The sequence below is a fragment of the Coffea arabica genome, chromosome 4c, assembly GCF_036785885.1.
Source record: "Coffea arabica cultivar ET-39 chromosome 4c, Coffea Arabica ET-39 HiFi, whole genome shotgun sequence".
Classification (NCBI taxonomy): Eukaryota; Viridiplantae; Streptophyta; class Magnoliopsida; order Gentianales; family Rubiaceae; genus Coffea; species Coffea arabica.
Window position 1 is genome coordinate 10288219 of NC_092316.1, and position 104227 is coordinate 10392445.

Sequence of the window (104227 nt, forward strand, 5' to 3'; positions counted from 1 at the left end):
AAAATTAAATTTGTCAAGAAGGGGGATAGAAGGGTGCGCGGTGGACGCTGAGACTCACCAACATGAATTTAAATTGATGCGCGGAGGGACGCGATTACGCTCCAATAGACAATTAAATTGATGCGCGGAGGGACGCGATTACGCTCCAACAGAAAATTAAATTTGTCAAGAAGGGGGATAGAAGGGTGCGCGGTGGACGCTGAGACTCACCAACATGAATTTAAATTGTCAAGAAGGGGAGGTAGAAGGGTGCGCGGTGGACGCTGAGACTCACCAACAGGAAATTAAATTGGATCTTCTTGATTGATGATTTTTTTTTTTTTTTAAAAAAAAAAACAGATTGGTGGGATTGACCCGAGCCCAATTAAACACTGAAAGAAATGAAAATGCAAGTTCAATATTATCAAACTGAATGATTAAAATGCACGTTGCTCAAGTTGGTGGATTTGCAATCTCTCTTTTTTTTTCCAAATTTTAGAAGAAATGAAAGAAACACACCTTTTTGTTTTTTTTTTGTTTTTTTTTTTTGAAAAAAAATCAAAGGTGACGAATTCTAAAACTTGAAAAATACCAATGACAACTCTCCTTTCAAGAGATTTGAGAGGTACATACATATGTCACTGTCCTCTCGATTTTAAAAGACCCCTTTTTTTTTCACAAAGCCGATTTAAAATGCATTACCAAAATTGGAGCTCATTCCTCTGATATTTGCCCCAGTGTAAATCATGTTTAACGAAGGCCACATTTTTCATGCTTTCGAAAAAGCAAAAAGAGTGATCATATGATACCAATACCATGTGATTCCTTGTGCTCCTTTTGGCCCTGAGAACCATGCAAGCATGATCTTTCGATGTCAAAATTGCTCCTCAAGAGTTGTGCTGCAACTTGTTTTGAATCTTCTCAATTTTCCAGCATCAGTCAGCCATACCTCACTTTGTACCACAAATCCACTTTTCTAATGACCAGATTTGAATGAATGGCCAGTATCTCAAGTGTCAGCAACCCGCTTTTCGTTCATGATTCTCTTGTGCTCCAAAATCTCACCTTGATGACCTTAACCATTTCGGATTTTCCTTAAGGTCACCCCCATTTTCTTTTCCTTTTTCTATTTCTTCTTCTTTTTTTTCATTTTTCATTTTTTTTTCTTTTTGAAAAGACACCCATTCGGGTTTTCACTCAATGAACAAATTTTGTCAACAACCTTTATCAACTCAAGAATATGTTTTAAGAAATAATGGCATCAGTGCGACAATCCTTCCCATGCAAAATTGGTGAAGGTGTATTGACATCATTTGCCATTTGATTAAGTGATTTTTTTTAGAGATACTACTAAGGCGGAGGTCGGGACTTCATGATTTTTTATGATGGGGTCAGGTGGGGTGTGGAAGAAATGTTAAGGCTTGAGAGCAAAATCCTCAAAGAGGTTTCAAAAATCCTAAGACCGCATTCTATCAATATTTGCCCCAGTATGAGGGTATTAAAACTGAAAAAATTGCCCCAGTTTGGCTTTTGAATCTATTTTCCTTTTCATTTTCCTTCTCTTTTTTTATGACAAATAGGAGATAAAATTTGCCCTGGTGTGGGATTTGCAATCTTTAGGGGGCTATCAAAAAGAATGATTAAGTTATTCTGAAGGTTCAAAGGGAAAAATCAAGGGTGAGAGATTCAAAGAGAAAAGAAGAAGGTTCGCCTTTAATCCACCCTAGATGGTATCTCAAAAAGAAAAATCACCTAATCAGATAAAGAATTTCTTACACATGTCTGAATTGATTGGCAGAGAAAAAACCTGTCCATCCAGTTCTGTGAGAATGGGTGTTCCTCCGGATAGCACTCTTTGAACAATAAATGGCCCTTGCCAAGTTGGAGCAAACTTTTCTTTAACCTCCTCTTGAATCGGAAGAATTTACTTCAAAACCTTATCCCTCACTTCAAATAAGCGAGATTTGTCTTTCTTGTCATAACTAACGAACCATCCTTTGATGATAGCATTGTCTATGACAAACATTCAACTTCTTTTTCATCAATTAGAGACAGCAACTCATTGTGCTCCTTAATCCATTCGATTTCTTCTGCCTGAGCCTTTGTCAAAATGTGCAAGGACGGAATCTCGGTTTTGGCATGTATTACCACTTCCATTACAGCATAAGAGGGCAAGGTGTTACCCCAACTTAGAAATGTAATCTCCAATGAAATGCTCCCAGAGTTCAATTGCAAAATTTCGCAAAATCGAAGGAAAAACTCTCTTTTTCTTTTTTTTCTTTTTTTTTTCAATCCTTTTTTCTTTTCTTTTTTTTCATTTTTTCCTCTTTTTTTTTTTCATTATTCTCTTTTTTTTTTCATTCCTCCTTTCTTTTCTTTTCCCTTTTTTTTTTTTTTTTCAAGTTGGCTGCTGAAGTATGTACTCCTTTTGAGCAAATAGCCGATCCTCCACTTTGCAATGTAGCATTATTGCTCCATTTTTATTTGTGATTAATCTCCAAATTTGCAAGTTTTGAATTGCACTTTTTCCTCGATCTCAACCATAAACACCTGCATAAGGGGAATTTTTCAAAGCACTTGAATTTTTCAATTTTTTTTATTCTTTTTTTTGTGTTTTTTTTTTAAAGCAATGATGTAACAATTAAGATTCATGCAAAGTATTGACTTATCAAAATTTTAAAAATATATACTTGATCTTGGACATACCCTACAAATGTATTATAAAATTTTTTGCCTCAATTTGAACTTATTTGATGAAATCTCACAATATATTACAAAAAATTTGCCCCAGATTTGGGGGTTTTTATTTATTTATTTATTTTTTTTTAGTTGCAAAATAATCACATGCAATGTGAATAGAAACTACATTTTTCAAATGAAGAATTTAAATATCATATCCAAACTCATGTAGAAGATTCCATGATAAATCCCTCAAAAATAAGACCAAATTGAAAAAGATCTCTTCCTTATTTTGGGATTGGTGTTGAGGGAAAAGGACCACTTTTCTTATGAGCTCATCTTTTAGAACCAATCAAATGGATATTATTCAGGATTTTGAGATGACTCAGGGGAATGGTATGTCAGGATCTGTCTTTTTTTTTTTTTGTTTTTTGCCCAAATTGTATCCAACACATTCAATATCACATCTTGGTGAAAGCAAATAGCTTATCACTCTTATTTCTTGAGAAAACTCAGTCAACATATAAGCTGTATAGGCTTGTAATATATGGGTAGAAACGATAGCTAAACATATAAGAACAGGTTATGGCCTTATGATCATGAGTGATTGGAAGATTCCTTAGAGGCAAGATTTTCACTTCAAATTATCATGAAAGATAAGTCAACAATGGACTTTTTGAGCTTGTAATATGGCTTAACACCGATAGCTAAAAGAAATAAACTTTTCAAGGACAACGCACTTAAGATCGCATTCGATCGCATTCCTTAAAAAATTGCCCCAATTTTGGATTTAAAATCCGGGACCCCATTTGACTCTCTCTCTTTTTTTCTCAATCACTAGAGGGAATTCAGCATTGGATGTCTTTGCTTTTTCTTTTCTTTTCAGTTCATCATCATTTTTCACATTTTTCTTTTCTTTTTTTTTTTTTTACCAATATTGATATCCCAAAGTCAATGATAAAATTGAAAACTCCCTAATTTGGAGTGTAGATGGCCCTTCTTTCTTTTCGATATTGAATACCAAAATATCAATGGTAGAGTCAGAATCCCCCAACTTGTAATTCTTTCTTCTTCTTTTTTTTTCACTCGTTTTCTTTATTTGATGTCCCTTTCAAAAAATTTTGAGCATCTTTGCCATTTTTTCAATTCTCAAATCTCCTTCCCCAGTGTGGGGGTGCGATCATGAGTGCTTTTGGAACGAACCACCAATTTAGGCTCAAATGAGGATGCAAAGGATGGATAGTGTGTAGATAGGAGAAACGATAGCCAAAGTATCATTCTTATTTCTCATGACAACCAAAGTAAAGAATAGCCCATTGGGAAAATCCACTTCCTTTTGACATTTGAAAATTTCATCAATGTAGGGTTGTGATCACCAAGGCTCTTATTTGAAACAAAATTGTGCTTGCGATGGTTCAAAAAGGAGTCTGAATGATAAAAACTGTATGGATAGAGAAATGAAAGCCTAAAGCATCATCCCAAATTCCCAAAATAAGAAGTAATGTACATTTTTGCTTTCACTCAGATGTGGATTGAATCTGATTAGACACCCAGGACATTTTCACAGTAAAAAATTGTCTCACTTTGAAACTAGTCAACCAATGTGACTGATCTTAGAGGCTCAATAGAAGTGGACGAAAAAAAATGAAAAAGAAAAGTGTCGGGGTTGATATTCTATGACAAACTATCAAATTTGAATGACCCCTCTTTATTTTCGACTGCTCTCATTGAATAGTTTAGACCACAAATCTAGTGTATGCAAAGAATTTTGAGAATTGGACATACGCTCATGAATTTCGAACAAGAGGTCAAAAAAATTTCAATTTAGCCTTATTTCTTAGGATTCATCATGAAATCTCCCAATGAGCAAATAAAGAATGAGTATATACAAAACAATAGTTGTCTAAATAAAACTTTATTATTCAAATGTTTGAAAATTTCTCAAATATAATACATGTGAGAAAAAAAAATATCTCTAAAGAATACACTTTCAAATATATACACACTTTCTCTTTCTATCTTTTGAGACAAAATGGATTAGAAATAATGAATCAAGAGATTTTTGAGATGCTTTACACTAGCATTTTCAAATGGATTTTTCATTCTCTTTTTTTTTTCATTTCATTTTTTTTTTCACATTGTAGGATCTGCCCAAGAATCAAGTAACATTTGTAATTTTTCAAAATTTATTAGACCCAAAAATATTATCAGATATAGGAAAAATATTTATTTTTTTTTACCTTGTTAAAACAACTTTTATAAATGCAGGGGAGGGGGAAAAAATAAAAGCAAAATACCCAGAGTTAGTAAGCAAAACTGCAAAATCGGTATGCATGTCCTATGGGAGAGCCCTTTTATGCCAAGGGTTGGCCTAGCATGAAAATGCAATCCTCAGGGGTAGGCACCATACCATACCTGATGGATCCGATCGACTTATTGAAATTCGAATAGAAGACAATTTTAAAAAATTTTGTTAATTGGAGTGACAAGAGACAATTTGTTCTAACAAAATGAGGACAAAGTCCGAATGGATTGATTGCTTTGATTGACACATAAAGTGATATTAAAAATTAATTTAGTGTGAAAAGCTTATTTTTGAATGAATTGAAATGTCTCGACAAGTTTATTCGATAAACCATAGATCAAAACTTTTAAAAAAAAAGAATAAACGGGCCAAATGGATCAAATGGAATTGATAATTAGTTCAAAAATTGATTAAATTATGCTAAAAGTGAATAAAACTGAACAAGTGGATTGGATGAAATTGAAAATTTACTAAACAATTGACTGAATTATCCTAAAAAAAATAATGGATTTGATGAAATTGAAAATTTACTAAAAAATTAACGATTTAGTCACAATTGATTGGATTGTCCTAAAAATTGAATAAGCTGGTAAAATTAATTGGATGAAATTGACGATTTATTTAAAATTGACTGGATTGACCTAAAGTGAATAAATTGGTCAAGATGGATTGGATGGAATTGACAGTTTATTCACAAATCGACTGGATCACTAGCCAAATAAACAGAATGAAATTGATGATTTATTCAAAATGAAAATGAAATTAAAAAAAAATGAGCAAAATTGTATGGGTCGAATGATCTATATAAAAAAAAATCGATTCAATCATCTTAGATACAAAAATGAAATGAATGAAATTGATGATTTATCCAAATCGATGGAATTGTCTGCCCATTGGTAGTTTCAAAAAATTCAATGTGATTTATTAGTCTATGAGCCTTCAGAAATCAAAATTTGGCCTTAACATACTTATCATCTCAACGATGAGGAATTTGTGAATTTCTTCAACTTAATGTCCTTTACGCAAGGGATTTTTACCAATTCTGATAAAATGGCCAAAAGGTGATTATTAAAGGCTCATATTCTAATGCGTAAAAACTGTTCCATCATTCTCAATGCCGTCACACAAAAAGGATCGAATCCTACCTTACCTTGTGCACTACCCCTTTGGATGGTACACAAAATATAAACATGCAAATCTCATTGGATTATATATCCGAGACAAAAGGTGGTTTATTCCTATAACGGGATTCCCTAAATGGCATTCCCTTCTAAGGTGGATGCATGATGCCAATTTATTAAAGCAATTAAATATGCAATGAAATAATTGAAATATGACCTAAAAGTGCCCCATTTAAAACGCCGGTGTAAGCCTAAAATGATGTGCAACTGTTAATCTATGAATGCACTATTCAAAATCTTTTAAACGTGCAATAGCCTATTTACAAGGGTAGGTTCTAAAAGAGGATCATGCAAGACCTCTTATTTTCCTAATGTTTGTGAATGCAATGGAGACAAAAATCAAGAAAAATTAGTTCAATCAGATAAATACACATAACACATTGTAGCAAAGCAATACACAAAGATAAAACAATAAAAGGAAAAGAGGGGTTGGATCCCTCCCCTCGTGAATAGTGTCCCTAATAGGGTAAGACAAACTCTACCCTAGGTAAACTATTATGGATGCATGAGATATTGGCTCACTAATGCATCTAGACTCGATGGGTTTTAAGGTCCCCGAGCCTTCAGACTTAGAAACCAAAGGTCATCAACCCCGAGGTTCTTTGTCGGTGGCTCGAGCGATTCCCCAGACATTGCTACGCGCACGTCGTGCCACGGCCACATGTCCAAGTGAATCTATCAAAAATCCTCAATCTTCGACTAAAAGCTAAAGGTCATCAACCCAAAGCTTAAAATGGAAGATTGAGTGACCCCTCGGATCATGCTACGCACACGTCGTGTCGCGATCACACGTCCAAGTGGGTCGCCTAATCCTAACAGGGAAGAGTGGCGTGACAAGCCACTAAAAGAAAAATAAATGAGGGACAAAAGATAAAACGTATGCACGTATGCTAGTGCTTGGTTTGGAGGGGAAGGATCGAGAACCAATGCGAGGCTCTAGGGTAATATTCCCCACCCCCCAAATGCAAAGCGCGAAACAAAAGTAAATAAATAAATCATTCATCACATACACGTAAGACGAGGAACAATTACGAGTGTGAAATGCAAAACATCCTAAAAAAGAAAAATGCAACCTAAAACATCCAAATATGATGAATAAAAAGGATTAAAAAAAGAAAAGACAACTAAACCAAATGCTTGGACTCTCTAGCGTCCCCAGTGGAGTCGCCAAGTTGTCGCGCCCCATTTTTCGCGATGGAAAAGAAAGTAAATAAGAAGGTGTTTATAAAAAGATGTGATTTATTAATAATAGATAAAAAAAGGACCTAGAATGGGACTTAAAAAGAATGCGACAATTTGGGTCCAAAATTTAGTCTAAAAGGGTTTTTAAGAAAAAATAGGAGTCGCCACTTGGTATGGGGTTTTGGTGTACCAAGTCACCCAAAAAATATTTTTGACAAAAATAAAATAAAACCCTTTTCGACAACTCCAGGTCTTTGAAAACAGAGAAAATGAGTTCGGGAGTCACGGTTGAAGAAAGGGAAGGCAAAGGTTCAATTAATTCAAACCTAAGGCACCCTTTCAACCTAATCTAAGCTAGTTGCGAGGTTTAGCCAAAATTTTCCTAATCTAACCCTTGATTTTATCATATTTGGATGTTTCTTACATAGATGCAAACCTAAATTTATAAAATATCGAAAAGATCAAAATGTTCATTCAAGGGTTTAATTGAACCAATCACATTAATTGCGAAGGCCAAAATAATTCCTTGAAGGTGTCACGAGTATGCAAATGATGAAATTAAAAGAAAAGAAACGAAAATTAAATTATATACATAAGGTATAAGTGAGCAAAGAAAAATGAATGCAAGCATAACGGGTATGGGGGACAAAAATTCGTGACATGATTTTCTTATGTAGGGATTAATGGAGTATTTAAACTAAAAAGTTATAATCACCCCATTTCCCATATTTAAAGAATAATTCTCCTAATATGAACAGGCAAATGAACTAATTTAAATGAAATGCAATTCTAAATGACATGATTAACACATATAGAGGATATGGGGTAATGTAATAGGGAATATTATACAATATGAGAAAAATCCTAAAGATAAAAAAATATGCATGAAAATGTAATGAATATCACACAAAATGAATCTAGCGCAAGTCGGCCTAGAGGGTCTAGCATTGGACTAACCCATTTCTAAAAATCCTTACTAGCATTGGACTAGCAAGTAAATAGAGGAAAAAGTCACAACTAGCGTTGGACTAGTATGATGACGTCATGCATTAACAATTCATAGTGAAACAAATAAAACATAAATTAAAACAAATAAAACATAAATTAAAACAAATAAACACATAAGAGCACGTAACACATAACACGTAGACATAATATCTAGATGCCAAAATCCTAAGAAAAGCGGACAAAACACATAACACATAAGCCACATAAACACGCAACCTATCTATTACATCGGGGGCGCCTAACTACAATCTAGAAGGGAAAAATATAATAAAACAAATCTAATTATCCTATCTATTACATTTTTGAGGTATTTAAATGCCTCTTGAATCATTATAAAAATTAACTAAAACATATATAAGAAAATTTGAATGAATATTTAAATCAAGTAAATAAAGCATATAAAAATATATAAACACATAGGAACAAATAGGAGCACATAAGAGCACGTAATTGACATTGAAATAATAAAATAGGGGTACCTCCCGTTTGAAGTGGTGACTAAATGGAGTCAAATTGTCCTATTTATACTCACAATGAACAAAAGAATCATGGCACCACTTTAATTGAAAATAATAATAATGTTAAAATACTAAATTCACATTAACATGTCAAACGCAAAGAAATTTAAGAACATCTAAAAATTGCAAGTTGAATATGTTCAAAAATAACATAATTAGTTATTAAAGAAAAGAAATAATCACAATAAAAGAGAGTCAAAATTTGACAAGGACTGAATTGCAAAAATTGAAAACTTTTGGGAGACAAAAATTATATTTTTCAAAGTTTAGGGGTCAAAATTAAATGAAAGATAAAATTCAGGGACCAAAATGCAATTAATTTAAGGACCTAGGTGAAAGGAATTTAAAATGTTCTGGGCCACAATAAAACTACTCCAAAGATCAGGGGCCAAAGTGCAAATCGTAACCAGATCTGGGCAAGAACAAGGGCATCGGGCCGCTCTTTTATTTTACTTGGGCCAAACCTACCTAAGCCCAACTGAAAACCCAAGCTAAAACACACAGGCCAGCCCGTCCTTTTATCCCTCAAACCCAGCCAAAATACATGGGCTCCAACCTCTTAGCCCAACGGAAAACCCAAAAAAAAATAAACCAGAACCCAACTCCAAAACCCAACCAAAACTAACTCTTGGCCCATTAGAAAAATAAACATTAGCCCAATTCCCTTTTTCTTTCTTTTCTTTTCTTTCTTTTCTTTCTTCTTCTCCCCTTCCGTTTCCTCTTCTTCTTGTTCGGCCAGCTGAAGAAAACTTCAGCTGGTGGCCATGGCGGCTGCCGGTGGCGCCGCCGCCGCCGACCGCCACCGCCGGTGACCTCTCCGGTCACCAAAAATCCTCAAAATACACCCCCTCACTCGATTTTTCGCGTAGACTCCATTTTTGGACTTAGTTTTTACAGAAAATGACCCAAAAGTGGCCAAAATGCCAAGAAATCAGTTCAGTTTTTATTTTTTTAAAACCCTCTCATCTTCACCAAAAATCATAAAAATTATGCCAAAACCCTCCTTATGACTTCTACAATACAACTATGATCTTAGTTTGACAAGTAAACAACAACAAAAGAATGCATTAAATCAAAACAGCCCCAAAATAAAGAAAATATTTCAATGCCTTTAAAGGCTCAAAACTTCAAAATACTTAAATAACCCAACATTTTCAGATATTGGTGCTAGCTAATGGTCATCCGTTTTGACAACAACATGCACAATGTTCAGCTTTTTAATCCATTTTTTCGTTTTCGGCATTTTACCAAACAGTTAATATGCATACATAATAAACATTTCCTTTTCCTAAAACTGGCTCAGGCCATTTCCCAATTTTTAACAATACAACAACGACAATGCAAGGCAGCCAGCAGAAACGAAAGAAAACTAAGCAATGAAGCATTGATTTAATATGACAAAAAAAACTAAAAGTATACCTCAATAAATATGAAAATCTTTCGGTTGAAGTTTTGATGAAATTTCCAAGCCTTGACCGATAGCTGCCTTTTCCCTTCTTTGTGTTTGAATTTTGTGGAAGAAAATGTGTAGAGGGAGCCCCCCCCCTTTTTTTTTTTGTTCCTCTTATCTGATGAGGGAGAGAGCCGAGAGAGCAAATTGAGCCAAAAAGGTGGAGTCTTTTTTTTCTTCTTGTCCTCTGTCCGTGAGAGCCGAGAGAGGAGATTGAGGAAGTATTTTTTTTCTTTTTTTTTTGCTTCTCCTCTATTGGCCAAAGAAAAGGCCGAGAGTTTGTATTAGGAGTTGGAGTGTTGAGTTGGGCCCCAAAATGATGGTTTTTCTTCCCAATGACAAGAAAAATGCATGGGCTACCAATGATGAATTTTTTACCAAAATGGGAAGAAATGTCATGAGGATGGAGTGTAGAAATGGGTTAATAGTGGTTTTGGTGAAACAAAAATGATTAGGATGATTTTTTGATTTTCTTCTTCTCTTTTTTTTCGTTTTTGTTTTTGTTGTTTTTGTTTTCTTTTTCCCAACATAAACCTACAAAAGTGAGAAAAATAAACATTAAAATGTAAGAAAATAAATAATTCATTCAATAGAAAAAATTCAAGAAAATATTAAAAATTAACAAAAATTTGGTGTCTACACTACTTTCGTAGTGAATCAACTATACTCATAACTAATCCATACCTATTTTCATGGTTATGAAATTAGTTACAAGTTCATTTCTTCAATGAAATTACATGAAATGAATCACTAAAAACCACATAGGTGCACCTCTACTTTCGTGAGTGTACTCCCTATGTTTAGCACTTCTTGAACTAGTGTTAAATCTCAATTTCCATTGCAGAAACAACACCTTAAATAATCATAATTAATGGTACCAGATTAATCATGATTTAAAGAGTCAAAGTGCTAAATAACTTGCTCAAATCATAGCAATCAATTAACCAAATAATAAACACTAACAATCATAGAAAGTTCAACCAAACCCAAAGCTTAAACTTTAGATACACATATTAAACACAAAATCCAGAACTTGTATATTAACTAAATTTGGAATTAAGTACAAAAGATAAAGAGTTGGAAAGGAATGTAACCCATGTCACTTGAGCTCATCACCTTGCCTTCTTCATCTCCATCTTAATCCTAGCCTAGCAATATACAAGAGTGGATGAACTACACTAGCTAAACTATCCTACACTAAAGAAATGGAAGAGCTACATTTCTGCACTCTTCAAGCTTTTTCCCGTATGTCTCTTCTTTCCTCTCTTACAATGAACTCCATCTCCTCCTTTTGCAATGAATTTGGCTCTTTAATGATGAAAAGGTGGTCAAGAAATGAGGATTACATCTCCCTTTTACAGTTGGGAATGTTTCTCACATGTATAGCATCCCATGTGAGTTGGTGGAGGTGAAATTGAGTTTTTCGCGTAAAAAGCAGACTTCTCTGACCACAATCCGGCCAGGAATCCGGCCACAATTCCGGCCGGATTGCTACAGTAAATCTGGGCTGCTACAGTGATCCGGGCTGCTACAGTGCCTCGGATCCGTATGGATCCGAGCTCGGTTCCACTAACCCAGAAACAGCCGAGGGTTCGGATGAATAGTGGATCCGAGTGTGGATCACTTGCTCTGTTTTTGGCCCAATTTCAACCGATCTTTTCTTGATGTTAGAGGCTGAACCAGCTCATGTCTAAAACACGAAAGTTGTAGCCTTTTGATTTATCTTTCCAATGCATCAAGAATCACCTCATTTGGATCTGTGTAGGCTGAGATATGACTGAAATACCCTTGCCTGCTCCATGCCTTGTTGCAATTTCGACCAATAGCAATTGACTCTGTACTTCGGCCTTTTGACCTAGAAAACCTTCAAACTGGATTCAGATATCTTCACCAAAGTTGTAGATCTATCTCTTATCTTCAAATGGGTTCAAGAATCATCTCAATCCGATCATTGTAGCTCAAGTTATAGCCGAAATACGAAAATGTGTCAAAACTGTCAAAATACACAAAATCCCACTAAAAAGTGATAAAAACCTCATTTAATCACTTAAAAGCATTTTTCACCAATTATAGCCAAAATGATTCATATTCTTCCAATAATTGATAGGTTGCAATTTTATCATTTATTTTATAATTAATTTCCCCTATTACCTGACCTGATGTGAATTAATTGCTAGATTCTACTCACTTTTAGTATTTGGCATATATTTCAGGGAGTAGAACGAAAATACCATAATAAGTGCCAATTTGACACTTATCAGGAAAGAGTCCAAATAGCAGGCAATCAAGGGCATTCTTGGAACAAGGAGGTGCAAGACCTTTTTGGTAATTTTGACCGAAGACAGCAACTAGAAAAAGGAAAAAGAAAGCAAACCTCAAGGTCTTCTTTTCTCTGGTGCGGCGGACGCCGCTCAGGAGAGGAAGCACTTAGATAGGAAATATGGGAATTGCAGAGGAAGAGCACTGACTCTCTTCTTAGTCTTTTCGTCTTGTAGCTAGCTTGACTTTTTGACTATTGCTTTTCATCCTTAGTTGTTTTCTTCTCGTTTGACTAGACAATTAGGAAGAATTGGATCAATTGCTGTATCTCGCTTTTCTCATCGATTGAAGCGACTTGAACTCTCCCAATATCAGTGATAATGGCCGCAGCTCTGGCTTCAATTTTTTGCGGGTTTTGTTCATCAAATATGAACTAACTTTTCCCTTCTAGTCAAGGAGCAATGGAGGCTTTGATTCGCCTAAAAATTGTGAGATCGATTTAATTTAATCTTTTCCTTTTATTTATTGGTATTTGCTTATTCCCTGGTTACAGTGCTTATGATTGTTTAATTAATTGATTGTCTTGGATCCGGATAATTAGTTAATTTGATAATCTATTATCAATTGGGACGTTAAATCCGTAATTGTTTAACTGTCTCAAAATAGTGATAACTGGCATGATTGGGTTTGTGTCAGGGGAATACGCGGGCTAACCTAAAATAACCCTGGTAGTGCGTTATTTGATTAGAATAGGGCTCCTCTAATACGTAAGGCAATTGGGGAATTAAATTCTACGGGCGTACCTAGGATTATTTCTCAATTAGAGCAGTGATTAACGGGCGTACCTTGATCACCGACACAGTAAGGAGGGGTTGACTGCCATCGTTTGTTTGGTAGTTATAACCTATTTATTGATAAATAATTGGGATTGCCTTTGCTTCGATGATCAATTAGGTGAACCATTGCTGAAGTTATTTCTTGGCTAGATCCTTAATTATCACTCATTAGATTTTAGTAATTTGTTATTCAATTTCTAGTTGGCTATTTTATTTTTATTTTTATTATTTTACTTTTAGTTGAATTACTTAACACCTCTGAGATAAAAACACCCCCCTTGTCACTGTGAATTTAAAAAGAAACAATTACTCCCAATCCCTGTGGATTCGACCCTGCTTACCACTATCTACAGAAATTAATTTTAGTTTGAGCAGGTTTTATTATTGCACAGGCTTCGACACCTGTCAATTTTTGGCGCCGTTGCCGGGGACTGACGCTAGTTATTTGTTTCTTTTTAAGTTCATCTTGTTTTCATTTTTTTTTTATAGTTTATGGCTGCTAGCATTCCATATTTTGATGATAGACCGGACTTTGTTCCTGAATGGGGTTATGAGACTCATGTTTTTCCTAATGATCAATGGGCTGTTGCAAATTGTGGAACTTATTTTGACTCAGGTTATTCAACTGACAAATGCCCCGCATTTCAAGACAATCTAAGTGCTCCAATTGATACTTTCGGAGATTTTCCACCCCAATATCAAATGCAGTATGACCCTTATTCAAACGGGTATGATCAAGGATGGTGGGATAATTCCAGTTTTGATTATGCGACCGGGCCAATGGATTTTCAACAGCAAGAGTCTCAACAACCATCGTCCCTGTCAGGGTACCAGCAGCAATACCAACCCCGACCACCTCCGCCCCCTCAATCTGGTTCATCTACGGAGGAGATGCTGAAACAAATGATGACAACCATGGCGCAAAATCAGCAAAGGACGGAGGCAGCTATTATGCAAAATCAGCGAAAGACGGACTCCGAAATGCAGGACATAAGGAATCAGATAGGTCAATTGGCCACCAGAATGAACCGTTTGGAGTCCCAGAACCAAGGGAAGCTGCCATCTCAACCGGAGTTGAATCCGAAGAACGGGAGCGCAATGATCCTAAGGAGTGGGAAAGAGGTTCAAGGGCCTGAGCCTGTGATCCCTAAGGACAAGAATGAGGAGATGCAAGAGTGTCAAAATGAGAAATCTACAGATGCAGTTGAAAAAGAAGCCGAAAAGGAAGAAATGGAACCCCAACCGCAACCCATTCAAGTGGAAGAATCCAGTGAAGAATCATCAAATGTGGTGACACCACCTCCATTCCCTAACCCGCATTTTCTTAACTCTGACTTTATGATTTCTGTTAATGAGATTAACTTTGTTATACCGGAAGTTCTTGAGTCTCATGGCAGGAATGAGTTAAGAGTAGCTATGGTCAAATACCTTGAGCCGTTGAGTGCTCTTGATGGAGGAGTGGATGAAGAATTGAAATCACTGCTTGATTATTTGGCGCCATCAACTAGTCCATGGAAGCCCGTAACTCGTATGCTCAAGGATTACTCTATTTACGAGGGTTATCAGGACTATATAGAGGATGAAGCATTAAAACGAGCCACACGATTTTATCCTCCATGAACAAAACATGGCAACGTCTAGCCAAAGACATTAAAGAAAGGCGCTCATTGGGAGGCAACCCAATTGTTTCTTTTAGTTGTTTGTTGGTTTCGTGTCATAGTTTGAATCTGTTTTCCTTGAATTTGACTGATTTTGGGTGTTAATTTTCGTTTTTACTGATTTCTAGGTGACCTTCACTCATGACGCGCCCGCGTGGTGACGTGCGGGAAGCTCACGATCAGGAATTTCTGAAACTTCTGGGAGCTCTCTTGGCCTCATGACGCGCCCGCGTAATGATGTGCAGGAAGCTCACGATCAGAAATTTCTGAAACTTCTGGGAGCTCTCGTGCTCTCTTGACGTGCCCGCGTCACGTTCGCGGGAAAGGTAAGATTCAAAAAAAAAAAATAAAATAAAGAGAATTTTTCTTATCACCGTAGCTTTAGTTTCCAAAATTCAAAAAAAAAAAAATTTTTTTTAAAAAACATTGATTTCCGTAGAAAAAAAAACAAGAAAAAGAAAGAAAGAAAAAAAATATTTCTCACCGTAGCTCCAATGGAGCCTAAAAAAATCTTTTTTTTTTCTTTTTCCTTCTTTTCTTTTCTTTCTTTTTCTTTCTTTCTTTTTTCTTTCTCTTTTCCTCCTTTCTTCTCCCCTGTTTCTTCTTCTCTTTCGGCCGAGCACACCTCTTGGCCGCCGCCATCTCCTTCGCCCACGGAGACGCCGCTGCCCGACGCCATTGACGTGTGCCTCCTTTCCCCCCTGGCGTCCTCCACAGGTCCTCGGTCCGCCTCCAACCTCGCTGCTCCGCCCAGCTCATCCGCCTCCAGCAGCACCAGAGGCAGCGCCCACCTCGCGCTTCCACCAGCGACGACCAACTCGTGCGCCGCCGCTGCCCATCTCCCCCTTCGCTGACCAGTCCGCGCGCCACCCTCTTCCTCGACCAGACCGCGCGCCGCCGTTCCTCCTTGGCGACCAGCCCACCACCAGCCCGCGCCGCACCTGCTGGCCAACCCATCAACTCCTAAGCTCGCGAACCTCCTCAGCTCAGCTTGCCGCCAGATCTCCTCTTCCTCCCGTGCGGCAGCATCACGTACTACCACTAGCTCGTCGCTTCCCTTGCTCGCTCCATTCCCACCTGTCCAAATTGACAGGTGGAGGTATTGTAATTTCCTTTTCGATTAGTGTTTTCTGGTTCATCACTTACTAAATTTTGCACATTTTTCGTGGGTTTGGTGATGGCTGAAGGCAGGACATGATTTGGGCATTTTCTGGGGTTCATTTTGGGCTGAATTGAGTTTAATTGCTGCTTGATTGTTGGCCATTTGATTAATTTTTCCCTGTGACTCACCAGTGGTACTGGTTGATTAATTTTCCAGTTTAAGTTCTTGCGGTTGAGTTGCTGCCATTGAATTTAATTCTTTCCTGTCTGTGCACCAGTGGTACTGGTTGCAGTGTTGCTTTCCATTTCTTAATCCTCTGTACTGGCCTGCCTATTTGATTCTTGGGTTTTGGTGCCTGAACTGTTCTCGAATTCTAACCATTGGTTGTTGCCATTGCCTGTTGCTTGGCCCAATTGCTAAGTTTTGATCGTTTGAGTTGTGCAATTTCTTGTCCAATTGGAGCCATTTTGGACAGATTTTGGGTGGGCAAGTTTTGCCGCTCTCTGTTGATCTTTGGGAGGCATTTCTGACCGTATTCTACGTATTCAAATTGGTTGAATTCACTGCTTTGTTAAGGTTATTTTTGGTATCACTTGGGTTCTACTTTGCTGATTTCTGTCTTGCGTCCCTTGAAGTGCCTTTGATTGGGTATTTTCTGCATTTGTTTGTTAAATTGGAAGGCTACTGTGCCACTTCCATTGCTTATTGCTGTTGGTGGCGTCTAATTGACTTGCTGGGAGTATTTTACCTATTGATTTCAATTGCTAAATCTTTAGAGCATTTGTTGCGATTTTGGACTGCCTGCATTTGACCCAATTGGGGCCACCCGTGAGTATTGATTGAAATTGCTGTATTGTTGGGATATTTGTCTAGTCTCCGGGTGCCTGAGTTGTGCATTTTGTTGATTGGGTTGTCTACTAGGGAGGCACCGGTGGCTATTAAATTGTTATTGCTTTGAATTTGCTGTTTACATTACCTGTGGGCAATTTTTGTCTCTTGTTGATTGAAATGACATTTGGAGAAAATGGTAAGACCCGAGCCCTCTTCTTCTGCTCCTCCCCCATCGATGGCCTCTGATGTAAGTCGCACCACTTGCGGGCTCAGATTCACAACGTAGATGAGCGAATGACGAACATCACCCGCCAAGTGGCAAGGATGTCTCAGAACTCGGCTTCCCTCCACTGTTCCCTCCTATCCCTTAGCTGTTCAACAGGGAAGTTTCATTGTTCTCTTCGCTTTCATTACTTTATTACCTCCATTGAGGACAATGTAGGATTTAGGTGTGGGGGGATCAGTTATGGTGCTAGTGTCTTTCATTCATTTTTTTTTCCTTTTTAGTGATTGGCTCGTAAGTGCATGCCAAGGTTTGATGTTGGATTATTACCTCTATTTCTACTATTGCCAATTTTAATAATAAAAGGGTATCAAGTTAATGTGGTTGAATCCAAAAACATCTCTTTGGTGAATATCGATGATTGTTTTACTCTTATAATTTTTGGTTAACTTTCCTAGGCATAGGGAATGATTATTGGCATTTTCATGTGAATTGGTCCGGTTATTAACTTTAGTTCTCCATGTTTGAAAATGAGGCTAGCTGATGCAAGTTTTCTTTTGGTTCTTGTGTTATATTGAGTTTTTGTGATTTTTAGCTATGAATAAACTTGACTGTACTCCGCTATTAGTTACTACTGAGTAACCGGGGATCTGCACCTAAAAGTGTTGATTCTCGCGTCAAAAGGTAGTAATTCCTATGAGTACGTGGTCACGTGGCGATAGAATCTGAATAACCGGGCTCCTTCATATGGCCAATGTTGGAGTTCGCGTCAAAAGTCTCTAATGGCTAGCGACCAAGTCTTTTGTTACTATTGAAAAAAAAAAGAAAAAAAAAGAGAAAAGGAGAAAAAAATGTGAAAAAAAGTGAAGATTGTGTTAGTGTGTAATAAAAGTCAGCTTGCCGAATTATGGACTTAATGTTGAGATTTTGGTTAATAGTTGGACCATTTGCTGATAAATGTTATGCGTTATTCCTTTTTCTTAGATTAGTTAACATGAAATTAGAGGAGTTTGTGGTTTAGAAGCTAACCGAGGTGATGTTTCTTGGACTTGACCATTGATTCTTGATTATTATTTTTCTTGGTACCTTGGCAATTTGTTGGATAGAGCAATGACCATTATCAAATTTTGGTGTCTGTGTACTTTTCTTATGCTTGAGAACAAGCATGGTTTAGGTGTGGGGGAAATTGATAGGTTGCAATTTTATCATTTATTTTATAATTAATTTCCCCTATTACCTGACCTGATGTGAATTAATTGCTAGATTCTACTCACTTTTAGTATTTGGCATATATTTCAGGGAGTAGAACGAAAATACCATAATAAGTGCCAATTTGACACTTATCAGGAAAGAGTCCAAATAGCAGGCAATCAAGGGTATTCTTGGAACAAGGAGGTGCAAGACCTTTTTGGTAATTTTGACCGAAGACAGCAACTAGAAAAAGGAAAAAGAAAGCAAACCTCAAGGTCTTCTTTTCTCTGGTGCGGCGGACTGACAGGTGTCGAAGCCTGTGCAATAATAAAACCTGCTCAAACTAAAATTAATTTCTGTAGATAGTGGTAAGCAGGGTCGAATCCACAGGGACTGGGAGTAATTGTTTCTTTTTAAATTCACAGTGACAAGGGGGGTGTTTTTATCTCAGAGGTGTTAAGTAATTCAACTAAAAGTAAAATAATAAAAATAAAAATAAAATAGCCAACTAGAAATTGAATAACAAATTACTAAAATCTAATGAGTGATAATTAAGGATCTAGCCAAGAAATAACTTCAGCAATGGTTCACCTAATTGATCATCGAAGCAAAGGCAATCCCAATTATTTATCAATAAATAGGTTATAACTACCAAACAAACGATGGCAGTCAACCCCTCCTTACTGTGTCGGTGATCAAGGTACGCCCGTTAATCACTGCTCTAATTGAGAAATAATCCTAGGTACGCCCGTAGAATTTAATTCCCCAATTGCCTTACGTATTAGAGGAGCCCTATTCTAATCAAATAACGCACTACCAGGGTTATTTTAGGTTAGCCCGCGTATTCCCCTGACACAAACCCAATCATGCCAGTTATCACTATTTTGAGACAGTTAAACAATTACGGATTTAACGTCCCAATTGATAATAGATTATCAAATTAACTAATTATCCGGATCCAAGACAATCAATTAATTAAACAATCATAAGCACTGTAACCAGGGAATAAGCAAATACCAATAAATAAAAGGAAAAGATTAAATTAAATCGATCTCACAATTTTTAGGCGAATCAAAGCCTCCATTGCTCCTTGACTAGAAGGGAAAAGTTAGTTCATATTTGATGAACAAAACCCGCAAAAAATTGAAGCCAGAGCTGCGGCCATTATCACTGATATTGGGAGAGTTCAAGTCGCTTCAATCGATGAGAAAAGCGAGATACAGCAATTGATCCAATTCTTCCTAATTGTCTAGTCAAACGAGAAGAAAACAACTAAGGATGAAAAGCAATAGTCAAAAAGTCAAGCTAGCTACAAGACGAAAAGACTAAGAAGAGAGTCAGTGCTCTTCCTCTGCAATTCCCATATTTCCTATCTAAGTGCTTCCTCTCCTGAGCGGCGTCCGCCGCACCAGAGAAAAGAAGACCTTGAGGTTTGCTTTCTTTTTCCTTTTTCTAGTTGCTGTCTTCGGTCAAAATTACCAAAAAGGTCTTGCACCTCCTTGTTCCAAGAATGCCCTTGATTGCCTGCTATTTGGATTCTTTCCTGATAAGTGTCAAATTGGCACTTATTATGGTATTTTCGTTCTACTCCCTGAAATATATGCCAAATACTAAAAGTGAGTAGAATTTAGCAATTAATTCACATCAGGTCAGGTAATAGGGGAAATTAATTATAAAATAAATGATAAAATTACAACCTATCAATTTCCCCCACACCTAAACCATGCTTGTCCTCAAGCATAAGAAAAGTACACAGACACCAAAATTTGATAATGGTCATTGCTCTATCCAACAAATTGCCAAGGTACCAAGAAAAATAATAATCAAGAATCAATGGTCAAGTCCAAGAAACATCACCTCGGTTAGCTTCTAAACCACAAACTCCTCTAATTTCATGTTAACTAATCTAAGAAAAAGGAATAACGCATAACATTTATCAGCAAATGGTCCAACTATTAACCAAAATCTCAACATTAAGTCCATAATTCGGCAAGCTGACTTTTATTACACACTAACACAATCTTCACTTTTTTTCACATTTTTTTCTCCTTTTCTCTTTTTTTTTTCTTTTTTTTTTCAATAGTAACAAAAGACTTAGTCGCTAGCCATTAGAGCCTTTTGACGCGAACTCCAACATTGGCCATATGAAGGAGCCCGGTTATTCAGCTTCTATCGCCACGTGACCACGTACTCATAGGAATTACTACCTTTTGACGCGAGAATCAACACTTTTAGGTGCAGATCCCCGGTTACTCAGTAGTAACTAATAGCGGAGTACAGTCAAGTTTATTCATAGCTAAAAATCACAAAAACTCAATATAACACAAGAACCAAAAGAAAACTTGCATCAGCTAGCCTCATTTTCAAACATGGAGAACTAAAGTTAATAACCGGACCAATTCACATGAAAATGCCAATAATCATTCCCTATGCCTAGGAAAGTTAACCAAAAATTATAAGAGTAAAACAATCATCGATATTCACCAAAGAGATGTTTTTGGATTCAACCACATTAACTTGATACCCTTTTATTATTAAAATTGGCAATAGTAGAAATAGAGGTAATAATCCAACATCAAACCTTGGCATGCACTTACGAGCCAATCACTAAAAAGGAAAAAAAAAATGAATGAAAGACACTAGCACCATAACTGATCCCCCCACACCTAAATCCTACATTGTCCTCAATGGAGGTAATAAAGTAATGAAAGCGAAGAGAACAATGAAACTTCCCTGTTGAACAGCTAAGGGATAGGAGGGAACAGTGGAGGGAAGCCGAGTTCTGAGACATCCTTGCCACTTGGCGGGTGATGTTCGTCATTCGCTCATCTACGTTGTGAATCTGAGCCCGCAAGTGGTGCGACTTACATCAGAGGCCATCGATGGGGGAGGAGCAGAAGAAGAGGGCTCGGGTCTTACCATTTTCTCCAAATGTCATTTCAATCAACAAGAGACAAAAATTGCCCACAGGTAATGTAAACAGCAAATTCAAAGCAATAACAATTTAATAGCCACCGGTGCCTCCCTAGTAGACAACCCAATCAACAAAATGCACAACTCAGGCACCCGGAGACTAGACAAATATCCCAACAATACAGCAATTTCAATCAATACTCACGGGTGGCCCCAATTGGGTCAAATGCAGGCAGTCCAAAATCGCAACAAATGCTCTAAAGATTTAGCAATTGAAATCAATAGGTAAAATACTCCCAGCAAGTCAATTAGACGCCACCAACAGCAATAAGCAATGGAAGTGGCACAGTAGCCTTCCAATTTAACAAACAAATGCAGAAAATACCCAATCAAAGGCACTTCAAGGGACGCAAGACAGAAATCAGCAAAGTAGAACCCAAGTGATACCAAAAATAACCTTAACAAAGCAGTGAATTCAACCAATTTGAATACGTAGAATACGGTCAGAAATGCCTCCCAAAGATCAACAGAGAGCGGCAAAACTTGCCCACCCAAAATCTGTCCAAAATGGCTCCAATTGGACAAGAAATTGCACAACTCAAACGATCAAAACTTAGCAATTGGGCCAAGCAACAGGCAATGGCAACAACCAATGGTTAGAATTCGAGAACAGTTCAGGCACCAAAACCCAAGAATCAAATAGGCAGGCCAGTACAGAGGATTAAGAAATGGAAAGCAACACTGCAACCAGTACCACTGGTGCACAGACAGGAAAGAATTAAATTCAATGGCAGCAACTCAACCGCAAGAACTTAAACTGGAAAATTAATCAACCAGTACCACTGGTGAGTCATAGGGAAAAATTAATCAAATGGCCAACAATCAAGCAGCAATTAAACTCAATTCAGCCCAAAATGAACCCCAGAAAATGCCCAAATCATGTCCTGCCTTCAGCCATCACCAAACCCACGAAAAATGTGCAAAATTTAGTAAGTGATGAACCAGAAAACACTAATCGAAAAGGAAATTACAATACCTCCACCTGTCAATTTGGACAGGTGGGAATGGAGCGAGCAAGGGAAGCGACGAGCTAGTGGTAGTACGTGATGCTGCCGCACGGGAGGAAGAGGAGATCTGGCGGCGAGCTGAGCTGAGGAGGTTCGCGAGCTTAGGAGTTGATGGGTTGGCCAGCAGGTGCGGCGCGGGCTGGTGGTGGGCTGGTCGCCAAGGAGGAACGGCGGCGCGCGGTCTGGTCGAGGAAGAGGGTGGCGCGCGGACTGGTCAGCGAAGGGGGAGATGGGCAGCGGCGGCGCACGAGTTGGTCGTCGCTGGTGGAAGCGCGAGGTGGGCGCTGCCTCTGGTGCTGCTGGAGGCGGATGAGCTGGGTGGAGCAGCGAGGTTGGAGGCAGACCGAGGAGCTGTGGAGGACGCCAGGGGGGAAAGGAGGCACACGTCAATGGCGTCGGGCAGCGGCGTCTCCGTGGGCGAAGGAGATGGCGGCGGCCAAGAGGTGTGCTCGGCCGAAAGAGAAGAAGAAACAGGGGAGAAGAAAGGAGGAAAAGAGAAAGAAAAAAGAAAGAAAGAAAAAGAAAGAAAAGAAAAGAAGGAAAAAGAAAAAGAAAAAAAAAAGATTTTTTTTTTTTTTTTAGGCTCCATTGGAGCTACGGTGAGAAATATTTTTTTTCTTTCTTTTTTTTTCTTGTTTTTTTTTTCTACGGGAATCAATGTTTTTTAAAAAAATTTTTTTTTTTTTGAATTTTGGAAACTAAAGCTACGGTGATAAGAAAAATTCTCTTTATTTTTTTTTTTTTTGAATCTTACCTTTCCCGCGAACGTGACGCGGGCACGTCAAGAGAGCACGAGAGCTCCCAGAAGTTTCAGAAATTTCTGATCGTGAGCTTCCTGCACATCATTACGCGGGCGCGTCATGAGGCCAAGAGAGCTCCCAGAAGTTTCAGAAATTCCTGATCGTGAGCTTCCCGCACGTCACCACGCGGGCGCGTCATGAGTGAAGGTCACCTAGAAATCAGCAAAAACGAAAATTAACACCCAAAATCAGTCAAATTCAAGGAAAACAGATTCAAACTATGACACGAAACCAACAAACAACTAAAAGAAACAATTGGGTTGCCTCCCAATGAGCGCCTTTCTTTAATGTCTTTGGCTAGACGTTGCCATGTTTTGTTCATGGAGGATAAAATCGTGTGGCTCGTTTTAATGCTTCATCCTCTATATAGTCCTGATAACCCTCGTAAATAGAGTAATCCTTGAGCATACGAGTTACGGGCTTCCATGGACTAGTTGATGGCGCCAAATAATCAAGCAGTGATTTCAATTCTTCATCCACTCCTCCATCAAGAGCACTCAACGGCTCAAGGTATTTGACCATAGCTACTCTTAACTCATTCCTGCCATGAGACTCAAGAACTTCCGGTATAACAAAGTTAATCTCATTAACAGAAATCATAAAGTCAGAGTTAAGAAAATGCGGGTTAGGGAATGGAGGTGGTGTCACCACATTTGATGATTCTTCACTGGATTCTTCCACTTGAATGGGTTGCGGTTGGGGTTCCATTTCTTCCTTTTCGGCTTCTTTTTCAACTGCATCTGTAGATTTCTCATTTTGACACTCTTGCATCTCCTCATTCTTGTCCTTAGGGATCACAGGCTCAGGCCCTTGAACCTCTTTCCCACTCCTTAGGATCATTGCGCTCCCGTTCTTCGGATTCAACTCCGGTTGAGATGGCAGCTTCCCTTGGTTCTGGGACTCCAAACGGTTCATTCTGGTGGCCAATTGACCTATCTGATTCCTTATGTCCTGCATTTCGGAGTCCGTCTTTCGCTGATTTTGCATAATAGCTGCCTCCGTCCTTTGCTGATTTTGCGCCATGGTTGTCATCATTTGTTTCAGCATCTCCTCCGTAGATGAACCAGATTGAGGGGGCGGAGGTGGTCGGGGTTGGTATTGCTGCTGGTACCCTGACAGGGACGATGGTTGTTGAGACTCTTGCTGTTGAAAATCCATTGGCCCGGTCGCATAATCAAAACTGGAATTATCCCACCATCCTTGATCATACCCGTTTGAATAAGGGTCATACTGCATTTGATATTGGGGTGAAAAATCTCCGAAAGTATCAATTGGAGCACTTAGATTGTCTTGAAATGCGGGGCATTTGTCAGTTGAATAACCTGAGTCAAAATAAGTTCCACAATTTGCAACAGCCCATTGATCATTAGGAAAAACATGAGTCTCATAACCCCATTCAGGAACAAAGTCCGGTCTATCATCAAAATATGGAATGCTAGCAGCCATAAACTATAAAAAAAAATGAAAACAAGATGAACTTAAAAAGAAACAAATAACTAGCGCCAGTCCCCGGCAACGGCGCCAAAAATTGACAGGTGTCGAAGCCTGTGCAATAATAAAACCTGCTCAAACTAAAATTAATTTCTGTAGATAGTGGTAAGCAGGGTCGAATTCACAGGGATTGGGAGTAATTGTTTCTTTTTAAATTCACAGTGACAAGGGGGGTGTTTTTATCTCAGAGGTGTTAAGTAATTCAACTAAAAGTAAAATAATAAAAATAAAAATAAAATAGCCAACTAGAAATTGAATAACAAATTACTAAAATCTAATGAGTGATAATTAAGGATCTAGCCAAGAAATAACTTCAGCAATGGTTCACCTAATTGATCATCGAAGCAAAGGCAATCCCAATTATTTATCAATAAATAGGTTATAACTACCAAACAAACGATGGCAGTCAACCCCTTCTTACTGTGTCGGTGATCAAGGTACGCCCGTTAATCACTGCTCTAATTGAGAAATAATCCTAGGTACGCCCGTAGAATTTAATTCCCCAATTGCCTTACGTATTAGAGGAGCCCTATTCTAATCAAATAACGCACTACCAGGGTTATTTTAGGTTAGCCCGCGTATTCCCCTGACACAAACCCAATCATGCCAGTTATCACTATTTTGAGACAGTTAAACAATTACGGATTTAACGTCCCAATTGATAATAGATTATCAAATTAACTAATTATCCGGATCCAAGACAATCAATTAATTAAACAATCATAAGCACTGTAACCAGGGAATAAGCAAATACCAATAAATAAAAGGAAAAGATTAAATTAAATCGATCTCACAATTTTTAGGCGAATCAAAGCCTCCATTGCTCCTTGACTAGAAGGGAAAAGTTAGTTCATATTTGATGAACAAAACCCGCAAAAAATTGAAGCCAGAGCTGCGGCCATTATCACTGATATTGGGAGAGTTCAAGTCGCTTCAATCGATGAGAAAAGCGAGATACAGCAATTGATCCAATTCTTCCTAATTGTCTAGTCAAACGAGAAGAAAACAACTAAGGATGAAAAGCAATAGTCAAAAAGTCAAGCTAGCTACAAGACGAAAAGACTAAGAAGAGAGTCAGTGCTCTTCCTCTGCAATTCCCATATTTCCTATCTAAGTGCTTCCTCTCCTGAGCGGCGTCCGCCGCACCAGAGAAAAGAAGACCTTGAGGTTTGCTTTCTTTTTCCTTTTTCTAGTTGCTGTCTTCGGTCAAAATTACCAAAAAGGTCTTGCACCTCCTTGTTCCAAGAATGCCCTTGATTGCCTGCTATTTGGACTCTTTCCTGATAAGTGTCAAATTGGCACTTATTATGGTATTTTCGTTCTACTCCCTGAAATATATGCCAAATACTAAAAGTGAGTAGAATCTAGCAATTAATTCACATCAGGTCAGGTAATAGGGGAAATTAATTATAAAATAAATGATAAAATTGCAACCTATCACGGACGCCGCTCAGGAGAGGAAGCACTTAGATAGGAAATATGGGAATTGCAGAGGAAGAGCACTGACTCTCTTCTTAGTCTTTTCGTCTTGTAGCTAGCTTGACTTTTTGACTATTGCTTTTCATCCTTAGTTGTTTTCTTCTCGTTTGACTAGACAATTAGGAAGAATTGGATCAATTGCTGTATCTCGCTTTTCTCATCGATTGAAGCGACTTGAACTCTCCCAATATCAGTGATAATGGCCGCAGCTCTGGCTTCAATTTTTTGCGGGTTTTGTTCATCAAATATGAACTAACTTTTCCCTTCTAGTCAAGGAGCAATGGAGGCTTTGATTCGCCTAAAAATTGTGAGATCGATTTAATTTAATCTTTTCCTTTTATTTATTGGTATTTGCTTATTCCCTGGTTACAGTGCTTATGATTGTTTAATTAATTGATTGTCTTGGATCCGGATAATTAGTTAATTTGATAATCTATTATCAATTGGGACGTTAAATCCGTAATTGTTTAACTGTCTCAAAATAGTGATAACTGGCATGATTGGGTTTGTGTCAGGGGAATACGCGGGCTAACCTAAAATAACCCTGGTAGTGCGTTATTTGATTAGAATAGGGCTCCTCTAATACGTAAGGCAATTGGGGAATTAAATTCTACGGGCGTACCTAGGATTATTTCTCAATTAGAGCAGTGATTAACGGGCGTACCTTGATCACCGACACAGTAAGGAGGGGTTGACTGCCATCGTTTGTTTGGTAGTTATAACCTATTTATTGATAAATAATTGGGATTGCCTTTGTTTCGATGATCAATTAGGTGAACCATTGCTGAAGTTATTTCTTGGCTAGATCCTTAATTATCACTCATTAGATTTTAGTAATTTGTTATTCAATTTCTAGTTGGCTATTTTATTTTTATTTTTATTATTTTACTTTTAGTTGAATTACTTAACACCTCTGAGATAAAAACACCCCCCTTGTCACTGTGAATTTAAAAAGAAACAATTACTCCCAGTCCCTGTGGATTCGACCCTGCTTACCACTATCTACAGAAATTAATTTTAGTTTGAGCAGGTTTTATTATTGCACAGGCTTCGACACCTGTCAATAATATAACTAAAGTGACTAAAAATAATATAAAATATTATACAATTATTACGTAAATTAGTCACTTATCAAGCTTTGCATGGACTTTAGCTTCACAAGTTTCATAGAGCGTGCCAACGCCATATCGAAAGTAATCTTCCGGAAAATTTTTTTAAGATAATTTTTACCTCAAACTCCTGTACACATCACCAAATACAAAGTATAAGTAGAATCTATCAACTAACACATTACACATTATTTTACCAAAATCAACAGAAAATATTCACAAATACAAAACACAATTAGATCTCTATCATGCGTAAAATAAGCTATCTTTAGATTTTGTTCCAAATGTCTAGCAGCCAAATGGGTACCACGGATAAAAAGCTTCAGGATCACTTCATAATTTGATGTGTCTATACGTAAATGATAAATATTATAATTTAATTATAGGATCACTTTTTAATTTGATGTGTCTATAATGTGAAGAAACTTTGTTTAACTTAGACGGTTCAAATTGCAGAAATAGACAATCTACGTAAACTGTTGCTTATGCATGAGTCACATGACTAATGTCTTTGTGATCACCATTCCTTTTTCCAGAAGCCAACAGTTAATTAAGCATAAATTAGAGAGGTTGGAATAACTTTCTACAACCACAAGAAACTACCATATTAATTATGTTAAACAAGCTAACTTAAGGAGTGCGGTTTATTTTTGGGATACTTTCAGAAACCTCCCCTGAGGTTTCTAACAATTTCACTGAGCTTCCCTGATGTTTGAAAAATTACAGATACCTTCCTTGTCATTTAAAGTGACAATTTTACCCTTACATCCTTATACTATATAAGAATGAGTTGTGGTCAAAGGTTGTGTTTGAATTTCAACATCAAGGCCAGGGAGAGTTTGGGAATATGAAAATATTTGGAGTATCATTAGAGCATTGGGTACAAGTCATGATAGTTTTAAATTTGTTGTAATCACTGCGATAACCTTTTAGATATTTAAGGTTGAGAGAAGTTTAGAAATATGAGAATGTTTGGACTATGATTGGAGCATTGGGTACAAGTCATTCTAACTCTTATTTTGTTGTAATTACTTAAATGTTGTTTTCATCATTAAATATAAGAGTAATGCTTTTTTTGCCGTTTAGTGATTGAATTAATATCTCGTTATTTTTGAGTAACAGTTTTCGACTGTTATGCAGATCTGTTCTAATGGTTACTTCTCTACCTTCTTCCGTTAGATTTTCTTCATCATATATATATATATATATTTGTAAATATTGGTATCCGCTACATAAAAAATTCTACAATAGATTAAATGCAAAGCGGTTTGTTATAAAGCCTATAAATTTTAGCAACCGCAAAAGCATATAATCTATAGCTGAAACTTATGAAACTAGGCACAAAGGAGCTATACTCCTCTACTATAGAATGCTACCCTACATGATGGAATGGAACTTACGGTATGTGTTTTAGGATTCTTTTCCTACTAACTTTACTTTTCCTGCCTGTTGAATAAGTTGTACATGAAGTTCTAGACTGATCTTTATTGATATATGAGTTCCTGAGAAAACCTTTTAGAAAATTAGGTGAAATCCTTGTTGGTTACCATCTTAATAGATATTTTTATACTACATAAAAATGAGTTGTGGTCAAAGATTGTGTTTGAATTTCAACCACAAAGCTAGAGAGAGTTTGGAAATATGAGAATATTTGGAGTATCGTTAAAACATTGGGTACAAGTCATGACAACTTTAAATTTGTTGTAATCACTGAGATGACCTTTTACACATTTAAGGTTAAAAGAAATTTGGAAATATGAGAATGAGTTGAATTAATATCTCATTATTTAGATTCTCTTCATCGAACATATCAAGAAAATCTCCTCTGCTTACGCCATCAGCTGTCTCACCACTTGATCTGCAGGAATGTTTTTCCCCTGCACCATCCAACCTTTCTTGGACCACGTCCTCCAAGAACTCATCAATTTCTCTAGCAACACGATCCACTCTGGCATCGTAACCATTAACTCGATTAATCCACTTGAGACAGGGCACAAATTCAAATAAACTTCCTCCATTCAGTAACTTCAAGAATTCATCCAACAGCTGCTTGAATTTCTTTCCAATTTCACCTTCACCATATTTCCTCCCAAAAGCTGATCTGCATACAATATCATTAGTCAGTGAAAAAAAAATTTCGCTCAAATTCACAGGTGTTGAATCCAAAGAAGCGTCTTTAATCTTCTGCATCATAATCGACATTCCCTGTTCCCTTATATTGCGAAATGAATGAACCTTTTTGGTTGCTCAGGAGCTGAAGAGCACAAATGCTCTTTAACTGTCTCCAATACTCGCCATAGGGTGCGACCGATATATCCTTCATGTTATAGAGAAGTTTACTAGTAGTGCTCGAAAATGGCCTATTGGAGAAAATCAAATCATGGATTTTCATGATTAGGCTAGCTCCATCAGCTGATGAAACGACAACCGTTGGAACACTACCAAATTTAAGAAACATGAGTGGACCATATTTTTGGGCTAAGGAGTGGAGAGAATGGTGAAGCAGTGAGCTTAGCTGATGAAGATTTCCAATAATTGGAAGCCCTGGTGGCGATGGTGGCTGATTTTTCCTCGAAGTTGAAAATAATTTGAAGAGAAACCACAGTAAGATTAAAGGAAAAAGCGAAAAGAAGATTGGATAAAACATAAATATATCAATCTTTAGCTCCGATACCAAGCCTGATGAGCTTGCCATTGCTTTTAATCTCCCTTGTATTTTGCTCAGTATACAACAAGACTATGATTTTGGACCAAAACAGGAAAAGAAGTATGGGACAAGTTTGTTTCAGTTGGCAGTCTAAAGAGGCTGCAGGGCTTGGTATCTGTATGGATAGATTTGCAGAAATGAGACAAAGGAGGAATCGAAAAATAAGGACAAATCGTCACGGAAACCTCTTCGGACATAGTAACATATGAGAACAAGGACTCCTACTTAAGATTAAGTATTCACCAATGGGCTATTAGTCAATATTACTCAATTTCTATTATGTCTCCAATAATGTTCCTATATGATATTCTTACGGAAAGGGATATCTTTGGAAACGTGTCCTGAGGTTTTCGATAATTGCTGATAGTTCTCCTCCAATTTCAGTAGTTATAGTTACACCCTTATTTTCATATGTTTTTGTGACCAATACAAAATTGAGTTTGTTTGATGTGAGCCAAAATACCTGTTAAATATTATAAAGAGTCAACCTATAAAAGGCGACTGAAAATTATGATATTTCTAAATAACAAACGACATGCACAAATATGAGAATTCTAAAATCAAGAAGATAGACTATTTTTTAGTTTGATTTTATCCATTAATTCGTATGTCGTTTAGTGTAAAACTCTCCTATCCTGAAATGCCCCTTATAAACCATCATCACCTACATCCAATTAATCCTCGCATGATTCTCTACTATAGTTAGTGCCAACATCCTCTATCAGCACCACAACTATTGCCAATTGCCTACAGATAGGGCAATAGTGTGAGTATATTTAGTTTATCTTTTTCTGTTTTTCATGAAAAAATGAAATAAAACTTGTATACATTCAAGGGTAGGATAGTCATTCAAATTTCTCAAGGGAAACAAGTCTAATTATGTCAAGTAACTTAAACGACGGCTACTTTTATTTTAAAAAATTGAAGGACTGTTTCTAAATTTATCCCTAATAAATTTGCCGCCTTTTTGGCTTGTTACTTGCAATATGTGACATTAGAATAATTAATTTCAAATTTAACTTTGAAAATATCCATTCACTATCATAGTTAATTGAAATTTTAGTAGCATAAAATAAAATCACTACAACATGAGAAATGGTTTTTCCCTCTTTTCTTCTTTTGAGGAAAAATGATAACCAATTTAGTTCCTAAAATTTTTTTATAGTGCCGATTTAGCCCCTAAATTTTTTTCATATCCAATTTGATACATGAACTTATTTTGCGGTTTTAATTAAGGACCTCTGTGGTGGCATGACCACATAAAATTGATCGAACTCCTAATTGACCAATTAAATGGGATATTTTGAGAATGTCGCTCACGTGGTTGTAATAAATCAAGAAAATCATGCAAAAAAAAAATCACAAGATTAAACATTACGAAAGTTTTATTCGGAGAATTTTTACACAATTTAAAAGTTTTATCTAGTAGTTTTTTGACACAATTTAGTTGCTATATTACAGTCCCATGAGTAACGTTCCCATAATACCTCTATCTAGTTAATCAATTAGGAGTCAGATTAGATTTAGGTAATCATGCCACCGCGAAAGTTCTTAATTGGAATTGCATCATAAATTCAAGTATATGCTTCTCCTTGTGTTGCCCATTCTACTAATTTGGAAGCCCGTCAGAAGAAAGAATTTCTGTTCTGGTTTATTTTGGAACTCCCAACTAATTGTGGTACACTCTCCGTCAGGTATTAGGAATTCTCCTTATGTGATAAAATCCGTCGCCACTTAGGGTGTTAACAAGAAAATAAAATAAAATAAAAAGCCCGGTAACTTAGAGAACTGAATTGGTTCAAATAAACAAATAGGGTAATCAATTCAAGATTTTGAAAATGGTAAGGCTACCCAAACCTATTTGAATAGGTTAGGGAATGGCTTCTGACTTTTTGGAAATTGCGTTTATCCGAGCCTATCCACATATGTATAAGTTGGTTAGGGTTACTAGTAGCTAAACCTCAAGTAGGAACCATTTAGTTAATCACCATTAGTAAATCAAGTTAGGAATATATATATATATATATATATATATATATAGGCTGTGAACACAACAAGTTAATTTACCTAACTTCGCCAATTCTTACATTCACCACCACTAATTCCATTCACTCTACTGGCTCTTGTTTCTTTGCCTCCTCCAAAATTTCTTTTCTTTGCTCATAAAGTTTGCATTTCCAAATTTTAAAGCTTTTATATTTGGTTGTGGAGGAACCTGTTCGCATCACTGAAACACGAGTTTATAGTATTTTAAGAAGTGAAGAAGATAAAAACAAATGTTCGAAGTATTCAGTATTTTAATTAAGTAATGTGTCTTGATTATGTAATGCTTCAATTATGGATTTAGCATGGTGAAATCTTAGAATTGTAGGATTGGGTGATTTTGAATTATGCAATTTATTGGTTAGGGCCAGCGAAGTGGCAGATAGATTGGCTGCTCGATCCACCAACACCCAAGCTACTACGAGCAATAATTTTTCCATCCACTTAGGGTTAAAATTAATAGCAATCCCATAGACATAGTATATGCTAGCTCCTCTTTGCTGTGCCCATCGGGAAAAGTTATTCATAGCATCCGTCCTACATTATCAATGAGTATTGATGTCTTCTTTTTTTTTTTCCCCGAAACGGTAGAATTTTTTATTTCTACTAATAGAGAAATTACACTATTCGAGCAAAGGCTCAAATTTTTCTTCACAAAAGTGTACTGAAACATTGAGGATCAAAGAATTCCTCATCAAAATGTAAATGCATTGCCTGCTGACTCAGTTTATGACTGAGACAATTAATGCTGTCATTAGCGGACTGAAACTCAAATAAGCATATCGTAAACATTAAGCTAAGATCTGTTATGTCTTGTATGTGGGCTGCTAGTAGCATGTTGCATGAAACTTGACAGTTGAGAAGCTTGTAAACCTGTAGGCTTGGTGTCTGAAGTTTGATACTGAAGCAGCCACGTTCCTGAAGCTTGCAAAGTGCCAACCGTATAGCCACAAGGTTGTCCAATACTAGTGATCCGGTGCTTCTTTCTTTCATCAGCCACACTGCACTTAGTTGATGCAATCTGTTTTTTGCCGTAATGCCGATTCCCATGTTCAGACCCTCGAGATGCTGTCCCACATGTACACTAATGGTCAGTGTGTTGGTATCTTCAACCACCCTCTGCTCTTGTGCATCAGCTATATCTGTTTCTGAGATGCTCACTTGTTGTTCAGTCTGTTGGGATTTCAAATATTCCTCCCATTCCATAACTACCTTTGTAATCACTTTCATTGGATGTCTTTCTTTGTCCTCGAACTCTACTGTATTCCTGGCCTTCCAAATTTGTCAAAGAATGTCCACTGTCAATGCTATATGTTCCCTTCCTTCCTTCCTATCTGTGACTTCCATTAGCGTACTCCACCATTTCCTGAAGTCACTTGTAAACTGCTGTAGACCATCCCATTGCAACGGAACCATCTTTCAGATCATCCTTGCGGTCCTGCACTAGAAGAAAATGTGCTCCATTGTCTCCCTGTTTTCACCACATTGCTTACACATTAGGTCACCTTTTCCCGTTCTCCGAAAGATTGCCTCTCGACCTGGTAGCACTTGATGGAGACACTTCCATAAAAACACCTTGTGTTTGTGCTTTACTGGAAGACCCCATAGCTGTTTCCAGATTTTATTGATGTCGGGTACCAAAAATTCCAAAACCATATTAAAATCAAGGTCATTACACGGTTTAAGATAAGCTAGGCTATTAAAATCTTCCCAGTTAAATCCAGATGAACAAAAGTCCTTGTAGCGGTCTAAATCCATTGCTATTGATAATTATACTGGCGGCTACAACATTTCTTCCCCTGTTAGATCGTGATCAATGTCCTTGCAGCTATCCATATCTACTTACCTCTACTATTGATGATTAGGATATGACGAGTCAATGTTAATTTTGGATGTCGCTTGCAGCACTCTCATGCAGTAAATTTCCACTGATTACTTTCATCTCCTTGCAGCCCAAGTCACTGCAACTAAACTTATGACTAGAAAAATATTAGAATCCTTTTTGGATTGCATTAATATTTTGCACAAGTTTTTATTGGGAATATTATTTGTGGGATTAAACTTGTAAGGTGTAAAACTCGATGGACCAAACCTTACTTGGAACTTGCAGAGTTAAAACTGAGAGTAGTCAACAACTATAATGCGGAAGATTTAGCTGAAAATAGATGCCATTCCGATGTCATGCACCTAGATAATATGTAAAGAACATGTTCTGTATTAACTCATTATCGCAAAGAGCAGGTGATTTATATATCAAACTATGGAGTTTTTCTTAATAACTGAAATGTAAGTCAATTATTTTCCAGTAAAATTGTTTTTGGTTCGGAAATTTGTCCTAATCCCACCATGGTGATTTTCTACATGTAGTGAACTCCAAAGCAAATCAAGCGATAAACTTAAGAATGAACGGCCAACATAATACTTGGTGCACAATAAGTCGACTAAGTTCCTTGAAACTAATGTTGAGATGGAGTAAATAAAGTCCTTAACAACCCTTTAGGTTGAAGGTAAAAATAAAATGGGAAGAAGAGGGACCCAAAAGAAAAAATAAAACAAAGGGAGTGGAATTATACATTTATAGCATGAACAAAAGTAAGAACTTGAATGTGAGCTTTTAGGTTTTTTCTTTTTTGGTCCATGTAAAAGAAGATATGAATTGATGACTTTGCCCCTCCATAAGCTAGTGAGTAAAAAGTCAAAGGAGCAAATTGGTCCAATAATAAAAGTACGGCATTGTTCCACGTAGAGGTGCCAAATTAGCTTAATCACAAAAGTTAAGGGATAATATTATCCTAAATTAAAGTTGAAGAACCAAAAGTGGTCCCGTAAAAAGTTGGAAGATGATTTCGATCATTTGCCAAAAAAAAAAAAAAAAAAAAATCAAATGAAAGGAGCGCAAATGTAACATCTATTGCATGAAGAAAGATATGAAATTGAACATCTCTTGATGCATTACCAGCACCACAACTCTGAAGATGGAAACTTCTATTTAAATTGAATTATCATCATCATCATTATTAGGGCAAATTACATTTTACCCCCCCGGTGGTTAAACGTGTTTTTTTATATAATCCTCCTTGGTTTCAAAAGCTATACATAACCCTCTCATGGTTTGGATTGAAGTGTTAAAGTGATGGAAATAGTCATTCGTAACGGAATTTCTAAAAATGTCGAAATTACCTTTATAAATACATGACACACTAACTCCGTATGATTTTTATATTTTACTATATAACCCCTTATGGTTTAATGTTTTACCATATAACCCTCTTATAATTTTTAAAATATACACATAACCCCCGTTGGTTAATAAATAATTTTCAACTTTATATAAGGGTATTTTTGATATTTTAGGTGACTCCGTTACAAATAATTATTCTCGTCACTTTGACATTTTAATCCAAACCATGATAGAGTTATGTATAACTTTTGAAACCATAGGGGAGTTATATAAAACAAGGCTAAATCATAGGGGGGTAAAGTGGAATTTGCCCTCATTATTATTGTTATTTAGGTAAGCTGAATTATTATATCACCAAATTGTCACATGTTAAGCCGCATTGATATATCACCAAACTGGAGTTGCAACAGCAAGAAGAGGAACTTTTTTGTGAATTATTAAACAATGCATTCAGTCATGTCCAAATCTGTGCCATTAGCTCCATCAGACAAATAACTTAAGCATAAGATTAGCTAAAACATGCTCATCTGTAGCCATCGCGAAAGAGATTCCAGGACAACCGCTTCTTCCGGCTCCAAATGGAATCAATTGAAAGTCATGACCTCTGAAATCAATGCCAGAATTCAAGAATCTCAGGCCTAAACTCATCTGGTTCATCCCAGAATGAAGGGTGTCTTCCAATGGCAAAAATTATGGTAATGATCATAGTTCCAGCTGGAATGTCAAAGTCCATTACTTTAGCGTCGTCGATTGCCTGGCGCTATTTCAGAATGGTAGTTTATATCCGGTGGCTATTGTACAGCATATCATTGACACTATTCGTCATATTGGAGCTTCATGGAGGGGTGTACCAAAAACGTACGAAAACTGGAAATTGGTTGCTGAATGGAGAATTCCCCTGGAATTGCAGAAATTTTGGGAAAATATAGTAAATAGGGAGGGGGTAGAAAATCGAAGAGATTATAAATCCCAACTTGTGAATAACTCTGATGAACACCCTCACCTGACTAAATTAGGAAAATAGGGACAAATTGAATGAACACCCCCACTTGACCGAATTAGAAAAATGGGGACAAATTAAATGATCCAAAAAATGCCGAAATATAACCACTTCAAGGATGAAAAAGGGCCAGAAATCATCCCTACAAGGAGACAATTAGAACGGTGGTTTTCTTTTGTTTTTCTTTTGGACAAATTATACTTTACCCCCATGTGGTTTAGAGTTTTTGTACATAACCCCTCTATGGTTTCAAAAGCTATATATAACCCTCTCATGGTTTTGATTAAAGTGTCAAAATGATAAAATTTGCAATCCATAACGAAATCATATAAAATGTCAAAAATGCCCCTATGTAAAGTTGAAAATTATTTATTAACAATAGGGGGGTTATGTGTATATTTTGAAAATCATAAGTGGATTATGTGGTAAAATATAAAATCATACGGGATTAGTGTATTATATTTATATATTTTGATCATTTTAACCATTTTAATTTTTAAACAAGACTAATTTTGACATTTTCAAATGTTCTATTACGAATGATCATTTCCATTGTTTTGGTACTTTAATCCAAATCACGAGGGAGTTATGCGTAACTTTTGAAACTATAAGGGGTTATGCACAAAAATACTAAACATAGAGGGGTAAAATGTAATTTGTCCTTTTGCCAAATTTAAAGTTGTGGTTAAGGTGAGGAATCGCCGGACGAACTTAAGAATGCAGGGAAACCGTCGGAGAATTCTAGAATTTTAGAAATTCTGGATGGAGAAAACGATAGAGTCGTATGTTTAAGTTATGGAATTGCCACGAAAGTCGCTCAAAATTACAGCAATCTCCACCATTGATGCTATGAAAATTGATAACTAATATTGCTCAAAATTATAGCAATTCAATCAATTTTGGGTAAATTACATTTTACCCCCCTGTGGTTTATCCTTTTTTACATAACCCCCTATGATTTCAAAAACTATACATAACCCCCTCATGGTTTGGATTAAAGTGTCAAAGTAACGGAAATAGTCACCCGTAACGGAACTTCTAAAAATGTCAAAATTACCCTTATAAATACATGACACATTAACCCCCTATGATTTTTATATTTTACCATATAACCCCCTTATGGTTTAATACTTTACCATATAACCCCCTTATGATTTTCAAAATATACACATAACCCCCCTTGGTTAATACATAAATTTCAACCTTACATAAGGGTATTTTTGACATTTTAGGTGACGCCATTACGAGTGACCATTTCCGTTACTTTGACACTTTAATCCAAACCATGAGGGGGTTATGTATAGCTTTTGAAACCACAGGGGGATTATGTGAAAAAACGCTAAACCACAGGGAGGTAAAGTGGAATTTGCCCATCAATTTTGTATAATTCAGCAATCCAATTCCACTTATTCACGTCTCGTCTTTATAGTAGTAAGGATGTATATATATATATGATGATTTTGGACTGATGTGAAAACACAGAAAATTTTTCAACTCTTGAATTCTGAATCAATTAATAATAAGACAACAACTGGAGCCCGACATCACTACTTTCTGCTGATTTAATCAATTCAATTGCTTTTCGGTAAACTAATCCTTTGACTGCCGGCCATCCAGAAAAAATAAAATAAAATTAAAGTTTTGGATTTGCGGGTTCAGATTTTTTTTTGGTCAAAAATTTGGGGGTTCAGATTAACGTTTTGTGGTCGTAGTTCTATTTCTTTCTTGGTTGTATCTTGGATGAATATACTACTTGATTTTGCATTTTCTACCTCTGAGTATTGATGTTGGACACAATTTTTGTCTATAAATTTTTTTTTTTTTGGATAAAAACATGATTGCAATTTCGTTAACCTTCTAATAAATCCGCCATTAGAAATGGCACAACAAAATCTGAAGGATCTCTCCTCCAAAAGATATGAATTTTACCCAACTGAGCGCTTAGTACTTAAAACCCAAATTGATTAGATGCTAATATTAGCTATTGACTTGAGTAATGAATTGGGAATGCTGCATAAGAATACAAACAAAGAAGATAAAGGAAGGATAATGTGAGTGGTCCTTGAGGCCTGCCATGCATCTCTCATCTCATCAAAAACTCTGTGTCCAATGTAGAAATAATTAGACGAATAAGGAGTTGGGCGGCTAGCTTTCACTACTCCTAAATGGTTCACATTTGATACTCGATCTAAGAATTTTCAATGATCTAAAAACAAAACACCACATCATGATGTTTACCTTTGGCCAATTGCTTGATAAACACGTATACAATAAGAACTTATCTTATTCTTAGCCCTGCTCTTAAATATTAACGACTCCGTATGCTCTAATTAAGCGAGGCAAAATATGCTTCATCATTTCCGTTTGGATTAGCTGCTTTTAGAAGTGTTTTTGAAAAATTTTACCGTACCAGAGTTTTTAGAGTATATTTTGGGATATTTTTAGAAAATATTTTGAAATATTTATGAGTAGTAGAGTTTTTAAAATATTTTTTGAAATATTTTTTAAACATTAAAAAAAATTTAGAATACCTTTTAGAGTACGTTTTAGAGTACTTTTTAAAAAATTTTATAATATTTGAAAAACAGGAGAGCACAGAGTCTTTGATTCAAATGGATGATCATCAACACATTGCAGACATAGTCAAATCGATCATTTTCAGTCTTAACTGGTTGTGATAAGTTAGATTAGGTACTCTGTGCTTTTGCACTTAGTCAAAAGGGCTGGATGTTACATCATTTTGGAATTATTGAATTAGTTTATCAGTAGCATAAAGTGGTGATCCAGAATAATTAGCTGTTGATTCTTTTTAAGATTGAATATTACACAAATATATCTCAATAATTGCTTCACCTACTTCCAAAATATATACACAAAATATATGTAAGACATTTTTATTCTCTTTTTTTTTTTTTTTTGCGCTTTGCCTACTTCCCTCCAGCCCAGTGCAAAAAATTTACTACATATCCGAATTCTTCACACCCATTTCTGATATGTTATCATGCTCATCTAGGTGTCCAGCCAAACTTGATGTGCCTCAAATATACGTCGTTCACTTTTAAAATAAAAACAGCCATATTTTTACAAAAGAAAATTGAAATCATTCAAATCGTGCCAAATTAGTTGTTTTGATTTCTTGTCAAGAGATGTAAAATAAGCTGTCTTTAGATATTGTTCCAAATGTCTAGCAGCCAAAAAGGATGCCACGAACAAAAAGCTTCAGCAATTATCGCAGAACGCAGTCTTCTGCCCTCCATGGAGCTGAATTCCAAACTTCAGCCGCCAAAATTAATGATATATTGCTTCTTGGTTGGATTTGATTATCATGTTGTGATTGTAGTCTTGTCTAGGGCTGCAAACGAGCTGAGTCGAATCGAACTGTGGCCTTATCGAGTCGAGTCTTGACTTAATTTTATTGAACTCGAACTCGAGCTCGAGCTCGAGCTCGACGAGCTGGTAATTTTCAAACTCGAGCTCGAGCTCGACTCGATTCGAGCCAAGTTCAAGCTCGAAAAAAATAAAAAATAATTATCTTATTTTTAAAAAAATAAATAAAATAATATTTTTTCTTAATAAATAATAAAATATTAAGGATATTTATGTAATTTTATTATTAAAAATAAAAAATAAAAAAATAAATATATATATATACTCGAGCTCGCGAGCCGGGCTTAATGTTTTGAGCTCGAGCTCAAACTCGACTCTGGTTCGACCAGCTCGAGCTCGAGTCGAGCTTGAATCGAGCCGCTCGCGAGCGGTTCGATTCGTTTGCACCCCTAGTCTTGTCCCTTGGCAAGTTCAAATTTTCAATTTTCTGACGGCTAACAAGATTGTTTAAATCGATTTTATACAACAGGATTATTTCATAATGTTTTGCTTGCATAATAGAGTGCTGTCGTGTCCCACATCGGTTCTTAGGGATGTGTGAGTTTAGGATTTAAATTTCGCAGGAGGCTCCAAAAGTTTGCCGCTTTTCGATAGAAAAAAAAAAAATCGAGTGCTGTCGTGGCATTACTCTAATCCACCCCATTACAAGTTATAATTACCATTGTACTATTCACGATAACAACTTTGGTGCCGCCTCATTTTCTATACTATAATTTTTTGAAGATGAAATGAAGTAGGATTACTGCATAAACTACGTAGTTGAACCGGAGACTTTCAGTTCAATTGGTTGGTTTGGCTTATAGAGCGAACGAGACTTTGATCTAGTAACTAAAACAATAAAGGTTGAAGTCCCAAGAAAAATGATTCCGGTCTTTGGCATTCGAACGATGTGATTGCCCTCTCAATAGTCCCTTTCCATGGAACAAAATTATAGCGAAGATGAAAGCTTTTCTTTATTTTCTGTACTGTAACGAGAGGAAATTTGCAAAGGCCATAAATACATGAAGTTACTTGTTTTTATTACAAGAAAGAAGCGGCCTGGGGAAAGTGCATGAAGAGTAAGAATCAAGGTTTCGGACATCTGTAACCGCAGTGTGCAATGGACGGTCTCAAATCCGGTCAGAGATTAGACCTTCTATTGCACAGTGCAATTGCAGCCCTTCTCAAGAATCAATCCAACATTTGTATCGAGACAAGAATACAGAATCTGCAGCATTCGGCCATGTGAAGAATTCAAGAAAGTGGAGATGGAATAACAAGAAGAGGAATTTTGCGACGAACTGCAACGCCAGGGCATTCTGTCATATCCAACTCTTTTCCCTGTGCACCATCAGGAAATTGCCAATCAAACTTGCCTACCAAATTTGCCAACACAAGTTCATTACTGGCAACAGCAAAAGCGATTCCAGGACAACCCCTCCTACCAGCACCAAATGGGATTAACTGGAAATCATGCCCTTTGAAATCTATAGACGAATCCATAAATCTCTCTGGCATAAAGTTTACAGGTTCATCCCAATATGCAGGATCTCTACCTATTCCCCAAGCATTGATGATCACCATTGTACCAGCTGCGATATCATATCCCATTATTTTGACATCTTCTCTTGCTTCTCTAGGAACCAGCAACGGAATTGGAGGATGTAAGCGAAGAGTTTCCTTGATCACTGCTTTCAAATAATGCATCTCGGCCAAGTCATCCTCGGATATCTGTTCTTTGCCACCAACAACCCCTCTTATTTCAGTTTGCAATTTCTTTAGGACAATGGGGTGTCTTAAGATCTCTGCCATTGCCCATTCTGCAACTGTAGCCGTGGTATCAGTTCCAGCAGAGAATACATCCTACAGTAAAAAAGATATACACTTAAAATCAATGATTTGTTGATTGTCCGTGAGAATGATCAGAGATGAAGCTTAATGAAGCTTAATGATTTTATATTCAGAAAAAATGATTTTATAGAAGCTTAATGATTTTATACTCAGAAAATGAAGCTTAATGATTTTATATTCACTGCGCAGAGAAAATTGTGCTTACCAATATTATAGCTTTGACGCTGTCCCTGTCCATGGTTACACCTGTTGCGTTATCTTTATAGATTTTCAGCAAAATATCAAGAAAGTCTTCTCTGCTTTCACCATCAATCGTCTCACCACCTGACCCGCAGGAATATTTTTCCACTGCACCATCCAACCTTTCCTGGACCACGCCCTCCAAGAACTCATCTACTTCTCTAGCAACGCGATCCACTCTGGCATCGTAACCATTAACTCGATTAATCCAGCTGAGACAGGGCACAGATTTGACTAAACTTCCTCCGTTCAGTAACTCCAAGAATTCGCCCAACAGCAGCTTGAATTTCTTTCCAGTTTCCCCTCCACCGTATTTCCTCCCAAAAGCCGATCTGCATACAATATCATTAGTCAGCGAAACAAACATTTCGCTCAAATTCACAGGTGTCGAATCCAAAGAAGCGTCTTTAATCTTCTGCATCATAATCGACGTTTCCTCTTCCCTTATATTACGAAACGCCTGAACTTTTTTGTTGCTCAGGAGCTGAAGAACACAAATACTCTTTAACTGTCTCCAATACTCGCCATAGGGTGCTACCGATATATCCTTCATGTTATAGAGAAGTTTATTAGCTGTGCTCGAAAATGGCCTATCAGAGAAAATCAAATCGTGGGTTTTCATGATTAGGCTAGCTCCATCAGCTGATGAAACTACAACCGTTGGAACACTACCAAATTTGAGAAACATGATTGGACCATATTTTTGGGCTAAGGAGTGGAGAGGATAGTGAGGCAGTGAGCTTAGCTGATGAAGATTTCCAATAATCGGAAGTCCTGGTGGCGATGGTGGCTGATTCTTTCTCGAATTTGAAACTAATTTGAAGAGAAACCACAGTAAGATTAAAGGGAAAAGGGAAAAAAAGATTGGATGAAACATATATACATCAAACTTTAGCTCCGATACCAAGCCTGATGAGCTTGCCATTTGCTTTAATCTCCCCTGTATAAATGCTCAGGCTACAAGACTCTGATTTCAGACAAAAATTGGAAAACAAGTACGGACAAGCTTGTGTCAGTTGGCAGGCGTGTGGTATCTATATGGATAGACTTGCAGAAAAATGACAAAAGAGGATGGAAAAATCACTTGGGATTCTCGGTGACATATTTTCTATGCCAACCCAATGTCACCTATAGTATTGTGTCAAGTGTCCTGTTATTATTTACACTTTAATTTTCAAATAATTCAACTTGGTTTGATTTAACACAAGTGTAAATAATAATAGGACACTTTGCGCAATACTGTAGGTGGCATTGGATTGACATAGAAAATATGTCACCGAGGATCTCAAGTGTGAAAAAATAGGGACAAAGCTACAAGGACAAAATTGCACTTTACCCCGTTATAGTTTAGTATTTTTGTATATGATACCCCTATAATTTTAAAAATTATATATAACCCCTCAGAATTTGGATTAAAGTGTCAAAATGATGAAAATGGTCATTCGTAATGAAACCTTTTAAAATGTCAAAATCACCGTTGTTTAAAAATTAAAATGGTTGAAGTTACCAAAATATAAAACATAATATACATAACACACTAACTCCTCATAGTTTTATATTTATCATATAACCCCCTTATGGTTTAGTATTTTGTCATATAATCCCCTTAAGATTTTCAAAATATACAAATAACCCTCTTGTGGTTAATAAATAATTTTCAACTTTATATAGGGGTATTTTGACATTTTATATGAATTCGTTATGACATTTTAATTCAAATCATGAGAAAATTATGTATAACTTTTGAAACTATAGAGGGTTATGTACAAAAATACTAAACCGCAAGGAATAAAATGTAATTGCCCGAAAAATAAGGAAAAATCGAAACCTCTTACAACATGAGAACATATGAGAACAACAAGGACTGTTTTTTTTTTTTTTTTTTTTACTACATGCATCGAACTAAAGAATTTCAAACAAAACTACAACTTAAAATTTATAACTCTGGGATAGTAAGAAAAAAGGGAGAGAAGCTAAAACAATTTCACCTGAGTTTTTTATATTTTTATATCTTGATTAGCTGTTTGTTTTATTGAATCTTGCTCGATTCCCTTCACAAATGAAAAATATGATTAAACAACAACTGCATTATAATCAAAATAATAGTACAACCCAATACTAAAGAATGGAAATTAACATACAAAATGAATCCATATGTCCATAATCCAAAATGAATTTGGCAAATAGATGGAACAAAAATAAAATTATAGGGTAAGAAAGAGGAAAATAATTAATTCTTCCGCATTTTAGCTTCAGGAACATTAATTTGGCGACGGAAAAACAAAGGGAAACCAATAAAACAATACTAACGGGTTTGTTTGGATTGCTTCATATTTTCCCAATTTTATTTGCTTATATCATCTTTACAATTTCCAATACACCTTTTTATCTTCCCAATATCTTTTTATCTCACATACATCACATCACAGAAAGTGCTACAGTAAAAATATCTCAAATAATCCCAAATAACTTACAATCCAAACACTATTGGTCCAAAAAGTAAACACCACGGATCGTAAGCCCCGTTCTGTTAGCCTCAATGGACCAAGTGAATAACTGTTTTTCGGCCAAGGCACTTCTGGACAAGAGTGACAGGGCTCCACACGCGTCTCAGCCCATCACATTAATGTGATTGACTCCCAAGTGCAAGAAGTTTGCTTGTTTCCAAGCCTCTATCTCTACAGTAAATGGCCCGGGGACTTTCCAGGGCTTGGCCCCACATAGGTGATAACCTTGACCCGGTCACTTCGTCCGCGGTGCAACGCTTCGATGGACTTCAAAGCATAAATTAAACATGGGCATACTTCTTAAGAATTCACGATGTGGGCGGAGTTAATTTCTACTCTTTAGCTATTGAGCTAGACCCCTAGGCAAAACCTTAAAGTAGAGAAGTAAAAGAGTATGCTGCAACTTATTCTCAGTCAATTATTCTGGCAGAAATTCAAAGCATTGAGGATGCTGCAACTATGCTAAGGAGGAGCAAAGTTTAGGTACTTTCAGAATGCGTTATTATCACTTTATCTCTTTAAATTATATTAATACAATCACTTATTAATAGTATGAGAACTTCCACTAGAAATAAGATCACAAAAATAAAAAAGAAAGCATACGAATACAAAGCCATTAACAAAGATATGGAGTGGCAATCGCATGTAGAGGATGTTTTCTGTGAACTGTGATACCGGATGCTTCAGTCATGTCCAGATCCTCTGGCTTCATTCCATCAGGCAATGCAAAATTAAATTTGTTGACCAATTTTGCCAATGCAAGTTCATTTACGGATATGGCGAAGTTGATTCCCGGGCAAACCCTTCGTCCAGAACCAAAAGGAATTAACTCAAAGTTAAGGCCTCGAAAATCTATTTTGGAATTCAAAAACCTCTCAGGTTGAAATTCCTCAGGGTTCTCCCACAGAATGGGGTCTCTTGCAATTGCACTAGCATTCACCAACACTAGTGTGCCTGCTGGTATATCACACCCCATTATTTTGATGTCTCGAGTTGATTCTCGAGGAACCAGTAATGGAGCAGGAACATGACATCGTAGAGTTTCTTTAATCACTGCTTTTAAGTATCTCATCTTCTCCAAATCATCTTGAGTTATTTCTGGTTTTCCCTGGGTCACTTCTCTTACCTCGGCCTGCAATTTCTGCAGGGTTATAGGTTTCTTTAGCAGTTCTGACATTGCCCATTCCATAACCGAATGTGTTGTGTCAGTTCCACCGCCAAACACGTCCTGCATGACGGAATGAAAGAAAGTGTTGCTTTAGAACATGCATAGATGCTTTTTTTTTTTTTTTTTTTTTTTTTATCTAAATTTCCAATTTCAAAAAAAAAAATTGGCAATATTCATACTATCGCAATAAGCGTTTAATTTCCACGTACAAGACGAAATATTATGTTGCTTTTCCCTCTAAAATGTTGATTATTATTGCTCTTTTTTCCTCCAAAATCTGCAGTTCTGGTATGCAATCTAATTTTAGAAACTCAATCCTGAAGTGCAAAAGCTGAAGATTTACGTAGTAGAGTTGAACTTGTCAAAAGATTAATAGGGTTAGCTACATGTAAATTTAAAAGTTACCATGTTATACATTTATTTCAGTCTGAAGTTTGATGCATGTCAAGTTTTTTGCATCACTGGACAGATAACAAAACCTTAAACCTTATCGTTTTGGAAACATTAAATGGTCTCAAGTTTAAGTGCATAAAGTTCGGTTAACCCAAGCAACCATTGAGGTGTTTTTTACAAGAGAAGGTATTCAAATGCAAGGGATGAATTTTTCTTTTAATCTGATAACAAGGGAAGATATTCAAATATAAGGGACGAAAATGAGTGTGATTACATACATTCATAGTAATTTTGATATAAATTAAATATACTAAAGAGTGTATATATTCAGAGTTGTGTGGTAATTTTAGAAATTTTATAGTGAGTCAACCCTTTTTGTATGTTTATTTAATATCATACCTCTTGTTTGGTATGCCGCAGTAATGTCCAAAATAAAAAGGTCTTCTACCCAAAATGGCAGGGATAAATATCTATCATTATTCATTCTTCATTATTTAGTGTGATCAATATTTAGATGTCAGAATAGAATACAATTAATACATATTTGACTTAATTATCCTCGGTATTTTTATGACTTTTATTTTTTGTTCTAGTATGTTAATCTTTTGTTTACATGGAATTTGCACATTTTTTGCTTTCAGAATCTTTTGTTTACATGGAATTTCTACCGCGTAATCTTTTGTTTTCATTTTTTATATGATATGCAAAAAAAAAATTCCATACAATTGTTGGACAGAATCAGGTCAAACCTAATGAACCAAAAAAGAAAATATGTCGAATTCAGGTCACCCATGGGTTGACCTATTAACCTGTTTATGAATTAAAAATAATTTAATAAATATAAAAATATTTTATCTAACTAAACTAAGTTATTCTTTTTTTCCAAAGGCATTAACCACTTAATCCTAAATGAATTTGTTAAACTTGTGTGAAGTTGGAATCATTATGTTTGGACAAATGATGTATTACATTATTTTCTAATTTTATAATGTCTTAATTTATTTTAGATCTGGTTTGAGATAAAAACACTTTTACGGTATTTTAATTTATTTCAGATTGGGTTTGAAATTGTTTTTCGAGATTTTTATTACTTCATTATGCAATTAGTCTTGTGTGAAATTAGTTCTGTTAAAAACTACAATGGTAAATTAGTAAATTGAAATTATGTTTTGGGTCATTCAGGTGATCCGCCAACCAAAAAATTTCGGATTCAGGTCAAATATTCTAACCCGTTGTGAGTTGATGGATCGTGTTTGGGTCAGTTGATTGTCTATCGTACATGGGTCTCAACCCGACCCGTCAACCCATATCTGACCCGATTGCCATTCACAAGATTTTATGTTAAAGCAAGAAAAAAAATTAAAAAAAGAGTCAAACTCAAACATAAACCGATCAAACCGGACAAACCTGGTAAAACTCCAACTGTTGAACAGGCTAGCCACTAGAAATTTTTTCCCTTTATATAATTGGTATTATTCAAATTTTCTAATTATATCTAAAATGAGAAAACATTTAATTGAATTAGTGGTTGAACCATGAAGGCATGAACAAAAAGCTCATCCGGTTCATTCAACCATCCGAGTTTAATAATATTGAATTCAGTAAACCTTACAAACCAAATAGATTTTGATCTTGCACATCGGTGTAAAGGAGGAGGATGCCATTTAATAAGTTGTCATGTCCAAGTCAACTAAACTAAAAACATTTGTATGACAGTACCAAACAAAATCCAAAGTTTCCAGCCCAGTGCAAGTCACTACCTTCAAAACTAGTACTAGATGATTTATTACTAATAAACATAATTCTTTTCAGAGTTGAAACTAATTATAAATTCTCATAGTGCGGTGCAATTAAAGAGATGGAGAGAGATCTAATTTACCAGGATGATGGCTTTCATATCATCACGGCCAAAAGCGAAGCCGATAGTTCTTTCCTTATTAACCTCGATCAGAATGTCCACAAAGTCTAGGCATCTTGCCTCAACGGAATGGTCACTTTCAGCCTCACCTTTCCTCTTATTTATGTGCTCTTCTATCACACCCTCAAGAAATTCATCAATCAGCTTAACAAATTTCTCCACTTTCAAGTCCAAACCATTGAAACGATTAACCCATGAAAGCCAAGGTATGTAGTCTCCTACATCAAAAACACCCATTAACTCAACAAAAACCCTCAAATTTTCCATAATTTTCCTCCCTTTTTCTTCCTCACTATACTTCCTCCCCAGGGCAACCCTACAAATTATATCATTTGTGAGAGTTACAAATATTTCAGTTAAGTTTACAGGTGAAGAAGAACACATCTGGCTGATCTTTTGGATCATGAGTGAAGTCTCTTCTTCTCTAACATGCTGATATGACTGAACCCTTTTGTTACTCAAAAGATGCAGCACACAAATGCTTTTGGCTTGTCTCCAATAGTCACCATACGGTGTAAATACTACGTCCTTACTTCCGTAGAATAGTCTGTCTTTAACGCTCGATTTAGGCCTGTTTGAAAAAACCAGATCATGGGTTTTCATGATCTGGCTAGCTGCATCAGCGGAAGAGGCTACCAGCACTGGCTTGCTTCCAAAATGAAGTAGCATGAGTGGGCCATATTTTCTTGACAATGATTGGAGGGATCTGTGCGGAAGCAAGCCAAGCTGGTGAATATTTCCAATTATTGGGAGCTTTGGTGGAGATGGTGGCAGCTTTTTTTGGGGTTTAGAAGCAGCATAGAACCATTTCAAAAGGGCTAGAGGGAATACAACTGAGCAAACTGAGAAAAATAAAAGATCAAAAGAGAACGCCATGGTGTATATGATCTTATGTTTGCCTATTAATGGGCTACTCTTCTTATATAAGATTACAGACTGCTTTTAGAATTGAAATCCCAATAATACACCTGACAACATTAGGACCAGAAATGTACATTTAATTATTTAGTACGAGGGATGATTTAAGCCCGAGCATATTATATGTGGGAGGAATGAATTAAATAATATAAATAAAAGTAGTGTAAGTGGGAGATTTTAAATTCAAAATCTTTCACCTATATTTAAAGATAAAAAAGAAACGAGCCACGCGTTACACAGGACAAAATTAATTGATTGGTCTCTGATTTATCTTTTGGAGCTATGGTATTTTTGTCTGATTTATATTATTGGTCTCTGATTTATCTCTTTGTTGGTTGTGGGCCAGCATATTTGTGGGCCAAATCACACAAAAACAAACACGTAGGTTTTCATTCTTAAAAGGAGTAAAAAAGCTTCAGCCACAAGACTGGAAAACCGAGAAAAAATATAAGGAGCAGCCACAAGGAGACTTTCCTTCTTGTGAGAAGATTTCCAGCCGCATAATTCAAGATGGAGACAAAGAGGGAGAAAGAGTGAGAGCTAGACAGAGAAAGTTCTTTGCAACTTTGAAACCTCAATTGAAATGTGATTTGAAATTCAATTGAGATGAAATTTTATTCATGCGATTCTCTCGTCGAACTCTATTCATCTTTGATAGTTATAATTTTAGGGGTGATTTTATAGTAATTTCCCTTGGTTGATATTGGTAATATTATTGTCATTCGAATATTTTCAGGTAGATCTGTGTATTTCTATTATTGTGATAGTAGAGATTTTTGACTGAACTAGATCTCGTGATTTTTTTCAATTTGAATTTTTAACGTAAAAATATTAGTGTCCTGTGCCTTTTATTTTTCCTATATTTTATTATCACTGTTGGCATTATTAGTTGGTGATTTGATTTATTCCTATTTTAACTAGTACTTGAAAAAAGAGAAATTTGTCTTGAGCCAATTCTGATATTATGTGAGTGTATCGGTACTCCTTTCCCAACGCTCTTGGACCTATGGTATTGGAATCATGGAGAAAACTCCTTCGTGAAAAAATAACCATTCACATTTTGCAAAATTTGATTCCAAGAAATAGGAAAAAGACGTTTAGCATAGCATATCCTTTTCTCCTTGGATGAAGAAAGCCGGAACATCGAATATTCCCTTTCGGCCATTGTCCACAGCCGGCAGTTGATTCTCCTTGTTGCCACGCACGTCTTGTCAAATTATGTAACAAAATTTCAACGGTTAGGTACAAAAATAGGTAACTCCGTCTAGGTTGCCACAATCAATTATAGCTATCATTTTGTGTCTTTGAAGAAAATTTGACATGCAATTTTCGTATTTTCAAGTTTGAACTAATGTTTGCCAATCCTAAGACTTATAAGTCTTGGAAAGTTGAGAGGTTAAGGATTCAACCCTTGCCTCCTGCTAAACTTGCCATTTAATTGTAACTATCACCTTCGGGTGGCGTTTTTCAACGGTTTCCCGTCGATTCCCCCTCCCCTTAAACTAAATTAGAGTAGGTTATACGATTGTTATTGTTGCGACAAAAAAAAAAAAGTTTGAACTAATGTTTAATAGTATACATGCACCATATGCTTGTGACTTTTGAGTTTGGATTTTCTTTCGGAATTTTGAGGAACTAATATTTGGAAATTTTATTAATTAACTTTTTCTACCAAGGCACGATATTCTTCAACTCTAGGAATATTCGAATATAAAGTATTACCTCGTTTGACAAAAAAAAAAAAAAAAAAAAGAGTGTAGAGTATTACCTCATGAAATGTATTACCATGAGCTGATTAAGCTGTAATTGGTTTATGTTCATAATACTGGCTTCTGTAGGTGAGTGTGATGGGACCATCACAGATCTAACCACGTGATTTGAAGATTATGAGTTTTATCTACAGTAAATTTGACAATTGTTACGCCTTTCAAAAACTAATGATTAGTCTAACTCATTGGATAACCAAAATATTTTGCTTTACTTGGTTTTATTTGTTATACAATAAAATTTCTGCTCCAAAACGCTATATATAGCATTTGAAGCTATGCTAAGATGGAATAGCCCCATGGCACTCTCTCTGCACTCGTAATATCATAGAGTAATCGAATCATCAAGCCATTCATAGTTTTGCATAATAGCCCTCAAGAAACAGGAAAAAAAAAGGTTTTGCTGATAAAAGTAGTTCCTTGACGCAATTATGCACTGCAACATCTTATCAAATGAAAGAAGTACAGTTTTCCAAAATCAATCATAGGGAATTTGAACTGTTATTCCTTCGAAACGAGGGATTTAATTACAATTTTCTGTTGTTACAAATTTTCAACTGTTAGATACAGAAAGCATCCTCCTCTCTGATGTTCCCAAATTGATGCAAATTCTACATCCAACTCAGAGATATCCTGCAGCTGAACTGTTGGATAGGCATAATAAGAGATAACTCAGTATACAAACCTTTTTTAATTATTGATCAGTAGCTTAAATACAGTTTGCCAACACTAGATATATGCTGTCTGGTTATTTGGAGAATAGATCAGTATAAGAATAGATCAGTATAAGGTCCACATTTATACTTGAAAAGATAGGTAAAGAAGGCCTCTAACTTGTATACCAGTTTTGCCAATGCAAGCTTGTTGACAGCCACAACAAAGGTAGTACCAGGGCAACCCCTGCGTCCAGCACCAAATGGAATTAACTCAGAGTTAAAACCTCTCTGGCTGAAATTCTGCAGGCTGATTCCAAGCAATGGATCTCGTGCAATTGCCCAAGCATTTACCATTACTGCTGCACCTGCTGGTATATCATACCCCATTATCCAAACGTGTTTAGTTGATTCTCGACGAACGAAATAATGAGATTGAAGTATGAAGTCGTAAAGTCTCCTTGAACACTGCTTTCAAGTACTCCATTTCGTCTAAATCATCTTCACTGATTTCTGATTTTCCTTCAGTTATTTGTCTTAGCTCAGTTTGCAATTTCTCCAGGATTTTGGGGTGCCTCAGAAGTTCAGTCATTGGCCACTCCATATTGCATCAGTCCTGCACCAAACACGTCCTAATCATGGGATTTGAAAAAGAAAAAGGAACTGCTGTTTTATTGAAAAAAATGACATTCAAAGTTGAAGAAAATGACATTCAAACACATCTTTTCTATTTCAAAGTTGACGTGGATTTATATGATTGTTTATCTGAAAGTTAACGTTGAATTGTATACCATAACAAAACAAAACTAATAGGGTAGCATAATAATTTGTTCTCTTTTTTTGATACTCTGTGATTGATTTTATCTCCTACCCTGCAATTAAAAAAAATCTAAGAAGTGTGTTAGATCACCTCTTTAGTTTAGATGAGCTCGTCTTCCATCTAACTCCTTATACAACCCATTTAGATTCCCCCTCTCTCCTAGAATAGGGTAGTATAAATGTAGCTAATTGACAGAAAAAAATTCTAATTACGCAAAACAAAATGTTGAACTCCAGGTACAAGTAGAATATAATTTTAGTCTTCTACAAAATACTGTTTATTACTAAAGCTCTGTATGGATTAGATATTTTTAGACCTGATTTTCATAAATTTTACTATAACAGTATATATGAAAAAATTGTTACTATAGTTTTTTATTGGAGTGTTTTTAGAATTTTAAATATTATTGTTGGGATATTTTTAAAAATAAAAATCCCCCCTACCTCCACCCCTGCCCTCCTCCTCTCTTCTCTCTCACTCTTTCTCCCTTTCCTTCCTCCCGTCTCCCTTAACTTCTTCAAAATTAGGAAATGGAAGAAAGCCAAATTTTATTTTTCTTTTTTTAAGTGCTATAATTGGCTATTTGCCTAATCTTGAAGAAGCATAGGAAGAGTAAGACCAAGATAAGGAGAAGACACAATGAAAAATCCAAAATGAACAAATTAGCAATGAAAATGCAAAGGTCCTTGATTAGCCTCTTGAGGTTATGGTTGTGTTTAAATAACAAATCCATGCGTGTGGCTTGACTCTTGAATATTTCAAACACATATTAATGTACAAAAGTAATTTTTTTTTTTTTAGGAGAAACAAAAGAGTAAGTTGTCTTTGTCAATAATAAATCTTGAAGATTACCATCGGAATTGAACCCAATTAAAGTTTTACTTACACATATATACTCCTTGTTCAAATTATGTTTGGTTCAATAATGGAATTACTTCATACACGTGAACGCAGTAGTATAAATATGTAGTCATCGATTAACAATGGATATTACTTAAAGGTTACTATATGTGATAGTGGATAATAAGAATTGATCGTGAAGGAGGTTTAATCTTGAAAGGTCAAAAGCTCAAAACTCCAAGTTGATTGACTATTTCAAATTTTCAATTGCATCTTTGCATATCCATGCAGGCCAAATCTTTTTTTTTCTGCAATTAGAGGTAGAATATCATTCGACCATTATCAATCATCATCAGCAGACAACATTCTGATAAGCATTGCTTTGTTAATTGTGCTACCACAACTGAGGACAATGCTAATTGGTGTATACAGTCAATGTTTCATGCCTCATCAATAAAACTAGTTACCCCCGGGCGGGGGGGGGGGGGGGAGGAGGTGGCAGCAAAAAGCAGAAATTTGTTGTGGTACGTAAGATAAGGGATAAATTAATACACCAAACATCAATATTAGATATCCACTGGATGGATCTTTACTGAATAAATCAGTATAAGGTCCATATTTATACTGGAAAGGATAGGTAAAGAGGGTGTCTAACCAGAATGTGGAATAGCTACCGCAAATAGAGGATTTTTTCTATGGATAGTGATACCAGTGGATTCAGACATGTCCAAATCCTTTGGTTCAACTCCATCAGGCAATGCAAAATCAAACTTGTGTACCAATTTTGCTAATGCAAGCTCGTTGACAGCCACAGCAAAGGTAGTACCCGGGCAACCCCTTCTTCCAGCTCCAAATGGAATTAACTCAAAGTTAAAACCTCGAAAATCGATTGTACTGTTCAAGAACCTCTCTGGCTGAAATTCTTCAGGCTGATTCCAAAGCGATGGATCTCGTGCAATCGCCCAAGCGTTCACCATTACTCGTGTCCCTGCCGGTATATCATACCCCATAAGTTTAACGTGTTGTGTTGATTCTCGAGGAACGAGTAGTGGGACTGGCGTATGAAGTCGTAAAGTCTCCTTGATCACTGCTTTTAAGTAGTCCATTTTGTCTAGATCATCCTCAGTGATTTCTGGTTTTCCTTGAGCTACTTGTCTCACCTCAGTCTGCAATTTCTCCAAGATTTTTGGGTGCCTCAAGAGTTCGGTCATTGCCCAATTCATAACTGTGTGTGTTGTATCAGTCCCAGCAGCGAACATGTCCTAATCATAGAAAGTGAAGAAGAAAAACAGATGTTGTTTAATTGAAAAAGAAAATCTCATTGAAAGTTGAGAAACTAATATGAGGAAAACATTTGTAAGAAGTTTAGCTCATCAATGGTGAACATCATTAAATACAGATAAAACAGTTTGGTTTGGCATTGTATCAATTGATGTGTTAAAGCTGAAGTATGTAATATTCCTCAGCCTGCTAATATACAAATAAGTGGTGCATACAACATACTGCATACTGAATTTTAGTTGTATACACAGTTCATCAAATAGTATAATTTTGTTCTACCTTCGAACAAGCTAAAAACCTTCATGGTTGAAATTTCTGTAGGAAAAGCTCTACTTGTTAATGCCTATGATCCTTTATCCAAATGTACTTATCCGTGGAATGAATTACTATGAAAAACCGTCCAACATGCAAACCAGTAGAGAGGAAAGTAATTCATTGAAAATTCTTTAGCAGACCCCATCTGCTTGACAATAAATTTACACTTATTTTCAAAAGTGTGTTCAACTACATATTATTGTTATTGTACCGGCTTCTAACATGTATGTGTGAGATAGAAAATAATTGGAGAACGTATTTTCAAGATTAAATTTGTGAAAACCATCGCCATCCAAACTAACCTTTATTCATTTTAAAAACTAGACACAAATTACACTTTGACTCCCCATGGTTTAGTACTTTTTATATAACTCCCCTATAATTTCGAAAACTATACATAACCCCCCTCATGATTTGGACTAAAATATCAAAGTGATGGATTTTGTAATCCATAATGGAATCAACTAAAATATAAAAAATACTCCAATGTAAAGTTAAAAATTATTTATTAACCACATGAGGGTTATGCATATATTTTGACATCTATAAGGGAGTTATATGGTAAAGCACAAAAGTATAATGGGGTTATATAATAAAATATAAAATTATATGGGATTAAAGTATCATGCATATTATGTTTCTATATTTTGATCATTTCAACCATTTTAGTTTTTAAATGAGGCTAATTTTAATATTTTCATAGGTACCGTTATGAATGATAATTTCTTTCACTTTGACACTTTTATCAAAACTATAAAAGAGTTATATATAGCTTTTAAAACTATAGGGAATTATGTGAAAAATAACTATACCAGATAGGGGCAAACTGTATTTTGTCCAAAAACTAGTTTGAATAATTGGTGCTCATTAAGAGGGGGTTCAAGTATTAGTTCTTTTTAAAAAAGTGTAGTTAATTTGAAAAAGTGTCTAAATGCAAAAATATGCAATAATTGTGATTGTGTAAATTCACATGATAAATTATTTGTAATTTAAATGTATTAAATCAATACTCACTGGACAACCATTAGAAAAATCTTTAAAATTTAATGCAAATTGAATAATAAAATGAAGGTATTCCAAGTTTAGATCAGCTATACACAAAAAGATTTTCAGGAAAAGAGAGATGGCATTAAGCCAGTACGGTAGGATAGCCTAATGAGTTTATGGTTGGAGTACCTATATACAAGATTTCTTACCAAAATGATTGCTTTGAGACTGTCAAGTTCGAGTGTAAAGCCTGTCGACTTTTCCCCCTGAATTTCAAGCAAGATATCCACCAAATCTGAGCCTTTTCCCTCTATAATATCATCAGTGTTTGCCTTTCCATTTTTCCTATCTTTGTGCTCCTTGATGACACCCTCCAGAAATTCATCAAGTTGCTTAACAACTTTTTCCACTTTAGCATCCAAATCATTAAGACGTCTCACCCATCCAAGCCATGGAACAAAATCCCCTATATCAATAGTACCTAACAACTCAGCAAATTCCTTCATGATTTGCATACTTTTGCTTCCATCTTCCCTATCACTGTACTTCCTCCCCAAGGCCACCCTACAAATCACATCATTTGTCAGTGTCATAAGAAGATCACTCAAGTTTATGGCCGATAAAGGCGGCGAAGAAGCCGAAAAACTTCTAATCTTTTCAACCATAAGTGAAGTCTCTTCCTCTCGTACAAATCGAAATGATTGAACCCGCTTATGACTTAGAAGCTGGAGCACACAAATACTTCTCACTTGCCTCCAATACTCACCGTAAGGTGAGGCTGCGATATCCTTGCTGCCATATAGAAGCCTATCACTCATGCTTGTTTTAGGCCTGTTAGCAAAGACTAAATCATGGGTTCTCATGATTTCACAAGCTGCATCAGCTGAAGAGGCAATAACCACCGGCTTGCTGCCAAAATGAACCAGCATGAGGGAACCATATTTTCTTGATAATGATTGAAGTTTGCGGTGAGGATATAGCCCGAGTTGGAAAAGATTTCCAACAACTGGAAACTTTGATGGAGAAGGTGGCAGCCTTTGTTGGGGTTTAGAAGAAGCATAGAACCATATAAAAAGGGTTAGAAGTAGCAAAGCCACGGGAAGAAGAGAGGAAAATGTAAGATCCAGAATCAACGCCATTACATGCTTCTCGAAAATTGGAGAAAGGGCCAAATCAAGAAAGCAGAAATTTGTTGTTGCTGCTACAATTGGCTATATATATGCCTACTTGATTAAGTTGAAAAGGATCACCAGAATTCTGCTTCTGTTCTGATGATCCTTGAAATTTCAGTTTGTGACGGTTGCAAATGCTTCCTCAGTAAATGAATCAATGCCACACATTGGAAACAATATCTATAGCGCCTGGCCCATTTTTTGACTTTAGTGGCTGTAGTGGAAGAACAAATTTTGGATGATAAGTCCTACTCGTAAGCAAATTCCAAAAATTGGATTGGACTTATATTCGCACAATCATACATGTTGAAATTGATTAAGCACTTGGAATTTGAGCTATTGGTTTAGACATTTTACATCTAAAGATTATATGACGTGTCACTTTGCTAGCATAATTTACTCTTTCACAAAAAGTTTTGGGGAAAAAAAAGGATCTCGTGCAATCTTAAAATTCCCATTCAATCTCCAAAATCATGTCAACAGAAATCTCACAGTGATTAAAGCTAATACTAAACAGAAATCTTTGTTCGGAAGTTAACAAAGACTTTGGGGGATGTAACTTTAGTATGCTAATGCGAAATATACTATGAATGAATATGATTACCAACATAGCTTCTGGACTCCAGAAGAAGCATAGGATATTTGAAGAGGTCAGGGAAGATTAAAACCAAACGAAGAATTGAAGAGAGCAAATTAAAATATCCAAAACTAATGGGATTTTGCTATTTGCAATTAATTTTACACGATTTTTTTTTACGACGATTCTTCAGTGCCATTGATTTGAAAGATCAGCAATAAAACTGAAAAGGTCGTTGATAGGCTTTTAGATTGTGGTTGTGAATAATTTGGACGAGAAGCCCTTAAGTGTGGGCTCACTCTTGACTCCGCCAAAAGTTTCGTTCCATATGTCTTTCGGAAATTGCAAAGGTTATATTATTGATTTGCTTTCATCCAAATCCACACACCTAGCATCATTTATGATCTTGAAATTAGCAGCAAAAATAACAAAAAAAAAGGAAAGGCTTATGTCCCTCTCCAATATTAATAATATCAGGGTCACTGCAAAGCTTAACTAACACTCAGAAATCTCTCTGGCTGAAATTCCTCTGGCTTCTCCCAAAGCAAAGGGTCTCTTCCAATTGCCCATGCATTGACGATTGCTCATGTTCGAATCGGTATATCATACCCCATTACTTTGACGTCTCGAGTTGATTCTCAAGGAACTAGTGATGGAACTGGGGAATGAAGCCGCAGAATTTCCTTAATCACTAGCTTAAGATACTGCATTTTGTCAAAATCATCCTCAGTTATCTCTGATTTTCCTTGGCCTACAGCTCTGACCTCATTTTGCAATTTCTCCATGACCTTGGGGTGTCTTAGAGGCTCTACCATCACCCATTCCATGACTGTGTGAGTGGTATCAGTTCCAGCAGCAAAAATGGCCTAATCATGCAAAGTGGAAGCCAACAGTGAGTAAGTTGGTGTAAAGTGCAGTTTTATTGATTATATGCCCTAATTAGTGTTGGAATAGTTTGTGAATAAAATAGAAATTAAACTTGTTAAAACAAAGAATTTGGTTAACTTAAGGGTCTGTCGGAAGTCAAAAGTTTCTAAAATATTTTTGGCATTTTCCATTGAAGGGGTTTAATGGTACCTTTCAATGTCCATGAATGTCCATCAACATGTAAAATAGTGGCTAAATACCTTATGACCTTGGGATTGTGTTTTTACTACAAAAATAACAAGTCTCTATCACATAAATTAACTAGAATTTTGATCCTTTTTTTATAAGAAAAATTTTAACATGTGCTATCAAGTTTCTCCGAAATCTTTTTGTATCCTAAAGTTAGTTTGGCATAACCGTATAACAAATACTATGTATAGTAGAGGCATATAATACCTTAAAAAATAGTGTTAAACACGCCTCATGAAAGGCTCTAATCTCTGAATTATATTCTATTTATGAATTAAGAAAATGAACTAGAAGTTTTTATTCTTTTTGTAGATAATTGCACAAAAACAGGCTCTAGCTTTTTTTTTTCTTTTCATGTGCTGACTTTTTTTCTTCACAACCAGTCAGAAAACGAGTAATAAAGCATTTTCATATGAGCCTCAGCCTGGCTGATGAGTGATGAGAAAATTCTTAAATTGTGATAAAAAAAAAAAGTTATTCTACAAAGGGGATAATTTGTGAAGTTGGTTCCACAAATGTGATCTTCGCATTTGTGAAATGCGAGTTTAGATATCTCGCATTTCACAAATGGAAGTAAGTGTTTCCAAAAAAAAAGAATAACAAGCTCGCATTTGGCAAATGCGAACTTATTAAGCTCGCATTTGGAGAATGCGAGCTGAGATACCTCGCATTTCTTGAATGCGAGGTACTCAATCTGAACACAAACAGAGTTCCCAATTTCGGCATTCAAGTCTGTCTCACTCTCCCTTCACTCTCTCCGTCCAGCTCACTCCTCACTCTGTCTTCTCTTGGTCGCCGCTTTCTCATTGGAAATCTTGGTCCCAGCTTTGTCGTCGGAATCTCTCGGCCTTCTCGTTGAAAGCTCTTCTATTTTGTAGAGCTGCAGCATTTCTCCTCGGGCAAAATCTGGCAGCGGCACTTTCTCGTCCGAAGCTCTCATCGGAAGCATCGGAAGCTCTCGCCCATTGCAAAGCTTCCCCTTTGGGAGCCCATCTCTGCTAGCTAGCTGCCGTTCTCTCCCTCCTCCCAATTTGCCATTTTTACAACCTCAACAGGATACCCCTTCACTTTTGAGTCCCATTTGCACTGCACATTTTATTTTCTCTTGGCATCTGGCTTTCTTCATCTGCTCTTTGCTCAGAAACAGCATAAGAGGTATGCATTAAATTTTTTTTCTGAGTTTACATTTTTTTGGGATTTTTTGTTTTCCGAATTGAAGTGGCTTTTTTGGTTTGGCAATTTATTGGACATTGTTGTTGTTTCGGTTGGTCTCTTATTTGCTTGCCATGCTCAGTCTTCTATGATGGTGTCTTCTTGTAAATCTGCATTTAGTCTTCAATTCATTGAACATCAATGAAGTCAGCCCTTTGAATCTATGAAGTTGACCTGAGAAATTATACAGAACTGATCACCAAAATAATTCCATGTTGGCAATATGATTTGTTAGTGGATTTTTGCATAATGGATCCTGCATGGGCATGTCCGGGGTCTAGTTGTCAAATATCAGGCCCTTCAAATCATTCTGGTATTGCCCTTGAGATATTTTATGTTGCTTCCAATTGTAAGATACCATTAATTATAAATTTTATGAGGATGAACCTCTTATAAATTTTATAAATTTCACAATCTTCTATTAAAATTTTTGTAATTATTTATATTGATGTGTAAGTTGTGTTTGAGAAATTTCCAATTTGATGACGAATTTAAAAAAATTTCTGCAACAAGGGTGTTTTAAGTATAGGCTAATATTACTTAATTGGACAAATGCTTCCACATACTTGAGTAATTCAACAAAATTGGTACCCGAAGTGCCATAAACAAGCTCAATAGCTCTTCTTCTATCATACCAAGCTTTCATATAAGAAATTTTAGCGTTCAAATTTTTCTTCATGGAGGATATTATTTTTTTTTTAACTTTATTGTTCTTAAAAACAAACTCCATTTTGTTAAGAGAACAACTCATGTACAATTCTTTTTAAAAAACAAAAAAATGTGAATGTGAGGCCTCACCTTTCTTTTCTTTTTTTGTTTGTTATTTTATTTCTGAGAAAACATTATGGTTGGTTGTTTTTGTTTTTACATCTGCATTTTATAGAATTATTGAAAAAAAGATAAAAATAAGAAAAGGAAAAACATGTGAGCCCCGAAGTAGAGACCGCCTTTCAGATTTCGAAGGCATTTGACTGACTTGGTTGGGCGCCAATTCTTTAATTACCCGATTACTACTATCCGGAGCTTGTTCAGGATAGGGCACAATGTGATTCCCAAGAAGACGGGCCACAGCGAGGTCAGGAAGAGTGATATCTATTTCTTGGACTATATGTTCCACAACCGGGAGACCTCTTACGCTCAAATTTCGTTGCCAAATATCATCATCAACTATATACGGTCAACAGTGAGACGTCGTACTACTTCTTTCAAGCTAGCATTCCCTCGACTACTCACATTGGTGTTTGAACGGATGGGGGTTAATCTAACTGGAGCTGAGCGACAAGTTGTCCGCCGCAGTACCCAGTTATCTTTTACCTTGCTACGGAACATGGGCATCGACGTGGTTGCTTTCCTTCCTCCACTTATCGAGCGGCGTTCTAAAGCAAGGCATGGTGGAGATGATGCTGGTCCATCCACCTCTGCACCTCCACCACCTCCCCCGGTGCATCATCGTCACCCCGACTGGCCACGGCTTGTCAATATCTTGGAAGATATTCAGTTTGATTTGCAGAGGATGGACACTCGCTTGGCATGTATAGAGAATCATTTAGGCATTCCTACACCTCAAGGTGGTGATGCAGATGAAGATGGCGATTGAAGCTACTCCATTAGGATCACTATCTTATTTGTGCATGGATTTGCTTGCATTTTGTTTTTAATCAAATTAGGTGTTCGATGCTTTTTAGAGCCACATTTTACTTTTTCTATTTTTTAATCGACTAAAAACTTGTGCTTGTGCTTTGGCGGTGGTTTGTGATTTTGGGCTGATCTGGATCTCGGCATTGCACTAGGGAGTACCCACTCTCTATCTTTTGTTTCTTTTCTTTCTTAGAATACACATTCAGGGCAATATGTACTCTAAGTGTCAGGAGGAAATGTGTCGGACTTTTAGTAGTTTTATGTTTAATATTTGGACAAGTTGTTGGAAATATTGTTTAGATTAAATGTTGTGTATTTTGGATTTGCTGGCAGGGAGTTTAGTCCACTTTTAAGGGGAGATTCTGTCAAAATTTTTTCAAAAAATAATTAAATGTATATATATTTATTAATCATAACAAATTACAATAAATAAATAAAATTTGGAAATGATTATTATGTTGGATCTTTATTTTTGCATTTATAGCAAAGTATATCTTGTACTCTATAAGATAAATAATCACATAATAATCACTTGATAAAGGGTTAAATGCAAAAAACCCCTACAAAATATATACCCAGTTGTAGTTTATCTCCTAAACTATAATAATAGGTATTTTGCCCCCTTGAATGATATGTTTGGGCAAATTTACCCCTTTAATTTATCCTATTTGTTAATTTTCTTTTTAAATTTTAAATTCTTCCATTTTTTTCTTTAAACATTGTTTAAATAAGTAGACTAGATTAGTCAAAATTTGTTTATTTCTTAATTTCGTAGGTCAATATTTGATAAGTGACTAATTTACGTAATAATTGTATGATATTTTATATTATTTTTAGTCACTTTGGGTATATTATTGGAAGAAAATGATTCATTTTGGCTATAATTGGTATAAAATGCTTTTGTTCAATTAAATGAGGTTTTTATCACTTTTTAGTGGGATTTTGTGTATTTTGACAGTTTTGACATATTTTCGTATTTCGGCTATAACTTGAGTTACAGTGATCGGATTGAGATGATTCTTGAATCAATTTGAAGATAAGAGATAGATCTACAACTTTGGTGCAGACATCTAAATTCAGTTTGAAGGTTTTCAAAGTCAAAAAACAGAATTACAGTAGCAAATTTGTACTGGTCGAAGCTGAAACAGGAAAATGAGCAGGCAAGGGTATTTCGATCATTTCTCAGCCTACACAAATCCAAATGAGGTGATTCTTAATGCATTGGAAAGCTAACTCAAAGAGCTACAAGTTTCATGTTTTGATCAAGAGAAATTAGCTTTTATCATCAAGAAAAGTTCAGTGGAAGTTGATGCAAAATCGGAGCAGAGCTGGAAATTGAACCAGAAGTGACCAAATGGTCACTGTAGCAGTCCAGCCGGAATTTGGCCGGATTTCTGGCCGAATTGTTGTCAGAAAAGGCTGCTCTGTACGTGTAAAACTCAATTTCACCTCCACCAACTCACATGTGATGCTAGACATGTGAGAAATATTCCCAGCTGTAAAAGGAAGGTGGAGGCCTCATTTCTTGACCAACTTTCATCTTCAAATAGCAAAATTCATTGCAAGATTGAGAGAGAGAAAAAAGACATACGGGAGAAGCTTGAAGTTGCAGAAATGTAGCTCTTTTCATCCTCCTAGTGTTAGTTTAGCTTAGTATAGAGTAAGATAGTTCATCCATTCTTGTTATTAGCTAGATGAAGAAAAAAATGGAGGATGAAGAAGATAAGGAAGAAAACTCATGTGACAAGGGTTATATTCCTTCCAAACTCTTTATCTTTTGTACTTGATTCCAAGTTTAGTTAATATACAAGTTCTGGATTTTGTGTTCAATATGTGTCTCTAAAATTTATGCCTTGGGTTTGGTTGAACTTTCTATAATTGTTAGTGTTTATTATTTGGTTATTTGATTGCTATGATTTGAGCAAGTTATTTAGCACTTTGGCTCTTTAAATCATGATTAATCTGGTACCATTGATTGTGATTATCTAAGGTGTTGTTTCTGCAATAAAAATTGAGATTTAACATTAGTTCAAGAAGTGCTAAACATAGGGAGTACACTCACGAAAGTAGAGGTGCGCTTATGTGGTTTTTAGTGATTCATTTCATGTAATTTCATTGAAGAAATGAACTTGTAACTAATTTCATAACCATGAAAATAGGTATGGATTAGTTATGAGTATAGTTGATTCACTACGAAAATAGGTTTTACATGTTTAAGGAAATTACACCATAACTAGCCTAGATGTAGTACTCAATGATCCAAATACAGCACTTGCATAAGTAGTTAGGGATACCACAACCTAAGGAACTTTTATTTGATAGTTTGTATAAGTTCAGTAGGTTAAATTTGTTATAATTCATTGATAGTCTAAATAATAGAGAAGCTTTAGTAATACCGGTAATTGTTCACTCTTTCTCGTGGGATCGACCAGATATATATTCTAAACTACTAGTTGACCTGTATACTTGCAGTGAACGGGTGTAATTCGATTTTTTTACTTATACGTATATGCAAAATACCCGTCAAGTTTTTGGCGCCGTTGCCGGGGAAAATTTGGCAATTTCGGTGTGAGGAGTAACTTTATTAGTTTAGACATATTATTAGTTATACTGTGAATGTTATTTTCTGTTATTTTAGTATTTTATATGTGTATGTGTTTTATCACCTATTCTTCTTACTAATCTTGCTCTTAAGTTGTTTAAAAGCAATTTTAGGTAATGAGGAGGGTAGGTCAATTTGGAGGACAATGCTTGAGAAGTGGAAGATTGGCAATGAATGGTTACAAAGTGCAAAACTCCTTCAACAGTAGTAATCGAGAATTTACTGAAGGTATGTCTTTTGAAGATGGTTTAAGGTGCTTAAAGGCTAAATTTGATGTTATGATGTTACAAGTTCAAATGGACACAATTATGCATGAAATTGAGCATGGGAGGAATGTTAATCTTTTAAATCTTATCATGTGATTTGTGACTTGTGTGAAGGTTATCATGCTACTAATGCATGTAGACAAGCACAAAATGTGGATTATTATGATGAATTAGAGTATTACAATCTTTGTTTTGATCGATATAGTGCTAATTGGAGCAATTCTCCTGCTTATGGTTGGGATAATCAATGTGCATATAGTAATTATCCGTATTTTTATGATTACCAACCTGAAAGCATTCAATATGAATCAAAATCATCTTGGGAGTTGGCAATAGAGAAGTTAGCTAATGCACCTCTACCTTGGGAGTTAAAAAGTGAACCATTAACTAATGATTCTAATGCATCTTGGGAGCTAGCTGTAGAAAATTTCTCTAATCAATTTGATTTAGCAATAGAAAAATTATCAAATGCAACTTCTGATCGTTTTGATAGGATTGAGGAAAGAATAGATGAATTAGCTTCTCACTTTGGTCGAATATATGAGCAATTGAGTGCATTGTGTGAAGTTATTTCCTCTAATAATGTGCAAAATGATCCTAGCATGAATGGTGGGAATGTTGTATGTGAAATGGGTTGCATTTTGATGAAAATGATGAATCTCAAGTGTGTTTTAATGAGCAAATATCCATTTCACATGATAATATCTTTGGAACTAACTTTGAACCTCAAGAGGTGAGTTTTAATGACTCATTTTTCACCCCTCTTGAGGAGAGTATTGAAAGTGTAGGTTCTGAAGGTATTGTTACCCAAGACATCCTCATTGCATCTCTTTTGGTAAATTCTCAAGTGTTTGTATATTCAAGGTAACATCTATGAATCACTTGGGATAGGTAAGTCACTTCTATTTCTCACATCATTAGATCATGTGACTTTTGCTATAAAGTCACCTTTCAATGATCCACCACGGCCTAAAATGGTGGATTATTCGTTAAATAAACCTCCTTGAAAAATGAGATGATATAGTCAAGTTAATGACTATAAAGAAGCGCTTGTTGGGAGGCAACCCATCGATTTCTTATTTTTAGTAGCTTTTAAGTTGTTTAAACTAGTGTTTGTGGTGTGTTTTATAGGTGGCAATGGCAAGGGTTCATGCAAATTATTTCAAGTGCAAAAGAGTTTATAAGGAGTGGAGACCGATGTGAAAAAGGGAAGTTTAACCTTTATTTTTGAGTTTACAATGCTTAATTTCATGATATAAGGTTAAGTCAGTCTTTTGCATGAAGTTGAAGTGCATTCAAGTGTTTAAATGTGTTCATAACTTATTTGCACTCTTTTGAACCATTTGAGCACCATCATGTGCATTGAAAGTGTCAAGGGGACTATTTGATCCAAAAACCTCAACTCTCAAATTGCATTCTACATGTTTTTGATTTGTTTTGAGGTGTTGAGATTCATGTTTAAGTCACTTTTCATGTGTTTGAAGTGTTGAATTGTTAAAAATTTCATTGTAGAGCACGAATTGGAGAGTGTGTTTCAAATTGGGGTCAAACTGAAAATTGCAGAAACTTGTGCAATAAGTGCAGATTCAATGGATCCGAGGCCTCGGATCCACTTCTGCAAGCAGAATTTTTTTTTCAGCTCACTGGCCAGAATCCGGCCGACAATCCGGCCGGATTTTGGCGATATTTCAGCTTCAAGAGGAATCTGTTCAATTCCCCTTCCTTTCTCCTTCAACCTACACACACTACTCACTAAAACACCACTTTTCATTATTTAATTTTCAAATAACCTTCACCAAATCACTTCCTCCCATCCTCTAGAGTGAATTTCATAGTTCATATTCTTTCAAAAACAACTCTAAAGTGGTTTCAAGCTTACCAATAGTTAGGGTTGTACTTTCTTGAATCACTCAATTGAGGCCAAATTGAGGTGAGTTTCTTGGGGGTTTTCACATCATATTCATCACTTAACATCACCACACCAATTTGAGATAACAATTCTTCACCTAACTTTGTTATTTGAATTTTGCCATGATTGAATATTTTCTATTTTTAGGCAATTTTTAATATGTGAAGTTAGGTGTATTTATTTGAGTTTATTGATACTATTGGTGATTGTTAGTGAAAAATATATTTTGTGATTTGCATTTATTGTATTTATTTGGTGAATTGTTGCTAGTTTTATGCTTAATTTGGCTTGGTGACGAAGTTGCATATTAAGTGGCCAATGTAGCATTTTAATTAGCTTAGTGGGAGTTTTTGATACTGATGTGAGTAATTTAGATTACCTAATGAATAAAAGGTGCTCGGTTGAATGATTTCTTGAATTTCTAAGTAATTCTAAAAGAAGAAGTGAATTGAAGATGACCTTAATTGGTGAAATTCATAAATGCACTTATAATCCTTGTGGTTCAATGGTTTTTAGTATTCCATGAATTATCATGAAGGTCATTTATATTTTTTTTGGTTTGGTGTGTTTGCCTCCATTTTGAGATTACTTTTGTACTTGAGGGGACTTGATCATTGATGACAAAATGTATAAATGGAACTTATTTTATTCATGATTGTGGATTTATTGTGTGAAATTAGCTTCCCTTTGCTTTGGATACTAATGTATATATTTGATTAGCAAAGATTAGCTTATTTCATGTTTTTATCCCATGAACATTGTATAGTTCCACATGCTTGATCATTTTTCCTTTTTCCTTGACTTGCATGTTTTCTTCTTGTTGATTGCAACCTTTTATTTGTAAGAAATTTATTTGTTTTGATTTTGTCTTTTTCAGGGTGCAATAAGTGAACTCTCCATTCTTTCTCAAATACGGTTGGAAATTCATCACATTGCCATGGATTTGGATCGCTCAAGTCATAAGGGGAGTATTTTCTTTTACTCTTTATTTATTTTCCTTTTCTCACATTGAGGACAATGTGAAGTTTAAGTGTGGGGGAGGGAATATTTGAACTTGCATTTTGATGCTATGTGATGATATTTTGTGGACTTAAATGCTTAGAAATGTTGGAATTGTGTTGGAATTATTTGCCATATGGATAATTTGATTGAAATTGGGTTTGTTGGCAGAGAGTTTTGTCCATTTATAAGGGGAAACTCTGTCAAAATTTTTCTAAAATCTTTCCAATATTTCACTATGGCCCAAAAGTTCTTCAAATTTTTGCATTTTCATTCAAAAAGGGCTAATTTGTTCCAACTTTAAATGTTTAAATTCTTCCAATTGTTGAAACTTTATGTGTATTTTGGAAGGTTTAATCCTCATTTAACTTGGAAATAATTATTATGCAATTAGAATTTTTACATTTTAGAAAGTATATTTGGTAAAGTGAGGAAAATTATGTCTATAATTTTACATGTTTAATGAGATTTCTTCTCTTTACTTAATTTTGCAAGTAAGTGATTGATATAGTCGATAAAGGTTATATTTCTCCTTTGATTATTCTTATATATTTTCTAAGAGTGAATATCTATTTATTGTCCTTTATTTCTGAAAAAGAAAAAAAGTAGAAAGAAAAAAATAAAAATAAAAAAAGAGAAAAGAAAAGAAAGTAAATAAAAATTGTTCTACTCCAATGATTCTCGTACCAAGTAACCGGGGGTTGACATCTACAAATATTGACATTCGCGTAAAAAGGTATTTGAATTAAGAGTATGCATAGCAACTTGAATAGGTGAAATGTTGAGTAACCGGGAATTTTCACCTAAAAGTGTCGATTTTCGCGTAAAAAAGGCATTCTCACCATTTAAGTAAAAATTAGTATGAATAAATCCCTCTTAGTTATAGAATTTTGAGAAAAAGATGATTATAGGAGGAGGAAGGCTATAAATTGACTATGTGATTTGCTTATTTGTAAAATTAAGTTAGGGTAAGAGATTAAGTTTAACTTGTTGAATTTAGGGTATAATTATCTTTCCTTTACTTGATATTATGAGTATTTAGTATAATTTGAACAATTGTATAATGATTATTTTCCAAGTCTTGAGGAATTAAATTTAACAAAATGCATATATTGTTTCATCTCTTGAATCATTGTAGTTGATTATGTATGGATTGCTTGAGGACAAGCAATGATTTAAGTGTGGGAGAGTTTGATAAGTGACTAATTTATGTAATAATTGTATGATATTTTATATTATTTTTAGTCACTTTGGGTATATTATTGGAAGAAAATGATTCATTTTGGCTATAATTGGTATAAAATGCTTTTGTTCAATTAAATGAGGTTTTTATCACTTTTTAGTGGGATTTTGTGTATTTTGACAGTTTTGACACATTTTCATATTTCGGCTATAACTTGAGTTACAGTGATCGGATTGAGATGATTCTTGAATCAATTTGAAGATAAGAGATAGATCTACAACTTTGGTGAAGACATCTGAATTCAGTTTGAAGGTTTTCAAAGTCAAAAGGCTGAATTACAGTAGAAAATTTCTACTGGTTGAAGCTGAAACAGGGCAATGAGCAGGCAAGGGTATTTCGATCATTTCTCAGCCTACACAGATCCAAATGAGGTGATTCTTAATGAATTGGAAAGCTAACTCAAAGAGCTACACGTTTCATGTTTTGGTCAAGAGCTAAATTAGCTTTTATCATCAAGAAAAGTTCAGTGGAAGTTGATGCAAAATCGGAGAAGAGCTGGAAATTGAACCAGAAGTGACCAAATGGTCACTGTAGCAATCCGGCCGGAATTTGGCCGGATTTATGGCCGGATTGTGGTCAGAAAAGGCTGCTCTGTACGCTTAAAAATCAATTTCACCTCCACCAACTCACATGTGATGCTAGACATGGGAGAAACATTCCCAGCTGTAAAAGGAAGGTGGAGGCCTTATTTCTTGACCAACTTTCATCTTCAAATAGCAAAATTCATTGCAAGATTGAGAGAGAGAAAAAAGACATACGGGAGAAGCTTGAAGTTGCAGAAATGTAGCTCTTTTCATCTTCCTAGTGTTAGTTTAGCTTAGTATAGAGTAAGATAGTTCATCCATTCTTGTGATTAGCTAGATGAAGAAAAAGATGGAGGATGAAGAAGACAAGGAAGAAAACTCATGTGACAAGGGTTACATTCCTTCCAAACTCTTTATCTTTTGTACTTGATTCCAAGTTTAGTTAATATACAAGTTCTGGATTTTGTATTCAATATGTGTCTCTAAAATTTATGTCTTGGGTTTGGTTGAATTTTCTATAATTGTTAGTGTTTATTATTTGGTTATTTGATTGCTATGATTTGAGCAAGTTATTTAGCATTTTAGCTCTTTAAATCATGATTAATCTGGTACCATTGATTGTGATTATCTAAGGTGTTGTTTCTGCAATAAAAATTGAGATTTAACACTAGTTTAAGAAATGCTAAACATAGGGAGTACACTTACGAAAGTAGAGGTGCACTTATGTGGTTTTTAGTGATTTATTTCATGTAATTTCATTGAAGAAATGAACTTGTAGCTAATTTCATAACCATGAAAATAGGTATGGATTAGTTATGAGTATAGTTGATACACTACGAAAGTAGGTTTCACATGTTTAAGAAAATTACACCATAACTAGCCTAGATGTAGTACTCAATGATCCAAATACAGCACTTGCATGAGTAGTTAGGGATACCACAACCTAAGGAGCTTTTATTTGATAGTTTGTATAAGTTCAGTAGGTTAAATTTGTTATAATTCATTGATAGTCTAAATAATAGAGAAGTTTTAGTAATACCGGTAATTGTTCACTCTTCCTCGTGGGATCGACCCGATATATATCCTAAACTACTAGTTGACCTGTATACTTGCAATGAACGGGTGTAATTCGGTTTTTTTACTTGTACGTATATGCAAAATACCCGTCAATATTTTATAAAAAAAATCTATGTGAGTAAAAGATTTTTTTTCCAAATGATGAAGTTAATGTCATTTAAGAAATTTAACTTTTCCAATATATAATAAGAAAATAGAGAAATTGATTAATCAATTATTAGTGGTATCAATAACAAAAAAATAAACTACTATTGTTGTTCATTCTTATTTTTTATTTCACTACAAATAATAATTGCTAACTTTTCTTTTTTATGTGGTATATAATATGTTACTTTTATTATAAATAGTTGAGTAACTACGAATTCTTAATTAGTTTATAGGTACTTAAATTATTGAATTACTAGATTAATACACTTTACAAAAATTGTTGAATTACTAGATTAATACACTTTACAACATCAGCTACATACATTTGTAATAACAAAGAGTTTATGACAAATTATTAAGAATGAATTTAACAAATAAACAAATTAGAAAGTAGTTTAAAAATATTAAAATTTTTGATGTAATTTTCTAGGAATTCGTATTCATCGGATGCAAGATACAGTAAAGCCAAAAGCTTGCTAGTTTGGTTAAGATTTATTGCCCCAAATTATTATCAACTATTGATGGCAATATTATGGGATTTTTTTCCAGTTCTAATGAATTTAGAGCCTTAACTGCTAAAATTTGTAGATGCTTTCATTGCAAATTGTAAATCATTTTATAATTTGCAGTCAAATCATTTATATTGAGTACATGACATTACAACTGAAGCAAAAAGAAAAATCATACCAAAATATGGATTCATCAAACGAAATAATGATGCCAAACTGAGATATATACCTTGCATTTGTTAAATGCGAGGTACATGACATGACCTTGCAATTAACAAATGCGAGGTCATGTTTTCTTTTTCCTTTTTTTTTTTAATTTCGGTGGCTGGAAAATGGGGGAGAACTCGCATTTAGCAAATGCGATCTCAATGAACTCGCATTTGCTAAATGCGAACATCCCTTTTACAGAACAGCATACCCTAAATGCCCCCTTTGTAGAATTTTTTTAAAAATCATCACCACATTAGAAATTTCTCGTTGAGTGATAGATCAATCTATTCTTCCCGTTTTAGTATCTTCATATGCAATTAGAAAGTGATAGTTTTATGACACGAATCTTTTAGAGATGTGTAATATTTGTGATTTCTATTAAGATAGCCTACGAAGAAAGGCCAATAAATAGGTTTGCACAACTGGATTTATTCTATCAATGTTTGACAAAGATGATAAAATAAGATATTCGAGTATAAGTATTTTGTGATTTAATTTTATGTTTTTTAACGGGCATCCTTATTACTACACTTAATTTATCATGTGAATGCATATACTGTCATTATTTACATTTACCAACTTACCTCGTTTAACTTTAATTTTACTAAAACTTAACACATAAGCTCCACCTTGATGAGTGCCCATTAGATCGATCTACCTTCATTTGTCAATAGCTTTTATAGACTAGCTAAGATTAATTAAATATTCTAAGGGTTTCGTTAATTGGTATCCAATGGATACTTGTTAAGAGAGTTCAAATATTAGTCCTTTACAAAAGTATTATTGATTTGGAGAACTGTCTAAATATAAGGAGTGCAATGAATATATTATGTATTTGCATATATTAAGTTTGGTAGAAATGAAATGTACTAATGAGTGTCTAATGAATGCCTCTAGAAAAATCCAATGATCATATGTGTGCAAAAATTGCCATACATTAAGCACACTCTACCATAAACATGTACAGAGTTCATGTATACTTTCTATGATAACCTGAAAAATTCCGAGATTTGATATACTAAGAACATTCCACTCGTGAAACTACTGCCTCAACACGGGAGGACGCATAAATCATCTTTTGGTAAAGCCAACCGTCTTGAAATCCCCACACACCAGGAGTTTATAAACAGCCCACATGCATAAATAGGCGCCCTCAAAGCTTTTGGGTGCTTCAAGGCTTGCTGAGTGAAAATGATTCATATATTTTACCAATGCATAGATGAAATAAATTCTTGTTTCCCCTCAATGTCGTCTTCTTGCTTCTCACTATCTAGGAATATTGTTATACTTTGAAATGGGAGAGTTTTGACAGAGCCAGGATCTTTTTTCTAGGGGGGCCAAAATTTTCTTAATATGCTATGTTCAAAATAATTTTCATCCATTTAAATATATGACATCTAAAAAAATCAAATATTAATTTTAATTTTATATATATATATATATATATATAAACTCTCATAATAAAAACAAAAATTATAAAAAAATTAGGGAGGGCCAACTTTGTTTTACGCATATATTTACACACACTATAAATTAAAATTTTTAAAACTGAGGGGGCATCAGCCCCCCTTAGCTCCGTCATTGGTTTTGATCAAGCAAAATTAGTGGGTATACAAGATACTGAAGTTTATTGAGAAATTCACGCAAGCCCTTAAGGCTTAGAAAACTCCAATTTCCATTGCTTTGATATCAATTTCTAATCGCCTATGCATTGATAAGAGTGATTCTATGTTTTGGCTGAACATTGCAGCATTGTTGCAAGTTGCACTGAAGAATGATCAAGTTATTCAAAGATGATCGAAATCCAGAGCAAAAGGTTTGGAGTTCAAGTATTAACTTGCAAAACCAATTTAAAAAAAAAAAAAAGACTTTTTGGGATGTAATGTATCTGAAACCACAAAAAAAATATGAAAAAAAAATAGAGATAAAAAAAATTGGAAATATGAAAAGAATGATTAGAGACGTATTTAAGAAACATTCAAAAAGAATTAGTCAAAAAATAGATGTCTGTTATGAAACAACTAAAATGTGGATGTCCCTTTGTATTCCTAAGAGATTTAACTCATGATTTATAACTACATTATGTAGTAGTGGAGAAACCGTTTCATAGGTTTCTTCACATTATTGTAGTAGTGGATGTTTAATAGGATTTATGTACCTTTAACCTTGTAGTACCTATATATAGAGGTACATTGAAACCCTTTGAGAGTACTTTTGTATCTTGTTGAAATATAAGAATATCATTCTCCCTTTCTCTATTCTTTTCTCTAATACTTCTTCAATTCCTATTGTAATATTTTATTTTATTAGTTTTATAACACGTTATCAGCACGAGTCTCTATTTTTGAGCAAAAGGTGAAAATGGAGCCACTACCGTGAACAAAAGTGAAACACAAGGTTTTGCCAAAATTCTACCCGTATTTCTTCAAGTAACTTCTGAGGTAAATCTCTGACCCACAAACTTATGTCAATTTTTTATGGCTAACATTTGAATGATCAAAAAATACAAGTACCTATTGCCGAGCAATCATTAAACACAAATATATACTGTTTGACATCTTTGAGGTAATATTTCTCATTTTTAATTCTACTTATTTATCTTTAGAATTATTTGTTATAGATACTTATATTCTGATGCATTGAGTATTGGAAATGCTATTATAGAAAATTAATTATATTTGAGAATCTACTTGTTCTTTGAAATATTTAAAGAAAAAGATTCGATCACCTGAAGATGGTCGTTCTTTAACAAAAAGATTTGGCCACCAGAAAATGGTTATTATTTCAAAAGCCTGGTATGATAAATTTACCTATGGCTACAAGAATATAATTCTGCTATGTTTAGAATTATTTCTTAGTTGAAAATAATATTCTCTACATATTTCTCAATTATGCGCTTGTAGTAGCAATATTGAGAGAAAATTTGAGAAGTATTCTATACTTATTGTATGCTAGTTCTAGTCCATTCCCAGAAGTGAATGTGACTAAATTTCAATTTACTAGTTATGGTTGATGCCATGACTATGATTTTGGTAAATATGTATTTTACCATGACAAGAGAAAAAGCTACCATTTGAAGTGGGATAATAATGATAAGGACAAGAAAATAAAGGTCCTAAAGATAAATGTCCCGAAGTACATTTGACGAATCAAAATTATAATAGCATTTTCATATGGCAAATTTCTTTAAACGCCCTGAAGGTGTATGATGATTGATTTAATTAACTTTTCTTCCCGAAAAAGAAATGGATGTTAAACATTTGGGATCAAAGGATTATGGTGATGATATTTGTCCCATAAGAATTATGGTGACAATGATATGTGTCTCATTAATAAGTGCTACTATAATACACTATTTTTCAACAAAAGAGACAAACACAATCAGTGGTAGTGTTTAAGTGATTGAAAACTCCAGAAGAGCTACTACTATATTTCTCCCTGTAGGAGAAAAGTTTATTATAAATAAAGCACTACTTTTTACGATGTCTCGAAAAATTTATTGAATTAGAATATCCGTCGAAAAGGATATCAAATTGAGACACTAAATGAGACAATAATAGAGATCATGTTTAAAAATCAAATGAGATAAAGGTTAATTATATCATAATAACCATTCGAGAGAGAAATGGTTATCGATATAGTTGTCTTCATTCTCATTTGATTTATAATTATCACCTGCAGTAAACCAGAAGTTTACTGATCCCAATGGATATATGATTTGACAAAAGTGAGAATATTTGAGAGCCGACAAGTATTTATACATACCCCTTTTATATTATATATGGCTCCAAAAGAAATTTAGAATTTATGTCGGGTATGAATCACTTTTTACGATTAAATATCGTAAAATATTTGATGAGTGATCTATTAAATGATTTATTTATTTTGATGAGTTACGATTCCCGACATTAGGGGGAGGAAGAAATCAACCGAAAGGAAATCACCTGAAAAATTGGATTTCCTCGATCCTCATACAAAATAACGTGAACTGGAAGTTCAAGAAATTATTCATTTGCAGAAAATTGCAAACCAGTTGTCAGATATATTATTGACTCCAGAAGAGTCATTAAATCAACTATTCCTGCAGGAAATACCTTGGTTAAAATTGATGTCCCTGAAGGACATGCATAAGTGCTACAAATAAATTTAAGGCCGGCTTACCTAAATAAGGTATAAATTGATTTCAAATATCTCCGGAGATTAAATGTCATGACAAAATTCAATCTCTTGAAGAGGTCGTTCCTGAAGAGCCAACTCCTGAAGAGAATTAAATCATAGAAAATTAATTGGAGCCTAATAAAATGTAGCACTTGATATTATAGAAGTTGATGAGGATCATGAATCTAGATCGGTTGATGAATGTCGGTATAGAAATGATTGGAAAAATGGAAAGATGCGATTCAATTTGAATTGGACTCACTGGCTACAAGAAAAGTTTTTGAATTTGTAGTCCAAACACCTGAAGGTGTAAAGCCAATAGAATATAAATGGGTATTTGTGAGAAAAAGAAATGAGAAAAAAGAAATTGTGAGATATAAAGCAAGACTTGTAGCCCAAGAATTTTCACAAAGGTCTGGATTTGATTATGATGAAACGTATTCACCTGTAGTGGATGCTATTACATTTAGATATCTTGTGAAGTTTTGCAGTACATGAGAAATTAGATATGCGTCTAATGGACGTCGTTACTGCATATTTATATGAGAATCTTGAAAATAATATTTATATGAGAATCCCCGAAAGATTCAACATGTCTGAAGCATGCAAATCAAATCCTAAAAATATTTATTCTATTAAATTACAAAGGTCTCTGTATGGGCTCAAACAATTTGGACGTATGTGGTATAACCGTCTCAATGAATGTCTGACAAAAGAAGGTTATACCAATGATCCAATATGTCCATGTGTTTTTATTAAGAAAAATGGATCAAATTTTGTGATAATTGCTGTATATGTTGATGATCTAAATTTGATTGGAACTCCTGAAGAGATTCAAAATATTATTGAATATTTGAAGATAGAATTTGAGATCAAAAATTTTGGAAAGACAAAATTCTGTCTTGGTTTACAAATTGAGCATTTGAAAGGTAGAATTTTTATCCACCAAACTGCATATACCCGGAAGGTATTAAAGCGGTTTTATATGGATAAGGCACATACATTAAGTACTCCAATGGTTGTCAGATCATTAGATCCTAATAAGGATCCTTTTAGACCGCGAGAGGAAAATGAAGAGATATTTGGTCCTGAAGTACCATATCTCAGTGAAATTGGTGAAGAGTATTGGAATACGATGATTAAAAGATCTCAAATGATGTTTGCATCAGGGAGAGAAATTAATACACAGGAATAGTGTACTCTTTTTCCTTCACTAGAGTTTTTGTCCCAATGGGTTTTTCTCTAGTAAGGTTTTAACGAGGCATATTCTTTGTGTAATGGACATCCAAGGGGGAGTGTTATGAAACAACTAAAATGTGGATGTCCCTTTGTATTCCTAAGAGATTTAACTCATGATTTATAACTACATTATGTATAGAAGTTACAATTCATAATTATATTCATGTAGTGGAGAAACCGTTTCATAGGTTTCTTCACATTATTGTAGTAGTGGATGTTTAATAGGATTTATGTATCTTTAACCTTGTAGTACCTATATATAGAGGTACATTGAAACCCTTTGAGAGTACTTTTGTATCTTGTTGAAATATAAGAATATCATTCTCCCTTTCTCTATTCTTTTCTCTAATACTTCTTCAATTCCTATTGTAATATTTTATTTTATTAGTTTTATAACAATGTCCATGATTTTGGGGTGCCTCAGAAGTTCAGTCATTGGCCACTCAATATTGTATCAAGCCTGCTGCAAACACGTCCTAATCATGGCATTTGAAAAAGAAAAAGGAAATGCTGTTTAATTGAAAAAAATGACATTCAAAGTTGAAAAACTTATAGGATAAGAAGATAACCGTAGTAACGTCAAACACATCTTTTCTATTTCAAAGTTAACGTGGATTTATATGATTGTTTATCTGAAAGTTAACGTTGAATTGTATACCATAACAAAACAAAATAATAGGGTAGCATAATAATTTTTTCTCTTTTCTTGATACTCTTTGATTGATTTTATCTCTCACTTTGCAATTAAAAAAATCTAAAAAGTATGTCAGACCACCACTTATCTCATTTTAGGGTGATCCTCTGTTGACGGATACTCCTATTAGACTCGTAGTTTTGAAAGATGAGAACCAACTATATAGCATCTACATCGAGAATTCAAGTATTATGTACGTTATTAGTCTGATCCTTTGCAGAAACAACCTGTAATAATGAAGTTACAAAATAGATTTATTTATCATTAAAGAGATTCGACGTTCTTGACCCTGTTTCACCTTAATTGTTATTTGAACAAGCAAAAGTTCTGTCTTGATCCAAGTAGGAATAGCATTTCTCATTTGCATTTCCATGGAGTTTTGAAGGCAAGTAGCCCCGCTCCCGTTAAAGGGATATTCCCCGTTGGCTACTAATTTTGCAAGGTTCACTATATCAAGTCTCACAAGCAAGAATAAAAATAAAAGTAAGGATTAATCTTTACTACATTGATAGTGTATATACGATAAGCGTCGGATCAATGACAAAAATACAAAATTTGAATTTGAAATTCAACTTTTGTACACATATCATGAATCAAATGATAATAGTGTATACACTGTCAGTGTATATAAGATTTACTCAAAAAAGTAAATAGAAAGAATTTGTTAGTTTAGATGGGCCTGTCTTCTATCTAAACAATCCATTTAGATTTCCTCTCTCTTCTAGAATAGGATAGTATAAATGTGGTTAATTGACAAAAAAATATTCTAATTACACAAAACAAAATGTTTAACTCTAGGTACAAGTTGAATATAACTTTTAGTCTCCTACAAAATACTGTTTATTACTAAGGTTTCGTATGAATTAGATATGTTTAAAACTGATTTTCATAAATTTTATTACAACCGTATATATGAAAAATTTGTTACTAGAGTTTTTTATTGGAGTGTTTTTAGAATTTTAAATGTTTTTGGGATATTTAAAAAGAAAAATCACCCATCACCACCACCCCTTCCCTCCTCTCTCTCTCTCTCCCCCCCTCCTGACTCCTTATTTCTCCTCCCCCCCCCCTCTCTCTCTCTCTCTCTTTACTTCTTCAAAATTAGGAAATGGAAGAAAGTGCAATTTTTTTTTCTTTTTTTAAGTGTTATAATTGGTTATTTGCCTTATCTTAAAGAAGCATAGGAAGAGTAAAACCAAGATAAGGAGAAGAGACAATGAAAGATCCAAAATTAACAATTAGCAATGAAAATGTAAAGGTCCTTGATTAGCTTCTTGAGGTTATGGTTGTGTTTAAATAACAAATCCATACGTGTGGCTTGATTTTTGAATATTCCAAATACATATTAATGTAAAAAAAAAAACAACAGAGTAAGTTGCTTGAAGATTACCAACGGAATTGAACCCAATTAAAGTTTTACTTACAGATAGATACTCCTTGTTCAAATTATGTTTGGTTAAATAATGGAATTACTTCATACACGTGAACACAGTAGTATAAATATGTAGTCATCGATTAACAATGGAGAATTACTTAAAGGTTAGTATATGTGATGGTGGATAATAAGAACTAACACTACAATAGAGAAGGAAAATAAACTGAACAAAGAAGAAAAGAAAAAAAATAAAGGACAAGAAATTACAATTAATATATGTCTATAATAGTTGTGAACTGATAGCTTATAATTTGTTGCTAAATTTATAATTATTTTTTTTTATTTTAACCAAATATTATTTTAATTGATAGATTCTACTTATATTTGGTATTTTGTGCTATTTCAGGAGCGAGAATAAAAATTGCTTAAATGAAGATTTTCTAGTGAAAAACATTTATTTGTTGCACGTGGGAGCGCCTAAACTCACTACTCAAAGCCGAAAAGTCGGGATTGATAGTAGGCAGTCTCCCAATCCGAGTCAATTTCCTAATTTGTTAGCTGTTAGGACCTTCCTTATTTCACAGGATCATTCTCAAGGAAAAGGAAACCTTTAGGGAATTGATTTGTAATGGGAACTTTTTTAGGAATTTGATTGGTATAAGGAAACCAATCAATTAAGAAGTCAGCTAAGGGTAGAATTCGTCATACAACACTTTTAGCTTGAGACCAAAAGAACGTATTTGCTCTTGTTCCCCCCCCCCCCCCCCCCCCCCCGCTTTGATCGAGTTTGAAAAAAACAATTGGAAGTTTCGACAGATGCTTTTTTCGCATGGCTTGTTCTCCATTAATGGAGAACTAATTTCGTATTTCTAATCAAGGAATACAAGAATTTGGTTCAGCTATTACTGTGAGATCTAATTGATTTTATTTATCTTCTCTAATCTTTCATATTTTTACGTTTTCTACTTTATAGAGTATGATTATTGTGTGTGATTGAATAAGTGCGTAATATTTAATTATACACGTAATCTATTTGCTAATTGAAAAAGTTGAATCCATAATTGTTTAACTATTCTAATCCTAGTGGCAACTGGCATAATTGGATTTGTGTCGGGTAGATCTGGCAATTATACCAAAAACCCAATAACTCACCCAACCCATCCACTAATTTGAGAGGTTGGGTTGGGTAAGTTGGGTATTGGGTCAATTTTGGGTTGGGTAATGAAAACCCATACATATTTTGGGCGATTTGGATATTTGTGTTGGGTACCCATTACCCAACTTAAATTAAAAAACAAATTAAACGCAAAATGCATCAATTTTGTGGCCACTTCAAGATTTTAAAATTCTCATCAATTTTGTGGCATCAAACGCACTTGCTTTATAGAAAATAAGGGAATCATCAGCAAACAAATGTGAAAAATGTCAGGACTACCTCAAAAATTCTCAACGAAGATAATATATTTTTCTTAAGTGCTTTTTGATTAAGTTGGAATGACATTTAACTTTCATATTTGTATCTATCAAATAGAAATGTCATAATTTTTAATCTTTTTTTTGTAATTAAAATCTAATCTAATTAACCGACGGAATAGGCCATCCGGCATTCACGGACGAAATAGGTTATCTAGCATTCATGGACAAAAGGTACAAATGTTTCTACTTAAATGCGATAATAGAAAGTGATTAGAATTGACGAAGGTACAACCAAACTTGATGAGAATGCATGGCTTATACTAAGCAGATGTCTAGTTGCATAGAAAGTAGGAAATAGAAGTTGACTAGAGGCAATGAGAACGCAATACGAACACGCATGTGGACGCACATGAAATTTCGACCTGGACGTCCACATCTACAGATGTTAGTAATATCTAGATTTTCAATAGCTTTGGCTCCGTTTGGATTACCTATTTTTTGGAATGTTTTTAAAAAAACTTTACTGTCATAGAGTTTTAGATTATATTTTGAGATATTTAAAAGTAGAAGAGTTTCTAAAATATATTTTGATATATTTTTTAAAATTTTTAAAAAATTTTAACTAATTTTTAGATTACCGTTTAGAATACTTTTTAAAAATTTTTATTGTATCTGAAAAATTAATTTTTTAAAAACACTCCCATCCAACAAAATTTTATTTTTGACTATTGAAAATTTACATGTTAGGTGGGATCCACTTGACACATTAAATGAGATTGAGTGAGATCTTTGTATATTTATGTCAAACTCTTTCATTGGTTCAGGAGCAACATGTCAAATAATTACTCTGAAAGGATAATAAAATCAAGTATTTCAAAAGAACTTAAAAAGTGAGTGTGTGTTTGTATCTGTGAGTGTTTTAATGTGTGAAAATATATCTATCTATGTGAAAATGTATTTATGTGTGTGAATTTTCTTGGGTTAAATACCAAAAACCTCCCTGTGGTTTGCCTAATGTTCACTTTACCTCCCTATGGTTTGGAAACCTACAATTTGACTCCCTGTCGTTTCAACTAAAGTGTATTTAACGGAATTTCTGTTAGATTTTCACTTTAGGTGAAACGACAGGGAGTTAAATTGTATATTTTCAAACCATAGGGAGGTAAAGTGTACATTTGACAAACCACAGGGGGGTTTTTGGTACTTAACGCAAAACCCTTATAGAGGGACAATTTTGACATTTTCCTTTCAGACGTTAGTTTAGATGGTTTCCGTTAGACTTTTACTTTAGTTGAAACGATAGGGAGTCAAATTATAGGTTTCCAAACCATAGGGAGGTAAAGTGAACATTAGGCAAACCACATGGGGGTTTTTGGTATTTAACCCAATTTTTTTTTGTATGTGAAAATATATTTGAGAGAGTTTGTGTATCAAAATCTATTATTTAATATATTTGGTTATATTTGGGTCATGGGTTTAAGATAACCCAATATGACCTAACCCAAAATTAACCCAATCTAAAGTTGGGCGGATTGGGTGTAATTCATTTAAATGAAAACCCAACATCAACCCGTCCAAAATCCACCCAACCCGCCCAATTGACAGGTATAATGTCGGGGAAACGTACAACTTAATTTAAATAAGCCCTCGTAGCATGTTTATTGATTAGAACAAGGTTTCTCTAGTTTCTAATGCAATTGGGGAATTAAATCCTATGGTCGTACCTAGGGTTATTTCTAAATTAGAGAAATAGTCAATGGTTGTACCTTGATTATCGAAACAGTAAGGAGAAACTGACTGTCATACGGCAGTTAAAACCTGTTTATTAATAAATATTGGAATTATAATTGCATCAATGATCAGTTACTTGAAACATCTCTGAAGTGTAACCTTGGCTAGAGTTTTTCCCATTAATTATCTCTCCTAATTTCTTTTGCATGTTTTATTACCTTTGTGATATTTTACTAGTCGTTAAATCTTGAAAATCCCCCCTCCCCCACTCCGCTTTAACTTGAAAAAGAGCAAATTTTCTCCGGTCTCTGTAGAATCAACCTTGCTTACTGCTATATACAAATCTATATTTTCGTTGAATAGGTCTTTATTATTGCACATGCTCGACATCTGTTATGAACTATCATCCGAAAGAATATACAACTCAAACTAGTAATATTTAAGTTATAATTCAAAAAGATATAGAGAAGCTAAAATGAATTTGGCTTAATGTCATTTCACACCAAGTAATTTAATATTTTGTCCCTCTGCCATGTGATCGCGGGGGAGGTTTAATCTTGAAAGGTCAAAGCTCAAAACTCCAAGTTGATTGACTATTTCAAATTTTCAATTGCATGCTTTGCGTATCCATGCAGGTCAAATCTCTTTTTTCTGCAAATAAAGGTAGAATATCATTCGACCATTATCAATTATCATTATCATCAGCAAATGACATTTTGATAAGCATTGCTTTGTTAATTGTGCTACCACAACTGAGGATAATGCTAATTGGTGTATACAATCAATGCTTCATGCCTCATCAATAAAACCAGTTACAGGGGGGAGGTGGGAGCAAAGAGCTGATAACAGAAATTTATTGTGGTGCGTAAGATAAGGATAAATTAAAATACCAAACATCAATATTAGATATCCACTGGATGGATCTTTACTGAATAAATCAGTATAAGGTCCACATTTATATACTGGAAAGGATAGGTAAAGATGGTGTCTAACGAGAATGTGGAGTGGCTACTGCAAATAGAGGATTTTTTCTATGGATAGTGAGACCAGTGGATTCAGACATGTCCAAATCCTTTGGTTCAACTCCATCAGGCAACGCAAAATCAAACTTGTGTACCAATTTTGCTAATGCAAGCTCGTTGACAGCCACAGCAAAGGTAGCACCCGGGCAACCCCTTCTTCCAGCTCCAAATGGAATTAACTCAAAGTTAAAACCTCGAAAATCGATTGTACTGTTCAAGAACCTCTCTGGCTGAAATTCTTCAGGCTGATTCCAGAGCGATGGATCTCGTGCAATCGCCCAAGCATTCACCATTACTCGTGTCCCTGCCGGTATATCATACCCCATAAGTTTAACGTGTTGTGTTGATTCTCGAGGAATGAGTAGTGGGACTGGCGTATGAAGTCGTAAAGTCTCCTTGATCACTGCTTTTAAGTAGTTCATTTTGTCCAGATCATCCTCAGTGATTTCTGGTTTTCCTTGAGCTACTTGTCTCACCTCAGTCTGCAATTTCTCCAAGATTTCTGGGTGCCTCAAAAGTTCGGCCATTGCCCACTCCATAACTGTGCATGTCGTATCAGTCCCACCAGCGAACATGTCCTAATCATACAAAATAAAGAGGAAACACAGATGTTTAACAGAAAAAAATGTCATTGAAAGTTGAGAAACTAATACGAGGAAAACATTTGTAATAAGTTTAGCTCATCAATGGTGAACATCATTAAATACAGATAAAACAGTTTGGTTTGGCATTGTATCAATTGATGTGTTAAAGCTGAATTATGTAATATTCCACAAGCATAGTACAAAATGTGATGCATAGTACATACTGCATACTGAAACATTTCATTTAAGCATGGTAAGATTTTTTTGAATCCTACAAAGTGTATTCAAACTTGATCACTATTTATCACTTGTCATCTACTCAAATTGCTCTGCTTGAGCTTTGTATAGTTAACTGTATGCTGATCAAGTATGTTTCGTAAGCGGTTGGACGCTCAAAAGTATTTTGAATTTTAGTTGTATACACAGTTCAAAAAAACTAGTATAATTATATTCTACCTTCGAAAAGCTCTATGTGTTCATTATCGTTAATACATATGATCCTTTATCCAAAAGTACTTATCCGTGGGATGAATTACCATGAAAAACCGTCTAACATGCAAACCAATAGAGAGGAAAGTAATTCATTAAAAATTCTTTAGCAGACCCCATCTGCCTGACTACAAATTTGCACTTATTTTCAAAAGTGTGTTTAACCACATATTATAGTTATTGTACTGGCTTCTAACATGTATGTGTGAGATATAAAATTATTGGATAACGTATTTTCAAGATTAAATTTGTGAAAACCAACCCCATCCAAACTAACCTTTATTGATTTAAAAAACTAGGGGCAAATTACACTTTAAGCCCCTGTGATTTAGTACTTTTTTAGATAACCCTCTATGATTTCAAAAATTGTACATAAAACCCTCATAGTTTGAACTAAAGTGTCAAAGTGATTGAATTTGTAATCCATAAAGGAGTCAACTAAAATGCCAAAAATACCCCTATGTAAAGTTAAAATTTATTTATTAACCACAGAGGAGGTTATGTATATATTTTGAAAATCATAAAAGAGTTATATAATAAAACACTAAATCATAAGGAGGTTATATAATAAAATATAAAATCATACGGGATTAGAGTATCATGCATTTTATGTTTATATATTTTGGTCTTTTCAACCATTTCAGTTTTTAAACAAGGGTAATTTTGATATTTTTATAGGTTCCACTATGAATAATAATTTCCGTTACTTTAACATTTTAATCAAAACTATGAGAGGGTTATATATACATTTTAAAACTATAGGGAGTTATCTGAAAAATAACTATACCACAGGGGGGTAAAGTGAATTTTGCCCAAAAATTAGTTTGAATAATGGGTGCTCATTAAGAGCGGGTTCGAGTATTAGTTCTTTTTAAAAGGTGTATTTAATTTGAAAAAGGTTCTAAATGCAAAGATGTGCAATAATTGTGATTGTGTAAATTCACATGATAAATTATTTGTAATTTAAATGTATTAAATCAATGCTCACTGGGCAACCATTAGAAAAAACTTAAAAATTTAATGCAAATTGAATAATAAAATGAAGGTATTCTAAGTTTTGATCAGCTATACACAAGATTTTCCAGAAAAGAGAAATGGCATTAAGCCAGTACGGTAGGAGAGCCTAATGAGTTTATGGTTGGAGTACTCTATAAACAAGATTTCTTACCAAAATGATTGCTTTGAGACTGTCAAGTTCGAGTGTAAAGCCTGTCGACTTTTCCCCCTGAATTTCAAGCAAGATATCCACCAAATCTGAGCCTTTTCCCTCTATAATAATATCATCAGTGTTTGCCTTTCCATTTTTCCTATCTTTGTGCTCCTTAATGACACCCTCCAGAAATTCATCAAGTTGCTTAACAACTTTTTCCACTTTATCATCCAAATCATTAAGATGTCTCACCCATCCAAGCCATGGAACAAAATCCCCTATATCAATAGTACCTAACAACTCAACAAATTCCTTCATGATTTGCATACTTTTGCTCCCATCTTCCCTATCACTGTACTTCCTCCCCAAGGCCACCCTACAAATCACATCATTTGTGAGTGTTATAAGAAGATCACTCAAGTTTATGCCTTTATGGCTGATAAAGGCGGCGAGGAAGCTGATAAATTTCTTATCTTTTCAACCATAAGTGAAGTCTCTTCCTCTCTTACATATCCAAATGATTGAACCCTCTTATGACTTAGAAGCTGCAGCACACAAATGCTTCTCACTTGCCTCCAATACTCACCGTAAGGTGAGGCTCCAATATCCTTGCTGCCATATAGAAGCCTATCAAATATGCTTATTTTAGGCCTGTTAGCAAAGACTAAATCATGGGTTCTCATGATTTCACAAGCTGCATCAGCTGAAGAGGCGACAACCACGGGCTTGCTGCCAAAATGAACCAGCATGAGGGAACCATATTTTCTTGATAATGATTGAAGTTTGCGGTGAGGATATAGCCCGAGTTGGAAAAGATTTCCAACAACTGGAAACTTTGATGGAGAAGGTGGTAGCCTTTGTTGGGGTTTAGAAGAAGCATAGAACCCTATGAAAAGGGTTAGAAGTAGCAAAGCCACGGGAAGAGGAGATGAAAATGCAAGATCCAAAACAAACGCCATTACATGCTTCTCGAAAATTGGAGAAAGGGCCAAATCAAGAAAGCACAAGTTTATTGTTGCTGCTACAATTGGCTATATATATGCCTACTTGATTAAGTCGAAAAGGATCACCAGAATTCTGCTTCTGTTCTGGTGATCCTTGAAATTTCAGTTTGTGACGGTTGCAAATGCTTCCTCAGTAAATGAATCAAAGCCACGCATTGGAAACAATATCTATAGCGCCTGGCCGATTTTTTGACTTTAGTGGCTGTAGTGGAAGAACAAATTTTGGATGATAAGTCCTACTCGTAAGCAAATTCCAAAAATTGGATTGGACGTATATTCGCACAATCATACATGTTGAAACTGATTAAGCACTTGGAATTTGAGCTATTGGTTTAGACATTGTACATCTAAAGATTATATGACGTGTCACTTTGCTAGCATAATTTACTCTTTCACAAAAAGTTTTGGGGAAAAAAAAGGATCTCGTGCAAAAAATTCCCATTCAATCTCCAAAATCATGTCAACAGAAATCTCACAGTGATTAAAGCTAATACTAAACAGAAATCTTTGTTCGGAAGTTAACAAAGACTTTGGGGGATGTAACTTTAGTATGCTAATGCGAAATATACTATGAATGAATATGATTACCAACATAGCTTCTGGACTCCAGAAGAAGCATAGGATATTTGAAGAGGTCAAGGAAGATTAAAACCAAACGAAGAATTGAAGAGAGCAACTTAAAATATCCAAAACTAATGGGATTTTGCTTTTTGCAATTAATGTTACACGATTTTTTTTTACGACGATTCTTCAGTGCCATTGATTTGAAAGATCAGCAATAAAACTGAAAAGGTCGTTGATAGGCTTTTAGATTGTGGTTGTGAATAATTTGGACGAGAAGCCCTTAAGTGTGGGCTCACTCTTGACTCCGCCAAAAGTTTCGTTCCGTATGTCTTTCGGAAAATTGCAAAGGTTATACATTATTGATTTGCTTTCATCCAAATCCACACACCTAGCATCATTTATGATCTTGAAATTAGCAGCAAAAATAACAAAAAAAAAAAAGGAAAGGCTTATGTCCCTCTCCAATATTAATAATATCAGGGTCACTGCAAAGCTTAACTAACACTCAGAAATCTCTCTGGCTGAAATTCCTCTGGCTTCTCCCAAAGCAAAGGGTCTCTTCCAATTGCCCATGCATTGACGATTACTCGTGTTCGAATCGGTATATCATACCCCATTACTTTGATATCTCGAGTTGATTCTCGAGGAACTAGTGATGGAACTGGGGAATGAAGCCGCAGAGTTTCCTTAATCACTAGCTTAAGATACTGCATTTTGTCAAAATCATCCTCAGTTATCTCTGATTTTCCTTGGCCTACAGCTCTGACCTCATTTTGCAATTTCTCCATGACCTTGGGGTGTCTTAGAAGCTCTACCATCACCCATTCCATGACTGAGTGAGTGGTATCAGTTCCAGCAGCAAACATGTCCTAATCATGCAAAGTAGAAGCCAATAGTGAGTTAGTTAGTATAAAGTGCAGTTTTATATATTATATGCGCTGATTAGAATTCAAGAGTGGTGATTCTTACCATGATCATAGCTTTGAGACTTTCAAATTGAAGTAGATTGTTGCTCGAGTTCTTCCTCTGAATTTCAAGCAAAATATCCACAAAGTCTAAGCTGCTTTCCTCTGTACTCTCATCACTATCATCCCCTAATCCTTTCATCCTGCTCTTGTGCTCTTCAATCAAATGCTCCATGAATTCATAGATCTCTTTAGCCACTTTGTTTACTTTACTATTTCAACCCATTGAAATGATTCTGCCATCCAAGCCCAGGAATATAATCCCCCACGTTAAAAACACCCAATAATTCTCCAAACCCTATAATCATTTTCATGACCTTCCTACCATCTTCAGAGTCACTATACTTTCTTCCCAGGGCAACCCTTGACACTACATCATTTGTAAGTGTTACGAATAACTCAGTCATGTTTACAACTGAAGAAGAGCAGTTTTGTCTAGTATGTTCAATCATAAGTAAAGTCTCTTCTTCTCGAACATGTCGATAGCTTTGAACCCTTTTGCTACTTAGAAGTTGAAGCACACACACACTTGTCTTCTTCAATACTCACCATAAGGTGTAAATGCCACGTCCTTGGAACCATAGATGAGTCTAGCAGCAGTAACTGATTTTGGCCTGTTCGAAAAGACCAAATCATGGTTTTTCATGATTTCACGAGCTGCATCAGCTGAAGAGGCCACAACTACAGGCTTGCCGCCCAAATGAAGCAGCATTAAGGGACCATACTTTTTTTATAACGTTTGGAGTGAGCGGTGGGGAAGCAGGCCAAGTTGGTGAAGATTCCCAATTACTGGGAGCTTTGGTGGAGATGGTGGTAAGTTTTTTGGCGATTTTGAAGAAGCATTGAAAAACCGTTTGTAGAGGAAGAGAGTGAAGAAAACAAGGGGACGAAAAGGGTCAAACGTAGGATGCAAAAGAAACACCATTGCCTTCTTGATGCCTGAAGTGAATAAAGTGAGAAACTTAAAAGTGATCAGTTGTAGTGTTCGCAAAAGGTATTGGATGATCCTACTTGTCGAACTTCACTTTGTTCGTTGTTTATTCCCAAAAAAATTGCACAATGAAAGGCTCTAATTTCTGAATTGTGTTCTATTTATGGATTAAGAAAATGAACTAGAAGTTTTTAATCTTTTTTTTTTGTAGATAATTGCGCAAAAAAAGAGGCTCTAGTTTATTTTTTTTGGTGTGCTGACCTTTTTTCTTCACAACCAGTCAGAAAACGAGTAACAAAGCGATATTCATATGAGCCTTAGCCTGGCTGATGAATGATAGATCAATCTATTCTTCCTGTTTTAGTATCTTCATATGCAATTAGAAGGTGACAGTTTTATGGCAGGGATCTTTTAGAGGTGTGTAATATTTGTGATTTCTATTACGATAGCCTACATAGAAAGGCCAATAAATAGGTTTGCACAACTGGATTTATTCTACAAAGATGATAAAATAAGGTAGGGCAAAATACACTTTACCCTATGTGGTTTAGCATTTTTCACATAACCCCCTATGATTTCAAAAATTATACATAATCCTCTTACGATTTGGATTAAAATATCAAAATAACGGAATTTACATTTCATAGCGGAGTCAACTAAAATATCAAAAGCACTTCTATGTAAAGTTGAAAATTATTTATTAACCATGGGAGTGATATATATATTTTGAAAATCATAAGGGTGTTCTATGGTAGAACACTAAATCATAAGGGGGTTATATAGTGAAATATAAAATTGTACGGGATTAGAGTGTCATGTATATTATGTTTATATATTTTGATCATTTCAGCCATTTTAATTTTTAAACAAGAGTAATTTTGATATTTTCATTGGTTCCGTTACAAATGATTATTTTTGTCACTTTAACACTTTAATTCAAATTATGATAGAGTTAAATATAACTTTTAAAGCTATAGGCAAGTTATGTGAAAAATTGCTAAACCACAGTGGAGTAAAGTTTATTTTGTCCACTAAGATATTTGAGTATCAGTATTTGGTGGTTTAATTTCATGGATTTTTTTTAATGGGCATCCTTATTGCTACACTTAAATCACCCTTAATTTATCATGTGAATGCACACACTATCCTCGTTTACACATATCAACTTACCCTATTTAACTTTAATTTTTTTTCTAAAAATTAACACATGAGCTCCACCTTAATAAGTGCCCATTAGATAGATCTACTTTCATTTGTCAATAGCTTTAATAGACTAGCTAAGATTAATTAAGTATTGTAAGGGTTTCATTAATTGGTGTCCAATAGGTACTCGCTAAGAGAGTTCAAGTGCAATAAATATATTATCTATTTTTATATATTAAGTTTGGTAGAAATGAAATGTACTAATGAGTGTCTAATGAACACTGCTAGAAAAATCCAATGGTCATATGTTTGCAAAAATTGTTATACATTAAGCACACTCTAGCATAAACATGTACGCAGTTAATGTATATTTTCTATGATAACCTGAAAAATCTGAGATTTGACATATTAAAAATGTTCCAGTCATGAAACTAGTGCCTCAACAGTATATGAGATTGAGTGAGATCTTTGTATATTTATGTCAAACTCTTTCATTGGTTCAGGAGCAACATGTCAAATAATTACTCTGAAAGGATAATAAAATCAAGTATTTCAAAAGAACTTAAAAAGTGAGTGTGTGTTTGTATCTGTGAGTGTTTTAATGTGTGAAAATATATCTATCTATGTGAAAATGTATTTATGTGTGTGAATTTTCTTGGGTTAAATACCAAAAACCTCCCTGTGGTTTGCCTAATGTTCACTTTACCTCCCTATGGTTTGGAAACCTACAATTTGACTCCCTGTCGTTTCAACTAAAGTGTATTTAACGGAATTTCTGTTAGATTTTCACTTTAGGTGAAACGACAGGGAGTTAAATTGTATATTTTCAAACCATAGGGAGGTAAAGTGTACATTTGACAAACCACAGGGGGGTTTTTGGTACTTAACGCAAAACCCTTATAGAGGGACAATTTTGACATTTTCCTTTCAGACGTTAGTTTAGATGGTTTCCGTTAGACTTTTACTTTAGTTGAAACGATAGGGAGTCAAATTATAGGTTTCCAAACCATAGGGAGGTAAAGTGAACATTAGGCAAACCACATGGGGGTTTTTGGTATTTAACCCAATTTTTTTTTGTATGTGAAAATATATTTGAGAGAGTTTGTGTATCAAAATCTATTATTTAATATATTTGGTTATATTTGGGTCATGGGTTTAAGATAACCCAATATGACCTAACCCAAAATTAACCCAATCTAAAGTTGGGCGGATTGGGTGTAATTCATTTAAATGAAAACCCAACATCAACCCGTCCAAAATCCACCCAACCCGCCCAATTGACAGGTATAATGTCGGGGAAACGTACAACTTAATTTAAATAAGCCCTCGTAGCATGTTTATTGATTAGAACAAGGTTTCTCTAGTTTCTAATGCAATTGGGGAATTAAATCCTATGGTCGTACCTAGGGTTATTTCTAAATTAGAGAAATAGTCAATGGTTGTACCTTGATTATCGAAACAGTAAGGAGAAACTGACTGTCATACGGCAGTTAAAACCTGTTTATTAATAAATATTGGAATTATAATTGCATCAATGATCAGTTACTTGAAACATCTCTGAAGTGTAACCTTGGCTAGAGTTTTTCCCATTAATTATCTCTCCTAATTTCTTTTGCATGTTTTATTACCTTTGTGATATTTTACTAGTCGTTAAATCTTGAAAATCCCCCCTCCCCCACTCCGCTTTAACTTGAAAAAGAGCAAATTTTCTCCGGTCTCTGTAGAATCAACCTTGCTTACTGCTATATACAAATCTATATTTTCGTTGAATAGGTCTTTATTATTGCACATGCTCGACATCTGTTATGAACTATCATCCGAAAGAATATACAACTCAAACTAGTAATATTTAAGTTATAATTCAAAAAGATATAGAGAAGCTAAAATGAATTTGGCTTAATGTCATTTCACACCAAGTAATTTAATATTTTGTCCCTCTGCCATGTGATCGCGGGGGAGGTTTAATCTTGAAAGGTCAAAGCTCAAAACTCCAAGTTGATTGACTATTTCAAATTTTCAATTGCATGCTTTGCGTATCCATGCAGGTCAAATCTCTTTTTTCTGCAAATAAAGGTAGAATATCATTCGACCATTATCAATTATCATTATCATCAGCAAATGACATTTTGATAAGCATTGCTTTGTTAATTGTGCTACCACAACTGAGGATAATGCTAATTGGTGTATACAATCAATGCTTCATGCCTCATCAATAAAACCAGTTACAGGGGGGAGGTGGGAGCAAAGAGCTGATAACAGAAATTTATTGTGGTGCGTAAGATAAGGATAAATTAAAATACCAAACATCAATATTAGATATCCACTGGATGGATCTTTACTGAATAAATCAGTATAAGGTCCACATTTATATACTGGAAAGGATAGGTAAAGATGGTGTCTAACGAGAATGTGGAGTGGCTACTGCAAATAGAGGATTTTTTCTATGGATAGTGAGACCAGTGGATTCAGACATGTCCAAATCCTTTGGTTCAACTCCATCAGGCAACGCAAAATCAAACTTGTGTACCAATTTTGCTAATGCAAGCTCGTTGACAGCCACAGCAAAGGTAGCACCCGGGCAACCCCTTCTTCCAGCTCCAAATGGAATTAACTCAAAGTTAAAACCTCGAAAATCGATTGTACTGTTCAAGAACCTCTCTGGCTGAAATTCTTCAGGCTGATTCCAGAGCGATGGATCTCGTGCAATCGCCCAAGCATTCACCATTACTCGTGTCCCTGCCGGTATATCATACCCCATAAGTTTAACGTGTTGTGTTGATTCTCGAGGAATGAGTAGTGGGACTGGCGTATGAAGTCGTAAAGTCTCCTTGATCACTGCTTTTAAGTAGTTCATTTTGTCCAGATCATCCTCAGTGATTTCTGGTTTTCCTTGAGCTACTTGTCTCACCTCAGTCTGCAATTTCTCCAAGATTTCTGGGTGCCTCAAAAGTTCGGCCATTGCCCACTCCATAACTGTGCATGTCGTATCAGTCCCACCAGCGAACATGTCCTAATCATACAAAATAAAGAGGAAACACAGATGTTTAACAGAAAAAAATGTCATTGAAAGTTGAGAAACTAATACGAGGAAAACATTTGTAATAAGTTTAGCTCATCAATGGTGAACATCATTAAATACAGATAAAACAGTTTGGTTTGGCATTGTATCAATTGATGTGTTAAAGCTGAATTATGTAATATTCCACAAGCATAGTACAAAATGTGATGCATAGTACATACTGCATACTGAAACATTTCATTTAAGCATGGTAAGATTTTTTTGAATCCTACAAAGTGTATTCAAACTTGATCACTATTTATCACTTGTCATCTACTCAAATTGCTCTGCTTGAGCTTTGTATAGTTAACTGTATGCTGATCAAGTATGTTTCGTAAGCGGTTGGACGCTCAAAAGTATTTTGAATTTTAGTTGTATACACAGTTCAAAAAAACTAGTATAATTATATTCTACCTTCGAAAAGCTCTATGTGTTCATTATCGTTAATACATATGATCCTTTATCCAAAAGTACTTATCCGTGGGATGAATTACCATGAAAAACCGTCTAACATGCAAACCAATAGAGAGGAAAGTAATTCATTAAAAATTCTTTAGCAGACCCCATCTGCCTGACTACAAATTTGCACTTATTTTCAAAAGTGTGTTTAACCACATATTATAGTTATTGTACTGGCTTCTAACATGTATGTGTGAGATATAAAATTATTGGATAACGTATTTTCAAGATTAAATTTGTGAAAACCAACCCCATCCAAACTAACCTTTATTGATTTAAAAAACTAGGGGCAAATTACACTTTAAGCCCCTGTGATTTAGTACTTTTTTAGATAACCCTCTATGATTTCAAAAATTGTACATAAAACCCTCATAGTTTGAACTAAAGTGTCAAAGTGATTGAATTTGTAATCCATAAAGGAGTCAACTAAAATGCCAAAAATACCCCTATGTAAAGTTAAAATTTATTTATTAACCACAGAGGAGGTTATGTATATATTTTGAAAATCATAAAAGAGTTATATAATAAAACACTAAATCATAAGGAGGTTATATAATAAAATATAAAATCATACGGGATTAGAGTATCATGCATTTTATGTTTATATATTTTGGTCTTTTCAACCATTTCAGTTTTTAAACAAGGGTAATTTTGATATTTTTATAGGTTCCACTATGAATAATAATTTCCGTTACTTTAACATTTTAATCAAAACTATGAGAGGGTTATATATACATTTTAAAACTATAGGGAGTTATCTGAAAAATAACTATACCACAGGGGGGTAAAGTGAATTTTGCCCAAAAATTAGTTTGAATAATGGGTGCTCATTAAGAGCGGGTTCGAGTATTAGTTCTTTTTAAAAGGTGTATTTAATTTGAAAAAGGTTCTAAATGCAAAGATGTGCAATAATTGTGATTGTGTAAATTCACATGATAAATTATTTGTAATTTAAATGTATTAAATCAATGCTCACTGGGCAACCATTAGAAAAAACTTAAAAATTTAATGCAAATTGAATAATAAAATGAAGGTATTCTAAGTTTTGATCAGCTATACACAAGATTTTCCAGAAAAGAGAAATGGCATTAAGCCAGTACGGTAGGAGAGCCTAATGAGTTTATGGTTGGAGTACTCTATAAACAAGATTTCTTACCAAAATGATTGCTTTGAGACTGTCAAGTTCGAGTGTAAAGCCTGTCGACTTTTCCCCCTGAATTTCAAGCAAGATATCCACCAAATCTGAGCCTTTTCCCTCTATAATAATATCATCAGTGTTTGCCTTTCCATTTTTCCTATCTTTGTGCTCCTTAATGACACCCTCCAGAAATTCATCAAGTTGCTTAACAACTTTTTCCACTTTATCATCCAAATCATTAAGATGTCTCACCCATCCAAGCCATGGAACAAAATCCCCTATATCAATAGTACCTAACAACTCAACAAATTCCTTCATGATTTGCATACTTTTGCTCCCATCTTCCCTATCACTGTACTTCCTCCCCAAGGCCACCCTACAAATCACATCATTTGTGAGTGTTATAAGAAGATCACTCAAGTTTATGCCTTTATGGCTGATAAAGGCGGCGAGGAAGCTGATAAATTTCTTATCTTTTCAACCATAAGTGAAGTCTCTTCCTCTCTTACATATCCAAATGATTGAACCCTCTTATGACTTAGAAGCTGCAGCACACAAATGCTTCTCACTTGCCTCCAATACTCACCGTAAGGTGAGGCTCCAATATCCTTGCTGCCATATAGAAGCCTATCAAATATGCTTATTTTAGGCCTGTTAGCAAAGACTAAATCATGGGTTCTCATGATTTCACAAGCTGCATCAGCTGAAGAGGCGACAACCACGGGCTTGCTGCCAAAATGAACCAGCATGAGGGAACCATATTTTCTTGATAATGATTGAAGTTTGCGGTGAGGATATAGCCCGAGTTGGAAAAGATTTCCAACAACTGGAAACTTTGATGGAGAAGGTGGTAGCCTTTGTTGGGGTTTAGAAGAAGCATAGAACCCTATGAAAAGGGTTAGAAGTAGCAAAGCCACGGGAAGAGGAGATGAAAATGCAAGATCCAAAACAAACGCCATTACATGCTTCTCGAAAATTGGAGAAAGGGCCAAATCAAGAAAGCACAAGTTTATTGTTGCTGCTACAATTGGCTATATATATGCCTACTTGATTAAGTCGAAAAGGATCACCAGAATTCTGCTTCTGTTCTGGTGATCCTTGAAATTTCAGTTTGTGACGGTTGCAAATGCTTCCTCAGTAAATGAATCAAAGCCACGCATTGGAAACAATATCTATAGCGCCTGGCCGATTTTTTGACTTTAGTGGCTGTAGTGGAAGAACAAATTTTGGATGATAAGTCCTACTCGTAAGCAAATTCCAAAAATTGGATTGGACGTATATTCGCACAATCATACATGTTGAAACTGATTAAGCACTTGGAATTTGAGCTATTGGTTTAGACATTGTACATCTAAAGATTATATGACGTGTCACTTTGCTAGCATAATTTACTCTTTCACAAAAAGTTTTGGGGAAAAAAAAGGATCTCGTGCAAAAAATTCCCATTCAATCTCCAAAATCATGTCAACAGAAATCTCACAGTGATTAAAGCTAATACTAAACAGAAATCTTTGTTCGGAAGTTAACAAAGACTTTGGGGGATGTAACTTTAGTATGCTAATGCGAAATATACTATGAATGAATATGATTACCAACATAGCTTCTGGACTCCAGAAGAAGCATAGGATATTTGAAGAGGTCAAGGAAGATTAAAACCAAACGAAGAATTGAAGAGAGCAACTTAAAATATCCAAAACTAATGGGATTTTGCTTTTTGCAATTAATGTTACACGATTTTTTTTTACGACGATTCTTCAGTGCCATTGATTTGAAAGATCAGCAATAAAACTGAAAAGGTCGTTGATAGGCTTTTAGATTGTGGTTGTGAATAATTTGGACGAGAAGCCCTTAAGTGTGGGCTCACTCTTGACTCCGCCAAAAGTTTCGTTCCGTATGTCTTTCGGAAAATTGCAAAGGTTATACATTATTGATTTGCTTTCATCCAAATCCACACACCTAGCATCATTTATGATCTTGAAATTAGCAGCAAAAATAACAAAAAAAAAAAAGGAAAGGCTTATGTCCCTCTCCAATATTAATAATATCAGGGTCACTGCAAAGCTTAACTAACACTCAGAAATCTCTCTGGCTGAAATTCCTCTGGCTTCTCCCAAAGCAAAGGGTCTCTTCCAATTGCCCATGCATTGACGATTACTCGTGTTCGAATCGGTATATCATACCCCATTACTTTGATATCTCGAGTTGATTCTCGAGGAACTAGTGATGGAACTGGGGAATGAAGCCGCAGAGTTTCCTTAATCACTAGCTTAAGATACTGCATTTTGTCAAAATCATCCTCAGTTATCTCTGATTTTCCTTGGCCTACAGCTCTGACCTCATTTTGCAATTTCTCCATGACCTTGGGGTGTCTTAGAAGCTCTACCATCACCCATTCCATGACTGAGTGAGTGGTATCAGTTCCAGCAGCAAACATGTCCTAATCATGCAAAGTAGAAGCCAATAGTGAGTTAGTTAGTATAAAGTGCAGTTTTATATATTATATGCGCTGATTAGAATTCAAGAGTGGTGATTCTTACCATGATCATAGCTTTGAGACTTTCAAATTGAAGTAGATTGTTGCTCGAGTTCTTCCTCTGAATTTCAAGCAAAATATCCACAAAGTCTAAGCTGCTTTCCTCTGTACTCTCATCACTATCATCCCCTAATCCTTTCATCCTGCTCTTGTGCTCTTCAATCAAATGCTCCATGAATTCATAGATCTCTTTAGCCACTTTGTTTACTTTACTATTTCAACCCATTGAAATGATTCTGCCATCCAAGCCCAGGAATATAATCCCCCACGTTAAAAACACCCAATAATTCTCCAAACCCTATAATCATTTTCATGACCTTCCTACCATCTTCAGAGTCACTATACTTTCTTCCCAGGGCAACCCTTGACACTACATCATTTGTAAGTGTTACGAATAACTCAGTCATGTTTACAACTGAAGAAGAGCAGTTTTGTCTAGTATGTTCAATCATAAGTAAAGTCTCTTCTTCTCGAACATGTCGATAGCTTTGAACCCTTTTGCTACTTAGAAGTTGAAGCACACACACACTTGTCTTCTTCAATACTCACCATAAGGTGTAAATGCCACGTCCTTGGAACCATAGATGAGTCTAGCAGCAGTAACTGATTTTGGCCTGTTCGAAAAGACCAAATCATGGTTTTTCATGATTTCACGAGCTGCATCAGCTGAAGAGGCCACAACTACAGGCTTGCCGCCCAAATGAAGCAGCATTAAGGGACCATACTTTTTTTATAACGTTTGGAGTGAGCGGTGGGGAAGCAGGCCAAGTTGGTGAAGATTCCCAATTACTGGGAGCTTTGGTGGAGATGGTGGTAAGTTTTTTGGCGATTTTGAAGAAGCATTGAAAAACCGTTTGTAGAGGAAGAGAGTGAAGAAAACAAGGGGACGAAAAGGGTCAAACGTAGGATGCAAAAGAAACACCATTGCCTTCTTGATGCCTGAAGTGAATAAAGTGAGAAACTTAAAAGTGATCAGTTGTAGTGTTCGCAAAAGGTATTGGATGATCCTACTTGTCGAACTTCACTTTGTTCGTTGTTTATTCCCAAAAAAATTGCACAATGAAAGGCTCTAATTTCTGAATTGTGTTCTATTTATGGATTAAGAAAATGAACTAGAAGTTTTTAATCTTTTTTTTTTGTAGATAATTGCGCAAAAAAAGAGGCTCTAGTTTATTTTTTTTGGTGTGCTGACCTTTTTTCTTCACAACCAGTCAGAAAACGAGTAACAAAGCGATATTCATATGAGCCTTAGCCTGGCTGATGAATGATAGATCAATCTATTCTTCCTGTTTTAGTATCTTCATATGCAATTAGAAGGTGACAGTTTTATGGCAGGGATCTTTTAGAGGTGTGTAATATTTGTGATTTCTATTACGATAGCCTACATAGAAAGGCCAATAAATAGGTTTGCACAACTGGATTTATTCTACAAAGATGATAAAATAAGGTAGGGCAAAATACACTTTACCCTATGTGGTTTAGCATTTTTCACATAACCCCCTATGATTTCAAAAATTATACATAATCCTCTTACGATTTGGATTAAAATATCAAAATAACGGAATTTACATTTCATAGCGGAGTCAACTAAAATATCAAAAGCACTTCTATGTAAAGTTGAAAATTATTTATTAACCATGGGAGTGATATATATATTTTGAAAATCATAAGGGTGTTCTATGGTAGAACACTAAATCATAAGGGGGTTATATAGTGAAATATAAAATTGTACGGGATTAGAGTGTCATGTATATTATGTTTATATATTTTGATCATTTCAGCCATTTTAATTTTTAAACAAGAGTAATTTTGATATTTTCATTGGTTCCGTTACAAATGATTATTTTTGTCACTTTAACACTTTAATTCAAATTATGATAGAGTTAAATATAACTTTTAAAGCTATAGGCAAGTTATGTGAAAAATTGCTAAACCACAGTGGAGTAAAGTTTATTTTGTCCACTAAGATATTTGAGTATCAGTATTTGGTGGTTTAATTTCATGGATTTTTTTTAATGGGCATCCTTATTGCTACACTTAAATCACCCTTAATTTATCATGTGAATGCACACACTATCCTCGTTTACACATATCAACTTACCCTATTTAACTTTAATTTTTTTTCTAAAAATTAACACATGAGCTCCACCTTAATAAGTGCCCATTAGATAGATCTACTTTCATTTGTCAATAGCTTTAATAGACTAGCTAAGATTAATTAAGTATTGTAAGGGTTTCATTAATTGGTGTCCAATAGGTACTCGCTAAGAGAGTTCAAGTGCAATAAATATATTATCTATTTTTATATATTAAGTTTGGTAGAAATGAAATGTACTAATGAGTGTCTAATGAACACTGCTAGAAAAATCCAATGGTCATATGTTTGCAAAAATTGTTATACATTAAGCACACTCTAGCATAAACATGTACGCAGTTAATGTATATTTTCTATGATAACCTGAAAAATCTGAGATTTGACATATTAAAAATGTTCCAGTCATGAAACTAGTGCCTCAACAGTAGTGGACGTGTAAATCATCTTTTGGTAAAGCCAACCATCTTTAAATCGGGAGAATTCTTACTTTATGGCGAAAAAAAAAGGTATTCTACAAGTAGGGTGGTTTTTGGGTATTGTTCTTGAAATAGGGTCTTCGCATTCGCGAAATGCGAGCTCAGTGAGCCAGTGACCACAAAAGTTTCCCTCAGTCAAAACAATTGCAGAACGCAATTCTTAGAGAAGTTCTCAGCAAAACAAAGAAAACGGAGCCGGCCAGCAAACTCCCGCCATAGGTGCCTCGCAATTGAAAAAAACTGAGTTGGGTTCTGCACATCGAAGCATCCAAAGAGCTGGCCACCATGTGTCCTATTTTGTGCTGCTATTAACGCCGGACGGCAGAAATAGGAGGAACGGCGCCACCATCTCTGTTGTTCTGCTCCGCCGGAAGCCACGCAAATCTGAAGTTTCTGCCTCGCTGAAGCAAGCCATCCAGATTGCAGCCGGTTTTCGGAGCTTCTGCACCGACAGATTGCCGACCCATTTGCGACTTTGCCCACCCACTGCCGCCCCATTGCCGTACCCAACATTTGCCAGCATTGCCGTCCCACTTCAAGTGCCAAACAGCATAAAGGTGAGCTCTTTCCATTTGCAATGCCTCACATTTTAAGTTTAATTAATACTTGAATACTTGAATCCAAAGGCAAGTTCAGATTTGTTGTGAAATTTGGGTTTAAATTTGATGTGGGTTGTGCTTATTTTTGTAATTTTTGTGGTGGATTTGAGGATATACGTTACATTGTTCGAATTCTTGCAACGACACTGAAGAAAACGCGCTAAGAAACGCGACATCAAGTCACGTTTCTCACCTAAATCGCGTTTTAAAGCCTGGATCATATACCAAAAAACGCGACTTCAAATACGTGACTAGAAGTCGCGTTTTCCACCACAGTCGCGTTTTCATTCCCGCAAGATTTGTGCACAAAACGTAGCTTATGTAACGCGAGTCGAGGCGCGTTTTCAGTCGCGTTTTCTGTGTCCAGATATAGATGGGTAAATCGTACATTAGAGTTGTGTTCCTAGAGAAGATTTTAGAAAAATAGTGGAGATTAAACTAAAATGGAAAAATAAATTTTGCTAAAATTACAATATATGTTAGCGTGACCCAAAATTTGATGCGCGTTTTTTGAAGTTGTGTTGGATGCATTTCCATTGCTTTAACAGTCTTAGCATGCCATTTAATTATTTTTTATATACATTTAGACACTATTGTCGTACTTTAACAAGTGTATATAAATATATTTGACACATACTTATTTTTGACTAATGTAGTTATCAAAGCCATTTACAATAATTAGTACTTTAATACGCCCTGTATAATTTGAAATGATAATAATTACAATAATTAGTACTTTAATATGTCTTGTGTAATTTAAAATGATAATAATTAATCATCTCTGACTATTTTAATGTACAAAATAATTGTCTAGAATGCTAAGCACATAGTAGACAAAGTCTCTAATACTCAATGTGGGGGCAAGGGTTATGTACCAAATTTGGGTGCCAAGTGCCCACTTTTCAGTTTTTGTTTTTAAAATCTATTTCGCAGCTGTTATTTTTGGTCGAATCACTATCTACATTGGACATTATATGTTTTGCAATTGGAGTTTAGGAATTTTATTGATAGTATGTAGTTTATAGATTGGAGCTTTTCAATTTCATGGATATTTGGATGACGGACAGGGAGTTTTAGCCCATTTATAGGGGAGACTCTGTCTAAATTTTTGTAGATATTTCTTTGTGAGGGTGATAGGGATATAATTATGCATTTTATTTGTGGTTATTTGGTCTTAATTTTGGCAGTTTAGTATGCAAAGTATTGGATTTCTGCTCATAATTAGTATTTGTGTTAATTACAGGCAATTAGTGTTGAAAGTGACAAAAGGGAGGCAAAATCCAGAAGACTCTTGCTTCTAAGGCGTGCCCACGCCAGACAATACAAAGCTGCGTGAAAAAGCCGGATCGCGGGCCCAATCCCTGGAACAACCATTCTGATTGGAAGATACCTTTTTACCATGCGTGAGATCATGCGTGAGATCAGGAAACCTTAAAAACAAGAAGTCTTTTGGCAACAAACAACTAAGAAAGTAAGAAAAAGGAATCCTTTTGGGAAACACAGGAGAATTGGAAACCAATTGGAATTGGAAAGCAAGTGCCGCGAAGACCTTTAAGCAACAGAGGAAATAGAATCCAAAGAGGACTTTTGGCAACAATCCAATGAGGGAATTAAGGAAATAATTCGTTTGAGAAACAACTTCTTATTTTGGCTAGCAAAAAGGACGACGGGCAGCACTACAAATTGGGGGAATTGCAATAGACTAGGGGAGCTTTTCATTCTTTTGTTTTTTTCTTTCCTTTTACTTCTGCACGCAAGCTTGAGACAAGCCGCCGCACCCTTTTACTCCTTCATAGACAAAATTACATGAAAACTCCAAATTGCTTCATGATTATGCGGAAAGACTAGTTCTTTTATCTAGTTGAGGAAAAAATCAAGGATTGGAGCACCATAACTGTGAGATCGTTTTAATTGTTTTATTTTTAATTTATATGTTCATGGGTATTTGATTATTCTCTATTTTTTCCTGAGTTATTATTGTTTAGATTTATTGGATGATTAGGCCTGTTATTCGATTGTCTAAATAATTGATAGCCAATTAGGATGTTGGCGCGTAGCCTTTAAACATCTTGATTAGTGGCAAATGAGACAACTTCACCGCCTCGCAAGCGGTCTAATTTGGATCGTGGGGATAATTAATCTAGCCTAAATAAACCCGCATGTGTGTTTGTCATCTAGAATTGGGTCTTTCTAATTCCTAATACTGTGGCTACATTAAATCCTGTGAGCGTTTCTGGGGTTGTCTAGTCACAAGAGGGTAGTTTATGAGCGTCTCTTGACTACCATAAAATTAAGGAAAGATTGGTGGTTGGGCGCGTCGCTTGACCACTATAACCAGTTTATTCGTGAGTATATGAATTGTCCCGTGTATCTGTGATCAGTTGTGTGCTTCGGTGCCAAGATTAATTCCTTGACTAGGTTGTTTTAATTAATTGTTATTTGTGTAGTTTGGTTCCTGCTATCTTAATCAACTTTAAATTTCAGCTTTTATTCCTTTTTAATTAGTTGGTATTACTGCTAAAAATCCCCCCTATTTTCCTGTGTGATTTGCCTACCTGTTCCCTGAGAAGACGACCCTACTCACCACTATACTCATTCAGTTTTGGTAGTAGGTCTAATATAAATTTTATTTTTGGTGGTTTGACACCCAGCAAATTTTGGCGCCGCTGCTGGGGAACTGATGTTTTAAGTGACTTATTGCACAGGCTTTAGTTTTTATTTTTATTTTTATTTTTATTTTTTTTTATTTATTTTATGCCTCGATCTTCTCGTACAGGAGAATTAAAATTTGATCCAGAGATTGAGAAGACTGCAAGAAGGTTGACCAAGGAGGCAAAAGTGCGTAAGCAACAAGATTCAACGTTACCTTCAGAATCTAAGCAAGAGTTTGTTTCCAGTGATTCATCAAGTAAATCTGAAAAAGAAGAAGTGCATATTCCCCGAGTAGCAATGGCAGCGCCAAGAACTTTGAGGGAGTTGGCAACTCCTAACGTGAACCAGCAGCCATTATGCATTACATTTCCTAACACGGAAGATGCATTTGAGCTTAAATCTGGTCTTATTCACTTACTTCCTGTTTTTCGTGGTATTGCAGTTGAAGACCCACATAAACACTTGAAGGAATTTCATGTGGTGTGCTCCACAATGAAACCTCAAGGAGTCACTGAGGACCACATCAAGTTGAGAGCCTTCCCTTTCTCTTTGGCAGATAAGGCTAAAGATTGGTTATTTTACCTGCCATCTGGATCCATCACTACGTGGGAAGAATTGAAGAGAAGATTCCTCGAGAAATTTTTTCCTGCCTCTAGAGCCGCCAATATAAGGAAAGAAATATGTGGAGCTAGGCAGGCAAATGGGGAAGTTCTATATGAGTACTGGGAGCGCTTTAAACAACTGTGTGTCAGCTGCCCGCATCATCAAATCCCTGATCAGCTCTTAATACAATATTTCTACGAGGGATTATCACCCATGGATAGGAGCATGTTAGATACAGCCAGTGGCGGTGCTCTGGTTAACAAGACCATAGACGAAGCCACGTTATTGATCTCCACCATGGCTGAAAATTCCCAACAATTTGGAGTGAGAGCTGATGGAGCAATAAGAAGGGTCAATGAAGTGAATCACTTTGACTTAGAGGGTAAACTATCTGAGCTTACCTCTCTGGTACATCAAATGGCAAGGGGGCAATTACAATCTGTGAAAACTTGTGGTATCTGTGCTGCTCCCGGACACATGACTGACATGTGTCCAACTCTCCAGGAGGATTCACCTGAACAAGCCAATATAGTGGGAGATTTTTCTGGACCACCTCCACGAAAGAATGATCCTTTTGCACCCACTTACAATCCAGGGTGGCGAAATCATCCTAACTTTAGCTATGCTTCAAAACCCCCTGGCTTTCAACAACATTTTCAGCCACGGCCACCAGTGCAACAACCATCCACTTCCAATTCAAACATGTCTCTTGAAGATATGGTGAAGTCACTGGCCCAAAGCACGAGTCAATTACAGCAAGAGGCTCAAAGATCTCAGCAGGAGTCTCACAGATTTCAACAAGAGACTCGTGCTAGCATTAGGAATTTGGAAGCACAGATGTCTCAATTGGCAACTTCCATGAGCAACCTGGAAAATAGCACAAGTTGTGCCAGTCGTGTTGTCATAATAGTGCTTGTCAACTGAAAGCACAAGTTGTATAAGTGCATTTTTTGAATGGAAATTGACTTTGTTGGCAGGGAGTTAACCTCCAGTTATAGGGGAGACTCTGTCGAATTTTTTTTTTTGAGAAATGCAAAAATTTGTTAATTGGCCGGAGACTAGCACTTTTTTTCATATGATGTGTCCAATTTGCATATTAGGAAGTTTTATTATTTCCAGATAGAAAAAATGAAACAAGTAGGATTTTGTATTTTTTTCAGTTCATATGGCAGCCCTATTCGGAAGACGTTCTCGCTTCTCTTCCTGCGTATTGTACTGCAGGTCGGGACATTTGAAGGTCCGTAACGTATCTTATTTGCTGGGATGTAGTTGAGCCGCACCTCCCTCATCGGGTTATGCGGCAATTTGGGTTTCATCAGTCACTGCCTGATATGAGGCTGACAGATAATCAGGCATCTCTACATTCTCTAGATCGTCGAGGTAGAGCGAATCAAGACCGGAGCACCACGGATGGACACTACATTGATATTTGGACTGATCGCCATTTGCATGTACAAGATGGCACTATAATTGAAGATACTACATATCCATCGGAGGAGTATGTTCAGTGGTATCGGGAGCGGACGGTGATTTATATTTCAAATCCAAGTCGATTTCCCGCTTTCCCAGTGGGCTTTCAGGGGGATAGCGCTAGGGCACAATATCTTGTAAGTTTATTTCCAACCAACAGTTTTAATTTCGTCACTTTTAGTTTGCTCATTTTTTTAACTATTTCTTACCACAGTATCTCCTTCTTATCCCCGATTTGGTTGTTTCTCCAGAGCGATGCCATG

At 35.4% G+C, this 104227-nt stretch overlaps 3 protein-coding genes, 2 long non-coding RNA genes and 4 pseudogenes across 5 annotated transcripts; all 9 read right to left on the reverse strand.

Moving 5' to 3' along the window:
• Window positions 1–28893: 28893 nt before the first annotated feature.
• On the reverse strand, window positions 28894–30157 carry LOC140005265 (uncharacterized). The gene is made up of 2 exons (XR_011813060.1): window positions 29497–30157; window positions 28894–29362 (listed from the first exon to the last, which is right to left on the reverse strand). It is a non-coding gene; the product is annotated as an uncharacterized lncRNA (long non-coding RNA).
• A 10350-nt stretch (window positions 30158–40507) lies between these two features.
• On the reverse strand, window positions 40508–42665 carry LOC113738743 (cytochrome P450 736A117-like). The gene is made up of 2 exons (XM_027265999.2): window positions 41615–42665; window positions 40508–41421 (listed from the first exon to the last, which is right to left on the reverse strand). Exons 1-2 carry the CDS (start codon window positions 42572–42574, stop codon window positions 40813–40815), a joined length of 1569 nt encoding a protein of 522 aa, XP_027121800.2. The 5' UTR covers window positions 42575–42665; the 3' UTR covers window positions 40508–40812.
• A 1969-nt stretch (window positions 42666–44634) lies between these two features.
• Window positions 44635–48557, reverse strand: LOC113740345 (norfluorocurarine oxidase-like). Its single transcript, XM_027267948.2, has 2 exons — window positions 47597–48557; window positions 44635–45384 (listed from the first exon to the last, which is right to left on the reverse strand). Exons 1-2 carry the CDS (start codon window positions 48509–48511, stop codon window positions 44773–44775), a joined length of 1527 nt encoding a protein of 508 aa, XP_027123749.2. The 5' UTR covers window positions 48512–48557; the 3' UTR covers window positions 44635–44772.
• A 2216-nt stretch (window positions 48558–50773) lies between these two features.
• LOC113739531 (uncharacterized) lies at window positions 50774–51582 on the reverse strand. Its single transcript, XR_011812727.1, has 2 exons — window positions 51162–51582; window positions 50774–50963 (listed from the first exon to the last, which is right to left on the reverse strand). It is a non-coding gene; the product is annotated as an uncharacterized lncRNA (long non-coding RNA).
• Window positions 51583–53139: 1557 nt separating this feature from the next.
• Window positions 53140–56468, reverse strand: LOC113739402 (norfluorocurarine oxidase-like). The gene is made up of 2 exons (XM_027266611.2): window positions 55425–56468; window positions 53140–53894 (listed from the first exon to the last, which is right to left on the reverse strand). Exons 1-2 carry the CDS (start codon window positions 56352–56354, stop codon window positions 53283–53285), a joined length of 1542 nt encoding a protein of 513 aa, XP_027122412.1. The 5' UTR covers window positions 56355–56468; the 3' UTR covers window positions 53140–53282.
• Window positions 56469–81743: 25275 nt separating this feature from the next.
• On the reverse strand, window positions 81744–85393 carry LOC140005268 (norfluorocurarine oxidase-like; annotated as a pseudogene).
• Window positions 85394–86336: 943 nt separating this feature from the next.
• Window positions 86337–87732, reverse strand: LOC113738932 (norfluorocurarine oxidase-like; annotated as a pseudogene).
• A 3273-nt stretch (window positions 87733–91005) lies between these two features.
• LOC113738931 (norfluorocurarine oxidase-like) lies at window positions 91006–94510 on the reverse strand (annotated as a pseudogene).
• Window positions 94511–95598: 1088 nt separating this feature from the next.
• On the reverse strand, window positions 95599–96994 carry LOC140004669 (norfluorocurarine oxidase-like; annotated as a pseudogene).
• Window positions 96995–104227: the final 7233 nt, after the last annotated feature.

Excerpts from the sequence above, each read along its gene's own strand:
- LOC113740345 (XM_027267948.2), bottom strand. The coding sequence starts at position 48,511 with ATGGCGTTCTCTTTTGATCTTTTATTTTTCTCAGTTTGCTCAGTTGTA. Across the intron at positions 45,385-47,596 it reads ATATGAAAGCCATCATCCTG|GACGTGTTTGGCGGTGGAAC; the intron begins GTAAATTAGATC and ends TCCGTCATGCAG.
- LOC113738743 (XM_027265999.2), bottom strand. The coding sequence starts at position 42,574 with ATGGCAAGCTCATCAGGCTTGGTATCGGAGCTAAAGTTTGATGTATAT. Across the intron at positions 41,422-41,614 it reads GCGTCAAAGCTATAATATTG|GATGTATTCTCTGCTGGAAC; the intron begins GTAAGCACAATT and ends TTTTTACTGTAG.
- LOC113739402 (XM_027266611.2), bottom strand. The coding sequence starts at position 56,354 with ATGGCGTTGATTCTGGATCTTACATTTTCCTCTCTTCTTCCCGTGGCT. Across the intron at positions 53,895-55,424 it reads GTCTCAAAGCAATCATTTTG|GACATGTTCGCTGCTGGGAC; the intron begins GTAAGAAATCTT and ends TTCTATGATTAG.